Source organism: Muntiacus reevesi, chromosome 18 (genome assembly GCF_963930625.1).
Source record: "Muntiacus reevesi chromosome 18, mMunRee1.1, whole genome shotgun sequence".
NCBI lineage: Eukaryota > Metazoa > Chordata > Mammalia > Artiodactyla > Cervidae > Muntiacus > Muntiacus reevesi.
This window is the reverse complement of record NC_089266.1, coordinates 18,241,462-18,385,640: the sequence shown is the minus strand read 5'-3', so window position 1 is coordinate 18,385,640 and position 144,179 is coordinate 18,241,462. Positions and strand designations below refer to the sequence as shown.

Here is a 144,179-nt window from a genome sequence, read left to right as displayed (position 1 = left end):
GCAGATGGTCTCTGCAGGGGCCTGGCCTGCAGCTCCTGCCTCCTCTCCCCCAACTTCTCTGAAGCCACCAGTGTTTCCGGCTTTACCTATGCCTATGCATATGAGTGCTTTCCTGGCAGTGCCTTTAAGAATCCCAGTGGTGTTTTATGCATCTCTGGGGCCCCAGCACCTGGCTCAAGACCAGGCATGGAGCAGGCCTCAAGCCATGGCTGGAATAAGGAGGCTTGGGCATCAGGAGGCAGTGGAAGCGGGTGGGGGGCACTCACCGACAGTAGTAGACAAGCAGACACAACAGAATGAGCACGAGCAGGGCCAGGGCTGCCAGGATGGTGAGCAGGAAGATGGTGTGGTAGGTGCCGATGTCCTGGATGCCCGATGTGATGGTGACCAGCCCTGTGCCAGGCGAGGGCTTAGTGTTCCCAGGGGTGGCTGTCCCTCCTGCCATTCAGAAGGAGTCCACTCTCCCCGCCTCCCCTTCTACCACCGCCCCTGTTCCCTGCTGCCCCCCCCCAACTCTCACCAGCCGTGGGGGAGGCCATGGCGGCTGCCCAGTACCCCAGCTGAGGCGAGATGAAGGTCCAGTAGAGCTGCCGGCCTTCCTTGCGGATCACACCCGTGCCATTGCGTACCCACAACCCTGGGAGAGGCAGGGCTTTCAGTAAACGCAGTGTCCCCAGCTTAAGTCCCACTTTCTTTCCCCAAACTCCAGCACCTGCACCGCCCCACACCAGGCACTCACCACTCTTGGGGTCGAATCTCCAGGCTGGAATGCTGGTGCCCACGGCGAGGGCACGAGGTTCCGAGGGCACCGGCAGGGACAGGTGAATGGGGCCTGAGAGCGGCACCTCTGTCCCGTTACCTGCCAGCAGGTGCACGCTCACAGCGGCCACGGGCATCAGCTCCAGCCAGGAGCCGTTGCCTGCAGGAAGGGGAAACAAGGGCTGAGGGCTAAGTCCTGGTGGCGGTGGGGCGCAGGGGGTGGGAATCCCTTCCGTGGCTGGCACCCAGCATACCTGAGCTGGAGGCCTCCGTGCCCAGGAAGGCAGGGAAAGCCCGCATTTCCTGCTGGGTGCTGGCAGGTGTGAGCGAGGCCCAGAGCTGGCTGTAGGTAGAACTGACCGGCAGGCGGGCAGCCCGGCGCTGAAACTGTACCCAGGGCTGGGAGCGGGCACCTGGATGGAGAGAAGGGATGCAGTGGCCTGGCCAGGGACAGGCTGCCCCAGAGACCAGTATCTGAGGCAGGGGTCCCCAACCTCTGGGCCACGGACAGTACCTCCTATCAGATCAGCAACAGGGTTAGATTAGGAAGAAAGTGCACAATAAAGGTAATGTGCTTGAATTATCCTGAAATCACCCCCAAGCCCTGTCTGTGGAAAAGCTGTCTTCCACAAAACCAGTCCCTGGTGCCAGAAAGGTTGCGAACCACTGATATAAGGAGAAGGGGAGCCAATGGGTCAAAACACGTGGGAAGGCCAGGGAGAGTGGTAACTTAGGGAGAGAACTGGGCAGACTTAGAATGGTAACTTTGAAGGGGCAGGGACCTGAAATCCGCTCCAGTAACTACTAGACACACAGGGCTGTTAAACACTCGACATGCAGCTAGTGGGACTAGGGAACTGCATTTATTTTTACCTCTAAAAAGTTTAATGAATTTTTAATTTATTAAAATTTAAATAGCTACATGTGGTTCCTGCATTTGACAACTTAGGTTTTATATGTGTGTCTGTCTGTCTCTCTTGAAGCAGAGGGAATGTATAAATAATATTCCAATATAATATGGTAATAGCTAACATTTACTAAGCTTTAAGATATGCTGGCCACTGTTCTAAGCAGGTTACTTACATTAACCCTTGTAATTAGCACAACAGCCCCTGAGGTAGGTGCCTTTATTATCAGCCCCAGTTTAAAGATGCAGAATTAGAGGCAGGAAAGGTTCAGTAACTTCCCCAAAGTCACTGGAGCCTGATCGAAGCCCTGGCAATCCGGTACCAGGGCCCCTCCCCTCACTCACCATTATATCCTGCCTTCCTCTAGAAATAGGAGGGTGCACGGGGAGCTTGCCCTGCCCATCTTGGGAATATTCTGTGGAGCCCTGCCGGGTGAGTAAGACTCCGGCAGGAAAGAAAGTGGGAAGGGACTTCTCAGAGGACTGACAGGAGGAAGGCCTGGGGCATGAGGCAGCTGGCTGGTTGGGGGAAGACAGATAACTGGATAGGGAGGCAAGCAAGGCAGCTGGCGGCGCACAGGCTCCTGGAGGGTGCTGCCAGCTTTGTGAACGAGTCTAGGCTTTCTACTGAAAGCAGTGGGAGCCGTGGGAGGGCTTTCAGCTAGGGGGCAATAAAGGGCTCCTCTGGCATTTTAGAAACCTCCAAAGACACTTTAGAAGCCTCTGGTTCAGGATCAGAGAGAAGGAGATGAGCAAACAAGAAGAGTAATGTGGGGACAAGGATTCAAGCTAAGAATATAAATTGGGGAGGGGAGACACCCCATCCAGAACCCACGTTGGCTCCCCTGTACTAGCCAGATGGAAGCTACCCTCTGCCTGGCTGCGTCAACCAGTCTACACCAGGCACCTCTCCTGTACAGTCAGACCAGAACACCCTTACAGTCCCTTTCTGCCCCTGCACCTATTTTTGGGGGGGGCGGGGGGGCGCTGTCCTGGGTCTTGTTGTGGCTCATGGGTTCTTCATTTCAGCGTGTGGACTTTCTCTAATTGCAGGATGCAGGCTCTAGAGCACGTGGGCTTAGTTGCCCCATGGCATGTGGAATCTTAGTTCCCAGACCAGGGATCGAACCCACATCCCCTGCACTGGAAGGTAGATTCTCAACCACCAGACCACCAGGGAAGTCCCTGCCCCTGAATCTGGATTCCTCTTCAGTGAAGGTGCCTTTGCTCCCCCCTCATGAGCCCACTTGTCCCACAGCTCCCTTCGCCAGATCCTCTCACCCTGCTGCGGTCCCACGTGAGGGTCCTCTCAGTATTGAATGCAGCTGCCCTCCACTCCACTGCCCTGCCTACTCTGTAGTTATTTCAGGGTTGCCAGTGTTCTGTCTGTTTGTCAGTGAACTCCACGAGGCGCGGAGCCAGTCTGCTCTTCCTCACTGTTATCCCCCAGCACCAGACACAGTAGCTGGCACGGCACAGGGCTGCAGGAAGTGTCAGCTGGGTGAGACCAAAAGTCTAGGGGTGGACAAGGTCCACTGCGGGATTGCTCCAGGCCTTGCACTTGATAGGTGTTCTATGTCTGTGGATTGACCCTAGTATCGAACATAGGCACCCAGTAGGTGCACAAGAAGTGCTTGTAGATCCACTGAAGACAAGGTGGCAGGAAGTGGGATTTCTAATGGTAGAAGAAGGAGAACAGAAACCACGAGAAGCCCCCAAAACAGCAAGCATTTATTGACCACCTTCTCTGCTGTTGTTCGCCTGCCTGATGCCATTTAATCCTTACCTCAATTTGACAACATGGATACTATCAATATTCACATCTTACTGAGGAACTAACTGAGGCTCAGAGAGGTTAAGTGACTTGCCCAAGGGCACCCAGCCAAACACTGGCAGAGGGGAGCACTCTGTACCCAGGTCAGGGAGAGGGAAGGGAGGCTGGAATGGGTGGAGAGGAGGGAACTGGAGAAGGGAGAGTCTTACCAGGAGAGCCCAAGAGGATGTGAACCAGGTCCTCATAGAGGATGAGGGTGGCCGGCCGCTCAGGGAGCAGGTAGAGGCTGACTGACGCATACACTGCAGAAGGGGTGTCTTGTCAGCTTCAGAGAAAGCCCCCCTCCCCCAGGCCGGGCACTCCCACCATCTGAATCCCAGTGACTTCATCTTTCCTCAGCCCCTTCTGCGTACCCCAGCCCAGGCAGCAACTGCTAGAAAGTCTGCCCCTCCGCCCCCAAGAGCTATTTTGGGAAGGGGCTGATGGGGTCAGCTGCTCCCCACCCGTCCAGCTGCCCCTGCACTCACAGGGCAGCTTGTCAACACGCCAGGGCACAGAGTTGGTGAGGAAGCCAGGGCGGGCAGCAGTAACCAGCACCCAGGTGCCCAGGCGGTAGCTGAGGGGCAGTGTGGCCACACCCTCTGAGTCCGTGGTGCCAGCCGCCAGCAGCATCCGGTTTCCAAACACATCCACCGAGGCCCGAGCCAAGGGCACCAGCTCCCCGCTCACATACACCTGCACCTTGATCAGGATCTCTGTGGGCAAGACAGGGTGAGGGGAGTAAGGAGGAGGGAGGAGGGGATGAGAGGCCTGGGGGAAGGCTCAAGATCAGAAGAGGGGGCTGTAGTTGGGGGTGGCTTTGGGACCCAGGCTAGACAAGGTATTATGAGCCAGCATTGATAGAGCCCTCATGTAAACCTCACGTTAGCCTGTGAGGTAGGTGGTACTATTAGCATATTTCATCATCAAGTCTAACACATGCACATTTTGACATTTTAACATTCTGAACTCAGGCTGTGCCTAGGATTGATGATGTCATAATTATAATCGGCAGCTTTTTTTTTCTTTTTCGCTGGCACATGAAATAAATAATGGTGTATTTTACAGTCAGTGATGTATTAGACCCAATAAAATATGCTTGTAGCCCATTTTATAGGTAAGGAAACTGAGGCTCTAAGGGTTTAGATTCTTGCCCTATAGTTAAGTGGGAGATCTGGAATCCAAACCTGGGAGTCTGTCTCTAGACCCAGATCCTTAACCACTGGACTCTATGGGGGTGGTGTCAGGGAGAGGAGAGGGAAGGAGAGCTGAGAAAGGATGAGTAACTGGCGAACCAGGGATCTGCAAGTGGAGCGGAGAGAACAGCGGTCAAGAGTCAGTCATTTGGAAGGGAGGAAGAGGGCTTCAGGCAGGGTTTGGGTCCTCAAGAAAAAAACTGATAAAGGGACACCAGCAGGCTGGCCATTCCCATCATTCACCCTCTTCCCAGAACCCTGAGCATGAGCCTGTCTCCCTTCAGATTTAGGGACTCACACAACCTCTGAGCTCCAACAAGTACCCCCTGACCCCTCCCCCTCACATGGACTGCCAGCCCCCTCCCAGCTGGTCAGCTACAGCCAGTCACCATGGCAACGCCCTCATTCCTCCCAGGAGATGGGCAGCGAGCTGGGGCCCTGGCAAGGGGAAGGAGATCTGGGGGGCCGACACAGGCTCAAGGGTAACCAGTGTGGAGGGGGCTGGGAAGCGAAGTCGAGTCTTTCTTTCCAGCCACCTTGGCCCCTGGCCCCAGGATGATCTGGCCAGGATGCAGGTGTCCTGAGCTCAGAGGGGCTGACAGAGGAGGAACCAGGCCAGAGTTGTTCTCATGGATTCTGCAGCATCCTCTCTGACCCACAGCGCTAACTACCCCTTCCTACTCAGCGCAGTTCTTCCTCAAGAACATCCTCACCCCTCTCTTGTTGCTAAGAATGGGAGTAGGTGTCTTGCCTGAAAAGGTACAGCGGCCTCAGTGTGGGAGTGGGTGGGGTGCTGGACACAAACCTCGGAGAGTCCAGGTACAGAAGGACGAGGCCGGAACTGAGGGCAGCAGGGCACGAGGAGGTCATGGGGCCTCACGGGTGGAGCCTGACACTCAACAGCGACAGGTGTCTCGTCTCAGGCTTTCAGCCAACCCCAGGGCCAGCGCCACGCCTGCCCTTGGCATCCCGTCCAGCTGTTCGCCTGAGCCCACCTCCCTCTCGCCTCCCAGGCCAGAGCCCAACTCAGAGGGTGGGTGTGCATGCACTCGACCCTTTCCTGCTTTCTGGTTCTCCTGGGTACTGACAGCCTGTCCACCCTCCCCCTCTCCCCATCACCACCCTGCAGGAATTCTGAGAAGCTAGAGGGGCCTGCGGGCTCCCCACCCCTACCCCAGGCTAGGAACAGCTGGATGGAACAGCTGGGAAGAAGGGACCTGGGAGTCTGGAATATGGTCATTTGAAGGAATGCCTTGGGTTCAAGGGCCAGAGCCTCAGAAAAGGGGAGGGGTCCTAGGGAATAAGACAGGGGTGGGCAGGTAAGGCCTGAGGAGGCATCAGTGCCAAGCTGGGGAGGGGGTGGGCAGGTGCCTAGCAGAGTCCCCCTTTCTCCTCAACCTGGGCCCCTAGCCAGCAACCTGGGAGAACCCCCTCTTCTGGCTCATTTCCAGCCAATTCCCTGGGCTCCCTCCCCAGGCCTGCAGCTCTTGAGGAAGAGGCTTCCTGAAAAAACAGGGCCCCTTCCTACCCATCAAAGCCTCCACCCCTGCAGAGAGCAGGGGAGACTGAGGCCGGGGAGATCCTTCCCCATTCCTCAAAGCTTGACATTCCACCCAGGATCCGCCTGTCCAGGTTTCAGCCCTGCCTCATTCTAGGAGGAAATCCGACCCCCTCCCTTCATCCGGACCTTACTTCCCTCATCCAGACACCACGCACCCCCCTGCTTTTCCTGCCAGCTCCTTGGTGGAAAGGCGAAGAGTAGAGAGCACCATGCCAGGCAGGGATGGGACTCAGAGACAGTGGCTGGGGTGGTGGGGTCAGGGGCTGGGAGGCAGACGCAGGGCTGGGGTGGGGTGGACGCCCCTGAGAACCCTGGCGTCGGTAGGGAGTCATGGTCTAGCTCTCCCGCGGCAGGAGTCAACCCCGCCCCCACTTCACACACCCACCTGGGCCCGTGAGGCGCTGGGAGGGTCTCCTTCACTGCGTTGGAGAGGTAAGAGGAGGAGGGGGTAAGCTGGGGGCGGGCTGGGACAGGAGTGGCTGGAGGCTTGCTGGACGGGGACCCAGGCACCTGCCCTTCCAGCCGACACTGCCCACAGCCAGTTAGCCAGCTCAGCATGGCTCCTCCACCAACCACAGCCCTGCCATGCGCCTCGAGCTGGGAATCAACGTACCCCTTTCTCCAGACAGCCCCCCAACTGCAGCCCCTCCTCCATCACGGGCCAATCGGCGTTTCTTTGGTGCACCCCAAATTCTGAACCTGGGGGGCCGGCGGGGGGCTGTCAGGCTCCAGGGCGAAGAACCCCATTCGAGCAGCCAATCCGCCCACCGCCTCACCCACTCCCCCTTCTCCCCTCCCCCCTTCAAACCCAGCTCCAGGCGCCCAGCCCCCGTTTGGGCCCAGGGTGGCAGCCGCTGTCTGCGCCCCCAACCCAGCGGGGGTCGGGAGCGAGGAACCCGCTGGGGGCCGCGGAGCGGGCGCCCGCCCCAGCCCGCCCCTGGGCGGGTGTCTCCGATAGACAATGGCTCAGGCAGCAGCGCCTCGCGGACCAGGAGGGAGAAAAACAAGGCTGGAGGGGGCGGTGGCGCGGAGCCTGGGGACCCCGGCCCTCCCCATTGTGCCTCCCCGAGACCCCCGTCCGGCGGTCTCCCTCTCCCTCCCTCCTCTCCCCCAGAAGCGACGACCCCAGGTCGCCTAGCTCCCCCCACCCAAATCCAGGGAATAGAATACCCCTCAATTCACAAGCGCCGCGAAGAAGGGGCTGGCGGGCGGGTCCCGATCTGGGGTAGGGGGGGTATGCAGGCCCATGATCAGTGCCCCTCCCGGCCAAGACTCACCCTGCGGGCTGGGGGGCTCCGGCGGCGACTTGCCGGGAGCTCGGGAGGCGCCACCGAGCAGCAGCCCCAGCAGCGGCAGCAGCCGCGCGAGGACGCTGGGGCCACTCGGCGGCGGCATCGCGGGGCTCGGCCCGGCCCTAGCGGCCCATGGCTCCCGCCCGGCCCCGCTCGGCCGGCCCCGCTCAGCCCCAGCTCAGCGCCGCGCCGCGCGGCTCGGGCTCCCGCTCTGGCTGCGGTGGCCGCTCAGCGCGATTGTCTCCGCCCGGAGCCGCCGCCAGCGCCCCCTGCAGGCGGCGCCTCACCTCGCGGGCCTCCGGGCGCCGCCCCCTCGATGCCCGCAGCTCACTCCGCAGCCCCGCTGCGCGCTCAGACCCCCGGCTACAAGGGAGTGTAGCGAATAGGGTCCGACCACTGGGGTTCTCGGAGTTCCAGAGCCCTCAGAATTGGGTGCAAAATTTGGGCAGGGAGAATTGCTGTTGCTTACAACACAAGTGTCTCCAAAAAATGTCAAGAACTGCGCAGTCCTCTCCGCACAAACAACCTGCACGGTGTTGGGAAGGTAGGGCGCAGTCCCGTTGAGAACCACCCGAGTCCGGGTTCTTGTCTAGCTTCTTCCTCCTCTTGAGTTCTAAGCAAGTTCCTTAGCCTTCTGCTCCACAGCCTTCCTTTAAGATGAGAGTTGTGGTAATCTCTGCCTTGTGGGATTATTGTAAGGATTAAAAGAGATAATGATGTAAAGGGTGCTTTACTGGAGCGCAACAGATGTTGCTGATGGCTCAGGGTGAGGTTCACCCTCAGGGTGAGGTTCACCGCTGCCCAGTAGTATATTCATCCTTGGGCAAACCAAATGCTTAGAACCCCACGTTTGAATTCCACACTGGAAGCTTGCCCTGGCACCCACCAATCTCTCCTTCTTTCCACTTTATGGTCATCCTTATCATTCGACTTGGTCAAATCCTCATCTAATCTGTATCCCTCCTCTGGTTTTCTCTTGCTTGTCACCTTCTCTTTCTCACAATATGGTGCCCTGAAGGGGCCTAGATACTTAGGGCAAGGAACTCCCATTCCTCAGAAGTCAAGTTTTTTTCCTGGTTAGGTGCCTCTGTTGGGTCTCCTGATAAGGACACATAATTATGAGCTTGTGAACAAAACCACCTGATTGATTCTTTCTCTCTTTCCCTCCCTCCTTCCCTTCCTCTCTCTCTCATTCTCCCTTCCTTCCTCCCTCTATCCCTTTTTCTTTCTTTCTCACAAATTTCCATCTATTCATATTTCCCCCGTCTAATTCTTATGTAACCATTTTTCCCCCCACAACCTCAACACAGGATTTAGCACTCATTCCTGGTGAATTTCATCTTGTTGGTTTCAACCCAACTTTACAATCTGTCAAGGCTGCCTTGAATCTGCTTCATCATCCATTGTATTGGAGCTGCCTCTCAGCTAGCAGCCATCTGCAGGGTGAAAGAAGCTTTGCTGCCTGCATTCACAGGACTCATGACAATACCAGGTAGCCCAAGGATGGAGCTTTAGGACGCCCCCACAGAGATTGCCTCTGCTTTATCAAAATTGTTCAATTTTAAATCCGCATCTCTATCATCCAGGTCACATTTCTGTCTTGTTTATAAGGATAAATGCCAAATGCTTTGCTGGATCAAGATAAATTGTCTGGGGCCATCCAATTACAATGGTGGTGGGAAGAGAGGGTTTGGCTGCTATTCAAGGTTCACAGCTTAATCTTTTCCTAAATGGTCACCGTCACCCATGAAGAAACCTGTTCTGGAACCTGCCATGCATGGATGTCAAATTGTTCTCTTTACATAATTTATCTTTTACCCCTTTGGGTAAAATCAAATGCCAGTCCCTCTTGTGTGGTAAGGCTATTAATCAATGGCTTCACCCAACACTCAGCATCAAGTCCAAAGTTCTTCCCCATGGCTGCAAAGTGCTGCATGCCTGCCCCCACCCCTGACTTCATCTGGATTCCTCACCTGCCTTCAGCCCAAGGGTCTCCTTTCTTTTGCTTGAATACGTCAAGCCTGCTCCCACTTCAGGCCTTTTCAGGTCAGTTCAATCGCTCAGTCGTGTCTGACTCCTTGTGACCCAATGGACTGCAGCATGCCAGGCTTCCCTGTCCATCACCAACTCCCAGACCTTATGCAAATTCATGTCCATTGAATCGGTGATGCCATCTAACCATCTCATTATCTGTCGTCTCCTCCTTCTGCCTTCAATCTTTCCCAGCATCAGGGTCTTTTCCAATGAATCAGTTCTTCACATCAGGTGGCCAAAGTATTAGGGTTTCAGCTTCAGCATCAGTTCTTCCAATGAATATTCAGGATTGATTTCCTTAAGATTGTCTGGTTTGATCTCCTTGCAGTTCCAGGGACTCGCAAGAGTCTTCTCCAACACCACAGTTCAAAAGCATCAATTCTTTCACGCTCAGCTCTCTTTATGTTCCAACTCTCACATCCTTACATGACCACTGGAGAAACGACAGCTTTGACTAGACAGACCTTTGTTGGCAAAGTAATGTCTCTGCTTTTTAATATGCTGTCTAGTTTGGTCATAGCTATTCTTCCAAGGAGCAAGCATCTTTTAATTTCATGGCTGCAGTCACCATCTGCAGTGATTTTGGAGCCCCCCAAAATAAAGTCTCTCACTGTTTCCATTGTTTCCCCATCTATTTGCCATGAAGTAATGGGACTGGATGCCATGATCTTAGTTTTCTGAATGTTGAGTTTTAAAACAACTTTTTCACTCTCCTCTTTCACTTTCTTTTTTCTTTTTGTTTTGGTTTTTTTTTTTTTTTTTTTTTTTTGGTTTGTTTGTTTTTTACATTTCCCCCCCCTTTTTTTTGTTTTTATTTATTTATTTTTTTTGTTCCCTCTTTCACTTTCATCAAGAGGCTCTTATAGTTCTTTGCTTTCTGCCATAAAGGTGGTGTCATCTGCACATCTGAGGTTATTGATATTTCTCCCAGCCATCTTGACTCCAGCTTATGCTTCATTCAGTCAGGTATTTTGCATGATGTATTCTGCATATAAGTTAAATAAGCAGAGTGACAATATACAGCCTTGACATGCTCCTTTCCCAATTTGGAACCAGTCTATCATTCGATGTCCAGTTCTAACTGTTGCTTCTTGACCTGCATACAGATTTCTCAGGAGCCAGGTAAGGTAGACTGGTATTCCCATCTCTTGAAGAGATTTCTGCAGTTTGTTGTGATCCATACAGTCAAAGGCTTTGGCATAGTCAATAAGGCAGAAGTAGATGTTTTTCTGGAACTCTCTTGCTTTTTCGATGATCCAGCAGATGTTGGCAGTTTGATCTCTTGTTCCTCTGCCTTTTCTAAAGCCAACTTGAACATCTGGAAGTTCATGGTTCATGTACTGTTGAAGCCTGGCTTGGAGAATTTTGAGCATTACTTTACTAGCATGTCAGATGAGTGCAATTGTGTGGTAGTTTGAACATTCTTTGGCATTGTCTTTCTTTGGGATTGGGATGAAAACTGACCTTTTCCAATCTGTGGCCACTGCTGAGTTTTCCAAATTTGCTAGTATATTGAGTGCAGCACTTTCAGAGCATCATCTTTTACAATTTGAAATAGCTCAACTGGAATTCTATCACCTCCACTAGCTTTGTTCATAGTGATGCTTCCTGAAGCCCACTTGACTTCACACTCCAGGATGTTTGGTCTAGGTGAGTGATCACACCATTGTGGTTATCTGGTTCATGAAGATTTTTTTTTTTTTTTTTTGTACAGTTCTGTGTATTCTTGCCACTTCTGCTTAATATCTTCTGCTTCTGTTAGGTCCATACCATTTCTGTCCTTTATTGTACCCATCTTTGCATGAAATGTTCCCTTGGTATCTCTAATTTCCTTGAAGAGATCTCTAGTCTTTCCCATTCTATTGTTTTCCTCTATTTCTTTGCATTGATAACTGAGGATGGCTTTCTTATCCCTCCTTGCTATTTTTTTGAACTCTGAATTCAAATGGGTATCTATTTCCTTTTCTCCTTTGCTTTTAGCTTCTCTTCTTTTTTTTCAGCTATGTGTAAGGCCTCCTCAGACAACCATTTTGCTTTTTTGCATTTCTTTTTCTTGGGAATGGTCTTGATCACTACCTTCCATACAATGTCACAAACCTCCGTCCATCATTCTTCAGGCACTCTATCAGATCTAATCCCTTGAATCTCTTCATTCATCTCTCTGCTCATCTCATCACAGAGGCTTTCCCTGACCTCTTTCCCTAAAATGTCAGCCCTCTCCCAACACCACTTATTTGATCACTGTCTCCTTATCTTTATTTTGACCCCCACTGATCATACATTAGTTTGTTTGTTCTTCCCTCCTGGTTGAATGTAAGTTCCATGAGCTCAGGGACTTTGTTTTATCCCTTGCTCCATCCTAGCATTGGAACAGGACTAGGCACATGGTAGGTGCTCCATAAATATTAACTGAATTCATGAACCAACACATCTCTCAGGACTCCAGGAGGACCCCCCCACCCCCCACCACTGCTCACTGGCTCCAGCCTCCACGTGGGACAGTTGTGTTCCACCCCCAGCTCTCCTGTGAGCTCCCTGCCTGTGCCCTCATTTCAAACTGAAGATCCCTCCCCTTAGTGGGGAAGAAGGAACAGCAAGCAGCAGGGTAGCCAGAGAGCAATGCCTGCTCTTCTGTCCCTGCTGAAACTGCCTTCCTCAGACTGAGGGCTTACTCAGTCTCCCTCTGCCCCTTCTCACTCTGAACATCTTTTTTATTTTTTTAAAGATTTTTGGGGGGCCTGGCTTCCCTGGTGGTCTAGTGATTAAGAACCCCTCTGCCAGTGCAGGGGACATGGATTCCATCCCTGGTCAGGGAATATCCCACATGTCTGGAAGCAACTAAGCCTGTGTGCCACAACTACTGAAGCCCAGCTCACTGCAAGGAAAAGTAGTCCTGGCTCCCTGCAAATAGAAAGCCCATGTGTAGCAAGGAAGACCCAGAGCAGCCAAAAATAAAAAATAATAATAAATAAATGTTACAAAACATTTTTATATGGGCCATTTTTTTCTCTTTATAGAATTTTTTACAACATTGCTTCTGTTTTATGTTTTGATTTTTTGAACACGAGGCATGTGGGCTCTTAGCTCCCCCACCAGAAATCGAACCCACACGCCCTACATTGGAAGGTGAGTCTTAACCACTGACCACCAAGGAAATTCCTGAATATAGCTTTAAGGACCTTCTTTTATGAGAGTGGGGACAGCGTATTACTTCCCAACTCTTAATTCATCTTGGGGTTTATTTCCTCCAAAATAATGGAAAAAAATATTGTTTAAATTCACGCACCAGGGACTCAGCCTCCCTTTTCTGATGCATCCAACCCCCCTCTCACCCAACCATCCTGAGACACCCCATCCCCCTCCAGTCTCACTTGGAGGCTCTGCCATCCTTTTTCCCTTGTTCCACTCTCTAGCTCCTGATACTCTCCAAAGACAGTAATTTGCACCCTAACCCTGGCAGAGACCTCTCTGCTCACACTTCTTCCAGTCCTAGATTCCTCAGCCCAAACATCACCGCAGGCCCCTCTCCTCTTCTGACGCCCAAGAAGAGGCAGCATGCTGTGGAGTTGGGGTCCAAGTTCTTTATTAGGCAGCAGGAGAGGGGGTGACTCAGCTCTGATGGGAGGGAGAGGACATCAGGAGGCAGAGAGAGATGGTGACCCAAGTAGATGACTCAGGGTCCATCTGATCTCCATCTCCACTAGTAGAATGTCACCCTCCCAGCCTCGGGCAACCAGAGACGGGGAGGGGCACTCGTTGGAGAAGGGACACAACATCACACGCAGCCTTGCTGCCAGGACAGAGACGTGTGGGCTCATCACTCCTCTTCATCATCTTCTTCTAAGGGTGGACGATTCCGCTTGAAGAAGCCAACCTGGGGGGTGTGCAGGGGCCAGGGATGGGGTGTAAAGGTGATTTTTCAGCCCCACAGCAGCAATGGAGAATGTATGCTAGAAACCAGCCAGCCACGAGGTCCTCACCCTGGACCAACACAATCCTCACTATATGATCAAGTGGAGGCATTTCCCATTTAGAGATAATGCATGGAACAAAAAAAATTTTTTAACATATTGTTTTTCATTTCCTGAATTTTTCTTAAGTACTGATGATTATGTCTCTATATGACTCAAGCTTGTGATGGTATATATTTGATTATTATAAGTCTAATGTATGTTTTCCCTAAAAGCACTGTGGCTTTCTAGGGTTTGGATACTTGAGCGAGTTTGAGAACAGTGCAGGTGTTCTCCAGGGGCAGAGGAGGGAGTGACCCACCAGGGACACATCAGAGCAGGAGGGACAAAGCAGGGAGGAGGTGAAAATTCTCAGGGGTCAATGGATTCCAGAAGGCAAGACTCAGTCCCTGGGACTCCTGCTCTCAGGGGGAGCTGATCTAAAGGCCTTAGGATTAAAAAAAATAAATAAAGGCCTTAGGATTTCAGGTGCCACCTCTTCCAGGGACCTGTGCCCTGGAAGAGATCCTCTGGAGGGTGACATTATAATAGCAGAGATGGAAATCAGATGGACCCTGGGTCATCTGCTTGGGCCACCATCTCTCTCTGCCTCCCTGTGGCATTGCCTGCCCTCCTCACCTCTGAGCCCCACCACCTCACTTCCACACCCCCCCTCCCCCACCTCAACCTTGCTTCACGTCTCACCTTCCACATGGCCAGGATCAGGAATGTGAGCAGCAGCAGGCCGCCCAGCACGCCTACCAGCACCCACCACACTGGAATCTCTCTCTCCTCCAAGACCCGAAGCACCTGCGTCTGCACCTGAGGGGAGACCCGTGGGTCTCCTCAGTCACCGGGACACTTGCCTTTCCCAGAGACTCAGAGACTTGACCTGCGGCCAAGCCACCTATTTGTCCCACCTCTCAGATCCAGGCAGTCCTGGCTGGGCAGGGACTCAGGGGAAGACCAATGGGAGACCCGTGGAACCCTTTCTGCCACCATCCTTCCACACCCACCAGAACTTCCCCGCTGGGCAGGCTGAGGGCAGGTACGGAGTAGGGAAAGGAGGAGACGTTGAACCAAGCGTGCGACTGCAGCATAAACTGATCCAGGGGCCTCTGGATGGGGTGGAGGTGAAAGGCCTGTTGGTTGCAGGAGTCCCGGCCTCCGACTCCGCGGTAGGAAGATCCGCCCTGTCTGTCTGCTCCATATTAAACCCAGCCCTCATTCTCTCCCCGCCCCTAAAGCCCCGCCTCCACAAGCCCTGCCCCCAAGCACCTCAGGCCCCGCCTCTAGAAGGCCCCCCCCACCCGCCTCCCGGTTCACCTCTTGGAGGATGGGCAGCCACAGGAAGGCCAGCACCGTGACCATGACCCGCTGCCCGCGCTCCATCTCCTGCAGCTCACAGTGCACCACAGTACAGGGCGCCGAGTCGCAGCTCTGAGGGGACATGTCATTGGCCCCCAGCCCCTACTGACCCATCATCACCCCCATCATAGGACCCAAGTCAGAGGGGGCTGGGGGGGTCGAAGAGCTTGGGCCAGGCCCCCCTGTCGGGAAGGGCCTCAGATTCAAGCTTGGGACGTTATCTTTGAATGGGATTGCTCACACTGTCCCAAAGATACAGGGAAAGGGCAGGAAGAAGTGGGTCAATTGTACAGAGTTCAGTACTAAGCCTTATTGTAACCCTGCTTTGGAATTTGTTCATTTTCTTTAATGTACTGGATACCTTGAAACATACAAGTGCCCCCCCCACCCTCACCCCAGACACAAGACGAGCACAATCCTTCATCTTCACCTGGAGGTCCCTGTGAGACCAAGGTGACCCACATGAGGTCCCCACCACACCCTTCTCTTTCCCTGCCTCCCATCCCCTCTGGCTCTGGGCCCCAGGACAGCCCCAGCTGGAGACCACAGAGCCTGCTCACCACCAAGATTGGGTCTTGGAGCCTTGAGGGCTGCTTCTCCTCCGGCAGGACGGCCTGTCTGCGATCCCGCTTGTGATGGGCCGGGGAAGGGCTGGGGGTGGGCTGCCTCCATTCCAGCTGAGGAGGCAAAGAGGCCCTCAGGTCTCATGCTCTGCCCACCTGTCAGCCCTCCCACAGGGGCCCTGGTTGATGGGCTAGGGATTCACACGGGCTGTCACCTGGTGGGGGTTGGGAGACGGCTCTGAGACGCACTGAAGGCCTCCCTGTGGCTGAATATCCAGGATGTAGAGCAGGTCTGAGGACTGGGACTGGCTGGGGAGGTAGAGGTTGAGGCGGAGGCCACTTACAGCACCAGGGCCATTGTTGTGGAGCTGGCGGGGCGGTGATCGCAAGATGTTACGAGGCTCAGCACCAAGACCAGCTCCGGGGACCCTCCCACCCCAGCCTGGAGCCCGGAGACTCCTTCCTACCTCGTAGGTGTGCTCCACTTTGGGGCCCCAGCCGTCAGAGCTGTTCTGCCCACTGCCTTCTTCTGCAGCCACCACCAGGGAGGCTGGAAAGGAATTCCTGCAGGGGCCCGAGACCCCCAGAGTGAGCCTGATCCCCTGACTTGCCTGTGGGGGTTTGCCCAGGACCCCCTGAGCCTCAGGGCTGTGCCTGCCAACTCCCTTCTGCCTCCTTGGGCTCTCACCCTCTCAATTCCACGTGGGCCGCTGCCCGGACTGGCACATCCAGCTCCACCATCTCACTATTTGGATTCTGGCTGTTCTTGCTGTAGGAAGGGGGCCGAGGAGAAACAGATCAGGACACCAGCCCAGTGAACATCAGGACTCTCAGGGCAGGGGGCAGGGGAGAGGGGGCAGAATATCAGAGGGCTCAGGAAGAGCTAACTCCACAAACAGCATGCCACACTAAAGTTAGTTCCTCTAGGGCTCCAAAACTCAGAAACAAGTCTCTGAGGAAACAGGGAAGTCTAAAGAGCATGCCTCCCAGAGAACCCTTCTGTGTGGTGGGCATCTGAGGGTCTCTGTGTGGGGATCAGACAGGGGGAGGGAGTGCCCCCCAGTCTAGTATACCTCCTGATCTGCAGCAGGAAGGACACCTGCTCCCCAGCCTCTTCCAGCTTCCCCACGCTCACCCACATCATGACTTCTGTCTGAGACACGGGGAGGACCAGAATCACTCTGAATGTGACACCCACTCTGAATGTGGCCGCCAGTCCTCGTCCTGAAGACCACTCAAAGAGGGAGTCACTCACCGAAGACCACACAGCCAGGGAGTGAGAGGACAAGGATTCCAGTCTGGAGCCATCTGACTTCAAACCCAGCTCCCGAAACCCAGCTGTCTGTGAACCCCTGGTAGAGTAGATCCAGCACCTAAGACTTAGTGGCCTCACCTGGGCGTTACTCTTCATGGGGTTTCCCAGCTCACACAGCACCACCTTGGTCTCATTCTCCTTCTTCTGGTTACAGATGAGCCTCTCAAAGCCCTTCGGAGAAGCAGTCCCGAGGAAGAAGATGGTTACACAGCATCCCTTCTATATTTAAGCTCCCTTGGAAAGTCAGGGTGGGGAGGATTCCAGGGTGGAATGGAGGATTTCAAGGGGAGGTGGAGTTCAAGGACTGTCACATTCCTGTTTATGTATTACTGTAGCATCTTATTCTTTTTAATGATTTTTAAAAAATGAAAACCACAAAACAACACATGGAGGGTAACTCCATTGTTATAAACTGCATCAGTAAAATAAAAAAATATACACCTATGTAAGTATCCATGTCAAGGAAAAAGAACGCAAGGAAATCCAAATTTAACAGAAATCTAAAACCAAATGTAAATGGTGGCTCCTATTATTTCCTGATTTTATATACAAGTTCTTGCATGGTATGCCATTAGTAAATATTCCTCTTCCAAATTAGAGGGGAAAAAAAAATCACAGCTCTTGAAGGAAAGCATAGAGAAATGGGAACTCTTAGGTGGGAGATGAGAATCAAGGCTCCTGTACTTCCCAGGTCCCCATCGATGCCCGGGTTGGGGCTCACCTCCATGCTGCTGACAGCCCGCATGTAGTGGGCGCCTGGGGGCAGGTACACGGCCAGCTCGGCCTCGTAGGCTCCCTCACCCTCATTGGCTGCATCCATTTGCAGCTCCAGCACGTTGTCGGCTCCAATTAGGAGTGGGGAGCCCTTCCTGTGGCAGTTGAGAAGGGAGTAAAGCCAAGGAGGCCGGGTCCAAGCCCAGGGTCTGGGATGAGGAGACGGGCTGAGGCCAGAGTATCAGGATCCAGGTGGGGAGGGGCTGTCGTCAGGGTAGACAGGGCGAGGTGGGAGGGCAGTGGGTGGTGTTGGGGGGCAGTGGGCGGTGTGGGGGGGCAGTGGGCAGTCTTCTCACACGCTGGCAGTGAGCTGCAACTGTGGCACACACAGGTCATCGTCCCCACAGTCCAGAATGATGCGGGTCTAGAGGGGACACGTCATGTAGGTGGGTAGGTTTGGGGGTCACAGTGGGTTTGGGGAATTAGAAGGTCTGAGAAGAAAAAGAAGGTTGGTGATGATATCAGAGCTTTGGGGTTTGCCTCAGGGTTTGGGATGATGTCAGGGCTTTGATGATGCAAGGAAATCCATCAAATGTTAACAAAGTTTCCTGTTAATGTGTATTTCCAGATTTTATAATTCAGTTCTTGAATTGGATACCATCAGCAAATATTCCTCTTTCAAATTAAGAGGAAAAAAAATCACGGCTCTTAAACGAAAGCGTGGAGAAGTGGAAGCTCTCAGGTGGGAGATGAGCAGGTAGACATCACAGTTTAAATGAGAGTTTAGAGGTGATGTCAACATCTGAGATTTGTATGAGGGTTTGGGGGGATTGAGATTTGGCAGTTTTCATTAGGGTTTAGAGTAAACATTAGAGATTAGAGGTGACATCCAGGTTTGGATGTCTATTTGGACACTAGCCTAAACCTTGACAATCTTGCAGGGGTCCTCCCCCTCCCCTGCCTGCACCTGCCCACCCCTACCTGTTCCTGGATGTGGGTGTCTCCGTGCAGCACGAGAGCAGGCGCTCCTCCATCCTTCTCGGGCGGCAGGGACACATTAAAGCTGAGCATGATAGGACTTAGCTTGTCCCGGAAGTCGGCCTCATCCTAGGGAAGGGGGCAAGAGATGGGCCGTCCTGCTACCACGTACCCTACCTAACTTGTGTGTCCCGCTGACCACCCCTGCAGCGCCCGGCCCCATGCCCCGAGGCTAGATTAACAGGCTCTGCATACCCAGCCCTGCCCACCCCCAGCCTGGGCATACTCGGAGGAAGGCTGTGGCGTTGTAGCAGATGCGGCTGTGTCTGCCTCTCAGTTCCAGGTCCCAGATGGTGCCCGCCTGCTGAGAGTCCAACAGTAGGACCCGCCGGCCCTGGCGGGGCTTCTGCCGGTCCAGCTGCAGCTCAGCCTTCAGGTCTGACCCAGGCAAGCAGGGTGCATCAGAGTCTCCCGGGCCAGCCTCTAGGGGAGCCCAGGCCCACTTGCCTCCTGTTCCCCAGGGTGCCACTCACGCAGCTTCTCGGGAATGTTGTGCCCACTGGCTCCCACACACATCTGGATGTTAAAGCTACAGAGAGATGAATGGGGCTCAGGGGCTAGGGTCGCCCGGCTGAGGTCCCAGATCCTGCCTGGCCCATACCCTCTGTTTCCTCACCAGCTCACTGGGGTCTTGGTCTGGGACAGGACACAAGTCTTCACGGCAGGGTTTAGTGAATCTTGCACCATCAGCTGGACAGTGACCATCACCACTGGCTGAGCCCTGGTGGGAATTGGGAGGCTTGCTGGGTGGCCCCTCCTGACTAGTCTCTGATGGGGTGGGTTCTTCCCCATCCTGTCCCTGGAGCCAGCGCTCACCTGTATACCACGACCTTGCTGGCCCTGTAAGCTCCCACAAGCAGGTCTATAGATATTGTGAGAAGGAGGGGTGGTGTCAGAATTGTTAATTAGAGACTTACGGGGTCTTCATCTCATTTTCTCAGGGGTTTCCCACACTACCTTCCCCATAGGAGGTTTGATCTGGCCCCCCACCCCACAGAGTTCTCAGCGGGGCACCAGGTCAGGGTCAAGCCCCTTGCTGTGTCTCTCAGTATCTCCAGCTAATGCCCAAGGCCCCTTCCTGTCTAGCTGGAGGCAGTCCAGGGGCACCTGGGTATCCGTTGTCATCGATATCTGTGGCACCTCGAAGGGAGAAGCCAAAGCCAGAGCCTGTGGGGAAGGGGCTGTCCAGGACCTGGGAGGGGGATGGGTTAAGCCCCTCACTCTGACCCAGGTACACCAACACTTGGCCTTGACCGCTGGGACCCCCGTAGGGGGCGGCTACTGCAACATCTGGAAAGAACAACAGAAAGGGAGTGGCTATCTCTTATCCAGTCGCTCCAGGCCCTATAACACTTCCCTGAGCTCCTTCTCTGGGCAGACCCCAGGGGAGCAGGAGAGGAATGCAGAGGTCCCGGCAAGGAAGCATCTGCCCCACTCTCCAGGAGTTTACAATTGGATGGGAGGAAGACCCATCAAGTCAGATTATTGTAAAAACAGTCTAACAGCCCTCACTATCTATTGAGGACAATATATTGTCATGATTTCTTTTAATCCTGAAAGCTAGGCATTATTATTCCCACTTTAAAGGAGAAAATAGAGTCCCAGAAGATTAAGTAACCAAGACCTGCTAAATATTTGCCCCTTCAGCTGGGGCATTCCACTCCCACCATGTAAACCCAGGGTCACACCATGGGCTTGTCATCACTCATAACTTTAATGACCAGTCTTGAAAATGTAGTCATCATTAATAACAATCATTAATAATCTTATTAACCTGTAAGAATTCTTTGCATGTGATGGCAATTAAGATCTTTGATATATATGTTGTAACTGTCTTTCCCTTGCCTTCTGACTTCATGGTATGTTTTCTGTGCAGTTTTTTTCTTTTAAAGATGTACTGACTTTTCTGATACAGGCTCAGAACACAGTCTCACCCAGTCACCTGATCTTTGGCTTCCCCATCTCTCCACCTATTTTCTAAACATTTGATTACCCTCGCCATATCCTCAGCCATCCCGCCCCATTGCCCATCCTAGCCAGACCCTGCCACATTGGGCACTGTGAATTCCTGACCTCCAGTCATCACCAGGGGCCTCAGTGTATGCCTAGCAGTCCCTCAGGGTTTTCTGCTCAGTACCTATTTCAAACCTTCTCCATTCAATCAAGCTCCCCACCTGTCACTTCCTTCACAAAGAGAAGCAACCAAACTGTTGTGCTTTTTGCTCTTCTCCCCTCTTGACCCTAGAATAGTGTCCCTCCTACACTTGCCACTAGCCTGAGCATTCCAGCCCTGCATCTCTCAGGCATTGCAGGGACCCACTTCCAGCTCACTCCCTGCCCCTATTTCCCCACAAGATCATTTTCCTCCACATTCCACCTACTACATAGTCTTTACAATTAAAATAGCCTTCCTTTAATCCTCATCTCCTTTCAGTAATCACCTTTCTCTTTCTCCTTTCACAAACTGATAGAAAAAGCAGTCTACTCTGGCTGCCATCAATTCTTCACTTTCATTCATACCTTGCACCATGACATTCTGGCTTTGGTCCCTAGCTAGCCCTGAATTGGTTCTTGTCACTGTCACCAATGACTTCCTTCTTGCTAAAGCCCAGGAATACTTACTTCTTCAGCCCCATCTAATTGTACCTTTCAGCAGCATCTGGAGCCACCGACCCAGCTTCCTTCTGCTTCCAGCACTCTTCCTTTGAGTTCTGGGCCATCAGATCTCCTAGTTTCCCTCCTACCCCTCTGAACATCCCTCTGTCTCCTTTCTAGACTCACTTTTTCTGGGAGTCCCCTAAATGCTCTTGTTCCCCAGGGCTCTCTCCTGGGTCTCTTCCCACTCTGCAAGCTCCCAGGACCTCATCGACCCTCCCCAAGCCCCTATCTCCCATTCAGACCTCTCTGCTGGAAATGGGGGAAGTCACACCCAACTGTTCCCTGGATATGTCTGCCTAAGGCTCCCAAGCCTTTCATGATCAAACAAGTCCAGGGAATTCTCTGGCGGTCCACTGGTTAGGACTCTGTACTTTCACTGCCAGGGGTATAGGGTTCGATCCCTGATTGGGGAACTAAGATCTAGCAAGTTGTGCGGCGTGGCCAAAAAAAGAAAAAGAAAAAGATCAAATGAGAGCAGAGCTGATCTGCTGATCTCCCTCCAGGCCTGTGGCAAGACTTGAGTTTCAGGCAGTGAAGGGCACCACCACCCACCCAACTCCTCTCTCTTAGCCCCACCTCCAGTCACCCATCAAGTTCTAATAATCTAAGTAATAACTATCTAGAAATCACCCTCATCTCTAACTCTGCTGCCAAAGCCCACACCCCAGTGGTCACTATCTCTTGCCTGGACTAATGCAAACAAATCCCGACTGGTCTCCTTTAACTGTCTCCTGCTCAAAGCCCTTCCTGGCTCCCGCTACCCTCAGGTCAAATCCACGATCTTTGTCATGGCTATAAACCCCTTCTCTCTTGCCTTACCATTGTAGCCATCCCGGTTGAGGTCACCCAGAGGTGCGATGGCTGAGCCAAATCGCCCATAGAGCTGTGTGCCAGTCAGTAGGAGGTTGGGGGCCCCCAGCATTCGGGCGCCTCGAGTCTGCAGGAACAAGTACACACGCCCCACCTCGGCCAGCTTGCGGTCAGCACGGCTCTCCATGTACAGTGGTGCGCCCACCAAGAGGTCATGCCTCCTGCAGGCCCAACGGGCGGTTATGTGGGGATGGGTTAGGGGGATGCTGTGGGCCTGAGCCCAGGCTTACCCATCCTTGCCCTCCCGCTCCCCTCGGTGGTCACGTGTGAGTGAGGGCTGGGAAAGGAAGAGACCAGAGACCGAGGGCAGTCATCACCTCTGGTAATTTGGGACCCAAGTGGGTAGGGGTGGGGGTGCCTGGCTTCTCACCCATCCCCATTGACGTCAGTGATGGCCACTGAGTGCCCAAAGTACGAAGCCATCTGCAGGAAATGGGGCACACCTTAATTTCAGTCCTCATACTCACACTTCCATCCCACCATGTCTCGCGGAATATTCCAGGGTCTCAATTCTCTGGCATTGGCCACCCCCACCTGATCCTCACCTGCTCTCCATGCAGCCGGTGCAGCGTCCGGTGGTAGGAGTCCAAAATTTCCACCTGCTCAGAAAACATACAGGAGCATGTCACAGTTGAGCCCACCGCAGAAGGGCAGGAAGTTTGGGGGGGTGGGGCGCGGTTCAGGCTGAAGAGTGAAATCAGTGAGGGGTGGACAGAGGGCACTCACCGCTCCCAGGGTCCAACTCCAGGTGGGGGCACCGAAGACATACTCTGGGGAGAGCCGGACCCAGAAAGTGAGGTCTCTGGAACCCCCACCTGCTTCCCCCCCTCCGTTCCGCATCCCAGGGAGATTTCAATGCGGGTCTTGGAAGTGCTCTTTTCCGGGCAGGACTCCCCAAACCCCACCCCTAAGTGAATTTCTTGCCTGTAGTTTTGGGATTTCCGTCGAACTCGCCCACGGCCACCGAGTACCCTGAAGGCACAGTGAGAATTAGTCCTTCCGGGAGGGTGAAGTAGGGAAGGGGCCTGAGTAAGAGGGGACTCAGAAACCACCCAGTTCAAACTCTGCATTGCGAAGCCGGGGAAATCGAGGCCCCCGAGAGGACAAGACATGCCCGAGGCCACGGAGCGAATTCAGTGCGAGAAGTCGACGTGCTCGCCTTTGGGAGCTGGGCGGTCTGCAGAGGGTAGGGAGAGGGAGCTGCTTGAGCAGACTGGGGGCGCCTTAGTCCTGGGGCTGGCCAGCCAGAGTTGACAATGGGGCGTTCCGGCAGGGGTAGGGCCGGGCCAGCGGTGCCACTTGAGTGCTGGGAAGCCTCGAAGGGAGGTGCCACGTTACCCCGGTAGCCGTCGTAGTACTGTAAGTGACTGTGGTCGTGGGTGAACTGGGTGCGCACGTGCCACAAGAGGGTGCCCGGGCGGTAACTCGAGATGATATCGGCGATTGGAGCCCGCGCCAGGAGACCTAGGGCGCGTGGGACAGTTGGTGTGGGCGCCCAGGAGTCTGGGGTCTGCCCGGGTCGAGAGAAGGGTGGGAGGTGTATGGATGGGCACGTACCTACGAAATAGTAGCCTCCAGGAGCCCCAAGCACCAGCTCCCCAGCCTGAAATAGAAGCTCGGGAGGTGAGAGGGGGTCCTATTTGGGGGGCCACCCCCACGCCGTTTATGCTCCCTACTCGCCTGTGTGACTACTGAGCTGAAGCCGGCTTCGCAGTAACGCTTGTCTTCACCTAGAGGAGGCAAAATGGAAGGGTCAGCGAAGAAGCCTGCTTTGGGGGTGGGGCGGGGCCACAGGATAATACGGGGGCGTGGTTTAGTATCGACATCCAGTGGGCAGGACGCGGGGGCGGGGTCAAGAACTGGGCCATCTGGGAGACCCCAGACTGCAAGCAGGATTTGGGAAAGCTGGAGGCCAAGAGAGATTGGGTGGAGGGCGGGGCTAATGGATAACGGCTGCGAGTGGGAGGAGCCAAAACGGAGCTCACTGAAATTATTTCTCTTGTAAAATTGGCTCATTTTGTTGTCCCGGCAGGGCGAGTACTCTGTGCGGTCGCCGTTTTGGAGCTGAGCCACGAAGCAGCCACCTACGGGCGTCTTCTGAGCCTCTTCCTCGTTCCTATCTAGGACGTTCCAGTGCTGCCAGGGGGCGCAGGCCTGAAGCAGAGCCACAGGAGAATGGGGAAGGGGCGGGACTCGGGTTCCTCCCTCCACGTGTCCCCGCCCTCCGTCTGCTCCCAGATCCCGGTCCGGTAGCGCCCACCACAATGCTGTCTCTCCAACTAACGACCGACGCCCCGAGTCCTTGCCCGGCCTTGAAGGTTTGGAAAGTCTGGGTGCCTATGCTTCGCGTTTCATCATCTGGAGGGCAGAAGAAGGAGTAGGATGCTGAAGCCCGGCTGTCCGCTCTCCTCGTAGCCCCTCCCTTTCTCTTCTTCTGATAGACTCACTGAGGTCGAAGGGCAGCGAGCTGCACTGGCCGCCCTCGGCCTTCCAGGGGCACAGAAAAACGCCGCCGGTCTCCTCCTCGCTGCGGCCCAGGGTCCGTGGGGCGCCCACCACGACGAACACACTGCATAAGAAAGCTGGGTGAGCGCTCCGTGTATTCGGGGGTACCTCGTGCCCCAGTGCTTGTGGTGGGAGCACTCCTCCTCGGAAGGGCGGTGTGCCTTGAGGGTCACTGGATCATCTTTTCTCAGTGAGACGACACAGGCCATAGAGGCCAACCTTTTCATTTTATGGCCAGTGAAACTGACTCCCAGCGAGGAGAGTCACATGCCCATCAGTAACCGAGGGAATTAAGGATAAAACAGAATATAACCATTAGGTTTGATTTGAACACGAGGGGTTTGATAGCCTTGCTAAAAGAGACCTAAACTCTGTACACAGTCTACATTCCCCAACACTTGCCACGAAGAGCCATGCACCGTAATCCTGTCTGAACTGTCATCAGATCTCTTTCTGAGAACCAATTTTAACCAGGAAATATTAGGCTAGTGGGCACCTCTAAAGTGGGTGGTGGGGTGCTGACATTTCTAAGGACTCTAGTAGATCTAAATTCAGTGCTGTCAGAAGTAAATGAAATAAATGCATGAGAAACATTTATGCCAGTGCCAGCCAAATAATACATAATGAGGGCTCCAAAAATGCTGTAATTTTTTTTATCTTTTTAGTTTGCAGGATGTTTACCAAGTAGTGCCCATGAGACCAGTATCTGTGAAAAGGAGGAGAAAGAAGCAGGAGCAGGCAGGAGGCATTGAGTTGAGATTCAGACCGAATAACAGCCATGGGTCAATGTCCTGGGGACTTTGGAGTTAGAAAGACCCTCAGAACTGTCTGGAGTTGAGAAGAGAGAGTCAGACCCTTAACCTCTCCCCTCCCTCCGCACTCCTCATTGACTAGTCATTGTTCCTGGGCCACATTTGGAAGTGGGGGAGCTTTGAGGGAGGTGGCCCTCTTCAGCAGAGGCAACTCCCCAAGGTGCTGATACCCTGAAGCTGGACTTTAGTGTCCATCTCAATAAGGAAATAGCTCAGGGTTGTTCCTATAGAGAGAGAGAGTCAGGACTCTAATTTTAGCAGTCTGATTGCAGCTGATCAATCCCAACCAATAATGCTCTATTGCCTCTTTTCAAATATCAATCATTTTGCTGGGTTGAGGGGATTGGAATAGAAAAGCAAAGTGGGAGTAGATAGACAATTTCACAGTTCTGCAGGTCAACTTAAGACCTGTGCTCCTTTCTGTATTTCAAGGGGATAAGGGTGGAGTGGGTCATAAAACTGACCCTTGAGGAAAAAATAAGGCATCAACATGGGTCTCCCCTTTGTCTTTGCTCTGCCCAGCTCCCCACTGGTGCCTCTAGCTGACACCCCAGTATTCCTAACAAGAATTCAGCCCAAATAGACCCTGGAAATCACTTTGCTCAACCTCTATCACAAATGGGGAACTCAAGACCCACAGAAGCAGTGATGGTGGGGGAGTTTCCCAGGGCTCACCTCCCATTGCTCTTCTTGTAGAAGTCCAGTGAAAACCCAAAGTGGCTGCCATTAGGGCCTGTGTAGACAGTGAGCTGCACTGGGTCCAGGTTCAAGGCCCAGGTTGGAGGCACAGCACCAGGTCCCAAGAGCAGCTGCACCCACTCCAGAAGCCAGAGGACACAAAGTAGACACAGAGCTCTGGCCATCGTCCTTCTCCCACAGCCTCCTAGGCACTAATGGGTTAGTGGCTTCCTCTTTCAGTTCCACCACAGGAAGTCTTTTCTTATCAAGCTGAAACCGACTTGCTGAGCAGTACGCAGAGTCCTGGGCCATATGGTTTCTAGGGTTGCTGGGAAGAGAGTAAGTCTACCCTGGGGGTGGATGCTCATGACTGAAAGTCAATTCTTCCCTTTTCTTGAACATATTTTATCATCAAGTCCTGCTGGTTCTGCTCTTCAACAATGTCTCTTGAATCTTCATTCCATTTCTCCTACCATCATGCTAGTCTAAACCACCATTGCTTCCTGCTTGGGATAGTGCAACACGCCTCCACTCTAGCCCAGTTCTGTAGGTCCTCCTACCCCCACACAGTTCCCTGCGCTGCCAAGGCACACTGACTTGGTCAGAAGTGGGGGAAGGCGTGAGGAAGGTCCTGGCCCCTGATAAGACCTGAGGCTGCTGTATCCTTAAAAGGATAAGGCACTTATCCACTTCCTCCTTCTAGGACCTTTGGCAGCTTCACTCAGTCATACTGGCACAACAGCTTCCTCACTCATCCTTCATCTGGGGCCAAGTCTTAATGTGGCCACAGCAATGTAGCCAGTGCTGGGGGAGGGGTGGTGAATGGATCCTGGCTGAAGGGAGGAGATGGGGGTAAAGTGGAGTCATCCCAGGGTGTTCTGGCTCACAGGCTCTGAGATTTGCACCAGCTGTTCAGGTGAAGGCAGGTCTAACTCCTCCTTGGGTGACAGAGCTCTTGTTCTATCACTAAGACTTGATTCTAGTGGGGTCATTACCTAGGGGATGCCTCCCTCAATTCCTCGGGCTGGCACTCTCGGGTTAACACACAAGGGTGCAGCACTGATCACACTGCTTAGTCATGGTCTGTTCATTGGATTTTGTCCACGGGTCCCTTGAGAATGAGGTTCCTTTCTGGTGCCCCAGGACCTTGCCAAGAGCCCAGCATACATACTGTAGGCATTGCTGACAGACTGAATAGCAGCAGGCACTGAGGATTGGAAGATGCAAATGCAGGCTCACACAGTGAAAAGAAAAGGAATAGTTTTGAGCAGAAAGGGCAGTTTTTAAACGGATGTTCAGAGGAAGAGGAGTGCCAAGCCAAGTCTTACTGGCGCTGCATTGTCTTCCCAAAAAAGCAGGTTGTCAGGAAGGAAATTTAAGAGATCTGGTGGGGTAAAGAACATAGTCACATTGCTTTTGCTCATATTTTCTTTTAAAATATTTAATTTATTTGGCTGTGATGGGTCTTAGTTGCATCATCTGGGATCTTTCCTTGCGGTGCACGGATTCTGTAGTTGCGGTGTGGGAACTGGAACTGTTGCTCTTTGGCGTGTGGGATCTTAAGTTTTCCAACCAGGGATCGAACCCAAGTTCTCTGCATTGCAAGGCGGATTCCACTGGACTACCAGGGCTGTTACATTTTCTGATCAAACATAACCATCATCTCATCCTGCCCAACTCCCCCAGGCTATTCTGGCATCCCTTCAGCACTACCTTTGTCCTCATAATTTACCTCCTCAAAACTCACACAGCTCAAGATCCTATCCCTTTCTAGGTTAGAAGCACCTTGAACTTTAGCCTGGGCCTTCTTCACTGCTGAATTCCCAGTGCAGCTCACGGCAGGCATGAATACTTAGTCCTGTACTTAACCTTCCACCCTCCCCCTGTCCTCAACTGAGTAGAACTGTATTACTGGTGTACCCTGTGTAGCCCCAAATTAACTCACACTTCACCAAGGTTTTTAATAAATTCTCATTCTGTTCAAGGCATTGAGTGGTAAGAGATACAAAGACAATTGTCAAGGGTCCTTAAAAAACTTAGTCCTGAGAGAGTTAAGACATGACATGAACACATATAACTGCAGCAGGATAGTAAATGCCTTGGAAAAGGTAGGGTTGATGCCTAGCTGAAGTCATTTATATTATCAGCTTCTTCATAACACCCCCATGAATTAGCTACTATTATGTCCATTTTGGGCTTCCCTGGTGGCTCAGAGTTTAAAGCATCTGTCTGCAATGCGGGAGACCTGGGTTCAATCCCTGGGTTGGGAAGATCCCCTGGAGAAGGAAATGGCAACCCACTCCAGTATTCTTGCCTGGAGAATTCCATGGACAGAGAAGCCTGGTGGGCTACAGTCCGTGGGGTTGCAAAGAGTCGGACACGATTGAGCAACTTCACTTATGTCCATTTTAAAAATGCTAAAACTGTGGCACAGAGTTTTAGGTAAATAGTCCAAGTGTACACAGAGTGGCAAAAGCTATGTATCAAACACATTTGTGCTTGAATTCATGTTCTTAACCATATTGCCTTTTGTCAGAGAATGAAGGGGTTTTTCAACACAGGAAGTAACAGAGAGCAGAACACAGAGGTCAGTTATAGAGAAAGGTAAGTAGTCAACACAGGTGAGGGCCAGGGCATGAGGGTGGAATGCAGGCTGGGGTCTCATCACTGCAGGTCCTTGAATGTCTGAGAAATCTGAACTTTAATCCATAGGAGATGAAGAATCATAGATTTTTTTTTTTTTTAATAAATCAGAGAAGATACATGATCAGTGGTGCTCCAATCAGAATTATACTAGCTGCCTATGGATAGAAAAAGGCAGGACTTAGGGGGAAGATCAGATGGATGGTGCCTACCATCCTCTGAGTTAAAGGTGATGAGGCCTGAACCAGGGTACTGGTGGCAGGAGCAAAGGAGAGGGCAGAGATTACATGATCAGTAACTGCCATGTGGTAGGGAGGTGTCAAAAGTAATTCAGAGCTATGGTGGCTGGCTGGTAAGATGGTAGTCTCATTAATTCAAATAGGATCAGACTTGTGGACAGTTTTGATATTCAATAAAGATTCTATTCCTTGTGGGAGTTCTGTTGGGGACACAGCTGGGTTGACAGTAGGCAGCGGAGGACTGACGCACTGCTCTCACTTTTCCATCCCATCAGTCTAAGTCTTTGAATCTCTCAATGAACGTTAAGGCTTCATAAAGTCAACAATTACTGAACTACCATAGGTCTGGCAGTGAGCTAGGCAATGTGGAGGATATAAAGAAAAATCTTCATCTTTGATGCTTTCTTGCTAAATCCTGATGCATAATCCTGTTATTAATAGTATTTTGCTTTGATCTTTCTTGAACACATAATCAAAATGTTACTGGAAGTGTTCAACTCCCTATATAAAACACTAGTCTAAGGGATTAAGAAAAAAAAATCGAAGTACAAGAACTGGTCCCTGCTCTCTCAAGAGTTTACCATTTTACTGGGAAGCAGTGAGTACTAAATGAACCACAATTCTGAAAATCCAGTAGATCCGAGTCAGGGAGGCCAGCCAGGAAAAGGCTGCAATAATTCAGACACGTGATAAGGAGGCGATGGTACCCCTGGCAAACAAGAGTGGCAAGGGTTGACAAGGCCTGAATTAGTCACTGAGGGCAAAGAGGGGGGGGGACTTCCATGGTGCAGCCCAGGTAGCTGAGGCAGGTAGCAGGACCCCACCTGCAATCAGGCAGCCGCACAGACCTTCACATGGAGGGTCTCTACAGGTCAGTCTGCCTCTTTGCTGACACCTTGCCTGCTCAGAACACCACTTTTCTTTTCTTGGCTGTGCCACAAGACTTGGGAGATGATCTTAGTTCCCTGACTAGGGACTGAACCCAAGTCATGGTGGTGAAAATGCAGAGTCCTAACCACCAGGGAATTTCCACTTTTCCTTTTCTAACATCCTTTATTTGGGGGCGGGGATTTTGCTATTTTAGAGAAATAGGCAGATCTGAGCATCCAACCCAAGCTTCAAGTTGAATAGCTTCTCTTCTGTCAAGGGGAGAATACAACTATGAAAGAGTAGGAAAACAGAAATACACATTGTGCCGTTCCTTCCAGAAAGGCTGAAGAAAAGAGGAAACCAATTCATCACTGCAGGACTATGGTCAGTATTTGATGCACAATTTCCCCTGCCTTTTGCATACAGAAGAGCAGATAGAGAATTTTAACTGCTCAGTAACAATTAGCACATCCTTCCTTTTACCAGGTAGCTCTCTAGCACTGTACTCATAGCAAAGGGTTGAGAATAACTCAGGACTGGTACTGGAGGACTCGACTCTGGAGGGGAAGGCTAGGCAGGTGACTCAACTCATTGCCCTGAAGTCCACTCAAAAACCCCCAAATCGGGATTTCCCTGGTAGTCGTGATTAAGATTCTGTGCTTCCACTGTAGGAGACACAGGTTCAATCCCTGGTCAGGGAACTAAGATCCTGCATGCCACCCAATGCAGCCAAAAAGAAAAAAAATAATCTGGGAGAGTTGGTGGAAAGGAAGTATACATTCCAAGACATCTACATAAAACTGACAAGAAACTTAACCATCACTTCCTCCCACAACATAACCTTTCCCCTTTACTTGCGCAGGGTGAGCTTTGAGAAGCACAATCTAAACATCATAAACAGCTGGTTCATAAAAATCTATCCTTTGACCACTTCATACAAGATGTTATTTGTGACCCATAACTCCATCCCTTCCCCACCGAGTGAATGGGGCAACAATCACGACAAACTCTAAAGTTTCCACAAATCATTGGTTTATTAGAAAGTTCCTTTCCCTAATTTTACAGCGTATATATCTCTATCATATGTGATAAAGTTAAATACAATCTGTTATGCTTGTAAGTAAGGATAGATTATTTTGTTTTTCCTTTTTTTTAGTTTTAAAATCACTATTGTGGAAATTAAAGGAAACTGCCCCCAGGAAGGTAGAGAGGCAGCCAGAGTATGGCTCAATCTACAAGCTAACGGGAAGCAGCACAAAAATGTTAATACTGTATTATTTAAATATTTACATGGGCTGAAAGCAAAGAAAAATGAGTCCCTTCACTTCAAACAGATGATTTCATTTTCCAGTGCTATTTATCAAAAAAGTGATGCTTCTGAATCAGATGAGGAGCACTGAACAGGTAGAAGGCTCAACAGAGCCTTCGTCTGCCCAGCACTTACTTGACATGAACGCACAGCCTGTCTGTCTTGGAAACTGAAGAAAGGCAGGACACGGAGCCCTGGCCCACACACATGGGTTTGCTTTTTCTGTCAGGTGACCACCCAACCAATTCCAGCCACAGGAGGAGGGGGGAAATGCCCAACAGGGAAGTTCTAACCACACCAAAGAAGATGAGATCTACAAGATGAACACCTTTGGGTCATTGTATTAATTAGGACTGAGAGCCAGGTGAACGATGAGGAGGAAGAGGAATTCAGGTGGTACTTCCTCTGCTAAGTGTCATGGGAGAAAAGAAAAAAGGAATCTTTACTGCTTAAACTAAGCTGGGTAGAGGCATGGAAACTATGAAGCAAAAAATCTGCAGAATCTAACAATGTGCTCACCTCTCAATAAGAGGAGGAGGAAGACCGTCCCAACTCTACCACACTCCAGTTTACTTCTACTTCAGTTTCTAGCCAACCCAAAAGGCACATTAAAAATTTTTGTCAGAGGGGGCTAAGTACTAGGAAGGCAAATGGACTGCCTGGGACAGGCACCGTGGAAACCCAGGAATCCCCCAGGACAATCACTTTGAATCTCACTGCTTCCAGAGAATAAAGCTCTTGAATCTCTCTCTCCTCCTCTGTGGGGCCCACCAGTTTCTCTGTATGAAACACAAACCACATAAGGGAGACTGTCAAAACTATTCCTCAACACCCCTAGCTGACTACAGCCCGTTAGTTCAAAACTCCCAGTACTGGCGGCACCACTTACTGCAAATTATGTCTCAGCAAAAAAAAATGTTAAGCAGTGTTCCTCTTTTTAACACTTTATGCTTCATAACTTCAAAAAATACATGAGCTTGATAAAATATACATGCTTAGTCATTTTTGCATCTAGCAGAAAACAAATACTTTATTTTTTGTCTGTTTTCATTTGATAACCTTTAAAGTTTCTTAATTCAACTAGGGCAAACATATTTACACAAAGCCACCAGAACAAGGATCACTTAAAGAGCCAGATGTAAAAAATATTATTGCAGTATACTACAAATATGGAACCTTTTTTATATGAGCTACAAAAAGCAGCATTTACGTTTATAGAGTTCAGTGCAATTTTTTACATTAAAAAAATCCTATAAATTAAGAAGGAAACATCAACATGACAGAAGAAAATACACCCTTCGGACACATGAGCTCCTCTCTGTTCCGCAGCTTCTATTCATGATACGATCTTCTTTTCTGGGATATGCAGATGTCTCTTCTGGGATGAGGGACTCAAGGACAACAGTGCCAAATGTGTGGCTCTGTTTGTGTGGGAAGTGGATCAAATGACAGGCTGAGTGGCATCTGGTTCCAGGTCAGACTCCCTTTCCACCTCACCCGGGATAAATAAGGTCACCAAGGTCAAAGACACTGAGAAGGCAGGACCGCATGGACAACCCGCCAGCCAGAGAGGAGGAAAATGTTTTAAAATTTATACACAGAAGTGCAGAGGATAAAAAGTAGAGGGAGGAGGGGAGAATCTAAACTCGACAGTTTGGGGGTGTTGCCGAAGAGGGGTGGGCAGCACTTACTGTGTTCCCAGCCTAGAAACACAGGAGAGGGAGGGACAAACAGAAAAGGAAAAAGGGAAAAAAAAATCCCTGATAGTAAACCCAAAGCAAACCTCAAATCTAAAACCACCCCTGCAAGCCAAAACTCAATTCTTTGGCTGTCAGACACTGCCCTTTCCAGCTTCTACTTGCTGGTATTAATGGCTCGACACCCCAAAGGAAGATGCATGGGTCACCTTCCCTGGCCCCATCTGGGCCCCTACCCCCTAACTCATGTGCCATGGCTGGGAGGGTGCTGCAGGTCCTGACCTGAGAAGATGGGGTGAAGCAGTGGATGAAGGTGGAGGGCAGTGGCAGCTGCTGCAGCAGGCCGGGGAGCCAGCAGGGTAGGGTAGAGGGCAGCGTGTGGAACAGGGTGGAAGGTGAAGGGCCCGGGATGGATGGCTGAGGCGGGAATGATGTGGATGGGGTGGCTAGCCAGAAAGGTGGCGGGATGACCAGGGATGATGGAGTGAGTGAGGTGGGACAAGGAGATGGGGGTCAGGTGCGGCTGGGGGATATGATGTACCTGGGCTAGTGGCTGGGGGTGAGGGTGGGGGTGAATGCCAATGGCGGCAGCAGCTGCTGCGGCATGATGCTGTAGGATGGCGTGCTGCACAGTTGTGATGGACGTGGCAGAGGCCGTGGCCGGCTGCTGAATGTGGATGGGCTGCAAGGCTGGAGTGGCTGGGGCCAGGGCAGCCGAGGCGGGGAAGGCCTTCACCTGCTTGGCCAGAAGCTGCTGCTGGATGTGCTGCTGCGCGGCCTGCTGGAGCTTGCTGTACTTCTCCATCTCCTCGGGAGTGAAGGTGATGGGCTGGCTCTCCAGAGGGGCAAGGGATGCATCCTCGGCTCCCTCAGCCGACTCAATACTGGGTTCCCCACTGGGCGGTGCGTAACCGGGGAAGGGCTCGAGGTCTGATGCTATAGGCAGCAAGCTGGACTCCACAGGGCCTGGCTGACTGCCACTATCCAGGGATTCAAGGGTATCCCCATCACTGGGGTCAGGGAGGTAGTTATGGGAGATGGATGGGTCCCCAGGATAGCAGTCAGAGTGCACTGGGGTGCCTAGCGGAGCCACAGGGTGATCAGCAGCAGCTTCTTCAGACTTTGGCTCTTCTGGGGGTGGGTCTGATAAGGGGCCAGCTGTTTCCTCTGAGGGGAACTGATGTCCAAATGGGGCATCACTATTCCCTGGAGGCCCTTCTTCTGTCTCTGACTGTTCTTGCTCCTCTCCCCTTTCTAAGCCAGACTCTTCACATTTCTTGGCGTTGGGCTTTCGGGTAGCTGGGAGCTTCCCTATCAGAGGGAGGACAGGCTTGTTGCCAAGAGAAGGGGGGAGCTTGGGTCCAAAATAACCTTGTGGGGGGTCCTTGAGCTTGAGTCCGGCTTTATTAGGGGTGGCCAGCACCTCCTCACTCACACTGGGTTTCCTCTCCACTTTCCTTGACTGAATCTTTTCTAGTAGCAGCTTGGCGGTGATGGAGTTCTTGTCTTCAGGGCTGCAGTCACCTTCTGACCCTCTTCCTGGGCCAACACTGCTGTTCTGGGAGGGTGGGCCTATCCCCTTACCATCATCTCCTCTGCTGTCTTCTTTCTTCTTCTCCCCAGGACCTTCTCCCCGGCCTGATCGGAAGTAGTGGGGAGACTGCGAGCGGTAGATTTTAGAGCGAATGAAGTCTCGACGACCAGAACGCCTTTCTTCAGGGCTCTCGTGCCCCCACGACCCCTTCCTGGAGCCTGACCTCTGTGAAGGGCTCCGGGTGCTGCGGCTGCGGTCCCGGCTGTAGCTCCGACTCCGCTGCCAGCTGTGGGCGGTGGTGCTGCGGCTTCTCCTTTTGCTCCGGCTGCGACTACAGCTGCTGCTGCGGCTTCGGCCCCTGGATCTTGAGCGCTCTCTGGTATGACTCCGAGATCGGCTTCGGGACTGGCTGCCACTGAGGCTATAGTCATCATCAGAAGATGAATATTTGTGCCGCTTGGACCGGTGCTTGGAGCTGGCATAGTCTGAGTCATCAGAGTCGTGGGAGCGCTTGGAGTGCCTTCGTGACCGGTCACTATAGTCACTATAGCTGTCATCAGAGTAACTGTGTTGTCTACTATAGCAGCTCTGGTCTGAAGAAGCATCTGAGCTACTGGAGTAAGAGCGCCGGGAGGAATGGCGAGAGGAATGGTGCCGGCCAGACCGTGAGCGGCTTCGGGAATGCTCACTGCCTGACTCCTCCTCTTCCTCTTCCTCCTCCTCCTCCTCCTCACTGTACTGGGATGGAGACTTCTGGTGCAGCCGGCGTGATGACGCGTCATCACTGTCCTCATCTCCACTACTGGGTCGACTTCGATGGCTGGATCGGCTGCTCCGTTTGGTGCCAGCTCTTCGCTGGCAGGATGACGTGGGAGGTTCACCCCTGTGTTTCCTCCCACCATGATCCTGGGCGCTCCCACTACCTCCACCTTCATCCTTCTTGCCACTGCTTCCTTCTTCAGCTGGAAGGGATCTCCGCTGGGAATCATCCTGGGCTCGCCGCCGTCTTCTTGGTGGTGCAGGGCTACCACTACCAGGGGGTTCTGGTTTGGGCCCCCGTTCAGAATCTGCTGGGGCTGATGACTTATTCTTTTTTCGTTTTCGCTTCTTGCGCTTCTTAGACTTCTCCCCAGATTCTGCCTTGGAGCTTTTCTCTTCTGGGTCAGCCCTGTGTTTCCGTTTATGTTTGCTGGATTTTTTGTGCTTCTTTTTCTTTTTGTGTCGGTGGGACTTCCCAGATCGTTCTTTCTTGCTAGGAAGGCTTCTCCCTGTGTCTTCTGTCTCTGATCCATGGCTAGCCCCAGGCTCCTGCTTATTTAGGCCACTACAGGCAGCCCCTGAAGCAGGTGCATCGATTCTGCCTCCTGAAGAATGGTGAACACTCTCTTCCTCCTCCTGGCTTTTATGTAGCTCACTAGGATCAAGGCCTTGGAGATGGTCCTTTGAGGAGCTTCCTATGTCCTTTGGCTTTTCCATCCCTTTTACTCTGGCATCTTTGTTCCTTGAAAGCTTGAAGTCAAAATACAAAGGGTTACAACTGTACGAAATGGAGGGTTCTGCCTTCGTGAAAATTAACAGTTCTGACGGCCACTGGAGGGCAGTGCTTTCATCTTTGCTTAAAACAGGAAAGAAGGGACCGGTTGGATGTTTGGGTCCCTCCCGACTTTCTTTCCCTGCTGGAGTAGCCTCAGAAGTTTCTTTAGGAGGGTCAGACTCACACATTTGGATCTCTGAATCCTTCTGACTCTGACTCTCTAAACTACGCTCACTTATATCCCCCACTGAGGGCTTCTTTGTCTCAGCCTTGCTTTCAGGCTCTGAGGGCTCAGTCGCACTGGCTTCCATCTGCTGTTCAGAGATTTCACTAACTGTCTTTTCTGCTCCTTGGCTTGCTGTCACCTTGATGCAGCCTTTAGGCTTGGGAGAACTACTTTTTTTGCTGTCTAGGGCATTCTTTGGGTGTGTACTAGTATCACCTTCCATTTGTTCACTGGCTCTCATAAAGAGTAGAAAAGGAAAATTAGGTTTTACTTTGCAGTGTGCTGGGGGGATGTAGTGGTAATACTCTGGCTCTGTAGCCCCAGCTCCTTCTTCTCGCTTCATTCTTTTTAACTTAGATAATGTTGAGGCAAGGGACCCTCCGTCCTGAGGGTCTTCATCCTCTTTTTTACCATCAAGATTACTGCTACCATCAGAATCTCCCACCTTCTGCAGTCCCTGGTCTGTACCCTTTTCATCAGCTTTTGTTCCATCTTCAGAGGTCCCTTCCTCTGCATGGTCCTTGAAAACTGATGCTATTGATTCGAGTTTGACAGGAGCCTTCTTGGCAAAGGAAAATGACACTCCCAATTTTTGCAGTGGGGTCCCCAGATTATTCTTAATGCCAAAGCTGATGCCTTGAGAGGCTGGCCCAGGAGCCTGTGCCAGCCCAGTGGTATTAGTGACTTGTACTGCAGTGAATGGGCCGCCTTTATCTGTGGAGAACTCAGATCCCAGGCCACCAGGGGCAGTGGTACTTGCGCCACTGTTTGCTGCTGATTCTTCTTTCTCATCATCTCCACCTTCTTCATCTACAGCCACTGTGGTTGGTCTGAACATGGGACCACTTCCAGGTGCACTACATAATGGGTTTAGAAAAATGAGAAACAAACAAAAAAACAGGTTTAGGGGTACATTTCATACTAGTTTATTTTTTCGGCCGTGCCATGAAGCATGCAGGATCTCAGTTCCCTGAGGAGGGATCAAACCCATGCTCCCTGCAGTGGAGGTGCAGAGTCTTAACCACTGGACCACCAGGGAAGTCCCTCATACTTCCAAAACACTTATCTCTTATGTTTGGCCATTCATCACAGACAGATCTTAAAGACACTGAATGGCAGTCCTTCCTCAGCCCTATGCTAACGAAAGGAACTTGCTCAGTAAGGTAAGGCAAAGTCCCATACTGCTAATCTACTAAGCTACATTCACAGGGATAGCCAGTTACTGCTGTTTCTTCCTAAGCTGTCTAAATACTGAGGTTTACCTCACAATTTGAATACATGATCATTACCATTTGGCATAGCCCACCTGTCTTGTATCTGTTCCATCTTTTACATGTCTTTACTGTACCATCCTACCCATCAGTATGCTACCAAATATATGGCTGAAAATTTATTCCCAAAGGCTGCACAGTTCACCCTTGAATGATATGGGTTTGCAGGTTTGAAATGCAAGGGCCCACTTATACAGATTTTTTTTTAGTATATACATGTCACACAATTTGCAGCTGACTGAATCTTTGGATGTGGAACCGCAAATACAAAAGACTGACTATAAAGTTATACACAATTTCTGACTGTGTAGGTGTATGAGTTTGTGTGGGGGCTGGGGTCATCAGCACCCCTAACCTCCACATTGTTCAAGGATCAACTGTACTTTGTACAGCTAAAAAACAAAACAAAACAAAAACACAACCCTCAATTTCTTCTCTGCTTTCAAATTTCAGTTTTTTAAAATGTGCCTATTCCCTGAGTTGAACACAGTCAGAAACCTCCACTGTGCTGCTCTCTGATGGTCTGCGGTTAGGTTAGCACGTCTGTTACAGAAATGAACAGTCTGTGTCTATCTCCTGGCACCACGTCCAAGCGTTTGCTTTGGTTTTGTGACACCTTCTGGGCACTCCATACAACGATCATGATTCTATCAAGTTCTTTCTCAGCTTTGAAAACAGAAACATCAAGGCGCCTCAGAGCCAGTGTTTTAAACTCCTGTCATGTCTGAAATTTTTAGTGTGTGGGTTATACAGGTATCTCTCAAGCCAAACTCAAGAACTGAAGACAGTTATTTGGATGAAGTCCTCTTAATCTAAACCCTAACTACTAGCTGTCCTAAACTCAGGGACCAAACACATTCAGATAATACGGTAACCCATTTGCTATGTTATTGGAAGACGGAACCCACCTGACTGGGGTAGCAAGAGATACTCTCACTGTGTCACAACCCCCCCCCCCCCACCATGGCAAAGAAACCTTCAAACTGAAATATGGGATTTATTGTGACTTTTTGCTTAGTCTTTGCCATGCAACTCCAACAATACTATGGGGTCATGCATTACTCCTAGGACGATGAAATATACCTGACGGGTGGGTCAAAACCTTCTTTTCCCCAAGAGTTTACTTGGTCATCTTTTAACTGTTTATTTCTAAAACAGAACTAATGCTGCACAGTGTGACTGAATAAATAAATAAAACAGAACTAAAAGTCACCAATGAAGAAAAACATGTATTAAAATATGTCTGGAACTAAAAAGTGGTCTGGTATATATTTTTTAAGGAAGTATCCTTACAACAAGTCCGAGAGGAATGCATTTATTACATAAAGAACTGCTAAAGAAGGAATCAGAATCAGTTTACAGGCATTGTAACTCAATATTAGAGCTTATGGGTTAATTCTGTTTCAAAACTTACATTTACATGTGTTCTCCTCCTTCCTCCAAAACACAAGAGAAGTTAAGGAGTAAACAAATACCCCAAAATCTAGAAAGGTCACAATCTTGAAAACTCTGGCCTCAACTTCACCATAAACTTTTAAAAGTCACAGTTTTTCTTTCCACTGTAACTAATTCCTCTTGTTCCTGGCCAGCCATTAAAAACAAACAGAGGGACCTAAATCCTTCAGATTGAGGCACATACCTCATGAATTCTCAGATGCTCAAAGACTACGTCCACCAAAGACTAGCTGCTTGGGAATGCAGCCCTAGGTGGGGCTAAGAGGGGCTAATTCCACCTAAGGCTAAATACCAGTCCCATACTTATCATCAAGAACCATGAAGGAACATTAAAAACAATACTCAGGAAGGAAGGAATTTGTAGAGAAACGAACAGAATTTCCTAGGCTTTACTGCTTAGTACTAACTCTACAGTACTTGGAAAGACAGTTAAAACACTTAAATATGTGCTCCAGTAGAATACTGTAAGGTATGTGCTTTTCTACATAAGAATAATATGGGAGGGGAATTCCCTGGTGATCTAGTGGTTATGACTTTCACTGTCGTGGCCCGGGGTTCAATCCCTGGTTGGGAACTGAGATCCCACAAGCAGAGGGGCAAAAAAAGATGGAGAACAGGAATAACAGTTGCATAATTTACTGATTTACTGAGCATCTTCTATGTGCTAGGAACACTTTTGTAAGCACTTTGATATAACAATGACTTTTCACAACAACTGTAAGAATTAAGTTATTATTATCATTTCCATCTTACAGATAAGGAAACTGAGGCATAGAACTTAGATAATTAAGGTCACACAGATCATAGGATATGGCCTCAGGAGCATATATTCTTCTTCTTCTTTTTTTTTTTTTTTGGCTGCGTTGGGTCTTAGTTGCAGCATGCAGGTTCAACTGCTCTGATCCATGTGGGATCTTAGTTCCCCTATGAGGGATTGAACCCACATCCCCTGCATTGCAAGGCAGATTCTTAACCACTGGACCATCAGGGAAGTTCCAGGAGTGCATATTCTTAATCAGTATATTATACTCCAAGTATAGATATTCTTTTAGTTAGAAAGAAGGATCTATTTAAAATTTAAGGATTATATATTAATTATACCTTAATTAAAAAAAAAGGATTATTAAATTTTTAAATCTTAAAGATTATTAATTATTTGTAAGCCCTCAGAGAGACAATGTCCTCACCATTCAGCTTGTTTTCTTTGCTCTGCCAACTCGTGGAGCCGCCGTAGGGCTTTCTCCTGTTTCTTCTCATCCTTGCGGGATCTTGAGGAGACATTTCGAGCAAACTCTCTCTGCTTGAGATCTTTCAATCTCTGAGGTAACAAAAGAAAGGAACAGGGAGTGGGTGATTTAGAATAACTTGGGGATCCTGAAAGCAAGGTCTTCAGAATTTTTATCCATAATCAACGGTTATAGCATAGTGTAGAATATACATTGTTGTACTCTTATGGTAATTGAAAACACAATGGCTGATTACTCTGGGTAAAGCACCTGGAGTATCTGCACTCCTAATTAGGATAGCATACCATTTGCTTTATTGGCCAAAATTAAATAATTTCAGAAGCAACAAACAAATTTTAGAACACTAGGAGAAAAGAAAAGGGACTATTTAATCACCTGCTCTTTCAGGATGCAAAACTAGACAAATAGAATATGAGTTAAATTGTAATAACACAAGCCAGAGAGAACAGAAAGGGGTTAAGCCAGTACAGAAAATTACCCAGGTGTAAGATCTTAAAAAGCAATGTACAGCTTACATGGGAAGGTTATCTGAATCAGACTAACAAATAGAAAGCCTACTTTGACTTCACCATAAAGAGGTGCTACTCTTTTCATCATGAACAGTTTTCCTGTGAATTAATCAAACCGTGTTCCAATGCTTGCATGTTCAGAGCTCACCAGTCTGACCACTTTCATCTGGTCAGTCTGCTGAAATTAGAAAGTAATAGGTGTGGCTTTTCATTCCTTCATGGCCCCAAGAGGAACAACCAGGGAATGAGATGGGAGAATAGATAAGCCAAAGAATTTATTACTTAAAATCCTGATGAAAGAAGGGGTCTTTTATTCTCAGAAGATACTATATGTAATTATCCTTAAAACAAAAACCACCACCAAAAAATAGGAACAGTGTTATGACACACTGATGACAAGAGTCCAGACATATCTGCAATGAAGACAGAACTAAAGTGAGTTCCAATATACTAGATAATATAAGGCAAACAAACCAAAAGAGAACACATACATTAACCTATGCTTTTTACAACAGCATTGAGAAAAGAAATCTGACCCAATATAAAGTGGACATTGCTTTGTGGAAAGGCATGATGCTGAACAGACAGAGGTATTTTCTTATCTAATGTTTATGAAATGTGTTTTGAGTATTTTTGAATTGGGAGAGGGAAAGGGTGGAAAGACACACACAGAAAAAGATATACAGCTAGAGACACTAGTAGAAAAACTCACTCTTGTGATCTGGGCTCCCAAATTAGAAGGATTTGCTTTCAATACATCAGCTGAAAATGTCACATCACAAAGAAAAAAAAAAAGTAAAAAATAAAACAAGAGTGGAAGAGAAAAAAAATAAAGCAAGCATTACTACACAAGCTCTCTTAGTGAATCTGCAAACTGTTATTCTGAACAATCAGGGACAAAGCCATCAACTCTAAAACGTTTGAGAGAGAAGCACCTGCACAAAACATGTATGTGTACATACACACAGACTGACACAGTAATAATGCCTTCTAGATAAATGGAACTGTCTCCATTCCTTTAGGAAAAATGGTTACAGAACTTTAGGAGAGACCACTGCAGTCTAAAAGTAGTTAGTCTTATTTCATTTACCTTTATTTGGGGGATGTTCAAGCAACTGAGAGGTGGCAAAATTGTTTTACCGAGGCTGGCTGCTCAGAATTAAGCTTTTTGTAAAAAACACTTCAAGATGAAGGAGCAACTATTTTAAATAAACATGAATTCCAAATTTCTCTTTCCAAGGAGAAAGGGGCAGAGAGAGTCAATCTGTCAGGTCTATTGAATGATTATTTTAGGCTACAAACCTAGTTTTTTTCCTGACCCAAACACTTAACAGGCTCTCTGGCCAAGATTTAAATAGAATGTCATATGTTTTCTCATTTCTACTGTCTTTTCTCCAGCCACCTCATAGGCCTGGAAAAATCTCCCCATGCCCAGTCATTCCCTTCCCTCTTACACTTTTAGGAGTTATTTCCCAAACTACAGGACCCTGTCTAAAAAAATAAGCATTTTATCAAGTCTTGAGTCTCCAGGCCAAGTCAATGATTTCCAGTTATTCAGCAGCCACTTGGTACAAACTTGAAGGGACAGACTATTTCAACATCATCCTGAAGACATTCCATCTCAAATTCCCACCCACCACAATAATTAGGAGTAGGGAAGGAAAAAAATAGGATGATAATCAATAAAACAAGTGCAAATCCCAATCCTATACAAGGTATAGGCTAACACTCCTAGATCACCTCTATAAACTCTATGGTCAAGTCTGGGGTTTTAAAATGAGAATTGGGAACCCTAGAATTCTAACCCAAATCTTACAGGCAAGACTTGACAACTTTCCCAAACCCAAAATGTGTATTTGAGGTCTCTCTTAGATAAGGGTGTTCTGATGGTAAAAATGGATTCCTAACCTCAAGTCTCTTCTTTCTATTCAGGGTCAAACTGAATTCCCCTCACAGAGTTTCTACTGTTCCCTACATAAGACGGGATTCTTTTTCTTTCTGAACTGTCTTATTAGCACTTTGTTACAGCGCTCACCTAGCAACCATCATTTTGTCTGACTACTTATTCCTGTCTTTCAGAAGGGCAGTATGCATAAAATTTCAGTTTCACCTCTCTGAGCTCAAAATCCCTCATTAGAAAAACAGGGCTATATAGCAATAGATTAACAAGATTAAGTGTCAAAATAAATACATGTAAAGCACTTATTTATGTCTAAACTGTTCAATTCTGCTCCTTCCCCTGTATTTGGGGCAGGAACTATGGCTTATCTTTATAATCAACCCTGCATTGTTAAGGAGCAGCACTAAACCCACAGACTGCATCTGTGGCAGGTGAATAATTTAGCTTAAACACTGAATCCTTGATTTGCAAAATTTTTTTTTTGTTATCATCTGCAGGAAAGTTTGGTATGAAATATTTTCCTATATTTACTAGAGACGTAGTCAAGTTAAATAACATGGTTTTCCTAGGTATTACTCTGATATAGTAAGGAAGTCTTACTCGTTTTTTTTTCTCTGGCCACACTGCTTGGCATGTGGAAGGTTAAGTTTCCCAGTCAGGGTTTGAACCCACACACTGGCAGTGAAAGTGTTGAGTCCTAACCACTGCATTACCAGGGAATTCTCATAAATCTCAATCTTTAGAGAACCAAAAGGTCAGAATTTTAAGCCCCTTAACTTCTGAACAGAATTGGACCAATGGCAAAAAAAGGTATTAACTCGAAACTTCTCAATTTCCAATCTAAAAAGTAATTTTTTATAAAGGTATGAGACCCTAATTTGGAGTCAGTTTTCCAAAGTTGCCTATTTTATTTCAAAAGGCTACCAAGCTTGGCTCATTTGTCACTGAATACCCATATGAAATTCCCCCTGTGACCTGTATTTTTACTTTCCACTTGAATTCTGAGGGGGAACTCAACTTTAGATAACCTTTTTTAAAACAAAAATAGAGGAGCAACATACCTGTCTGTCAAAGAAGACAGAGTTCCAGTAAGGAAACCAAAAGTACAGATGTGTCATCAATCCAAAACTATTTTCAAAGGCTGAGCAATTCCATACTGTACACACAAATTCAAGTTAAAACCTTCAAACTAGCACACAGTTTAATCTGAATGGATCTAATTAATCATTTAGGTGACTCCAAAGCTACTATGTCCTATATATTCTCTTAAAATTATAAAGTATAATTTCTGAAGAAAATTGCTAATAAATTTACTTATTTATTGAATTGTTAATGCTTATTAATATAAATTTAAGCCATATAACACAATTTTAGCTGGAAAATATTTGATTCAAAGGAAAGGAGACCAAGCCCCATTCTTAATGAAAGGGTTTGAAGATCCTGTTTTTCTAAAAAATCAACAGCAAATGTCCAAAAATGTATATACACTTGTGGCAGAGCACATAATTTCTCATTGATTTCAATAACATGGTAGCTGGCGTTTCCATTAAATTTCCCAAAAGACCAGTAGAGGGACGAACTTAACAAATAACCCAGCACTTAAAATATCCATCCACAGCTGGGCTAAAGACTACTTCAAATGTAAATGACATTTCCAGTTCTTAAAACCGGCTAAACCGCAGTGTACTGGCAGAAAAATATCTGCTCCAGACACAAAATCCTGCTCCACCTTTCAACTCTGAACAATTAAACCAGGGAAATGAGAATCTGGTATCTTACCAGGCTTTTAGTGCAGGTGACAAACTCGCCCACATTACTGATAGTGTGGAGTGTCAACAGTAAGGAGTGGTGATGCGTGTGAGCCAGGAATGAATGAGCCACATACTTCTGCACACTGTTTTCCCTACCAACAAAAGATAGTAAGGACCTCAATCTAATAAAATACTTTTTATATCTTTTGATGCTACACTTCTCTCTTGAACCACAACAAAATTTGATGCTGGAAGCTTATATTTGACTGAGTATACTTCACTAGGAATAAATCTATTATCTTTCTCAAGTATTTAAAATTATTGCACTTTAAAGAATAAAACCGTTATTTCCATGTGAAGAGAATTTCAGGCATTAGAAAATAGGCAGAGAGTATTTTCTATTGCCACTAAACATCTTATGGTCCAATATACATGCAATTCTAGAGAAACTGAATTCTATCTCTTTGGGGTAAGATGATTATCTGTGATTTCTTTCTCTCACCAGATAGCAACCCCGCTCTCCAAGAAGACAGACTGCTCTTAGTCTTCCTTCATAACTAACCCTCCAACACACACACCTTATCTATGGTACAGAAGACATGCTCAATAAACACTTATCAACCTGGCTTCAGTTTTAAAATTAGTTGCTGGGAAAGGGAACATAAACACATACTTTCATATGTTATTTGTTGGTTCATGAACAGAGATGGAAAATAGTGAGCAAAGAAGCAGTGGTTGGTTGTAACTCAATCTGTTTTTTTGCCCAAACATAATTCAGCCTTTTTTGAGCTTCAACTACTCCCTTTCCATTATGTCAACGATTCCACATATCCCTAAATACACGGCTCTTCTCCCCACTGTTCCCAGCCTCTCTCCAATGACAGAACATTAATGAAGAACATCTCTCCTCTCCCAAACTGGAGCAGTCATGCTGCAGTTACTTGGCCAACTCAAGAGTCAGTGTGTGTGATGCCTCTGGATGAGCCAGTCCAGGAAATCACCGTCAGTGAGGAAGGGAAAAGACCGGCAGAGAACACAAAGAGCCGCAGCAGTAAACCATTCAGGGAAAAAAAGATTCGAGTTGAAAGGTTAAGGAAATCCAAGTTACTGGGCATTAGGTGTAAATTCTTCTTTTAGCACGTGTGTATCAGTAAGTGATGAAAATGAGTTTTTTTATTCAGTAACACAGAAACCCAAATGTTTTGTAATAGAAAACTAAAACTAAGGCTGATTACAGATACTGAAAAAAAATCAGAGGGGAAAGAAACAGTATACATTTTTTTTGGCTAAGTAAATAATTCTAATTAGTCATTTATAGTAATATGTAATCTGGGCACAATTACTCTGAAACACAGTAACTTAATATCATTTGGTGAATGTCAAATTAATCTGTCATAAAATCACTGCATTATATTTATGTTCTGAAATTCAGCAAAAGCCTTAAAAGTATGGTATTAATAGCATCATGTGTATACTGCTTTAAGGTATTTTCCACACACTCATACCTAAACACACACATCTATGTACATGAAGTCACCATCATCACTACCAAAAGTTAACTTTGATAATGAAGTTTTAAAAAATAATTCTATTAATATGTATTTCACACGTCATAAAATTCATCCATTTAAAGTGTAAAATTTAGTGGGTTTATCAGCATATTTTCAAGAGTTGTGCAACCAGTAGCACTAATTTTAGAATATTTCCATTATCCCCAAAGGAAAACCCAACCATTAGCATTCATTCCTCATTATCCCTTTCTACCCAGTCTGTGGAAACCTAAACAACATTCTCCATAGATTTGCTTATTCTAAACTTCTCATATAAACAAACTCATACAATATAAGGTTTTTTTGTGACTGACTTCTTCCACTTAGCATAATATTTTCAAGATTCATGCATGCTGTATTTATCAGTAAGTCATTCTATTTTATTGCTGAATAACATTTCATTGCATGGCTGTGCCATATCTTGTACATCCATCACTTAATGGATAGTTCTTTCAGTTGTTTCCACTTTTTGGTCATGATGAATAGTGTTGCTGGAAACAAACCTGTACAAGTTTTCGTGTGCACATTTTATTTCTCTTGAGTATGTATTGGTCATATGGTAGCTTTATATTTAACATTTTGAGGAACTATCAACCGTTTTCCACAGGGGCTGCACCATTTATAACCCCTCTAGCAGTGTAGAAAATTTCTAATTTCTCCATATCTTCTCTAGCACTTTATCTCTCTCTTTCATTTCGGCAACCTGAGTAGACGTGAAATGGTATACCATTGCGATTTTGCAGATAACACGTTTTAAGAACATCTATGTAATCCTCGAGATCATAGCTGAAAACAAAGATCTGCCCTCTATGTAAAATTTGAAGGAGCATAATTCAGAAGAGTTGGTTAGGCCCAAAGCAAATGAAACTGCAACATCCTAGTTCAGAGTTCTCTTTTCAGTAATATCTTTCACAAACTTATCATTCCTAAAGTTGCTTTAACTTTTCAGACTACAACGGAACATATAGCCTCATATGCCGGAATCTCCCATGGTGCACCACTGTGATGAATGTATGTTTACAGGAGCAGAAAACCAGTTTAAAGCTACAGAATGTAAATAAGGCAGAATCACTTCTATTCACTTTGGAACTGAGTGCCAAAAGGAAGAACAGACTTGGAAATACATACTAACAGTATTAGAATACAGGGTTTACCAGTAACCTTAGCTTCGAAAAGGTCTGCTTAGGGTTATCCCTGATCACAAAAACAGATACCTTCTCTGAAGAGACACAGAGTTTTCCAAGATTAACTATGCTGTGATGGCAGGGTTTAAGAAGGAGCAGAGCTTTTGCTTTCAACAAAAGCAGAGGTGGTGGCTAAGATTTACAGGAGAAAAGGCTCAAATCATGCTCAATTTTTGGGAGACTGGCCAAATGAAGTCATTCTTTTATTAACTAAAACAGTCCCAAAGAAAATGGCATCCAGAGCAGTACAATACACAACTGAACCTAAAATTTTCACCTCTCTGCTGTAGGTTATTAAAATACAACTACAATATGCTTAAGTTCTGAGATACATTCCTCTCATCACATTTGCTTTTGCTTCTCAGAGAAAAATCTCTTCAGAAGTGAACTGTGCTCTTTAAGTCAATATTTATAAAGCCTTGGCATTCATGAATACTGTATGATTTTCCTAACCTTTTTCACATTTTTACAATAATCAATTTATGATTTTTCTAATTTATAATTTTCTATAAACACTTCAAATACACAGCAGCTATGAAATATCTTCATGGTAGCTAATCTTAGTGGTTTCACTTAGAACGATCTTTTTCTTTTTACTTTAGTCTGAGAATTATCTTTTGTCACCTTGCCTTTTTAGTTGTGTTTTATTGATACTTTTCTGTGTCCCATCCACCAGGACCCCTGCATTGAATATCATAAGTTGCACTGAAAAAGGAACACGGTTACATTTCATCAAATCTGTAGTGTCTTGCCAGAGGTTCAACTGGCTTTGGTGTGCTTACTGTCCTGATGTAATAAGTGTCAAGCACAGAGGATTGAATGTATCTTGGCAAAAACTGGACAAGTAGTGAAATTTCAAGTGGAGAGTATACCAAACTTGAATGAAGCCCATGTGAAGTCCAAAAATGATCATTCCTTCCATCACCAAGCAATTTCTCAGAAAATACTTCATTCAGAACCTATTTTATTTTTGAGAGATGAGGAAAACTCTTTTAACATTTCTGTTTTTTTGGTACACATTACCGGGTGCTAGTTAACTAAAAGCAAGCACTGCTGTCAGAAAGTCAACAGTTTAGACAAAGTTAATTTAAATCATGTAGTAGTTATAGATTCTACTCTGTACAGTTCAGAATAGAGAAGTCACCAATACCTGTTACAGGCTTAAATGGTTTAGTAATTTAGTTCAGTCATTTATAAAGTTCAGGAAACCATTATTTTTACAGCTAAAACAGACCTTGGTATTTCTTTTTTTTTAAAAAGTAGAACTGTACAGGGGTTTTCATACTGAAGCTACTTTAGCATGAAGAAGCAGCAGGCTGAAAGCATTCTTTACTCTGATGGAGATACTGATTCTTTGAACAAGTTAAAGGAAGTTCTAAAGGCTGCTTTACAGTACCAGATTTTGACAACTGGATTGTACTACCGCATGGTTTTGAAACTGCACGGAAGCCGTACCAACACTAAGCAGGAACAAGCAGGCGTCTTTTCAATGTGCTACTTCCCTAGCATCAACTACAACCTGCGGAGGCTTGTGTGGAGATGAGGGAAAGGTATAGGCCTGGGTCACAAACTTAAATGTTTAGAGGGATTTGGCAGGTAACATAATGAGTCACACAGGTTGGGGTAAGAGAAGATGAAGCGGAAACCATATATAATTGGAGAAGGAGCACATGCGTTTCTAAAGAGAAGGTAAGCTTTCAGCTTTAGCCACCTGTTATGTTGATTATGTAGGTCCAATGTTCTCAGAAGCTTCAATTTTTCAAGATAAGTCAAAACCTGAATTATATAACATCTCATTTTAAAAAGTTGGGAATCAACTGAAATTAAAGGAGAAAGAACTACCACCACAAATACCAGACAAAACACAGCTGACCCTTGAATAACATGGGTTTGAATTGTACAGATCCATTGATACGTGGATTTTTTTCAATAGTAAATACTACAGTACTATATGACAGGATTTTCCTCAATAGCAAATACTACAGTACAATAATAAATACTACAGATCTGGGGTTGGTTGAATTCAAAGACATGGAACCATCGATAGGGAGAAAAATCTCAGATATGAAGGGCCAACAACAAATCTTACACAGATTTTCGACTGCATGGAGGGTTGGCACCCCTAACCCCATGTTGTTCAAGGGTCAACTGTGCATGCATCTGGGGGAATTTGTGATCTCTAGCTTATATACTGGAAGCTAGTGAGGAGGGCCCCTTAGTGGCACAAATAAAAGAGTAAGACTGGAAGAATCCTGAATAAGTAACAAGGCACTAAGAAAGCAAAACTAAAACACATCAGTGTTAAAATAATGCACCAACCACTGTGCTGCTACAAATTTACCTCTGGGAAAGAGACTATTCTTTGGAGTTTGGAATTTAAACCTTGCAAGGCTAAAGAAAATGGTTTCCACTGTATATCCATTAGCAGATACGTGTTTTTAAAAGCTATGTAAAGTAAAAAGGCACAGAGGTAGAGATGGAGAAGTGTTTTGCTTCACAGTCAACTTTAACTTTTACAACTAAGCCAACAAAGGTAGAAGATGAATACTAACGTTTATTGAACACTCAGGCATATTAAACTAACTTACATAAAAATGAATCACAGATTGGATTACCTCTTGAAAAATGGAAGGCCTATCCTTGGAGATCTCAAAATGTACAAAATTATCACTATTAAAGAGTGTTAAACTGCTAAAAACAGACAAAATGTCTACGTAGGATTTTCACCTCTGAAAATCAAGCTGGGTCTTAATACTTGCGAATTAATGACTCTCTTCACAAGATTATCTTAGAAAACTGAGAAAAACTAGTGAATAGTAAATAGTGAGAAGTACACAGCATCGAGGAGGTGGGAAGGATTAAAAAAATCACCACAAATGAAGGTGACCAAATAGATCCTTTTTGAGAGATTGTGTGTGTGCGCGCTAAATTGCTTCAGTCATCTCCAACTTTTCACGACCCTATGGACTGTAGCCCACAAGGCTCCTCTGTTCATGGGATTCTCCAGGCAAGAATACTGGAGTGGACAGCCATTCTTCTCCAGGGAATCTTCCCAACCCAAGGGTTAAGCCCGTGTCTCTTATGTCTCCTCCATTGGCAGGCAGGTTCTTTACCACTAGCAATTATTTGTGCTTAATAAAGATAAGGGCGTGTTCAGGATCCTACCTATACTAGGAAGTCTACCACTAATATAATAGATTATTTCTCTGGAAAGTTTTAATGGTGAAACTTTGATAGAAGATGCAAACTATGGATTACTAATATAGGGTTGAATGTACTTACCTATTATCTCAGATTCATAATAATCCTGTGTGCCTGCCTGGAAGACAAGACAGGGTGTCTTTATGATTTTAGAGCATAAATTTGGAAAATGGTAGGTCCATTTGTATGGTAAGTTCATGTCCATCAAAGAGGAATGAAAAATAGGACCTATCTCCTCTTCTTAGAAGTTATTTAGCTGTTTTGTACTAAGGTCAATTAAAGTCTCCTTAGAAATCCTAAAGGCAGGAAAAAGTAGAACTGTAATAACAAACTTATACTGCATCTGTTCTTTGTTTAATATCTAAGATGGGCTTTTGATGAAGATGAAGAAATCAACTTACATGCATTCACTAATCATACCAGCTAAAGATTTTTTTTTGCCAAACCAGGAATCACAGATATATTTTATATTAATGGATAAGGTAATTCAAATAAAAAATCCTTAATTTTTTATTTTCATTTTGATGATATTCTAAAACAGAGTAATAAATGAATATCTGAGATCATTTAGATGAGCACAGTATAAATGTTTACAACTGGGGGCTTAAAATGATAGAAACTGGTCTGTACCAAACAAAGGCCACACAGTTTCATGGGTACTTGAAAGTTTTTCAATAGTTCTAAGAGAAGAGAGTTTCTCAATCTCAGGACTACTGATCAATATTCTGAGCCAGGTAGCTCTTTGTTGCAAGGAGCTTTTCTGTGAATTATAGGATGTTTAGCAGCATCCTTAGTCTCTACTCACTAGGTACCATTAGCACCATCTCTCTAGTTGTGATAATCAAAGATGTCTCCAGACATTGCGAAGTGTCTCCTGGGAGACAAAACCTTCCTAGGTGAAAAATCACTACAGAAGAGAACAGTGGTGAGAGAACTGAGTCCACACAAGGTGCACAGGAGAATAAACGTGTGAAATTCAAATGAACCAGAGCTATAATAATTTTACTACGCTCAAACTGAGAGCACATCACTTAAAATCATCATCCATCCCATAAATTACTGTCAATGTGAATTTTATTAGTTTTGAAGTTTTTTCAGATTTAATTTGCCAATCTGTTTTGTTCTGACAGAATTTTTTTCCTGCTGAAAGCAAGTCAACACATGATTCAAGTTTGAATTACACTTCCTCATTCATTTTTTTCTAAGAAAGGGAAGTCAAGAAACTTCTTATCAACTAGAAATGTAACCTCTCTTAATGTTCTTTTGGTTTTAAGTTTCTTCTGGAGTCTTAACTTTTAAAAAATTTTTTATTTTATATTGGAGTATAGTTAATTTGTAATGTGTTAGTTTTAAGTATATAGCAAAATGATTTAGTTACACATATACATGTAACTATTCTTTTAATTTATCAAATATAATTCTTAAAGAAATCTCTTAAAGAAATTCTCATGAGCCCAAAATGATAAGACATATATTTAGATGCTAAATATCTTTATTAATTCCAGAAAACAAAACAAAAACAAAAAAATCTCCCAAATTTGACTTACACACATCAAAAAGCTAAAAAAAAAAACTATTGGATACAATAATTTGAATGCAATAAATTGGATGCAACAGTCACTGTAACATTTGTCTTTCTTGATATATGAGTCTTTGAAATAGTACGGTAATTGCTACTATGTCTTGTTCATATATATGCTCTCTTTATTTCTCTTCCTCAAATCAAGCAGAGCTGACAATATATTAAAACAATGTCCAAAGTTGCATATAAAGTTGAAAAGTCGTCTTCAATACAAGTCTATTAATGGTAGATTCTTAAATCTTAAACTGGTTAGGTGTGGTTAACTATAGAACAGATTGCTGCAAAAAAGTGGAAGACCACAACCAGCTTATAAACTATTTCTATGCTAGTAAAAGAAAACTTGGTCAAAGCTTGCCTTTTACATGCACTGAAATGGTTGGCTGGAAGAGGAAGCAAAGATCAGAAAAACGGTTCAACATGTCCAGCTTATAAGAGCACTTCAGCAATCAATGCTCATAAATCTTACAAATTTATCAAATATAACCACTGTGCCCCCGAAGACCTGGCAAGTTCTGCTAAAGTCACCTACGATCAAATGTCTCAAAATTCTTTAATAAGCCAGAATTGTCCTACAGGTTTAAAGACTCATTTCCTCTTTCTAAAATACCCCAAGGAAATTATTGCACCTTCTTTATGCTGGTAACTAGTTAGGAACAAATTACTTTTTTAAATCAATGAATGGGAAGAAAGAAAAAAAGGCCATTAAGAAGGTGTAATTCATTTTTCAGCAAGCTCTTCAACATGCAGCATCAGAATTTTTTGTTAAAATTACAATAGCATCTAACTTTATTTCCCTTCTCAAGATTTATCTATCTTACAAGGTATACCAAGTAACAAAATGACTTACTGATAGGAAATACCCAACACAGCATGAATTCTTCGATAACAGAAGATGAAATGACCAAAGCCTGAGATAACTGTTCAAAGTTTAACAAATTCAGGAACAGGGTGAAAGGGAAACAAATCTCCCAGTGATCCTTAGCTGAATTATCAAACTAAATGCAAATTTAGAAACCATTCAAAGCCAAAAATTTTGTGCATGAAGCTCACAGTTCTTCACTCTACAATCTTAGAAGGATGAGGTCTATGTCAGGACTTTTGTCACTGAAAAAAATTCAAGTCAGTCAGACAATCTCAGATAAAGACAGGCAGATACAAGAAACCACAGTCAACAGGTTTTGGGGTGTATACTCATAACTATTCCTCACCTGCTTGTGTGCATGATCATAGGAGTTGATATGGTTGTCAAATTCCTGGTGTTTCTGATACTGCTTATCACAGAGTTCACAGTAAAAGTTGGCTCTAAGGTCTTCCAATGCTTTGGCAATGGCCTTCTCTTTGTCAACATAATCCTACAGGAACCACAAAATAAAACAAACAAAAAAAATGAACTTGGTGAATGTTATAAAAAAGCAGTCTTATTGGAAAAGAGAAAAAGGGCTTTTCATAACATTTAATGGTACCAGTTAAAGTCAGATAGAACACAAGTAGCAATTTGGTGGGGTAATTAGTGTGTGATTATACTAAGAGCTGTCTTCAAATAAACAAAAGTCGAAAGACCTTAATTTCATCTTCGCTTTTGGCAGTCTGGTGGACTAGATACTGTGGCATCCCCTGCTCCTATCCCTGGCTAAAAGCCCCTCAACCAACCAGATATTAGATATCATAAAACACAATTTTCACTGTATTGCAGGAACCATAGAAAGAAAAGTAAATCCCAAGAGGGACAATCAAAGAAGAAAAAAAAAAAAATTTAAAAATCAGCTATGACCTGAAACTGAAATTAGAGCTGTGATAGGCAAGGGCTTGCCTTAGGACATACGGGTGACAACAGTGCTTAAGGTTTGAGCAAGGTGGTGCAGCTAAACCTGAGAAGCCTCACTAACAAGAAAAAGAACCTGGAAGTGGGCTGGAAACTTCGGCTTCTCTGGGTCTTGGCAGAAGGGATAAAAAATGTTCTCAGAAAGCATCTTCAATTTTGGTCCCAAATTTTTCCCTAGATTAGGATCAGCAAAACAGGAGTTGTAATCAAAGATTACTATGCACATAAAAGGAAATAAATCTATCACAAGCAAGAGTCACAAAAAATAATAACAGATTTAAGCCCCCAAGAACTCAGATTTTGGAATATTCTATTATAGAATATAAAGTAACTATAAAATGTTTAAAATATAAAATGGAATTACAAATATGAGCAAACATAAAACACTATTATAAAAAACAAAACAAGACCAAAAAACTATGCAAACTGCAGAAAGAACCAAATGAGATTTTTACAACTGAAAAACCTAATTGTAAAAATTCTTTTAATGAATTAACTATTTAGGGGATGGTCTAAAAGAGAGTCAAGAAACAGCTCAAATTAGATACAGCAGGGGTGGTGAAAATGTTCTGGAATTAGACTGCAGCAATAGCTGCATGACCTTGTGGAATATACTAAAAACCACTGAACTGTACAATTTAAAAGGATGAGTTTCATGGTAGGTGACCCGTATCTCAACTGATACAATGGCTGAACATTTTTCAGAAGTGACAAAAGACAGGATTTCACAGGTACACGAAGCACAAGGTAAACCACACAGGTTAAATAAAAAATAAGCACCTAATACTCGCTAGTGAAACTGTAAGTTATGGGATCAAAGACAATGAAATCATAAAACTACTCAGAAAAAAATTAAGGATCACCCATAATCAGACTGATAGCAGATTCAAAAGCAATTAAAAAAAAGATAGAAAATAGTATGCTTCAAGGTGAGAGAAAACATTTTTAATTGTATACCAAAAGAAAATTTGTTGAGAAATGATGAAATAAAGGCATTTCTAGATAAAAAGAGAATTTACCAACAGATTCATTAAAAAGGACCTTCCTAAAGCAGAATTTTCGAAATCATACGTTGTGACCCAATAGTGGGTCATGACATTGATTTAGTAGACTGTAACAAATAGAAATTTCATGCTGTGGAACTGCTGCAACTCAATATGCCAGAAAGTTTGGAAAACTCAGCAGTGGCCACAGGACTGGAAAAGGTCAGTTTTCATCCTAATCCCAAAGAAAGGCAATGCCAAAGAACGTTTGAACTACTGCACAATTCTCAGTACTCATCTGAGTACTGCACAATTCTACCGCACTCATCTCACACACATGACAGAAGTGACTTAGCAGCAGCAGCAGCACCACACACTAACAAAGTAATGCTCAACATTCTCCAAGCTAGGCTTCAACAGTACGTGAACCATGAACTGCCAGATGTTCAAGCTGGAGTTAGAAAGGGCAGAGGAACCAAAGATCAAAGTGCAACATCCGCTGGATCATCGAAAAAGCAAGAGAGTTTCAGAGAAACATCTACTTCTGCTTTATTGACTATGCCAAAGCCTTTGACTGTGTGGATCACAACAAACTGTGGAAAATTCTGAAAGAGATGGGAATACCAGACCACCTGACCTGCCTCTTGAAAAACCTATATGCAGGTCAGGAAGCAACAGTTAGAACTGGACATGGAACAACAGACTGGTTCCAAATAGGAAAAGGAGTATGTCAAGGCTGTATATTGTCACCCTGATTATTTAACTTATATGCAGAGTACATCATGAGAAACGCTGGGTTGGAAGAAGCATAAGCTGGAATCAAGATTGCTGGGAGAAATGTCAATAACCTCAGATATGCAGATGACACCACCCTTATGGCAGAAAGTGAAGAGGAACTAAAAAGCCTCTTGATGAAAGTAAAAGAGGACAGTGAAAAAGTTGGCTTAAAGCTCAACATTCAGAAAACTAAGATCATGGCATCTGGTCCCATCACTTCATGGCAAATAGACGGGGAAACAGTGGAACCAGTGTCAGACTTTATTTTTCTGGGCTCCAAAATCACTGCAGATGGTGATTGCAAGCCATGAAATTAAAAGATGCTTACTCCTTGGAAGGAAAAGTTATGACCAACCTAGACAGCATATTAATAAGCAGAGACATTACTTTGCCAACAAAGGTTCGTCTAGTCAAGGCTATGGTTTTTCCAGTGGTCATCTATGGATGTGAGAGTTGGACTGTGAAGAAAGCTGAGCACTGAAAAATTGATGCTTTTGAACTGTGGTGTTGGAGAAAACTCTTTTGAGAGCCCCTTGGACTGCAAGGAGATCCACCCAATCCATCCTAAAGGAGATCAGTCCTGGGTGTTCATTGGAAGGACTGATGCTGAAGCTGAAACTCCAATAGTTTGGCCACCTCATGCGAAGAGTTGACTCACTGGAAACGACCCTGATGCTGGGAGGGGTTGGGGGCAGGAGGAGAAGGGGACGACAGAGGATGAGATGGCTGGATGGCATCACCGACTCGATGGACATGAGTTTGAGTAAGCTCTGGGAGTTGGTGATGGACAGGGAGGCCTGGCGTGCTGCGATTCATGGGGTCGCAAAGAGTTGGACACGACTGAGTGACTGAACTGAACTGAACTGAACAACACAGAAGGGTGAGAAGGGGAAAGGAATGATACATGATTGCTTTGCTAGCCTTTTATAGCAGAGGAGATGCCATTACTCTCATGAGTAGCTCCTTCTAGTTAACAGACCTAAAGATAAATCTCATTGCAAAGGTTCTACAATCAGCTTTTTATTTGGTTTAGTATCTTTTGGACACTTTCAAAGCGTCTCTATCATCTAACATCTCTCTACCACTTCTCAAGTTGAGCTACTTAATTAGTAAGCAAGAAAAGGTTGCTATATTTTGTGGAAGGTCAGTACTGAACCAGTTTGGACAGACTAGTTAAGATTGAAAAATGAATATGTGGCACATTATGATGCCCAATTTTCCTGAAAACTAAGGTGCAGATATATGATCTACCATCTCTTCCTGTGAAATGTATTTTCATGAGACTTTGATTCAAAAGTGAGCCATACAAAAAGAAGTGCCAAGTGGAATCCATCTTCTAGCAATGGTGGCTGCAAAAGCATATTGATTACAAGAGATTCCTTATTGTATCTCAAGTCTTTCAATGGGAACCACATTCCTTCTTCCCTAAGTACTTTCTTTGAGATTTCTTTTAGATGAGTCTTTTGCTGGCAAATGGATTTTTTTAATCTGAAAATTTATATTTAATCTTTATTCTTAAAGATATTTTTGCTGGGTGTACAATTACAGGTTGATGGTTGTTCTGAGCATATTCAACATTCCATTAGATTGCATCAATAACAGAACTGACACCGTATTCTGATTTCCTTGTAACAGTTCTTCAAAGATTGTCTTTTATTTGATATTGTACAGCTTTACCAGGATGTGTCTATGTGTACGCTTCCTTTTTATCTTGCTCGAGAGATTCATTAGGCTTCCTGAATATGTAAGTTGTGTCTTTTATCCAATTCTGGGATTTCTTCTTTGAACACTGCCTCTGCCATTTTTCTTTCATTCTGGAACTCTATCTAAACACATTAGTTTTACATTCTTTACCATATAACTCATTTTTTTCATGTATTTTCCATTTCTCTTTTTTCTTGCCCTCCCTCTTTCCAGTTTTTGCTACATTCTTCAGATGTGTTACAATTCAAAATTCAACTTTGTGCAAAATGCTATTAAATCTTAAGTCTTGTGCCCTTCCTTATTCATAATCTCAATTCCTTAAAAAAAAAAATTTTTTAAACAAATCCATACTTTATTTATTTTTCAGTAAGTTTAAATCCTCGAAGAGTAGCAGCATCACACTGATTCTGGATCCAATGGCCTTAGCAGGAAAGATTGTTTCGGAATTGGTATGAACCATGTCTCCTTGAGTGTGAGTTATCCTTCACCAGATTACTCTGGTTTTGTTAGGCTTTTCACCAGGAGTCAGTGAGTTGTTCTTTGCTTTGCACACATAAGCACATCTCTTGCCTAGACAGAATTCAGTTTCATCTCAAGCATATACACCTTCAATTTTCAGGAGAGTTGTGTGGTTCCCTCTGGTTCCATAGATCCTGCTTATAGCCAGCAAAAATGGCCTTAGACCACAACCTTCCAGACGTATTTGTTGTTTTAGAAGTTCTATTCCCAGCAAGCCTCCAGAGTCCAAGATGGTTGAAAGAGCCCAATTTATTCTTAAACATACTAAATATGCTTGTCTTACATGCTTTAATCTGTGCTGACAATTTTAGTATCTTAAGTCTTAAGAGGTCTGACTTGTCTCTCTTTTTTCTTCCATTAATTCAAGCCCACAGTGTCTAGTTTCTCAGTTGGATTTATGATCTATGATCTCTTATTTGGGGAAGCTTTATCTAGGAGTTCTTTTCTCAAGTGTGTGACTAGCAGGATTTTAGTTCCCCATACAGGGACTGAATCTGGGCTATAGCAGTGAAAGCGCCACTGCACCATCAGGTAAATTCCCTTTACAGGAGTTCTTTGAGGCCTAAGTTGCTCCAGAGAAGTTTGAATTTTCTTCTTCCCAAGGGCCTGAGATCACTTTATCACATATTTCATTTGTTTTCAAAATGTCCCACTTTTTATTTTATGTCCCACTAAAAAAGAAAAAAACTTCTCAGTCATTATCTCTACTTTCTCCTACTAGGATTTTGAAAATATTGCATTAAACTGTTAGGATCTTACCCCATTGACCTTAGATACTCGTTGTGTTTGGTTTGTTTTTTTTTTAATGTTTTCTTTCAATTTCAGTTTGGATAATTTCTACTGACTTGCTTTCAATTTTACAGATTGTATCCTCTGCTGTGTTTAGTCTGCTGCTAAGTTCAATCTTCATCTCTGATACTGTAATTTTCCTTTCTCCCTGGGTATTTAATTCATTTTCATGACAATAACATCATCAATATGCTATAAATCTCCCAGTCCAACATTTCTTGCTGAGACCAACAAAAGAATGCAGCTATAAAGAGGAAAAGAAGTAGGGGAAGGGAAGGTGGGAAAAAAGAGAAGACAAAAAAAGATGGTAGATTTAAATCCAAGTATACTTGAAATCACTTTATCTATTACTAGATTCAATATTCCAATTAAGAAAGACTAGGAGCAAAAAAGAAATTAGAAGATAAACTGACTAGATAAAACACCCTTAAATAATCTAATTAAATACTGATTACAAAAGTTAATAGAAAAAGGGTGAAAAAAGATGCATTCTCTATGAATAGAAGGAAACTTCCTCAATCTGATAACGCTATCTATGAAAAACACCAGCTAACATCACACTTAAAGACTAAAAGCTTGCCCCCTAAAATCAGGAGAGAGACATCTGTTCCCTTCTAAGACAGTTATCTGCTTTTGCCATTTCACTGCTAAATGAGTTTAGCAAAGTTGTAGGATACAAGATAGGATACAAGATCAACATAAAAAATAACACTATCATAAAAAACTAGAATGTGTGTGTGTGTGCCTAGCCACTCAGTCGTGTCCACTCTTTGTGACCACATGGACTGTAGCCCACCAGGCTCCTCTGTCCATTGGGATTCTCCAGGCAAGAATATTGGAGTGGGTTGCCATGCCCTCCTCCAGGGGATCTTCTCAACCCAGGGAACTGAACCCAGGTTTCCCACACTGCAGGCAGATTCTTTACCATCTTAGTCACCAGGGAAGTCCAAGAATACTGGAGTGGGTAGCCTATCCCTTCTCCAAGGAAACTTCCCAAGCAAGGAATCAAACCAGGGTCTCCTGCATTGCAGGCAGATTCTTTACCAGCTGAGCTACATGGGAAGCCCAAAAAACCACAATACATAGGATTAAATTAACAAGAGAAATATAGAACTTAAACATTGAATTTGTATGGAAACACAAAGGACTCCAAACAGAGAGCTTAAACATTGAATGTGTAAGGAAACACAAAAGATCCCAAACAGTCAAAGCAATCTTGAGAAAGAAAAACAACTGGAGGAATCAGAGTCCCTGAGTTCAGACTATACTACAAAACTAGAGTAATCAAGACACTATGGTACTGGCATAAAAACAGAAATATAGATCAATGATACAAGATAGAAAGCCCAGAGATAAACCCAAGCACCTACAGTCACCTAATCTATGACAAAGGAGGCATATACAAGGGAGAAAAGACAGCCTCTTCAATAAGTGGTGCTGGGAAAACTGGACGACTCTAGGTAAAAGAATGAAATAAGAACACTATTTAACACCCTACACAAAAATAAACTAAAAATGGATTAAAGGCCTAAATGCAAAATCAGACACTATAAAACTCTTAGAGGAAAATACAGGGAAAACATTATTTGACATAAACCAGAGCAAGACCTTTTTGACCCACCTCCTAAAGCAAAGAAAATTAAAATAAACAAATGGGATCTAATTAAACTTAAAAGTTTTTGCATGACAAAGGAAATCATAAACAAGACAAAAAGACAACCCAGAGAATGGGAGAAAATATTTCCAAATGAAGTAACAGACAAAGGATTAATCTCCAAAATATACAAACAGCTCTTGGAGCTCAATATCAAAAAATGAACAAACAATCCAATCAAAAAATGGGTGGAAGACCTAAACAGACATCTCTCCAGGGGAGACATACAGATGGCCAAAAGGCACATGAAAAGATGCTCAACATCATTAATTATTAGACAAATACAAATAAAAATTACAATGAAGTATCATCTCACACAGGTCAGAACGACCATCATCAAAAAATCTACAAACAATAAATGCTGGAGAGTGGAGAAAAGGGAACCCCATTACACGTTGGTGGGAATGTAAATTGATATAGTCTCTGTGGAGAAGAGTACGGAGGTTCCTTAAAAGACTAAAAACAGAACTACCATATGACCCAGCAATTCCACTACTAGGCATATACCTTGAGAAAACCAAAATTCAAAGTGACACTTGTTCACTGCAGCCCTATTTACAAAAGCCAGGCAGGACATGGAGACAACCTAAATGTCCAAGGATAGATGAATGGATAAAGAGGTGGTACATATATACAAGTGAATATTACTCAGCCATAAAAAAGAACAAAATTGAGTCGTTTGTAGAGATGTGGATGGACCTACAGTCTGTCAAACTGACTGAAGTTAGTCAGAAAGAGAAAAACACCATATATTAGTGCATACATGTGGAATGTAAAGCAATTGTACTTCAGTTTTTAAAAACTGAAAGAAAGAAGATCTAAATAAATGAAAAAACATCCCATGTTCATGGATTGGAAGATTTAGCAATGTCAAGATGGCAATACTCCCCAAACCAATCTACAGATTCAACATAATCCTTATCAGAATCCCAGATGGGGGATTTCCCTGGCAGTTGAGTGGTTAAGACTCTGTGCTTCCAGACTTCCCTGATGGTCCAGCAGTTACGAATCTGCCTGCCAATGCAGGGGACAGGGGTTCAATCCCTGGTCCAGGAAAATTCCACATGCTATGGGGCAACTGGGCTCATGAGCCAGTGCCACAACTACTGGAGCCAGAGCGCCCTAGAGCCCGTGGTCTGAAACGAGAGAAGCCACCACAATGAGAAGCCCACACACCGCACCTAGAAGACCCAGCACAGCCATAAATAAACACATAATACATTTCTTTTTAATAAAATAAAATAAAATAAAAAAAAACTGCACTTCCAATGCAGGGGGCATGGGTTCAATCCATGGTCAGGGAACTAAGATGCCACATGCTGCAAGGTGCAGCCAAAAACAGAGTAAGTAAAAAGATTTAATAAATAAATAATGAAAGAACTGCAACTGCCTTCTTTGTAGAAAGTGACGAGCTTATTCTAAAATTCACACAGAACTGCAAGGGACCAAGAACAGCCAAAACAATCCTAAAAATGAATAAAGTAGAAAGGCTGACACTTCTCAATTGCAAAACTGGCTACAAAGCAACAGTAATAAGTGTGTTTCTCCAAAGGCATGTAGATCAATGGAATATAATTGAGAGGAAAAACCCCATATATTTATGGTTAACTGATTTTTGATGAGGTGCCAAGGTCATTCAATGGGGAAAAAATAGTCTTTTCAACAAATAATGCTGGGACAACTGTGTAGGCACAGGCAAAAGACTGAATTTGGACCCTTTCCTGTTAATTTTGACATGCAAAAATTAATTCAAAATATACCAAAGACCCAAAGCTGTAAGAGCTAAAACTATGAAACTCTTAGAAGGTGTAAAACATAGGTGTAACTTTTCATGGCCTTGGATTAGGCAATGGGTTCTTAAATTATGACATCAGAAACATAAGCAACGGAAGAAACAAAGATAAAATGGACTTCACCAAAATTTAAAACTATGAACAACAAAGGACATTATCAAGTGAAATGACAATAAAAAAAGGAAGAAAATACCTGCAAATCATACATCTGACAAAGGTCTCATTCCAGAATTCTTATAACACAATAAAATGACAATTAATAAAACACAGTCAAAAGACAGACCTCCCTGGTAGTCCAGTGGTTAATAATCCTCCTGCCACTGCAGGCAACACAGATTTGATTCCTGGTCTAGGCAGATTCCACATGCCACGGGGCAAATAAGCCTGTGTGGCACAACTACTGAAGCTCACACACCCTAGAGCTGGTGCTCCACAACAAGAGAAGCCACCACAATGAGAACCCCTTCCATCGCAACTACAGAGTAGCCCCCACTCAGACCCAGCACAGCCAAAAATAAAACAAATTAAACATTTTTTTAAATTTTAAGAAATAGTGTTATTTTTTAAAAATGCATGAAAGATCTGAATAGACATTTCTCAAAAAAACATCATTAGAAGGTCAATAAGCACATGAAAAGCTGCTCAACCAAAACCACAAGAAGATACTGCTATTTCATACCTGCTACAACAACTATAATAAAAAAGAAAATGAGTGTTTTATTGAAGAGAATGTAGATAAACTGTAACTCTCACATAGTACTGGTGGGAATGTAAAATGGTGCAACTATTTGTGGAAAAGACTGGTGGTTCCTTAAAAAGTTAAACACTGACTTACTATTTAACTAACAATTTCATTCCTAGGTATACACAAAAGAGAATTGAAAAATATATTCACACAAAAACTTGTACAAGATGTTCAAAGCAGCATTATCACAATAGCCAAAAAAGTGGAAACAACTCATATGGCCATTAACTGATGAATAACTAAATAAACTGCAGTATACTCATACAATGTAATATTATTCAGTCATAATTAAATTTAACATTTTACCATTATTAAACAATTTAATTATTAAATTTTAATATTATTAAACATTGTGATAATTATTATTTAATTATTATTAAAAAGGGAATGGCATTTTGATATATATTATTTACTTACATGGATGAACTTGGGAAACATAATGCTAAGTAAAAGAAGTCAGATACAAAAGGCCACATAATGAATGATTTATTAATAATTTACATGAAATGAACAGAATAGGCAAATCTATAGTGACAAAAAGTTGTTGCCAGGGGAAGGAGAACTGGTGGGGTGGGGGGGAAAATGAGGAATGACTGCTGAAGAGGATAAGGTTTCTTTTGGGAGTAAAGTAAATGTTCTAGAATTAATGGTGATGATTGTACAACACTGGGAATACGCTAAGTTACTAAACTATATATTACATATGGGTGAACAGCAGTAAAAGAAATCTACTTGAAACAACATAACTGAATGATAAACACAAAATTCAGAATAGTGCTTACCTCTCGGGAAGAGGAAGGAAATGGGATGGGATCATAAAGTTATTGATAATGTCCTTTTTCTTAAATAGAGCAGAATGTTAAACACAAGTATCTATAGTTGCTTTTTATATCTTACACATATTTGCTAAATATCTTATCAATATTGATACTAAGGGTATCAAAATAGGACAGCATTTTTTTTCCCCATTAAAAGTGTAGTAGAGATATTTGGCTTTAAAATGTGGTAGAGCTATTTGGCTTTAAAACTACGTACAACTTTCACACACACACACAAAAAAAGAATAGAAGGCAGTTGAGTGTAGACTATTCTTTCAAAAATAGTAGCTGCAGTGACTAAGAGTCAATAGAGTGAAGTTTATTTTGGTTTTAGTGGTTCCTTTCCCCTAAGAATGTGTGAGTATGTTTACTGGTGATAGGAAATGAATAAGTCTGCCAACATAAGAAAAAGATGCAAACTTCTTGATAAGACAGAGAGGATTAGGATCCAGAATTCAGATGTAGGTAAGAACTTCATTTGACAAATGATGAAAACGAGGGAAAAACGATGGGAGCAGACAGACCAAAGTTTGATGGGAGATTTATAGGTAGATTTATAGGTAGATTTATAGGTAGAAGAAGGCACTCTCATTTGATAGTCTAAATTGTCTCTACGCTTCCTACTAGGAGTAAGAAAAGATGCAAGAAGGACAAAGGTAGCTGAGGGAAGGTGAGAGCTTGAGGATCAATGTTTGAGAATGACAGTCTGAACAGACTAAGAGGAAGATAAAGCATGAAAGGATTCCTTGGCAGTTCTGAGAGGCCACTGAGTTGGCATTAGTCCCAGACTATACTACTGCAATGATGTAGAAATGAAGGATGCAAGTATTTGTACTGAGTGGAGACAGGTTCTTGGTAAGCAGGCATGACAAGAAGGATTAGGAAGAAAGGAAGCTGTAATTGAAGTGTTGAGAGGAGGAAAAAATCAATCTGTGGTGTTCAAGAACTATAAATTAAGGAGTGGCTAAGTTGCTAAAGTCAAGGTTCCAAGGTCATGTGAAGGTGAAGAACAAATATGAAATAAAAGAGTGAAACATCAAGAAAGGGAGAGGGTTTCAAAAGCTGTGTAATTCAAAGTTGATCAGATTTCTGAGTAAAAAAAATCTGATCAATAAAATGAGAATAAGTAATTCCTGTTCTATCTTTACAAAGTTCAAAAGTGAAATAATTTCTTGGTCAGGAGAGAAAGGGTCTCAAAATATAATGCAAAATTTAAGGTGGTTGTGTACTACTCGATATTTCATTTATTAGTTACTTGATAACTTTTACTTGAAAAACAATAAAAATGCATTCTCTAAAATGCTTATATTCCTGACTCTATCAAATGAGATGACAATCAAAACTCCAAACTACACAAGGAAACAAATCACTGTGAGAAAGTTAGAAACAGCAAATTACAAAAACATTTATGAAGTACTACAGATAATAGAGACTTGAAAGAAATTATAAAATAAAGAAAATTTATAATGCTTTAAGAAAAAAAAAAGGCAGAAATAGTAACCGAAAGGCGAAAGTTTCATTTTCAAAAAAATTGGCAATTTGGGGGGAGAAGTATCAAAAAGATATTTTAAAAGGCATGGATTCTCAATACAGTTGTTTTTAAAGAGGTCACTGAAATATAATAAAACTATTTATAAATATTAATTTTAGAATATACATGGTAGGTATATAAGTATTCAGTGTATAGATCTTTCAATTTTCCTGTATGCTCAACAATTTTCATTATAAACTATCACTGAAATGAAAATAAGTAAAGGATAAATTAGGTACAACTAGAAGAGAAAATCCTCTATACTGTCTTCTAAACTCTATGTTTTTCCCTTTTTACATTTAAATCTTTAATCCATCTGTAGTTGATTACTGTAAAGCATGGAGGTACAGCCTCTTCCAACAACACAAGAGAAAACTCTACACATGGACATCACCAGATGGCCAATACCAAAATCAGACTGATTATATTCTCTGCAGCCAAAGATGGAGAAACTCTACACAGTCAGCAAAAACAAGACTGGGAGCTGACTGTGGCTCAGATCATGAATTCCTTATTGCCAAATTCAGACTTAAACTGAAGAAAGTAGGGAAAACCACTAGACCATTCAGGTACGACCTAAATCAAATCCCCTGATTATACAGCGGAAGTGAGAAATAGATTCAAGGGATTAGATCTGATAGACAGAGTGCCCGAAGAACTATGGATGGAGGTTCGTGACATTGTACAGGAGACAGGGAGCAAGACCATCCCCAAGAAAAAGAAATGCAAAAAAGCAAAACGGCTGTCTGGGGAGGCCTTACAAATAGCTGAGAAAAGAGAAGCAAAAAGCAAAGAAGAAAAGGAAAGATATACCCATTTGAATGCAGAGTTCCAAAGAATAGCGAGGAGAGATAAGAAAGCCTTCCTCAATGATCAATGCAAAGAAATAGAGGAAAACAATAGAATGGGAGAGACTAGAGATCTCTTCAAGAAAATTAAAGATACCAAAGGAACATTTCATGCAAAGATGGGCACAATAAAGGACAGAAATGGTATGGACCTAACAGAAGCAGAAGATATTAAGAAGTGACAAGAAACCTAGATGCCCATCAGCAGACGAATGGATAAGGAAGCTGTGGTACATATACACCATGGAATATTACTCAGCCATTAAAAAGAATTCATTTGGATCAGTTCTACTGAGATGGATGAAACTGGAGCCCATTATACAGAGTGAAGTAAGCCAGAAAGATAAAGACCAATACAGTATACTAACGCATATATATGTAATTTAGAAAGAGGGGAACGATAACCCTATATGCAAAACAGAAAAAGAAACACAGATGTACAGAACAGACTTTTAGACTCTGTGGGAGAAGGCGAGGGTGGGAGGTTTCGAGAGAACAGCATCGAAACATGTATATTATCTAGGGTGAAACAGATCATCAGCCCAGGTTGGATGCATGAGACAAGTGCTCGGGCCTGGTGCACTTGGAAGTCCCAGAGGGATCAGGTGGAGAGGGAGGTGGGAGGGGGGATCGGGATGGGGAATACATGTAAATCCATGTCTGATTCATGTCAATATATGACAAAAACCACTACAATATTGTAAAGTAATTAGCCTCCAACTAATAAAAATAAATGGAAAAAAAAAAAAAGAAGTGACAAGAATACACAGAAGAACTACACAAAAAAGATCTTCATGACTCAGATAATCACAATGGTATGATCACTCACCTAGAGCCAGACATTCTGGAATGCAAAGTCAAGTGGGCCTTAGGAAGCACCACTACAAACAAAGCTAATAGAGGTGATGGAATTCCAGTTGAGCTATTTCAAATCCTAAAAGATGATGCTGTGCAAGTGCTGCACTCAATATGCCAGCAAATTCGGAAAACTCAGACTGGAAAAGGTCAGTTTTCATCCTAATCCCAAAGAAAGCCAATGCCAAAGAATGTTCAAACTACCGCACAATTGCATTCATCTCACACACTAACAAAGTAATGCTCAAAATTCTCTAAGCTAGGCTTCAACAGTAGGTGAACTGTGAACTTCCAGACATTCAAGATGGATTTAGAAAAGGCAGAGGAACCAGAGATCAAATTGCCAGCATCTGCTGGATCATCGAAAAAGCAAGAGAGTTTCAGAGAAATATTTACTTCTACTTTATTGACTATGCCAAAGTCTTTGACTGTGTGGATCACAACAAACCGTGGAAAATTCTTCAAGAGATGGGAATACCAGACCACCTGACCTGCCTCTTGAGAACTCAACATTCAGAAAAGTAAGATCATGGCATTCGGTCCTATCACTTTGTGGCAAACAGATGGGGAGACAACGGAAACAGTGATAGACTTTATTTTCTTGGGCTCAAAATCACTGCAGATGGTGACTGCAGCCATGAAATTAGAAGACACTTGCTTACTCCTTGGAAGGAAAGTTATGACCAACCTAGACAGCATATTAAAAAGCAGAGACATTACTTTGCCAACAAAGGTCCATCTAGTCAAAGCTATGGTTTCTCCAGTAGTCATGTATGGATTTGAGAGTTGGACATAAAGAAAGTTGAGTACCGAAGAATTGATGCTTTTGAACTGTGGTGTTGGAGAAGACTCTTTTGAGAGTCCCTTGGACTGCAAGGAGATCCAACCAGTCTATCCAAAAGGATCAGTCCTGACTATTCATTGGAAGAACTGATGCTGAAGCTGAAACTCCTATACTTTGGTCACCTGATGAAAAGAACTGACTCAGTTGAAAAGACCCTGATGCTGGGAAGGATTGAGGGCAGGAGGGTAAGAGGAAAGAGGATGAAATGGCTGGATGGCATCACCGACTCAATGGACATGAGTTTGAGTAAACCCCAGGAGTTGGTGATGGACAGAGAAGCCAAGCCTGGCAATGCTGCAGTCCAGAGGGTCGCAAAGAGTCAGACACAACTGAGCAACTGGACTGAACTACACTGATGGGGGTAGAAGTTCAAAGTCACTATTTCCCATATGGATAACCAACGGTCTCAGAATCATTTACTGAAAAACTCATTCTTTTCCCCACTTATTTGTAATATCACCTTTCTCTTATTAAATGGTCTAATATGTAAGGGTCAGCATCTGGGCTCTCTTTTCTGTTCCATTGGCCTATCCTTGTGCCAATATCACATCTTAATTACTGTAGCTTTCTATTTTATACTTTAAGAATGCTTTGACTATTCTTGAGCCTTTACACTTCCATATAAATTCTGGAATCAGCTTATCAAATTCCATACAAAATTTTGTTGGGATTTCTATTTGACTGATTTGAATATACAGGAAGATTGAGGGAAAACAAATGCCTTTATAATACTGGATTTTTAAATTCATGACCATAATAAAAAATCTCATTTTAAAAATCTATTGTTCTTTAATGCCTCATTGAAAATAATGCTTCAGAATTTTTCTCTTAAGTCTCCCACATCTCATTAGATCTATACTCAAATGCTTCATATACTTCTTTGCTATTACAACTGATGACATTTCGTTATCTCCAGCTTCTAATTCTCCATTGTTGATATGCAGATGCCACCCCTTGGTGGCTCAGATTCTTGGTAAAGAATCTGCCTGCAATGCAGGAGACCCAGGTTCAATCCCTGGGTCGGAAAGATCCCCTGGAGAAGGAAATGGCTACCCACTCCAGTACTCTTGCCTGGAAAATGCCATGGACAGAGGAGCCTGGCAGGCTACAGTCCATATGCAAATTCAAATTTGATTTTGTATCAAGCCTCCGCTAAACTCTGTTATTTGTAACTCATCTGTAAATTCTCTTGGATATCTCTGAACATAATCATAGCTACAAACAAAAGACAGTTGTCTCTCCCTTTCATCTTATATATTTGTTTCTACCTGTCTGCCTTACTGCCTTGCTGCTTAAGACTTCAAGCACAATATTTAATGGAAACAATGACAACAGGCATCCCTGTCATGTTTCCCTATCTCAAAAGGAAAGTTTTCAACTTTTCAATATTAAGTATGATGTTTCTTGTACAGTTTTTGTAGGCATTCCATCTGGTTAAAAAAGGTCCTTTCTTGGTCAGGTAGACAAGACGTTACATCACGAACGAATGCTCTATTAAGATGATAACATAGTTTTCTCTCTTTAGTCACTTAACATGGTTGACTATATAAACTGATTTTAACATTAAATCAATCTTACATTCCTGCGATAACTTAGTTATGGTATATCCTAAATTAGTTCTGGTATTTAAAGATTTGCATCTGTAACCTATGTGCAGGGCAGGAACAGAAACTCAGACATAAAGAACAGTATTATGGACACAGTGGAGGAAGGAGAAGGTGGGACGAGTTGAGAGTAACACTGAAATATATACATTCAGTTCAGTTCAGTCACTCAGTCGTGTCCGACTCTTTGTGACCCCATGGACTGCAGCACGCCAGGCTTCCCTGTCCATCACCAACTCCCGGAGTTTACTTAAACTCATGTTCATTAAGTTGGTGATGCCATCCAACCATCTCATCCTCTGTCGTCCCCTTCTCCTCCTGCCTTCAATCTTTGCCAGCATCAGGGTCTTTTCAAATGAGCCAGCTCTTCACATCAGGTGGCCAAAGTACTGGAGTTTCAGCTTCAACATCAGTCCTTCCAATGAACATTCTGGACTGATTTCCTTTAGGATATACATCACCATGTGTAAAATAGCTAGCTAATGGGAAGTTGCTGTGTATCACAGGGAGTTCAGTCTAGTGCTTTGTGACAAACCAGAGGGGTGTCAGATGGGGTGAGAGGTAGGAGGGAGGTTCAAGAGGGAGGGGACAAATGTGTACCTATGGCTGATTCATGCTGACGTCTGGCAGAAACCAACCAACACTGTAAAGCAATTATCCTTCAATTTAAAAAAGTTTAAAAAAAGAAAAAAAATTTTAAAAATCTGCATTTGTGTTATATGTCATATAATTAACTGTCCTTGTGAGGATTTATCTTCAAGGTGCTACTTTCTGTTGTTTTTTATAGTCACTAAGTCATGTCCGACTCTTTTGTAATCCCCATGGGCTACAACCTGCTAGGCTCTTTCTGTCCATGGGATTTCCCAGGCAAGAATACTAGAGTGAATTGCCATTTCTTTCTCCAGGGGATCTATGGTACTAGTATCTTTCATTAAACGAGCTAGGATTTTTTCTTCATTCTCAATTCCCTGGAAGATCAGGAATAGCTGCTGTTCAATGCCGAAGTTATTTCTTTTATGATTTTTGATAGAATGCAGTAGTGGTTATTTGGGCTGTATGGAAAGATTTTTCACTACATATTTAACTTATATAATTTATACATGTTATAAGATTACTGAGGTGTTCCATTTCTATTCAAGTCTATTTTAGGGAGTTACATATTTTAAGAATTTGTCTACTTAAAACTATCTTTACATTCAAAGAACAGTTATCCATACTACTTTTGTTTTACTGCCTGCCACATGTACAATGATATCCTCTCTTTTCATTATTGATATTGATTTTCTATGTTCTTTTCTTTCTTAATATCACCACAAGTATGTCAAAGAACAAACTTTTGGATTTGTTGTATATTTGTTTTCTGTTTCATTCTTTTTTTGTTCTTATCATTATCTTCATTACTTCTTTTTTTTAACATTCTTTGGGTTATTTTGCTATTCTTTTGCTAACCTCCCAAGAGAAACATTTACTTCATTTATTTCCTGCCTTTCTTTTAAAGGTAAGCATTTAAGGGCATGTATTTGCTATAAAATATCATATTTCTTTAGCTTACCTTACAGATTTTGATGTGTAACATTTCTATCTTTCAGTCCAAAACATTTTGCAATTACTATTGTGATTGCTGCTTTTACTGGCAGGATAAATAAAAATGTATATCTTAATTTTGAAAGGTTTTAAAAAACTTTTTAAAAAGCTAATTGTTTTGTGGCTTGATAACTTGATTTTCCAGGTGGTGCTAGTGGTAAAGAATCCGCCTGCCAATGCAGGAGACACAAGAGAGGTGGGTTTGATCCCTGGGTCCAGAAGATCCCCTAGAGGAAGAAATGGCACCCTACTCCAGTATTCCTGACTGCAAAATTCCACGAGAAGAGCCTGTGCTGGACATGAGAAAAAAAGCGCGCACACACAAACAAAACTTGACTTCAGTTCTCTGAAATCTGTTCATACTTTATGACACCAAACATGGTAGAAAAAATTTTTTTGTTTAAATAAATGTTTCATATACATTTGAAAGTTGCTATTTTCAAAGTGATTGGATACACAGCTCTATAAAAGCATTAGGTGAAATTTGTTAAATGTGTTGTTCCAATCTTCCAAACATCCTTGCAGATATTTCTTTCCTCTACTTTTATCAATTACTGAGAGATATATATTAAAATCTCCCATTACTGTGATAGATTTAACATTTCTACTTGTAGTTCTGTCAGTTTTTGCTTTATACATTTTTTTTTAAATGGTAGAACAGGTTTTTAAAAATGAATCCCTTTTCTTTCTGCTCACCTTAAATACCAAGACCAAAATCAGTTTATATATGATAATTTTCACTAAATCTGTTTCTTACCTTCAAATTTACCTATTTCATAGTAGAGACTGAACTTACTAAAACATCTTAAAAGGCAAATACCTTTTATCAGAAGGCAAATACCAAATAACAGAAATTTATTACCAGGGGCATCATGCATACACATCCGAGTACTCAGTGCTAGCTAACTCAATAGGGGCGGTTAGAACTTGAGCTTATACGCATCTTAACAAAGTAACAATAACTTCTTAGAGAAGTGAGAAGACAAAGGAAAAGTACTTTGAGTTTTTAGAGCAGCAAATGGGGAACTAATGGAAGATAAGGGTTAGTAAAGGTTTGCTTCCCTGTTGGTGCTAGTGGTAAAGAACCTGCCTGCCAATGCAGGAGACATGAGATGCAGGTTCAGTCCCTGGGTCGGGAAGATTCTCTAGAGGAAGAAATGGCAACATACTCCAGTATCTTTGCCTGGAGAATCCCAAGGACAGAGGAGTCTAGCAGGCTACAGTCCACAGGGTTGCACAAAGTAGGACATGACTGAAGCAACTGAGCACACAGCACGATAGAGGTTTGCTATGTAGATCTCTCTGGTGCCCATCTCTGGGCTGATGATGGTCTAGAACTGTCTCTGGTGATTAATTTCTATCCTCCTGGTAGAGAAGGGAAGGGGGATGCTTTGGTGAGTCATTTTGAAAGCTAACTTATATTCTAGGCTACAGTTTTCTATTACTATCAGCTTAAAAAGGAAGATACTAAAGTTCTCAATTGTTATTCTTTAAACACCTCATCCATTAAAAAAGGAAAAAAAGGCTTATCAATAGGTACCAAGCTCTCAAAGGACTCACCAATTCTTACTATTATTACCTAATGTATTCCAGGCATTGTTTTCAAACACTAATGTAATCTCCACAACAGACATACAAAGTGGTTGTTATTATTGTCTCTATAGTTTTTACAGAAGTAATAAATAACAAAAACCTGAGGACTAAGGCTAATCAACACCAAATGGCAAACAAATATTGTTGTCAAAGGATTGTTTTCACCAAAATGAGTATCTCAGTGTGAAAGCCCCACTGGCAAGAATGGTTTCATTTAAGTACCTTGTACTTCTGCCTCAGTTCTTCCGTGTCTTCTTTTTCTACTTCTAGGACACGGCGCCGTTCGGTAGCATCTTCAGCATAATCAAGCTTAACAAAAGTAGGTACAATTAGTCTTAATTGCCACAGTAAAAAAGTCATTTACACAACTACAGTACTATAAGAAAATAAAAAACTGCAATTTGCTCAACTACCTCTTGCTTTATTGTCACACCACAGGGAAAAAACATGCAAAATAGTTCATTAATCCTTTCATGCTGGTGGTTCTCAACAGGCATACTTGATGATAACAGACTTTACTTCAACGTTCAATGCTAAAGACTTAGCAGTAAATGGAGCATAATATTTCAAGCAATGAAAAGAAGGTATCACAGATGAGAGCAGTACATAGCTTTATTGTTGTTCAGTCACTAAGTATTGTCCAACTCTTTGCAACCCCAAGAACTGCAGCAAGCCAGGCTTTCTTGTCCTTCCCCATCTCCCAGAGTTTGCTCAAACTCATGTCCACTAAGTTGATGATGTCATCCAACCATCCCACCCTCTGTCGCCCCTTCTCCCTTTGCCCTCAATCTTTCTCAGCATCAGGGTCTTTTCCAATGAGTCGGCTCTTCACATCAGGTGGCCAAAGTACTGGAGCTTCAGCATCAGTCCTTCCAATGAATATTCAGGGTTGATATCCTTTAGGATTGGTTGGTTTGATCTCCATGCTGTTCAAGGGACTCTCAAGAGTCCAGCACCACAGTTGGAAAGCATCAATTCAGCGTGCAGCCTTCTTCATGGTCCAACTCTCACATCTTTACATGACTACAGGAAAAACTATAGCTTTGACTACATGCACCTTTGTTGGCAAAGTGATGTCTCTTCTTTTTAATATGCTCTTTAGGTTTGTCATAGCTTTCCTTTCAAGGAGCAAGCTTCTCTTAACTTCATGGCTGCAGTCACCGTCCACTGAAAATAAAATCTGCCACTGTTTCCATTTTTTCCCCGTCTATTTGCCACGAAGTGATGGGACCAGATGCCATGATCTTAAGTTTTTTGAATGTGAGTTTTAAGCCAGTTTTTTTCACTCTCCTCTTTCACCTTCATCAAAAGGCTCTTTAGTTCCTCTTCCATTCGGCCACTAGAGTGGTATCATCTGCATATCTGAGGTTACTGACACAGCTCTGTAGGGGCAAAGCTTCTACCACAACAAATATTTTAAGATTTGAGCTACAGAGCCTACTGAAATGAGCATAAGGGCCTGGGTTTAAGTCTGATCTTGTCTTGTGGCATAATGCTGAGGCAATCACTCACTTCTTTATAAAAGGGGCATTATTTGCCACCTACCTACCTCAAAGACAGCACTACATGAGAATATAAAATAAATTTTAATTTTCCCTCAAAAATATTAATATTACACATGAATTTTGGAATTAGTATCCATTTTAAATACCCCATAAAACAAGTCAACCAATGAGATGAATTTACCTCCATTTCCATGCGACCCATGCCCATGACATCATACTTGACGACGATTGGAATGGGATCTGTTCTCCCTGTAACAGGAACATATAATCAAGGTGAGATGTAAGGCTAAGTCAACATTTCACTTTACACATTGGGTTTGGGTGGTTAGAGATCTTGCCTTGGAGTGCAGAGACCAGAAAGCTACAGTGAACCAAACACAAGCCATTCTCACAGCTTACAACCAAACCTACCTCTCCAGTTTAAGCCCAACTAACCACCTCAGTTGACCTTCCAGTTGGGGATGATTCCAGATTACTAAAGCAAAATTAAATAAATAATGCAAAGCATTTCTACACAACGGCACCAGGAAGTTTAAAATCAAAAACACCTGAAATTCCTTTTTAAAAAACTCCCAAATAACTTTCCATCAAGAATCCCTTCACGCTTACTGTTCACTGACATTTTCCCACACACACTTTTAAAACTGGTAATAAATATGTCAACTGACATGTTTAAATCGGAAGAGCACAGTTTCAAATATGACACAGGAAAATTCAATAACTGCAACTCAGAGTGTTTAATATTTCTTTGTATTCAAAAGATGCTTTACAATTAAATGAAGGGGTAAAAATAATTAAAAGGAATGCAACAGTTAGTTGCCCTGAGGAAAAAATAGTTTTACTTTTAAACTGGTGCTCTAAGGTCCCATTTTTCCAGAGTGGATTTAACACTGACTGCGGCAATCAGTAAGCTGTGAAAAGGACTAGTTGCGAAGAAAATTGACTTTCAACTAATTGATCTATGCTGGAGATTTTTAAAAATGTATATTTAATCCACTCATAACCAGCCAAACAAAGCAAAATGGGGCAGACAAGCACTTTACTACCACAGCTGTTTTACATCACAACTTGCGCTGTTTATTGTGATGTAAGCCCACTGAAAAGAGGACTTACCTTATCCGTTGTATACCTTTAGTGAAAAAACACAATGTTTACTTCCCTCATCATTTCACTCAGGCTGGTGTAAACAATTGTTTTTTTATTTTTGTTTTTTTTTTTGGTTATACACACATATATATTATACCTTTGGGCTAAAAGTTGAGTTTTGTCAGGCTAAATCTGAGATATTAGCAAAATTGAATTTGGGGGGTAAAAAAAAAGCAGTAAATGCCACGCCCATGACTAGGATTAGTCCCAGAGGGAAAAAAAACTGTTTCCAAAGTGACCAGCAACCACTTGAATCTAGTTGCTCTGTATTTGTGGGATTGATTTTTGTTTCAAAAAGAAATGAAAAACAAATTCAGAAGTTTAATTACTTATCACCAATCTCCCATTATTGCTTTTAAACAATAAGCAGCTAATCGAGAATTATCACATGAAAAAAAAAATTTAAGTAAGTAAAGAACATCTCACACCAGAAAAGAGAACAGAGTTGTAAACAGTCTTATTTTAGATACTATCAAAAACTGCCAGTTAAACAGAATAAAAATGCACTACTACCTTATGCCCAATGGTATAATAAATAAAAGCAGTGACTGCAATCTTTAGCAAAAGGACCAAATTAAGACAGGTTATAAAAATGACTTCCTAGGTGCAGTATCACTTTCATAACGTCTCAATCAGGGATTTACTGGTAAAAACAAACAGTCCAATGAAAGAATTGAAAAGAAATGTCAAAGTTATTTTTTTTTGTTTTGATATCTTTTTTGATCTGTCAGAATTTGCTTTGTTAAGAATCAAGAAAATTTTGGTAGAAATTCATTACCTCTGTAAACCCCTGTTATAAACTCTGCATTAGTACTTTTGCCTTCTAAGGCAGTCAAAGTTTGTTTTAATTTATTTATAAATTGCAGTAGCAAGTGCTAGTGCCCATTATACTGTGGGGAAATCAAGTTTTTACAGTACCAGAATTTAATGTTTTAACTGATTTTTTTTTTTTTTTTTGCAATTCTAACACAAACAGATACATCCCTTCTTAACATTACCCTTTAATGAACAAGGATCAGACAAGTTGCATAAGGAAAGGAAAGGAAAATGAAAAAGACCAAGCAGAAGGATGAAGGCTACAACAGAGAAAGTAAGCCTAACATATTGGTGCACTGATGACAAAGGAGTAATTCAGTCTGAAAATAAAAAATTACCACTGCTAAGTTTACCATCACCACAACAAGTCCAGGATCATAATGCTGTAAAAAAGAAACACCATTTGTTAGGCAGAAACCATTAGGGTAGGAAACAGGCCTTCTAGCAGGCAGACAGGATGGGGTAAAGTAACAAATTGGGCTTTGTCCCTCCCCCAATTTCAGCTGGGGACACAGCAAGGACACTTTGCGCTACCACAGTTTTCATACCGGTTGGATCAGGGTATGAGATTCTTGTACTGCTACTTGAGAACATGAACAACCTCTTCTACAACAATGCAGGGGTTGGGGGGAAGGTGGGAGAAAGTGAGAGAACTATCTCTCGCTTCCAATCTCTCATTTAACTACTCATTCTGTTAAATCAATACTCAAGGCCCAAGGTGGGACTTGTTCCTTAAGGAAATAACATCAAAGACAGATCATCAAGTGATTATCAAGTCATTGGCTGCACTAAAAGAACTCTAAGAGGACTGTCTCGTGGAGGGGATCATCAAGACCTCACTATAATAAATAAAAGGTCTGGAAAATAACCTTAGATTTTCAGTGCTTGGAAAACTGGCACATTTGAGTTCTGTTATGAATGAATAAAACTTTTGAGGTAGACTTCCTTAGAACTATGTTTCCTTTTAATGAACTCTTCCCAAGCCCACCAACATCTTTCTGCACACAATAAAGCCAAACTTTGAAGAACACCAGGAACTCCAGAGAAATTGGCGTCCAAAGGCCTGTCACATTTACAATTAGTCCACTCAGAGAAATCAGTCTGGCTTTAAAAATAATCTGAAGGTAACATTGCTGCCTCCGCCAAGTAGTAATTTTTTTTTCATTAGAGGTTCCAGACCAAGGAAAAATTCCACTGGGAAAAGATACTGAAGAATACATACATGAAGAGGCTGCAGTATTTAAAAAAAAAAAAAAAACTCTCATTTATTCATTTGTGATCAATGATAAATCCTATGATAAAGAACACTACTGTGGCATACCTGAGTAACAACCTATACTGATGATTTTTCAATGGTAAGTAGCAAAGGAATGTTTGCTAATATAATAATCCCCTAGAAAACTCAATTTCTTTTTAATACAAATTGAACTAAATCCAGTTTCTCTTATTTCTTGGTTTCTCTTAACAGGGACGAGTATTTCTTAAAATACATTAAAATAAGAACATTTTGTTGTTTATTTCATTTCAAAGGAAGCAACTTCAACCAGAACACTAAATACTTTCCTTAGAAGAAACTGTCCTCTTCAGCCAAAGATCTATATATGGATACTCTGACTGATCTAGCTGACAGGACATGGGTGGGGAAAAAAAACATACTACTCATAGAAAATTCTACTATCAGTATATTCATGTGAGGGGGAAAAACTGATATTCATATTTTCTAAATAAAAACTTTAAATATATATATATATATATACAAGTATTGAATCATTATACTGTATATCTGAAACCAAAATAATATTCTATATCAACTGCACCTCAATAAAAATTTTTTTAAAGAGATGGAAAAAACTTTTAATGAGGTTTCATTGATCAACTGGTACTGTACACTCTATATTTTAGAAGGTAGGCTTACTTCTACAATGACACATGTGCTAAAATACTCATATACACATCTCTTGCTAAAACGTAAAGGTATTATAACTTATATTAACTGAAGAGAGAATAAGGCTAAATATGAAAATTCACTGATTGCTTACAGCCACAGTTTCTGAGAATGAGCCCTTCCATTAATCAGTTTTGATTTTGAAACACTTTAGGATACTCCAATCTACAAAACTGGCCCAAAGAACTGAGCTATAGAGAAATTTTTTTTTTTTTTAAACAAACTCCAGGAAAAGGACAACTGGGGAAAAAATAGTCAAGAACCATAATCTGGTAAACAGCACATTTCACAAACAGAAGACACATGACTTCTCTACAGAAACAAATTAGAAATGAAGAAGTTTCCAAAGTAATTAAAACTGTTTCTGGACAGTCAGCAGATAAGATAACACTACAATTTACCTCTGCTGCCTGTTCCTTTGCTGAGATTCATCCAACAAGAAATAATTATTGAGTTGTTTCTACATACCAGGCATTACTGGAAGGCTTTGGGCATATTTTTTATGACAGTAATTAAAACAAAGTCCTATACCCCATGAATTATCTATAATTAGGCAAAATAATCTTACCAATATAAACTTATGGCATGAGGGAGTAGAAAATAACATTTGTGGACGCAATGCATGTATGGTTCAAAAAGCCTTACAATGTCTAACGTCTTTCAAAGAAGTCTAAAACTGTTTTCAAAGTCTGACCCTAATGAGGCAGAAGTAAATATAAAAGCCATCGGAAAGCCACAAGTTCTATTTCTAAAAAGCCGCTAAACTGATAAAAGCCAAGAATCTGACCTGACACCTTAAATTTATTTCTTACTTTAAGCAACTCAAATATATATGTGAAAATCAAGAATAATACAAAATTAGGATGGTGACTATTCTCTGATTTGTAAAACTACTCAAAGTAAGACTCTATAGTAAGCTATGTTAGTGTGTTTATTTATTTATTTATTTTTTTGTTAGTGTGTTTAAATATAATTTCATTCATTTAAAAAAACAGTGATTACATACAACTTTCAGAAATACTTCCTGGGTAAAAAGTGGTGTATTATTTCCAAACCAAAGCTTTACTTCTGCAAATTTCTCCTTAAAATAAGTCTTCAGGAGCATAAAAATAATGATCACTTTCAGCATCACTTAGATATCTACTTCTTAGTAAACACCAAGTATATTAATTATACCCTATGAGTATACCCTTTAAGTTTTTTTTTTTTTTTTTTAAAGAATTCCTACTCAAAATAGAATCCAAATTCTCTAGTGCTACAAAAACTAACCATATTCTTGCCACAGACTGTTTAATGATGTATACAACAACCAGGTTATTTTTATTTTCAGGCACAGGTGTTTTTTTTTAAGGGCACAAGTTTAAAAAACTATGACCTAAAAATCCTTCCATCTTCCCAAACAATCAGAGCTACTTTCTAGGACAAAATAGTTCAACTTTAATCATGTAATCTAATATATTAAGAAAAGGTTAGTTTTGTTTTGCTTCTCTTGGTTAAGCACACATATATTTATTTCATTGTTTTATCAGTTGACAGGGCCTCAAAACAATCCCCTGGCGGCTCAGTGGTAAAGAATCTGCCTGCCAATGCAGGAGACGTAGGTTTGATCCCTGGGTCACGAAGATCCTCTGGAGAAGGAAATGGCAACCCAGTCCAGTATTCTTGCCTGGTAAATCCCATGGACAGAGAAGCTTGGCGGGCTACAGTCCATGGGGTCACAAAAGAGTCAGACACCACTTAGTGGGTAAACAATAATGTAGATGGTATAGTAGTAAGTCCTATGGTATTGTAATAATCCAACAATCCAGTGTTTTCTTAGAGTTGTATTCACTTCATTAAGTTACTACATAACTACACTGAGAATTCCTTAATATTCCAAGATCACTCTTAAACCCCAAAATGTTTTCCAGCTCCATTTAAACTGCTCTTCCTTAACCCTACACCCCAAACCCTTCTCAACTCACCTTTATTTTCTTTCTATATTTTTCTAGGTAGTCCCTAAAAAAGGTGGCTACAAAATCTCAGTTCTCTAGTAAGAGGTAACTTCTAAACACTTGTGTCACTCTGGACAACTAGCGCATGAGTCTCTGCAGCCTCTCCAGCAAAAGTCTCTGCAGCCTCTCCAGCAAAACGGAGACATTATCTCCACTTTCAGGACTGGCATGTAGATCAAAACAGACAACAAACAGAAGATGCTTTGTAAACCCTAACATTTCACTATGATGCTGCTAAACTCGAACACTGTGTCTTAAGTCCTCAGAAAATTAAAAAATCAATTTGTTCTTTCATTTCCAAAACTGGCATTGTAAAATACCTTAAAATTAAAAGTACTCTAAGAAGCTGTGGTAGATTCTAATGTTCTACCACAACTTGGTGATAATGAAACAGTCCTATTTACTGAAGGAGAAAATGATCATCTACCCCAAATCCTTCCCATATTATCATTCCATTAACAAGAGTGACCACTGAGTTTGAAAAGATTACACAAATATTAAATCTAAGCCAAAAGAATGACAGAGAAGGCAATGGCAACCCACTCCAGTACTCCTGCCTGGGAAAATCCCATGGACAGAGGAGCCTGGTGGGCTGCAGTCCATGGGGTCGCTAAGAGTTCGCATGACTGAGCAACTTCACTTTCACTTTTCACTTTCATGCATTGGAGAAGGAAATGGCAACCCACTCCATTGTTCTTGCCTGGAGAATCCCAGGGGCCGGGGAGCTTGGTGGGCTGCCGCCTATGGGGTCACACAGAGTCAAACACAACTGAGGCAACTTAGCAGCAGCAGCAAAAGAACCAAGTACACTTCAGCAAGACTTTCTCCAAATTAAAACAGATCACCTAAGAAACTTCTCAGGTACATTTATCAGGTACAAACAATTTTCCTAGGTACAAATCACCTAAGAAAATTAATTAAGCCTAAACAAAACAGAAAAACTTGAACACTGTCAAAATGCTTACTACTTTACTATTTCTGTCACCCGAGAAATACACTAACACCTATGAATGTGTACTGAATAGTAAGTTATTAATCCACTGTATACCAAATTTGTAAAAGATGAAGTCCACATGGAATGCACAAGTAAATTCAGAAAGTCAAATAGACTGAAATTACTGAAAAGTCTCCTTTATTTCCTCTGGAGTCTCTTCTAAACAGTCCAGAGAGCCTGGGTTATCCATAGAAATTTTCTTTTCCAGTTCTAAAGTCTATGATTCCATACAACTTCAAAGGCATTTTTGTCTCCTCTTAGTTTTGACTTTTCAAATATTGGCTAACCAGTGAAATTTTATATTTTCAACTGTTTCCATCTGATTGGACTACTCTAATTACAATGAAATCATGACGATTATATACTAATTTTATATATTGGTATATTGTATACACTAATTTTATATATTGCTACTTTTAAGTTTCTTGGACATGCCACTCTTGTAAGAAATATGAGAAACCAGTTTCCACACAAACCAGTTTCATTTTAATCATGCAAACTAATCTAGGGCAAGAAGTCCAGAAATAATAATGCAGGAAACAGTGTAAATCAGGATAAAGATAAGATTATAAGAAAAATAAATAGCATTATACTAAATCAGACTAAAAATCACTAATCTATTTTGGATGAGCCAAAGAACCAACTGTCTACCCCTACTTGGTACAGTGAGGGTAACATTCTCAGAAGCTTATTTATTCATATGATCTAAAGCAAATTACTTGGGGAGCTTATTTAAAATGTAATTTCCTGAACCCTACCACAGACCTGCTGAGTTGTACTGGTTGGGAATCTACATTTTTAACAAGCACCCAGTGATTCTGCTGCTCACTAAAGCTTGAGAATCACCAGTCTAACGGTAAAAGTACTAGAGTAGAGGTCAGAAGATTTATATTATAAACACAGCTACTATCCTCAGCAGTTTGACACTTAAGTTTCTCAATCTATTTAAAGTGGCATTATCTCCCACCCTACTATTGGAGAGGAAAATGAGATAAGATACAGGTATAAAGCTTATATGCCATCATGTTTAATTCCCCAAACAATTCTGAAATCTTTTAAAGATTTGAGTATACTGAGGGAAGGTCACACCACTTTCTGATTGCAGAGCTTGAATTTAAACCCAGGTCAAATTTCAAATGAGGAAGTAGTAACCTGTGAATCAAATACAGGCCTTACATATGTTTGTTTATCTCAGATTATTTTAAACTTTGAGCTAACATTTATCAATTATTAAGTTTCACCAGAATATCTGGATTTCTGGTTTTGTTTTTTTTTAATTCAGGTCTGGCAACACATGAGACTATATTCCTACACAGTAACAATGAGCAGGATCTAGCTGAGTGGCGGTGATTCCTCTTCAGACACGGCACAACTCACACTACTTCCTACTTACTGTCTCAAGTTCAGTGGGCTTCAACTGTGTATGGTAGCACTGGCCCCCAGAGGCATCGGAGCTTCCAAGTCCTACTCCTGAGACTGTCCTCTGCTCTTTCCTTCAAAGCTCCAGCTAGATTTTCTCTCTAACTTACTTGGTTACAGAGTCATCTACATCACAGATTTCAAAAGACTCAGTAAGACAGAAAAGGCTTAATTTGAATTAATAAACCACATTTATTATTTTGTTCCCTTTTCTAAATGTACAACCCATTACTTCAAATTTTGGTAGCCATTTTAAATAAATATCTTTGTTTTTGGCTTTTTTCTTTATCAAAATGTATTTCTCACAAATTGTACTTTTAAACTTTGTGTTCTTATCATGTTTATATTTGGTTCTACTTTTAAATACCAGTGCTTCTTATGGAAGAATGTGATGATTCCATGTATCAATTAACTAACAAGTATAGTTGGGCAGACGCTAATATAATTGTTTGCCTCCTTATTTTCACAATGAGATCTTTCACTTATTAAATCATTCAAGAAATAAGTTAAAATTCTAAGTTATGTTTTTCAATTCTCTATTAAGCCCCCACTGTACCTTCAACTTCACAACTACAGTATTATACTACACTACATTTATTTGTTACACTTGTGTCTGTATTAGACATAAACCTCTGGAGACAAGAGCTACATCTTATTCATTCCTTAACTCTTTAAGACAGTACAGATCTGGCACATTCTACAGATTCAGTTAACTGTATGCCAAATAAAAAAACATATTGAAAAGCAACAACAGAAAACACATATATGCCTAGTAATTGTTATCATTTAGGAGTTTATAGTCCAACGAGAGTTAAGAGACACATAAATACAAATTATTCAAGGTAGAATGTTAAAAATACCGCAAGAGAAATATAAAGTGTAAGAAAAAATAAAGGGGGAAATTACAGTATGAGACAAGAAATTACAGTATTCTCTTTACCCCTGGAGATCAATTATCTATCACTCTTAAAACTGTAGCCAAGGTTCTTACTACTCAATCTAGCCTCAAGTTTCCAGTGAATTTACACAAATTTATATTTATCATCAAGAAGATAAATGACCACTTCAAGTGCTCTAAGAAAAAATATCACATTCAAAGCTACCTACTTTTTTTCCAACCAGAGTAACAACTGTACATTTCAATTATGCAGTACTTTATTTCTCACCACCATCACATTTCTCCAGAAGACAGAAGTAAGCCACCACACAGCATTTAAGTACATTACAGATAGCATACTGATTAGAAGCATAGGTTTTTGGCAACATGATTCTACTACTTATGTGCTGTAAGATTTTGGGCAAAGAATTGCTTAAAATGTCAATCTCCTCATCTGTAAAAAAGGAGTAACTACCCCATAGAGGACTTAAATTAGACTATACATGTGGTAAGCACTTTGTAAACACTTAAGTGCTAGCTATTATAAAGGATTAACACTAAATCCAGTGAACAAAGGCTTGCTAGCAAGACACATGCATGAATCAACTGTATATTATGCTTCATAGTTAATTTATCATCCTTCATAACTACACTTTCCTTTCCAGTTCCACTGCTATCATTTTATTCTATGCCCTTATCAACTCATATCTAGACAACTTTCTAAATGGTTTTACATCTTCATCTTCAGTCATACTTTGGCTAGATTCGTACTTAACTTCTACCACCAAGGTGCTAACTGGTATAATGGAAAGAACAATAGATCACAAATCAAGAGACCTAGGGACTGCCTTTCAACATTGTGGAACCCTAAACCTATATTTCTTCATCTGTAAAATGAATTTCTGATTAAATTAGCTTTAATATTTCTATCTGCTAGATAAGTCTATACCTCTCTTCTTATCAAAAACTGCCTTTGGTTTACAAAATAAAGTTCCAAACTGGAGCAGCCTTCTACATTCAGTGTGGCAGTTAGTTAGCAGCATGGGTTTTGGAGTCAGAAAGACCAAGGTTTGAATTTTGATATTGTCATTTACTTGCTCAACTTCTTTAAGCCTCAATTTCTTCCTCTGCAAAGCCAGAATAACATAGTCCTGCTTTAAGAATTAAATGCGTTAAATAGACAGACAATGGGAGAAGCTGCTATATGGGGACAGGAAACTCAACCCAATGCTCTGTGACAAACTAGAGGGGTGGGATGAAGTAGGCAGTGGGAGGAGATTCAAGAGGGAGGGGACATACATATATTTGTGGCTGATTCATGTTGTTGTAAGGCAGAAGCCACCATAACATTGTAAAGCAATTATCCTCCAATTAAAAATATTTTAAAAAAGAATAAAATGAGGTATTAGTTAAGATAATATTAGATGTGTGCCTATAAGAACCAATTTCCCATTACTGCTTTCTAGTTATGGTTTCTCAACTGCTCCTGGACACCCAGAACCCTGCTTCAACCAAATAACTGTGGTTTTTTCCATCCTTTCTTTTATATATTAAAGTTCAACATTTAAAAAATATGTATCTTGATAAGTTCTTCTGCTTTTAAAGTGTGACATTCACTGCCCAATGGACATTTTCAGCTCTAGCCAGCCACACCTACTCTTCGTCAACTGTAATCACCTTGTATATATCAGTATCTCTTTCTTTGATAATACCTATTTCTCCCTCCTTAAGACTTCATTGTGAGGTCTTCCCTAGTCATTTATCCATACAGAGTTTACTCTTACGGTTTCTTCCACTTATCTCCTAAAATAAATGGCAAACTCATGAGAGAAAGGGTAGTATCTCACAATGTCATGTATACTCTTTATTATGGTCTCTTGAACATAGTATTTAATAAAAGTGCAACTATTTTAATGTAATTCTTTACCAGTGAGTGAGTGCTTCTTTTAAAGTAATCTATCTTGATAATGTCCAAACTGCTTCTATAACTGGTCTACTCTTTTCTTTGTTAAAAAAAAAAAAAAAAATCTGATCTAAATTTAGAAAAATTTGCTACTTCCTTTCTAATCATTTTGCATGAACTTGATATATATTTAACGTCTTCTGATTAAATAACACCCTAACATATATTTAATGTCTGTCTTTAAATGCAACAATCTCTATACTGAGAAACAAGTAGTCTATACAGCATGTGAGTTCACCATTTCCCCTTCTCATCTCCCCCAATCCCTTTTCATTTCTACTCTAGCCCTAAAATCTAGACTTTTTACTACAGATTGTCAATTCTAATTTTGTTTACTAACTGGATTCAACTCATTTGTTTATATTAACTAAATTCCATTAAGACAGTCAGAGGTTATATATAATCTATATCTTACTAAATTTGATACCTGAATTACAAAAATTATGCTTACCTTTGGAAACGCATAAAGACTGCACAGTTCATTTAATTACCAGGGAACAAAGATCATTCCAGGCTCCTTCAGCTAGACCAGCAGCAAGTATAAACTAAGCCTTTCTGACAATCCATACTGACATGCAGAATGTTTGGATTCTAGACTTGGCACATAATCCATGAAAACAAATTTCAAAGGGAAACTAAGGAAGTAGAACAACTCAGCTTTTTACAAATATCCTATCCAGAACATTTATCTATGTCACCATAGTATTAAAGGAAACCTATTTTTCTCCAGCCAAAGAATGATTTTTCTTAGAAATCAGTATGGTTTTAAAAATCAACATTCTAACTTAACAATAAAGCCCAAACTTTAACACTACATATTTCTACTGTATGCAATCCAAATCTAGCTTTTCTTTAGTCATAAAATGTATTAATATAAGCACTGCTGGGGCTTAGCTAATGCAGGGTTTACCCAACTATATTTACCATTTGTTTGCTAACTGAAACTAGAGTGGGAGGAGGAATACATACATAAAACCAAAGAAACACTAAAGAAACCAACTCTACTCTGCTTGGATTCTGTCTACTGTGTCTTTTTCAAAACAATTCTTTTCTTTCTACATTTTTTTTAGTAGTAATAGTATATCATATCAAATTTTAAAAGGGATACAGTAAAAAGCAACTCACTTTCCCTTCACAGTCTGCCTTAACAATGATTTTTCTCTGCACAGTCAAGCAAATAAGAAACAAATAAATATATGCACAAACCCCACAGAATGTACCCTTTTAATGTTTCACAGTGAAATGCTTCAGTTCATCTTTCTTGGCACATTTTCCAGCCAACAATTTCATACAATCAAATTTTTACGCTTCAATCTCAAAAATCTAATTCAACATTTTTATGAAAAAGATATATGAGAAACCTGGAGATATAATACATTTCACATACAACTTGTAGGACTTTGGGAAAGCTGCCTAAGTATCAACAAAAGCTATGGACATGTTACAACAGAGAAAGCAACTATCAAGAACCATAGTAATTATTTGGTAATCAGGAAGAAATGTATACTTTGTATCTTAATTAAAAAAAAAAATAAACAGGCAGCTATGTTTTAGAAGCTGGTTAGCAGCTGGGTTGATGTGTATTCCATTTAAAATAATGGAAAATAGAAACACACTGTTTTATGTGCCACTAAGAAATTTTATAAGCTGCCATTATAACTTTAATGCCATTAATAAGGTCCATCTGATTTTACCTTTATTAAAATATGAAAAAATGTCTTAGGATCAAGGAAAGACGGTAGACTATTTCCAATCTTTTATCACAGTGATATAATGAATAATTTCAATCATACATTATTTTGTGCATTTCATGAATAAGTTAGACAGAAACAGAATTGTTGGATCTAAGGATACATGCATTTTAATCTTTAAGTAATTCAAATTGTTCTCTATAGTGGTTTTATCAGTTTACAGTCTCACTGGCTATAAGAACCTATTTTCCCCAAATTTGACCAGGCTAGTCTTTTTTAAAGCCTTTTCCAAGCCAACAAGTAAAAAATGATATCTCATAGTTTAATATGCATTATCTCTAACATGAACAGAAATGAGAATATTTTCACATTCCTAAAGGTCATCTGCAATACTTTTCTGTAAACAGTGTTCATAGCATTTCCCCCTTTCTATTTAGGTTACAAGCATTTCACATACCTATACCTCTGTCTACAATGAGATATTACAGATATTTCCCCCAGTTTGCTCAGTTATGGTTACCTTATTATGATAAAATATAGTCAAATTAATCCTTCTTTTAAGGATTTCTGGGTTTCGAGTTGAACTTAGAAAAGTTCTCCTTATTATAAGATTATCTTTAATAATTATCCTATTGTTCATCTTAACGATTTTATAATTTTATTTTTTACATTTAAATATTTTATTCATCTGGAATATGTTTTGGGATAAGGTATGACAGTGGGGATCCAACTTCTTTTTTTTAGGTTACTATACAGTTGTCCCGACCCCACTGCTTAGTGACCGAGGCTCTTCTAGATGTAACTAAGAGCTCAGTTGGAGAAGGAAATGGCAACCCACTCCAGTATCCTCGCCCGGAAAATCCCATGGACAGAGGAGCCTCTTAGGCTGCAATCCATGGGGTCACAAAGAGTGAGACACGACTGAGTGACGTGACTTCACTTCACTTCAAGAGCTCAGTACATCATCATCATGAGAAACGCTGGGCCGGAAGAAGCACAAGCTGGAATCAGGATTGCCAGGAAAAATATCAAAAACCTCTGATACGCAGATGACACCGCCCTTATGGCAGAAAGTGAAGAAGAACTAAAGAGCCTCTTGATGAAAGTGAAAGAGGAGAGTGAAAAAGTTGGCTTAAAGCTCAACATTCAGAAAACTAAGATCATGGTATCTGGTCCCATCAGTCCCATCACTTCAAGGGAAATAGATGGGCAAACAGTGGAAACAGTGGCTGACTTTATTTTTCTGGGCTCCAAAATCACTGCAGATGGTGATTGCAGCCATGAAATTAAAAGAAGCTTACTCCTTGGAAGGAAAGTTATGATCAACCTAGACAGCATATTAAAAAGCAGAGACATTACTTTGTCAACAAAGGTCCGGCTAGTCAAGGCTACGGTTTTTCCAGTGCTCATGTATGGATGTGAGAGTTGGACTGTGAAGAAAACTGAGCACAGAAAAATTAATGCTGGAGAAGACTCTTGAGAGTTCCTTGGACTGCAAGGAGATCCAACCAATCCTGGGTGTTCATTGGAAGGACTGATGTTGAAGCTGAAACTCCAATACTTTGGCCACTGGATGCAAAGAGCTGACTCATTTGAAAAAGATCCTGATGTTGGGAAAGATTTAGGGCAGGAGGACAAGGGGACGACAGAGGATGAGATGGTTGGATGGCATCACAACTCAATGGACATGGGCTTGGGTGGACTCCGGGAGTTGGTGATGGACAGGGAGGCCTGGCGTGCTGCGGTTCAAGGGGTCGCAAAGAGTCAGACACGACTGAGTGACTGAACTGAACAAGAGCTCAGAATTACTGAAACAAATAGCAAAATTAGGGACTTAGGACCCTAAAACATACATAGCATTAAAGGCACAGAGCTGTGAGTCAAATATCTAGCACATATTCAGTTCAGTTCAGTTGCTCAGTTGTGTCAGACTCTTTGCGACCCTGAGGACTAGCACACCAAGCTTCCCTGTCCATCACCAACTCCCGGGGCTTGCTCAAACTCATGTCCATAGAGTTGGTGATGCCATCCGACCAATAATAGCACATATTAGTATCTTAGCTATTACTGCTACAAATTCTGGGAGATGGAGAGTAGTAAGATAGAGGCTTCTCTATGATTTTTATGACACTTAGGCTTTTGATGAATACCTAAAGATTAACTCAAATTCAGTTAAAATGTCTAAATATACACCATACAATTGAGGTGTTAATAACAATTAGCATTATTTATATAGTGTTTTATAGTTTGCATAAAGTAACTTCACTTAATTAGTTTATCCTCATAATCACTGCAAGAATATAGGCAAAGATTTTAATCCTCATTTATTGCTGAAACAAATAATTCAACTTGTCCCTTTACTTAAAGTGGCAGAGCCAAACTCAAACCTAAACCCTAAGTTTCCAAATACTGTTCACACTGCTTCATACCCTACACCAAGTGCTTCTGAACAAAAATAAAAGAGAATAAAAGTTCTCAAGGAACTTAAAGCAATTTGTCAATTAAGTATTCAATGGATCACATACTAAAATACATAAAACACAGTCCCTGGCCTCAAAAAACCTTCAAAAGTGTACCGTAAGTTTAAAAAGCAAGACTTAAGAGGACTGGAAAATAAACCTGAAGAGCAGGAACAATCTTATTTACTTTGCCCATGACTCACATTATTTACAACTGGTGTAACTAGAATACATTATTATCTCATAGCTGAGTTAATGCTGGTTGACTATTACTGACTGAACCCTCTAAAGGAAATATATCATACCTCTTCATTTGTCTCAGGGGATGAACTTTTGTTTGTGACCAAAAAATCAGTCAAATCATCCATCAGCTCTTAGACAATATAACAAAGTTAGTTTAGGAACCACTTCTGGGCTACATCTACTTACCCATTTCATAGCAAAATAAAGATTTTGAACTATATTCCATTCTATTTCAAAGCTATCAGAAGGTCATAAAACAATTTCAAGAACCAAATTCAACACCCACAAAATACAACTGTCATCTGCTATTTATTCCAAATTAAACACACTCTCTGCCTCCATTAAAAAAAAAAAAACAAAACCACAACCGTTCATAATATTTCTCATCAGCAGGTCTTTCTTTATTGTTGTTTCCTTCAGCTATCTCGTCAACAACCTTTTCTACAAGTCTTTTATTTTTTTTAATACTAACAATCACTTATCTGCCACACACAAATTTTAACTTTTGAAATATTTTAATAAGCACTGTGATGTGTGCTAAATCGCTTCAGTCATGTCCAACTGTGCAACCGCATAGACTGAAGCCCTCCAGGCTCCTCTGTCCATGGGATATTCCAGGCAAGAATACTGGTATGGGTTGCCATTCCCTTCTCTAGGGGATCTTCCCAAAAGGGATCCAACTCGTGTCTCTTATGTCTAACCCACACTGGCAGGTGGGTTCTTTTACAACTAGCACCACTATGGAAGCCCTAATAAATATTAAGGGAGAACAAAAGGTGAATAAGGGAAATTCAAGTACAAAATTAAACCCACCTAACAAAGCTGAATTTTCTATCGTGCCACAAAGAATTCTGTTTCAGAGTTAGCATGCCCTATTCTCCAACCTATCCAGTGACAAGTTATATACACTGCAGCCCCAAAGACTAGCACTCTGTAAAGTCTCGTAGGGCTTGCAATAATTTTTAAATGTTAACAAAATCTTGAAAAGATCAGGTTTAAATTCAGTTGATGACTACATGTTAAAAAATGTTAGAGCCTAAAATCAAACAAAAGCAACTAAAAGTTGACAATAAACAAGTAAATACAAAGAACTTACAAAGTCATGAACCTAGAAATTATTTGCAGTGATTAGTCTATGCAGTAGTAAGAAGGCATTATGATTTTCTGCAAAGCAACAGGGTTTTCTTCAGTGGTTATTTGTAGCAAAGGTTTGGTACAATGAAAAAAATTTGTCATGAATTATCTCAATATGTCATAAATGTGGCTAAATTCTAGTCAAACTATGTGGGTATTACAGAAAGAGCTATGTAAAAGAAATCAACTCATTGTCTGTACAATGTTGAATGTGACACTAAAAAAATGAAAGAGCCATTTCCAAGACAATTAAAGTCACCCTTTAATGCTGGCAGGAGAATAAGGTCCTATTCTTTTTGAAGGGTAGAGACCGTACTAGCCATTCAAGACAGATGGGCTTTGAAAAACAATGTGAATTTAGTAAACACTACCAAAATGTACACTTACAAATGGTTACGATGGCAACTGCATGTTACATGGGCTTTGCCACAATTAAAAAGAAAAAAAAATGGACTTCAAATTTATCTTTTATTTTAAATAAATAATGGATTGATGAGTTATTGAGTGCTTATTACATGCCAATCACCATAGAGATGAATGTGAAATATGGATAAAATCTGATTTCTCTTTTCAAGGAATTCAAAGTTTAAAGAGACCCAAATTTGAAAGTATTCTTAAAATGAAACAATAATTTTCCATCACCCAAAAATAGTTAAGCACCCATTTACCTAATCTTTTTTAAAATTTTATTTTATTTTTAATTGGAGGATAATTACTCTACAATATTGTGATGGTTTCTGCCATACATCAACAGGAATCGGCCATAGGTATACACAGGTCCCTCCCCTCCTAAACCGCCCTCCCACCTCCCTCCCCATCCCACCTCTTTAGACCATCACAGAGCACCTTTCTTAAACTCGCTTGCTATACGTCTCTCTCACTCTTTTTCTCTGCCAGTTCTAGTTGTACTTTGAAGTCTCCAATGCTTACAATGCAAAACTCTGGGATTCAAACAGATTTGCTAGCCCCCTATGTGATGTCCCCAAATTCTACTCCCTTGTGCACCTGAACAAAAACAGTAACAATCAACAATGTTCCTGGGAATCTCTAGGAAGAGAGGTTTCAAATAGTAGGGGGAAAGATCAAATCCAATCTTCAGACCTTATTCTGAACTATCACCTCCATTCAACCCAACCCAACATTTAACTGTGCAAACCACTGGGACTAAACCTCCAAGAAGTCATTTCTACTTTAGTCCTGACGACCCCTGCTCTTTTCTGGTCTCTTACAAAATCTATGGTCTATGCCATACAAATTGCTCTCAGTTGTTGAGTATTCTTCATACTGTGTACAATGAGTTCTTGTACCACTGGAAAACAAGTTTAGTGGTGATCAAATCTTTCTACCTCCCCAAAGGACAGGTTAATGCTTAGTAATAAATATTAATTTGAAATGTATTTCTGAGCATTTCTCATGTCAGCACTGAATAGAATCTGTGGATGTATACTTTAAAAAGCAAAGGATGTAAAGACTGAAACATCCTGTTTCATGCCCCGTCCTGTTGTGTTCGTTAATACAGACACTTGAACTGATTATAGACTGCCTACTCGTATTATGGAAATTCATTTCCCAAATTCAAAAAATTAAGTCAACAGTAGTGCACCTCTCCCCAAAGATCCCTTTATACAACAAGACCCTTCATAAGCAAATGTAGAAGTACAATGATTTCCATCATTTCTGAGGTACTGTTCACATCTGCAGACAACAGCAGCCCTTGAATACAAGAGAGCTAATAAGTGAATAGAGTTGGTTGACTGGTTTTCAACTAGCAAGAACTCAGAAGCAGAAATGTTAGCATTGTTATCCAAATGATTAGTATAGTTAAAAAGAAAAAAATACATGCAATGTAAACTTTAAACCATAGATTTCCCAGAGACTGACCTGAACTTGAGAAATGGCCTCTCAGAGAACCCTAGGAAATCTCTGTTTCCATTTCATGTTTCATACAGGTTAATTATTCTACTATTGCATGGAGTCTGATTAGAGACAAAGAACCAGGGCAATCACCAGGTTCAGGAAGAATTCAGGAGGGCAAAAATTAAACTCTGCTGTTGAAATTAATCCTCTTTAAAATACAGCAGCCACAACACATCACTAAGTGACACAAAGAAAGTACATTCTGATACTACGTATTTCATTTACTTTACCCACCCATCACTTCCACCAAAAGAAATTAAAAACAGATTGAACCATACACAGTATGTTTGACCTGAAAGTATTCATGACACAGCAGCTTACTCTTGCAAATTATTAGCTTAATAGTGATTTCAAATACAGTTATAGGAAAAACAGACTACTCTAGGGGATAAAAGGCAGGGGGGGAAAGCCCAAACACTTTTTAAAGAAAGACAGCAAATATATTCAGACATAAGATCTGCATCAGAAACATTTTTTCTTTCTTTTTTCTTGGTATATTTAAAAAACTTACCCTGAAGAGATTTTCCCAATCCCTGGCCCAGCTTCCACCCATGTTTCTGGAGTAAGCGATGTCCAATATTATCCTGACAGACAGAACAGAGAGACAAACCAAAAATATTCCAATAATATATTCTTCCCTTCCTAGTGATATTTAACAGGTGATGAACAAGAGATAATTCTACATATATGCATGCAAAAAAGGTGCTAATAGGGGAACTGTGCCCAATAAAGGGGGCATTAATGTAAAAAGAAATACTGGCTAGTATTTTATACAGGAAGACCAAAGAGGGTAAGGGTCCTTTCTGATGGTGTGTTGGGCAATTTTTATACACAACACTTTTAAAAAGAGAAAAAAGGGAAGGGGAAAGGGGGAAGAATACACTTATGAAGTTTAAAACTAACATTAAAAAGCATAAAATCAAAGTACTTATACAATCATATCCACCACCTAGACAGCACCACTTTAAGAGTTTTTTTGTTTTTTTTTTTTAAAGAAAATCTACATTGTGTTTAGTTATTTTGCTTATGTGTCAGGCTTTCATGATATAAAGTAAGTTGTAAGTGTAAGACTGCCCCACCACTAGAAATGAAAACACAATCAGAGCAAAATCCAGGCTAGACTTGATTGGTTTTTTAATACATATATATAAAATATAAATATTTAACTAGCATGCAGCCAATATTAAACTGAAAAAACAGTGAGGTTAGTAAAACGAGAAATTAAATTGATTAAACAGAAAAATAAAATGAGCTCAAGCACAGACTGAGTGATGCATTTCAACATGTAATCTAACAAAAATGCTAAAATGTTAGAATGAAACAGGCCTAGCAATAAGTTAACAGTAAAGAACCATTAGTGCATGTAGGGGAAAAAAACCAATATACATAATGTCTCATCTTCCTAGGAGCACAGTGGAAAAGATCTGTCAATGGAAGCCACATGTAAAGACACTAGAAACAACAATTAAATGTCAGCTTTTGCATAAGGTTTCAAGATCTTAGAAACCTCTGCAGACCTTTGTCCAGTTCTTTGCTTTTTACAAATACAGAGAGAACACTAAAATAATCATTTAACTGTATCTGATAAAATGATGTTACTTATCAAAACGAAAAATTTAAAAATTGTAAACAAAAAGTGCTCTGTATGCATTAAGATGTAATTTATAATATTAATTGGGTATCACCACTGGAAAATAATCTCGTATTTCTTGAAATGAAATTATGAAGTCAACTAAACCATAAATTTCTGAATTAAAAACACACATCTCAGATTAAATTGATTTTTATCTTCCAGTTACATATTCAATGGTAAAATGCTCTAGAATTATAGAAAAAATTATGTTACTAGTATATTCTCTGATAGTAAGTTACAAGAGGAAGATTAGGTGTCTTCAATGCTCTGATTAAAAAAAAAAAAGGGTCAACTTCCTTCTATGAGTTTATGACAGTATGCCAACTAGAAAACTGGACTGAGCAGCTTATTATTTTATTGATTAGAGGAACGAAGATCAGAATACTTGAAAAAATGGGGCAAATGATAATGAAAACTGTTTCTATAACAAAACATGCAATTATTTTAAACATACACATACACAGTCGTTACTGTGCACAAAAGGTCACTAGAGGTTATTTTTTGCCAGGAACTGAGAGAACGAGAAAACGCTCTGGTTATATGTAACCCAAGTACTGAATGCCTAACTATTTATAAATAGCTTTATTGTAAAAAACAAAAAAACACTTTTGTAAGTCTTAATACAACTAATGTTAGCAGAAAATGAAGATAAAGAGAGAGGCCTTTATAGTACTACTGTGGAAATAAACTTACCTGTACATAAAATCCTTGTTTTATATCATAACTCCTACAACTAAATTAACTGCAGAAAGGACAAGGATAGCAGAATGACTCTAAGATAATGTAGCTGAATAAAGTATTGCTAAATATTTTAATAGGCTAATTTTATGACTAGGCACAGATTTAGGGTATTAAAACCATGCTGACAAAAATTGTTGTCCCTTTTTTTAAATTAAGAAAACTATCTTTTGGCTAAGTGGAGATGAGACATTATGCTGACAGTGTTATATTATGAATGCACTAAAATAAACAGACAAATGAAGCAGTATGCTATTTCCAAAAGCAGTGCAAGTGGAGTGAAAGCATTTCCATACGAACCTGGCTTTAAAAACTGGGCTGTCAAAAGAACAGTTAAATGTAACACAAAGTAAGAAACTGTCCAATCACTAATGGTCGTTTTTTTTTTTTTTTGTCTTGTTTTCAATTCACTGCTTGCAATTAATGTATTTATTAAAGAAGAGTGAAAGCATAAGTAAATTCACGAGTCAAGACCAGCTGAGAGATTCAAGAGCAGCGTGTTGTGACTGACAACAGTGAAAGGAAAAGCAAATGTTAAAGGGAGAGGGAGAAAAAAGAAAAATTTAGGGTTATACACATTAGCATCACTTTCACAAAACCACTCAAGATGGCTGTCACCTTCTCAAAAAAAGCTATTGATACAAAATGGCAGTGGTACTTCTCTTCTAAATCTTTAAACGAAAACTGTTCTTTAATTAAATCTACTTCCCTGGTGGCTCAGACGGTAAAGCGTCTGCCTACAATGCAGGAGACCCAGGTTCAATCCCTGGGTTGGGAAGATCTCCTGGAGAAGGAAATGGCAACTCACTCTAGTACTCTTGCCTGCAAAATCCCACGGACGGAGGAACCTGGTAGTCCATGGGGTCGCAGAGTCAGAGACGACTGAGTGACTTCACTTTCTTTCACTTTCCCCAAGTATGAACAGGGAAGGAAATGTCAGTGGTTATGTATTAATATTATTAATATGCCACTCCATGTCCTTGCAATTATAACAGAAAGCAACAAAAATAATAGGCATATCTCCCAGAAAGTCTTCCACTCACCAAACTCCTAAATTACAGAAAATTTGAGCCTTTCCTATAATTTCAGACTATATCTGTTTTTGGAGGAAAAATGGCAGTTCTGCAACTCTGCAGAAAGGACTAGTATTCACTATGGTCCTTTTTCCTACCAAAAGAAAAAAAGTTTTATAAAGACTAGTCAAAAATCGAGTAGGCTTAAGGATGATGGGTAACACAAGAAAGGCACGTCAAAATACCTCATAACAAAGTATTAACAGAACTAAATGTCATTTATAACAGTAAACTGCAGTAATCTGTAGCCTCAACTGGTAATCTAGACATAACAAGGGCAATGAGCATTATTTAACTCCTGAAATAACAATTTATTATTATGGTACTACAAAAGTGACTTAAAAAACTTCATTTTTCATTTTTAAACAAAATAAATAATTTGAAGTTTAGTTCTAATCTTATAGAACTGAAAATGTATTTTTTTTTTAACACAGACTGGTTTGTGACTGACAAAAGGGGCATGTATAGTGAGATAGGCTGTTTATAATTTAAATACACATGGAAGAAATGCAGGAAAACACTAATTTTAAACAATTAATAAAGCAACTAACTTTGCCCAAGGGAGGTAGGCAAAAGGTGGTTTTCCAGATCATTCATAAAGTTCCCAAAATCTATTGTTGTTGTTTGGCCGCGCCACACGGCCTGTGGGGTGTCAGTACCCTGATGAGGGATTGAACCTGAGTTCTTGGCAGTTAAAGTGCAGAGTCCTAACCACTGGACTGCCAGGGAATTCTTACCATGACCTATTTATTACTCTCTGTCCTTAACATTCAAAAATAGTGGCAGTTTGGCATTTTATTTGGTTAGGAATGAAGTTCTTCTTAATTCTGGTTAAACTATGAAGCTGAGCTAAAAATTCAAAACTTTTTTCATCTAGACTACCTAAATTGGCCTTTCTGGTTTTTCTATTTCTAAACTTAAATGTAAATTAAAGTGCTATATTTTAATCTTCTATACTAAATGTGCAAGAAAGGAGGATATAACTTTTAAATGGGAACATCAGTAATAGCAAGAAATGTGTATTAGAAACAACTACCAATATGCTAAAAACACAATATCAGCCCAAAAACAAAAAACCATCTCATTATTGTTTCAGCCATTCCTCAACAATTTAATACCAAGTAGAAAACTTTCCTAGGAACTTCCCTCTGTTTCCTGAAACTGTATACCATCAAAGAAACAATAACAATTTGGGAAAGAGCCCCACCAATCTGTATAATGGGAGTCTGCCAAAATATAGACTAAAATTCACTTCATTGTGTAGGGTTGATTCTAAGTTTTTTAATAGTAGGAAACAGAATACCAAGTCTCAAGAGAAAACTATACTACAATTATGGCAATGACTAGATGAATACTAATTCCACACTGAATTTTCTTTTAGTCGACAGCCACATTCAATTTACACCATTTAGCTCATTTTCAACAGTGACAAAAATGGCAAATCTCTTGAGTGGATTGTAAGCTTTGCTGATTGTGTATTAAAGACTCTATAAGCAAAAACCAAGTGCTACTAGGTGAACCCATGCAAACAACAAGTTGTAAAAATTCCCCAAACAAAAAAATCTATAGCTCACTACAGATGACACAATGAAGACTAGAGAGAAAAGCCATATAGTAATGCTACACCATTCAGCTCCAAGAAGCACATTATTTATAGTGCAGTCCACATATGGTCACTGCTAAATATCAAATCAGCAGTCTTATAGAATTACAGTTTGGAACTAGTGGAGTCCACAGATCTAAACAGATATGCAACATGACAAAACCCACTTATACATATACTTCTAAATCCTTAGATATGCAAAGTAAACATCAGCAACTGGAATTTGAAAACTTACATTCATTTTTTAAACCTGCTCAGTCAACCTGACAACTATAAAGACAGAATTTTAATCAGTCAGGTAGAACAAAGACCAAGTACTGGCTGACGGGCAGTTTCACTTCCAACTGCAACAATGACAACATATTTTAAGTCTATGGTGCAGGGATTTTGCCTTTGTATAGCTTATAATCACTCTCCCATCTGATTTCTCATAGTCTTTCTATGGTAAAGATCACAAAGAACCATATACCTTAAGTCAGATCAACCAATTTTTGGATCTATAGTGGAATTCTAGACTGGGTCATGGTTTTAAGATTTTTGTTTTTTAAATGCTTTATTTTTCAGTATAAAGTAGAGATCATAATTATAGCTGGGACCTAAAAATCTCATAAAGCAGCTACATTAAAACATAAATTTTGAAAAGTTTTTTGTAATAAGAGCAAAATGTTTATACTTTCCACCTTCTCTTTAATTCAGATAAACAAGTTATCTGGCAATTCTTTAATAATTTTCTTGGAACAGTGTTTTATTGTCGACCAGAAACTTCACTGAAAGATATCTGGTTGGTTGAAATAAACCAGGGAAAATAAAAATTTATACCAAAGATAACCACCTATTTCATTAATGCTGGATTCTGATGTATTTTCAACATTTCCAGATTGAAACTGAAGTACCTGTATCATCTCAGGAACAAATCTAAGCTTCACAAGTTTATCAAAATCATAATGTATTATCACATCTTTGTATCTCATTTCCCATCTTGCTAGTTTGCAACACATTTACCCTATTACAAAACAAAGAGCCCTTAATCCTATACTCACAATAACCCTTCACATAGGCATATTCTTGGCACAAACCTGTGCAGAGACTTCCTCGGTTACCAGCTGCTGCAGATTACCTTTGTTTATAAAAAAGACTAGACCTTTAGCCCCCGCAACGATCTGTAGACTCCCAGAGCTGCGCACTTCCAGCCACTTTTGAGTTGCATGCTGTAGCAAAACAGTCAGCACCTCTCAACAGATATTGCTGCAGAGAAAGACTTTAATTCAGCAGAGACTCTGTGTGTCAGAAGCAACTGCTGTTTCCCCCTAAGAACAAGATAGCTCGATAGCGCGACAAGACAGCCAGCCAGCCAGACGTGTAACTAATATACACCTACTTGGTGGGCATTCCCAAGGTGATAGGGCTCTTGGAAGTTACTACACTATCTATTTTTATGCCAATCATTTTAGGACTTTCTTTTAAAACTTTAAATTTACCCCCAAATGACTGGGGAACAGAAATAAAATCCCTCTCTTTTTGCCCCACTTCTATCTAACACCACGTTGGCTATGAAGCACCTTACTATTACTACCTAAACTACCACATTACAAATAATGCATATTTTAATGTGTTTCAGGAGTAAATTTTCATTAGAAGTACAATTTACTACTATACATCTCTGAATATATACTTATTCATAAAAAATTAAATATCCAGTCCGAGGACACTTGCTATTTTTAGTGGAGAAGATAATACTATTTAATAAGTAAGGCATGTATCAATTCCACTCCTACTCACTGAGATTACTCAGTCAGACTGCCTTCTGACAGTGTTCTCTCTATGACATACACTGGGAAAATTCCTGGACATTGTGAGAGGAAAAAGAGCACTAATCCCACATGCCAAAGGAACAAACTTTCCAAAAACCTTTAAATGCAGTCCTAAAAGAAGGCTTTTAAAATGTTAAATATCATTTAATTTCGTGCTTTTATTAAAACTTTCTTGAGTATAGTAATAATGAATACTAGGCCGCAAATTTAGTCCAGCTAAATTTCCTGCTACTGTTGAGTCAGAGTACCCACTGAATTATAGCTTGTATAATATTAATCAACCTTGTACCTTGTAGAATATGGCACCTGGGTCTTTCTGCTGACAGCTCTCTCTTCTTAAACTTTGACCCAAAGAAACATTTAAATGATATGGAAAAGTTCTTTTTCAAGTATAAAATACTGACCTAGCTAGCCCATAGATTTCACCGTAAAATTCCACCTTGTGATAATTCCCAAGACGATAGTAAAATAAGACAAAAACGTCAAAGATTTTTTAACTCATCAAAGTGGGCCTGGCATTTCATCCTTAAGTCAAAACACAAGACTGGGCTTTCAGCACAACATCAGATGTGAATTCTCCCTCTGCAGCATTATCACATGCGTCATCAATTACTGCCATGCCTAAGTCTAGCATCATGCCAGCACATTAAGACAGAAGGTACTATATGCAGTGTTCACTGGACCAGAAGAACAGAAATAAGAAGGGGAGGTGGGGGAGAAAGAAACCCTAGAGAAGAAATTAAAAAAAGGCAGACCGTGCAATACAAACCAGATCATGGCTGCTTAGCTAATATGGGCCAACTGCTGTGGAAGAAAAATGTCGAACACCCCAAGTTGTGTAAATTTCTGTAAACATCTAAACACACACACAAACACACACAACACCAACCTAGTTAGGAACATAAATATATGTTGATCCTTTACTATGCTACAGCTATGAAAATAAAAGCTAAAGTTAAAATATCTGTATTCTCTAAATTGCCTTATTTTCCTGAGGGAGGAGAAGCAGCTAGTATTTCTTAAACGGAGAAGGGGAACATCTTGACTGTTATACAGACTCTCTCTCTGATGACTCCATACATACACTTAAGAACAAATATTAAATACTGACAATACTGACAAATTTAGACATTTTAACAATGGACTGTGTAATCTGAAAATAAAGGGCTTTTCAAAATAAAAATAATGTTCAAAAATTAAGAGTCAGGAAAACAAATCTCTTTGTTCTGTTGCGTTGTATCAATATTTAAAATTAAGTCATATGAATAGATACAATCAACTTTTGACAAAAACCAGACAACTCTTAGACCATAGAGACCGAAGTTACCATGTCTCACAAGAGTCTGGTAAATAAAAACATTAGCCCCTAACTGTTCCTAATGGAACATTTCACACATGATTGTGTTGCCAGGAAAGGTGAAGGTTTTTTAAAGGATCAAAATACATTTTACTCCTTTATTCAATTTACAGAAACTTCAACTAAACTTAAACTTGTTATCTTTAACAGAATATCAGTATGGGCCAAAAATGATATTTTTCCATCAAAATCCAAAAATGTTTCTAGATTTTTTTCACTGATTTCCTAATATATTAAATATTAGATTACAACTCAAACTCTACTTGATTACTATAGGGCATGCAAGAAAACAGCTCTAAACTGTACTATAAGTTAATAAGTTTAACTTCATTCACATCAAGTGTCACACGAACACTACCTATCTATCTATCTATGACCCCAAATTAAGCACTGATCTTACCGATTCTATAGGCTTGTCAAGGGATGCTTGTTCAATTTCCAAATGTCCTTCTTCATATTGATCAAAGTGATTACCCTGAAAAAACAAGACTACAGTTATTTTTCCTGAAAGCAAATGCCAAAACTATTAGTAAAACTAATCAAACTAGGGGGTTATTTTTAATTTTTCATTCTTTTTGAATAAACAACCAAAACTGTCACAAATTCAGGCTTTCTTAAATCTGTAAACACAATTTATTAGAAGTCTAGATCTAGTAATAGGAACTTGTCTTCCTATGATAAACATTGAAATTGCTAACTAAAACATTAACCATCATTTGGGATAGCAACTCTTTCTGAGACTGACTATATTAGGAAGACTGCAGAATCTTAAAAACAAAGGGCTGTATTGTGTTTTACTTTTCCAAAACAATCTTGTGCTACAGCAAACAAACCCTGACAGCAGAATGCAAATAAAATCTGTATTACAACACTGTTCAATGTCGCTAACACTGTCTTTCACTAAAACTGCTAAAATATTCAACTTTAAATCATCATCATCATCATCAATTTCCAACTTCAAAGCTTCAAGGAGTTCAGAAACACAATCTCTTGACACAGTATCCTAAATACAGCTCTTCCTCAAATGATCTGCCAATAGACACAAGCATGCCTGTATAATGCCATATTTGACCATAATCAAGGAAGCTGTCACTACAACTAGAATTAAGTCAAAACAGCTCAATTGAGGATAGAAACAGATAACTAGGAAGTTCTAATTCTGTTTTTTTTCTGCTCCATGAGAAAAGGAAGAGTTCATAATTTAGCTTTAAATCAGAGTATCAAATTTTCAGTTTCCTTCTTGTTACAAAGTAACTGGGTCTCCTGCACTGCAGGCAGATTCTTTTACCATCCCAAATAGAGCTATTCCTCAAATGATCTTACAAAGTAGAGGGCACAAGAATTTGTGAGTCCTGAATTTATTTAAGCCAAAAAAACTAAAGATTTCAATCTAGTCTAAATTTATTTCAGGTATGGACTGGTAGGACAACCTGGATGTTAACCTAACCAAAAATTACTTTGCTCTTTCAAAGTAAAATTTTAGTTGAACGAATACAGCTTAATTATAGCAAGCTCTGACATGTAATTTGCCACATCATATTATAAACATTAGGTTACTTGTTTTCCTCACCAGACTGTGAAGTCCTTAAGGACAAGAATGGGGTCTTGTAGTGACGAAAAAGTTCTGGAACTAGACAGTGGTAATAATGGTTGTATAACACTGGTAATGTATTTAACGCCACTGGACTATGCACTTTAATTAAAATGAAAAATGTTATGTTATTTTTTTTTTACCAGGTTAAAGATAATAAAACTGTATGGCAGAGTCTATCCAAAAGAAGAAAGGAGTAATAGGATAGGAGTGGGGTTTCCAAAGATAAAAGCTAATCTTAAAAATGGAACAGGATTTAAGAGCAATGGGGCTCAGATGGTAAAAGGATCCGCCTGCGATGCAGGAGACCTGCTTTTAACTCCTGGGTTGGAAAGATCCTCTGGAGAAGGGAATGGCAACCCACTCCACTATTCTTGACTGGAGAATCCCATGGACGAAGGAGCCTGGCAGGCTACATACAGTCCATGGGGTCACAAAGAGTCGGACACGACTAAGCAATTAACACTACCAATCTCCCTTCCCAGAATGATGAAAAAACAACCATCAACAAATAATGTAAAAAAACAGCCATTAATCTTCAAAGTCTGTCTTAATCTCCAATATTTCGTCCAATGATCTCTTTAAAGTAACACCTGCCTCTTGGCATTGAACTTCTACTCTAGCATTTAAAAGTTTAATAGTTGGGGTTTCCTTGGTGGTTCACTGGTAAGGAATCCACCTGCCAATGCAGAAGACATGGGTCTGATCCCTGATCTGGGAAGACCTGACATGCTGCAGAGCAAGTAAGCCTAGGAACCACAACTACTGAGCCCAAGCACCACAACTACTAAAGCCCACACACAGCAACTAGAGAAAACTGCGCACGAACAAAGACTCAGCACAGGCATAAATAAATAAATAAATAAATTTATTTTTTAAGTTTAACAGTTACTTAAAAGTTGTTAACTGCAAAGTACATCTAAATTCCTAAATAAAAAATAGTCGGATAAACTAGATTAACCCAAATCTCACAGTATAGGACACCAAAGTGAAAGTGACAGTCGCTCAGTTGTGTTCCAACTCTTTGCGACCCCATGGACTATAAAGTCCATGCAATTCTCCAGGCCAGAATACTGGAGTGGGTAGCTTTTCCCTCCTCCAGGGGATCTTCCCAACCCAGGGATCGAACACAGGTCTCCCACATTGCAAGCGGATTCTTTACCAGCTGAGCCACAAGGGAAGCCCATAGGACACCAATGTCCGGCCAAATTTCATAATACTCTTTTACTCTGTCAGTCAGTCAGTTCAGTCACTCAGATGTGTCCGACTCTTTGTGACCCCATAGACTGCAGCATGCCAGGCCTCCCTGTCCATCACAAACTCCCGGAGTTTACTCAAACTCATGTTCATTGAGTCGGTCCTTTTACTCTATAGCTTGATATAACTTAATTATAAAAGAATAATTTCAAAAAAAGAAGAGGAAAAAAAAGAATAATTTCAATAGTTGGCTACTATTTTTTAAAGCAGCTAAACCTTTAACTTAGGACAACCGATTAATTGATCTTCAACAAAGGGTCAAAAACAACTAGAGAAATAAGTATTTTCAATATATGGTGCTAGAACTAGGTACTCATGCAAAAAAGTCTCAAACCACACTGTACACCATAATAAAAATATAACTCAAAAAATGTATCACAGACCTAAAATTAGACGTTGGGCGAAACAAGGATTTAAGATACAACCCCAAAAGCACAACTTACAAAAGAAAAAATTGAAAAATTGAATTGAGAGAAAAAATTCACAAATCTCAAAAGATTTGTATCCAAAATATATAAAGTCACAAAACACAATATTAAGAAAACCTAGTTCTAAAGTAGGCAAAAGTTTGTTGGTAAGAATGTAAAATTGTACAGCCACTTAAGAAAATAGTTTGGCAGTTTCTTATAAACTTATACACACACTTATCCAAATAACCCATCAATACTGTCACTAGGTATTCACATAAGTAAAACGAAAAACTTATGTTCAAACAAAATCTGCCTGTGAATGTTTGGAAATTACTCAAATGTCCCTCAACTGGGAAAGGAGTTTAAAAACTATAGTACACCCACACATGGACAAATATTCAGCAATAAAAGGAATAAACTACTCATATAAGCAACATATGTATGAATTTCAAACACATTATGCTAAGTGAAAGAAGTCATGCTGAAGAAGTTACCTGATCCTATTTATATAGCATTCTGAAAAAAGCAAAACTAGAGAAAAACACCAACTAGTGGTTTTTTCAGCCCCCTAAAAACTGGTTGATTCTAGAAGTTAACTCAGAAACCTAACTGCTTAAGAGACAAGAGATGAGACAAAGGCCATTTTTAACTGCACATGCTTTTTTCTTTTGAATTTTATACTTAACTACCCAATACTCAAATATCCTAATAGAAATAACAATCACTTTGTGTTTTATCTCTGAATATTTAAAATGAAAGCTATATGTATTTTTGAATCAATATCACTTTAAAATAAATTTTAAAATATTTCCCCAGAAATTTTAAATGGTGTTGATTCAAAAATACACAGTTACGTATTATGCTGTGTTACTTTGGGAGTTTTTTTCCCAGAAGTAAAAGGTAATGGGGGGAACACTGAGAGAAGAATATCACATTTTCCACAGCTATTACAAATTTAAAATGCAGATGATACTGTAGCATTTCTCTTTTGTTTTAAAAAGTGAGACAGATGTCCAACAGGGGAAGAGTTTAATTCTATTTTATTAATGCAATTAGGGAGTCATTTAAAAGTTTTAAAACTATGTAGAAGTATATTAACTTGAAGTTAAATGGAAAGGAAGAACTCACAAAGATTGTGTGAGACTATGTGGACAAAAATTAAACAAGCAATGTTATGTAAATGTGACAGGAGCTGGTAAATATTTCTGGAAAAAAAAAACTAACCAACATCTGCTGCTGCTGCTGCTAAGTTGCTTCAGTCGTGTCTGACTCTGTGCAACCCCATAGACGGCAGTCCACCAGGCTCCCCCGTCCCTGGGATTCTCCAGGCAAGAATACTGGAGTGGGTTGCCATTTCCTTCTCCAATGCATGAAAGTGAAAAGTGAAAGTGAAGTCGCTCAGCCGTGTCCAACTCTTAGCAACCCCATGGACTGCAGCCCACCAGGCTCCTCTGTCCATGAGATTTTCCAGGCAAGGGAACTGGAGTAGGTTGCCATTGCCTTCTCACAACCAACATCTAAAGTTTTTAGTTTTTTTTTTTTTTAAATATCTGCTGACTTTAGTGATAGCACTTGAATTTAAACAGCCTGAAAAGAAATATCCTACAAATTATCATAACTAACTTAGAGAATTGAGAGAGATCACTTCTCAACATTCTGAGTATCTGATTTGCCATAATAAACCAAACAATTAGCGTCCTGTTTTTATCACTATCTTGCTATTTGGCCTCATACAAATGTTATAGTTTTCATCCATTCTGTACTAATTTACAAAATGAACTAGACACTCATGTCATTTCTTGGCGTAAAATTCTATGAATTTGCAGATCTAAAGTGAATTAAACGTATCCTACAGGGGGGAAAAAACTGACATTTAAAATTTGCCACTACAAAAACCTAATTACTATCAAAACTAAAATGTTAACCACAAAGCTAATAATCCCTAGTGGTGAAGCATAAAACATTTTTCATCTACACCAAAATAAATATGACATGAAAATCTAGTAAAAGCAAGCAATAAATAAACTAAGTGACCCTGGGTTTGGTGCTGACTTTTCAGACACAATACCAAAAGGCATGGGACTTCCCAGGTGGCACTAGTGGTAAGGAACCCACCTGCCAATGCAGGAGACGTGGGTTTGATCCCTGGGTCGGAAAGATTCCCTAGAGGAGGAAACGGCAACCCATTCCAATATTCTTGCCTGGAGAATCAATCCTATAGACAGGAGCCTGGCACGCTATGGTCCACAGGGTCACAGTCGGACATGGCTGAAGTGACTTAGCACAGCACAGTACACAAAAGGCACAATGCATAAAAAAAAAAATTGCTAAGAACTTTATTAAAATGTAAAACTTCTGCTCTGTGAAAGTCACTGTCAAGAGAATAAGAGGATAAGCCACAAATCAGGAGAAAATATTGCAAAGAACCACACTGGACAAACAGCTGTTATCTAAAATATACAAAGAACTCAAACAATAAGAAAACAAACAACTCAATTTAAAAATGGGCAAAAGATCTAAACTTACACCTCACCAAAGAAAATATACACGTAACACATACTATATGAAAAGATGCTCAACAACTTATTTCATTAGAGAACTGCAAGTTAAAATGAAATGCCACTACATATGAGAATAGCTAACATCCAAGATACTGACATCATCAAATGCGAGCAAGGATGTGGGAGCAACAGGAATTCTCACTCACTGCTGGTGGGAAAGCAAAATACTGCTTCTGAAGACAGTTCGGCAGTTTCTTGCAATACTAAACATACTCTTACCATACCATCCAGCAATTGAATTCCTTGGTATTTATCTAAATGAGTTTAAAATTTACATCAAACAAAATCTTGTACATGACAGTTACAGTAGTTTTATTCACAACTGTTGGTTGGAAACAACCAAGATATTGAAGAGATGAACAGATTAACGACCATGATACATCTATGCAACAGAATATTATTCAGCACTAAAAAGATGAGCTTGCAAGTCACAGAAAGACACAGAGGAGTCCTGAAAACATATTACTAAGTGAAAGATGTCAATCTGAAAAGATAACATATTTTTGACTCCAAGTAAGCAACACTCTGGAAGAAGCAATACAATGGAAACAGTTAGAAGTACATACACATACAGTGTGTGACTGTCAGGAGCTTAAAGTAAAAAAAGGGATAGAGAGATGGAACATAGATTTTTAGGACAGTGAAACTATTCTATATGATACTGTAATGGTGGATACATGTCATTATACTACATTTGTCAAAACTACTGAACTACACCAAGAGGGAACCCTAAGATATACTAGGACCTGGGGTGATAATTAGGTGTCAATGCTGGTTCACCTCTTGTAACAAATGTACCACTCTGATGGGAATTGTTGATTACAGTTGATGTGAAGGAGAGAATGGATATATGGAAACTGAATGTTGACTTCAATTTAAAATTGACCTAAAAAAGAAAACCTATGTATTTTTTAAAAAGTAAACAACAAAAAAGTTAATAATCTGAGTGAACCCATAGTCAAAATTTCCAAGGCATTTCTTCAAAATAATGTGTTTCATTTTAAAACTTGACTACAAAATTGTAAAACTGATAACAACGATTATCTCTAAGAAATGAAATAAAGTTAGCACTTTCACTTTTTCCTTTGTTGCAATGTACCCTGAACTTTTAACAATATCCACTTTTACATTTGTACTACTTGTTTGTTGTATTGGGGGTTTTTTCCTGCTTTTTGCTTTTTAGTTGCTTTAACTTTACATTTTTCTATGCAAACGGGTGAAACTATACTGTTGACAGAAACCTAGATTGGGAACCAAGGCAATGTCCAATTAGAAGCTGGTAACATCTGACACATGGAAATTACAAAAGGTTCACAGCAAATGGATCAGTAAAGGCTTATCAGGAAAATGCAAGGGGAAAGAACCACAGTATTAATCTCATGGGAAATGGCAGGAGTCAAGGCATAAGGCAAAATTCACCATGATGGTCATGGTGATTAGAGAGACATTCATTAATGCAGAAATAAATGTGCCATACTAATGTTAAGATGTTCATAAGGGGGGAAACAAGCACAGAGTATATGAGAGGTGTGATGTATAAAAAAAAACTCTGTACTACCTTAGCAAACTTTCTGTAAATGTAAAACTGTTCTAAAATAAAAGGTCTATTTTTAAAAGTTTTGGGAAGGATCAATACCATTCCACACACAGAGACATGTACAGCTTTCTTCAGCTTTATAAAATCCTTTAGAAACCTTACCCTAATAAGCTCTTGATATAATCAATACAGGATTTGGGCACCAGTTGAATTTAGGGGATTTTTTTTTTTTATCATCTCTATTTTACAAACAAGAGAACTGATACAGAAACTGATACAGAGATTGTCACAAATTCACAAAGGCTTCTGATTCTTAGTTCCATATTCCTGCCACTGTATTCTACTACACAAAACCCAAAGATTAAAAAAATAACCTTGCCTCCACAATTCTGAAATGATATTCTCTATAGAAAGCAGAAACAGCCAAAACTTAGTATCAATATGTAAAACAGATAACTAATAACCTGCTGTATAGATGGATGGATATACAGCATAGGGAACTCTATTCAATACTTTGTAACGGCCTATATGGAAAAAGAATCTTTAAAAAAAAAAACAGTGGAAAAAAAAAAAAAAAAATATATATATATATATATATATATATAAAACTGGTTCCCTTTGCTGTACATTTGAAACCAACTACACTGTAAGTCAACTATACTCCAATAAATTTTTTAAAATTTAGTTATCATAAAAGACATGGAAAGACTGAGGATGTATTACAGATGAGAGAAGGCAACCAAGAAGCAGCTAAATGTAAACAGTGTGGAGACTTGGATGGGATCCCGGAACAGAAAAAGGACATCAGTGGAAAAACTGGTAAAATTCAAATAAGGTCTATGGTTCAGTTAATATTATCTTACCAATGATAATTTCCTAGTCTTGATAATTATGTTATGGTTATTATACAAATATTATAGCAGAAGGACGTGAGTGTGTAGTATACCAAAACCCTCTACACTATTTTGTGGACTATTCTATAAGTCTAAAATTAGTTACAAGTAAAAACAAAAAACAAAAACCTTTTAGTTATCATTATTATTGAAAGCATATTATGAGAAAAAAATCAAAGAGCTAAAAAAATGTACCTTTGGAAAGGTAGAATGGAGACTGCTTGTATATATTAACTGTGAAAGAATCCACGTATAATTAGATTAAACAGTGGTTATCTTTGAGAAGAAGTGGTTTAACTTTTCATTCTGAATCCTTCTGTCCCTTCTGAGTGTTGTACTAGAAAAGCAAAATGAAGAAGGGTGGAATATAAAAAGTGATTTCAAACTCCCAGGGCACAAACTATAGCAGCAGTAGCGGTGATGATGATGAAAATATTTCTGTTGTTGTTGTTGTTGTTGTTAATGAAAATATTTCTTGCCGTTCTCCCCCACAAAAATTTTTTTCAAGTCATTCTGATGAATTTAGTAAGATTTTTCTTTCCAAAAATAATCAGCAAAGCATCTGATTATCTGATGGCCTCAACAGAGATTTGAAGAGAAGTCATTTTTTCTGCTTTACCCTGCTTTCAAAACCACATTTAGACTCTGAAATCCCATGAGACCTAGGATGACTGTATCACACGAGCCAGGGCACACTGAGAGAAGAGGGTGTGCCAATCACAATCACCCCTAGACAAGAGGCATGAACTGAACACACAGTCATCCCGGTGAACATCCACAGATCCTGTGAATAATAAGGCATTCTTAAAAATCTGATTTCAATGATCACTGCTTTGAACAGTTATTCCATTGCCCAAATCAATTCTTCCTTTCTAAATATTATCTGACTTTAGAGTGAAATATAGCTTTTCATTTATGCTGATCAGAAATATAAGTTCAAAAAAATGAGACACACACACAATGTGTCAAAGACTTTAAAATGCACACCCACGTATACATACAGCCAGCTGACTTTCTTTTAACTAACTGCCTCTTCTCTCAAAAAAGGATCAACTTGGGGTAGGTCTTAACTACAAATGAATAGAACCTGACTGACCTGCATATTACTGAAGTACACAGTAGCTCTAGTTCCTTACAGGTCAAGGATTCTGCTTCCAAGCACAGAACAAAGGTGGAAATTTTCTATTACAAATTTAGCTGTAGTGATCATTTCAATATAAATAGAGACAAAGGTTACTCTAAATTTATCCATATAAATGAATCTTGTTATTTGCTAACCAGTGCTAATTTTGGAATCTACATGATCCCACAGCTTTTCCAGTAATTAACTACATGGTAATTAATACGGAAAATGAGAAATAAAGAAAAGCGTGGGACCATTCTTTAAGGATCACAACCAACAACCCATAATTTCAAATAGCAAAACAAAATATTTAAGACCCTGAAGAGGTGAGCTTCTTCCATCTTCCTATAGTTATTAAAATTTCATACCATTTCTAAAAAAAAATTTTTTTTGATGAAAAAATATTACTCATAGTAAAAATCGGCAGATCCAAAGTTCCCAACTTGAATTAAATCCATTATTAACAGGAGGATTATACAGGCTGAAAATTTAAATCCTGTCTGGCTTTCCTATCTAAACTAGGTATGAGCCAAGTTTAAAGTTTTATCTTTGTCAGCTTTATTGTACCACTCATGCAAACCCATCTTAGCACCTGGCTCTGGCTATTAAGCTGCCTATTGTAGATGTTCCTGTCTCTGCTCCAAATCTCTGCAATCAAAATTTATCTTTTCTACTGTATTTACCATTACCCCCTTAGAGAATGTCTAAAGTCACAAAGTGGACACATTAATCATAGCCCTACGTCACAACTCAAATAATATACTTGTCTATAATATGGACTTTCTAAATTCAAAACATATAATGACGCTGATTTCACCTGCCATGGATTAAAAATGGTTTTGTTTAGCATACAGAGCCATACAGAATAGCTTCATTATTTCGCCTATGAACAAAAGCCATCCTCCTCTGACAACAAATAATGAGAATTCATCTCTGTCTCCCTCTCCCTTACCCCCGCCAAATAAACTAATTCTAGTATGGTCTCAAATCAGAAAGAAAACATCTCAGGATGAAAAACATACCCAAAAAGTAATGGACATTCAGGGAATCCCTTAGTGGTCCAGTGGTCAGGACCCTGGCTTTCACTGTTGAGGGCCCAGGTTCAATTACTGGTCGAGGAACTAAGATCCCACAAGCTACATGGAAATGAGCATCCTGAGGGATTACTGATGTCATTTTATTAGTATAATAAAATTATATTTAAATTTAGAAATACCACTGTGTCAATTCCTCAAAAACCCAAATTCTTCACTATTGTTTTCATCATCATACAGTCTGATTTCCAATGACCTTCATTCAGTACATTACTATAGAGCCAAAGATCTCTGAAGTCAGAGACACCAGAAACCAAATCATTACTGTCTGCTAGCTGTGTGTGTGTGTGTGCGTGCGTGTGTGTGTCTCTGTGTGTGTTTGTGTGTCTGTGTGTGTGTGTGCGCGCGCACGTGTGTGCGTGTGTGTCTCTGTGTGTGTGTGTCTGTGTGTGTGTCTCTGTGTGTGTGTGCGTGTGTGCTTAGTCACTCAGTTGTGCCCAATTATGTGACCCTGTGCTGTAGCCCACCAGGCTCCTCTACTCATGGACTTTTTAAGGCAAGAATACTGGAGAGGGTTGCCATTTTCCTCCTCCAGGGGATCTTCCCAACCCAGGTATTGAACTTGTCTCTTCTGCCTCCTGCATTGCAGGCAGATTCTTCACCTGCTGAGTCATCTATAACCTTAGACAGATTACCAAACCACTCCCTGGGCTTAGGCCTGTTTCACCAGCTATCAAATCCAGATGATGACACTACAGTATTACTGCACAGGTTTTAAGATTTAAAGAGTTTTTAAAAAAAGGTAATAAATTATTATTTCAAGACATTGTTGAGGCCAGTCAGTAACCCAGAAAAATAGATCCACTTACTAAATTTAATTCTATGTAATTTGGTAGGAGAGATAATTGGCTAAGCAGTCTCAATAAGTATCTAAGAACTTGAAAACACATTACACTGAGTCAAGGGTATGAGCTTATCACACCCTCGTCTAAAAATACATGTACATCTGTTTGACATATCAAATTTTGTGGATAATTGGACTAGACCAAGAAAGGACTGGTTTCCAAAATCTCACTACACTGAAAAATTAGTAACTTTTAAAAACCCCACAGGAGAAATCGACCTTTTTCAGAAATGCAGGCAAAATCAGGAAACAATTTCTGAGGCATTCAAGATATGGAGACAGTAGTTAAGAAGTCCTGTGGGATCCACATAAATGCTTATTATTTATACAATATGTCACACAGAAGAAAACTGACAACTAAGATCGCTACAATATATACAATATAAAATAAAGTGAGATTACAACTCTCCATAAGACAACCTCCATTCCTGAAATATCCTTCAGTTGGCTTTATAGGATATCACAGAACTAACAGTTCAACCTAGATAATCCACAGCACAGCAGGAAGTTGATCCCCCAAGTTGGACATAATCCTCAAACTCTACAAAGTCTTTCCTTCCTACATACGTGCCTCTACTTAACCATTCAAGTATCTGAGCAACTTGTAGATGCCAGACCCTGAACCAATTCTAGAAAAATGAATAAAACAAGAAAGAATCTGCATCCAAGGAGTTCTACATTCAGGGAGATGAGATAAATTATAAGTATTATAATAAAATAATAAGTATCACAAAGTATACAGTAGGAGAGAGAAAAACAACACAGTGGTTAAAGGCTGAGACTGGTCCAAACTACTTGAAAGCTATCTCTTTGACTCACTAGCTGTGCGAAGTGGGTAAGTTTTTCATTTGTAAAATGGGGATAAAAATAGAACCTACCTAACTGGGATGAGATAATAAGCATAACAGTGCCCAACAGAGAGCACTCTGTACTGTTAGCTGCTACTATTACTAATAAAAGTGCTGTTACTGAAATATGACCAAAGAAAATAAGCAACGAACTGCCTAGGTAAGACGTCAGAGACACAACAAATTGAGTCTTGAAGAATGAGTGTAAGAATTCCGGACAAGTAGGAGCATACGCAAAAACAAAAACAACAAAAAAGCCTAGCAGGTCCAGATAAAAACAGAAACTACACGATGGCAAGACAATGACAGGGCAAGAAAAGAAATACATCTGTTATAAGGGCACCAGATGCTTAACAGTCTCAAAAGCCAAGTTAGTGCATTTGGATTTTATTCTTGAAACAATCAGGAACTACAGAAAAAGTCATATTTTAGGAGAGAACAAGGTTCAAATCTGAGTTTACTGTGTGGCCTCAATTCCTGTTTTCTTTTCTGTAAAGTGAAGGATACTACCACCTCGCTAGGATGGTACTTAGATAAATATCTCCAAAACACCCTGGCACAAGGCCTGTCATTTAATGCTATTCAACAAACAGGAGCTGAGAGCTTCATCACTAGATCCCACAGCAGTCAGCTTCTGATGCTATAATGGTCGGGGATACGTTTTGACACCTTATTTTGACAGTATCCAGCAGAAGTATCACTCTTCTCTGCCATCTACTCTTCTACTGGAATAAATGAAAAAAGAGACTAATTTTTTAAAAACCTTTTCTTATCCTTTCTTATATTTTATGATGCTGTGCCAACAAACAGGAACTCAATAAATGACTGGGAAATGGAATGGAATTTCTTGCAAAAAGGCAGGCAAGAAGTTATAAATGACCAATTAAGCTTATAAAGGTGAGATACTCCTGGGGGGGAAAAATTAACGATAAGCATACCAACTATTTCCTACCAGTTACTTAACTGGTAGAAAATGCTGCTAAGTATTAAAGAGTAACAATGCTTTGCATAATGTAGACGATACCAACACTCATCACCTCAAAGAGGCCAACCTATAAGTGACAGCAGAAAGAATGCTACAAAAGAAATTAGAAGATTAAAGTTCAAAACTCAGGTCTGTACTAGACAAATACTAAATTTAGTCTCAGTTTCCTCATCTATAAAAGACTTACTACCTACTCTATTTACCTTGCTGAATTACTGGGAGAATTAGACAAGATTGTATACAAGGGGAGTTATTAAGTTATTAAACTGTCATGACAATATTCTAATACACAATATTACCATTCTAATATCGAGGTTACATGATTTTACAACATCCTGGTGCCTCAGTTTCCTAACTTCCTTTCCTAAAATGATCCTGACCACCATTCTACTGTAGCCATTTCACTCTCATGTTCATGATTTCAACTCCTCCATTATCTCTATTTCAAACACTGTGCTCTCTAGCCACAACCTTCTGTCTTTCCAACTCAATTCCTCTAGAACCTCCACTCCAAGAATCCTTCAGGCTCATCAGAACCTACAACCCATTGATCCAACTTTCTCTACCCTTCACCCTCAAAGGCCTCACTTGTCTCTCTGCCAAGCTTAAAATCACATAGCCCACTATTATACTCATTCCCTTGTATACACCCTCTACTCTACTCCCTTGCCCCCATTCACATTAATTCTGGTTAATGGAGACCGGTCAACACAGCTTTAACTGTATGTGTAGCATATCTAACACAACTGTATCTACGTTAGTCTTCCTACGTCTATTCCCCTGCTTAACACCTTAAATAGCTAGTACATGCCTGCTCACAACATTAAAATAAAACTTTTGTAGCCCTAGTTTTTCCTTTTCCTGTTCCCAATGGTTTATTCATTGTCCTAAAAAAAAAAACAAACCCACAACCAATTCTGCTAGTTTCACCTCTACACTTTTACCCTGGCTATTTTCTTCAGCTGAATGCCTCCCAATCTTTTCCTTTGCAAGGATGCAAACCCATCTTTCAAGACCCAGTTTAAATGTTTATTAAAGGCACACTTATTCATCCCACTTTAAGGGTTTTCTTTCTCCCTTAGGGTTTTGCATTTATTTACTGTAATACTATTTACCTGATAATCATGTTAGTCTTGTGTATAATACATACTGTTTTTACTTCTGGTATCTCTCCAGCTTTAACAATAGCTCCCTGAAAAACACCACTTCTTAATCAACTCCCCCAGAGACATAATCATACATGCTATTCTTAAAACAAACACTTCAAATACTGTTTTAACAACTTTTCAAAAAATTAACATTCTAAAAAATATTTCTGAAGTAAATATACCTTTTTGTATCTCTTGTGCAGATGAATCCCTAAAGTAGTATTAATTAGATTTTCAACTACTTTTGTCCCTTTTATACTCTATAATTTTACTCATAGCAACAAGATAAATTATTGACACTACAGCATATAATCCACAAGCATCAGCTTTAGCTTCTTCTATAGTCAAGACCTAAAGTATCAAAATAATTTGATTTTATCAGTACTGCCTATAAAAAGGGTGAAAAATTAAGCCTCTCTCTCTCATCAACTCTGGAAAAATAATAATGAACCATGAGATAGGAATACTGACTTTTCCAACAATCATTATTTAAAATGTCAGATACAAAACATGATCAATGACTTTTCTCTAGAACAACTTTAAACCTGGAGAGCTATTTTGTATTCCAGTTCTAATAAACAGAGACATAAATTGAAATCCCCCCTTGAAATCAACATAACTGCTTTAGCAAGGATCACAAAAATAATTGGAAACTCATGAGGCAAGAGTAAACGTAATATTACAAAGGTAACTTTCTGGTCACTTGAGTGACATAAAATACAAGATTTACCTTACTCTAACATTGTTGGTAAAAAGAATTAAGGCAAATAACAGGAAACTCTGTTTGGGGCCCGAATTTTAATTTCTTACTCACTATAGCACTTACTAAAACATTACGTGCTATTAACTTGTGTACAATGCCAAAGTAATTTTAGTTATACTTTTTTCCCGTACATTCCTAAATTAGATATAAAATACTAACTGTATGTTCAATCTCAAAGAAATCATTTTGTATAGGCATAACAATACAGTATATTCAGCTTTGGCATATTTAATTTTTGCGCTGATTAATACAATATGTATTAAGCACATTTGGTTAGACTTCCACAGTTAAATGGACAATTCACTTTTTATAACTGGAAAATCATTACAACATCTTCTGGTATTCACTGCAATAGCAAATCAATGCCTTCTTTCAGTATTTGTGGTGGTCATTTGTACTGCCTTTGGTAACTGCCATGAGTCAGCTTTCACTCAGCACTAAATGGCAATGCTAATATGAAAAGAGAATGCCAGACATACAAGGATCAAGCAGTTTCAGGGAAGGAATTTTAACAGAATCCAAGAACTGGATGTCTACCCCAAGCTGGAATTCATTTTCATTAATAAAATATTAAAACTTCTGAAGTCACAAGAGCAAAGATGAAACCTCTACATGGGGGGGTTCAAGATTTCATGAACTTTTGCTTTTTTTTCCAAAAATGGTAATCTTGACCACATCAAGAAAACAAACTGTCCTTTATTCATTTTATCATGTTATCCAAATAGATTTAATTGATATGTAAATTATCCCAGCGATGAAGCAGCACAATCGAGGTAACCAGTTATATATGCTTTTAAAATTGTTTTAAGTCACAAATGTTAGTTCTGGTTATTTGACTTATAAATAGACTTGAGAAAATGTGATAAAAAAATCTCTAGCAGTACTTTAATGAGAATTTTGTGACACATACAGAATAAAAGGAAGGACTACACCAGGAATACTTATTTTTCCATAATTTTATTGGCACTCAGCCTAATGATATATTTATCTAGGTCTCTTTCTTCTTGGTCTTCCATACCTACTTTAAAAGGAAATAAGTAAGGCTGCCATCAAATGAAGTTCTGTGATCACAGTTCTCGCCAATCCCATCCTCCCTTCGAGGCAGGTTATAATAAATGTCTTTCTCTTATTAAGAAGAGAAATAACATTAAGAAATGTTATTTCTTAATATGTCTCATGTTTTTAAATGCCTTTTGCCTTAAATATATACCCTGTACCCTTCAAATCACAAGCAGGGAGACTTCCTTTATGTTGACTTTACTTTGGTCACTCTTAATCCCTTGAGAATATACTAACCAGTAATTGTGCATTTGCTAATAACCATACCAATTCATCGTGAGTACACTGAAGTTTGTACAGCCTTGATTCCTGTCCTTTCCACCTATCACCATGTGTATGGGAATCGAAACAGTAATGATTTTGTGTAAGTTTCAATATCCTAAGCAAAGCTGACAATGATTTTCACAGCTAGAGATATCTTTCAGATGATAGGAAACAGAGGTTAGAACATTTGCCCATGTGTGATCTCTGGCATGTCTGCATTAGAATGCCAACTGTATTACACAGTCCCACATAAAAAATATACTAAGATACTTCTAAAAAAATATATTAATATACTTCTATGACCTAAATATTTTAAAACTGTAAACCTCCTGACAATGGTCTCAATTGAGAATTATCTGAAAGTCACATCCTGATGTCACATATGAAACAAAAAAAAACATACTACATAAAAGTAATACAGCTTATTGCTGTGTACCACTATGATTACTATATATGTTACAGAATGTTCTTGGGTAATTTTTACACTTTTATTATGACCGTTAAGATAGTTGTTTTTTTTATTACTTTATCACTCACTGATCTATTACTGTAGCTCCTTTTCATTAGCAATCTCAAGCAGAATGCATTCAGAACAAGAGGAAATGAGAAGCTACTCGAAATCACCAGTCCTCTGCAAGCACACAAGCTAAAGAACATTTCCTAACATTCAGCTGCATCATCATTAATAGCTGCGCAACCACTAAATGCTAAGCAGTGTGTATATATACCTCATCGCTGAACATCACAGTACAAAAAAATACTTTCTTTGGTGAACTTGGAATTCAAAGTGTTGAAAATATATCTGTATTTGCAAATTATACCATGCTATTTTCCACTACTTTCTGTAACATTTCAATCTGTGAACAAATATGCCTTAATCTGGTAAATGTAGGCAAAGTCATGTCTCATTCAGAAATTGAGGTCAGATTCTTAAAGAAGTAGTTAAAACTCTTAAAACATTTTAAAAATAAATACATCAGCCCAAACCACAAAGATTTCCAAAGATAAAACACCACTTAAAGAGGGTATTTTAAAATAATGTCAGAACTAAGAGTTAACAATATATTCTCTATGACAAAGGGTAACTTATCACTGTCAGAAGCCTCCCTAGAAGCCCTTGGGAGACCAACAAGAAACAGATCTGGACAATCTACAACAGAGTAGAAACTGTAATTTTATCACCTCTCTGAAAGCTCAGTTATTCTTTGTGACCTATAGGTTTATCCTCCATATTTGATGACTCAGTTACAGTTACATAAAATATACAATGGCCAGTAAAGTTATTGGTCATGAGTACAGGTTCAAAAGTCAAAAAGCAGGAGTCTAAATCCTGGTTCTGCCATTACCAGCTGCGGATACTTGGCCAAGTTATTTAACTATCTGTACCTGAGCTGCCTCATTTGAAAGTCTAAGAGTAACACTACACACCTCATAGAATTACTGGAAGATGAGGAGACAAGACATATAAAGTCCACAGAATAGTACCTGTTTATCATTAAAATGAAGTTGTCAAATGTTTTCAAACGTCCCTGATAATAATGATTACTCTTTATATTCATAAGTGCTTCAAGTAACATGCCAATTAGGCTCCTCTCTATATTATATAAAACACCTTTGAAACTTTTAAGTATTCACAAAATCTAATAGTGAAGCCTCCTCTGACTCCATGCTAAATTCAAGAGACAACACTTAAACTCCCCAAAATTTGCACCTAATGGTAAATTGGTAAAGAATGAAATAATACAACTCTAAATTCTCTTGCCAAATTAAAGGCAAAGAAAATGATAGTCATCTAGAACTTACCAGAGAAGGTGCACAGAAAAATTTCCACTGCTAGATCTGTTTAAAGAAACAGGATCTATGTACTGTATCTGGAAACCTACTTTGGATTTGTTTTCAAGAGCACTCAGTAGCTTCACCTCATTTATCACTTAAAGCCTTAAAAGGCCAAGTTAATTTTGAATAACCTGACCTTGAACAATGTTTCAGATATGCTATATGCAGGAGTTTCCTAGGGCGTTTTCTCTCCAATAACTTTAAATCAAATGACATAATTAATGAAAATTCAACTACATTTTCCCCTTTACTGATACGCCCAGAAAAAATAGTACTTGAACTTTTTAAAACGAGTGATTAAAAAAAAAAAATGTTAGCACAATAATTTACAGAAGTTCTAACATCCTGTAATTGTCTAATAGGTTTTTATTACTAATACCCTATTTACCCATAATGCTGGGATATTTACCTGGCTGACACAATACAGCAGAAATTGGCTGTACCAATATAGAAATATGTAAAACATATGTAATATCTTCAAAGGCCTACCAAGCAACCAAAAGCACATCATATACACAACTAAAGCGTGAGAAGAGAAAGTCATTTTACTTGAAAAAGGAGCTTTCCTCAATTTATTCAGGTGACTGCATTCATCTTCTGCTCTCCAGTTTTCAAATCTTTTAAGGTCCTGAAAATCCTGCCTGTTCAACACTGCTGAAATCCTGTGGTTAACATTTTCCCACAAAACTTATTTGTCCGTATTATCTATTTTCAATCTTAAGTGACTTTCAAATTCTCTCTGAAAAGCACTAGAAGATTTTAATTACCAACATGTTTCCTTAAAAACTACCAATAAGACCCCCACATTTTGCAGCCTAGTATTACTTTATGGTGCTCCCTAAAAAACAAACGAAAAAACTTCACCTTTCCCAAGTATCAAATAGCTAATAAGAACTACTTTAAACTTCCTAGGACCTGCATTCCATCCTTAAACACCTTGAGAGCCTGTATTGTGCTGCAGCTATTCAGCAGGCGCATGATCACAAGGCATTTCAGCAGCCTTAAGATCGTCTACTGTTGCAAAACTACTCTTCAGCGTTCTAGGTGCTAGATTGTTACATTGTTGCCTTCACTGCTTTATCTGTTTAGTTACCAAACCAAACATCCAGGGGAATTCAAACCCTTCAAACTGCCTTCCTAAATCTATCCAGAGTATTCCTATGTAACTTTGAGAAACAGCTGCAGCGGGATAATAACTTGAGTTCGGACGTTCATCCCTTGACCCACACTGCTGTTGCCAGGGTCTGCGGTAGTAATGCAGGGGTTTCTTTGAGACTAAGGACGTCCCTTACCCTAGACATAGCCCATCTCTACTAAATCCCTTTTAGTCGCTGAAATTTCTGCGGTAACAATGCTCAACAGGAAGGTACTCGAAACAGCCGAAAGACGTGTTGTTCTAATTTGGCCTTAATTTTTTCCTCAATCATGCTGGCCACGGCAAGGACATTTTTCCATAAAACGTTTCCAACTGAAGAAAGAAAAATCAAGTTGTTGGTAGCAGTCACCACCTGCTTGTAAAGTCCATTATCATGATGCTTTTTACAAATCTCTCAAGGTAGGATTTGGGGCTAAGCTTACATCGACCATCCTCCTGTAACTACTGTTTTCCAAGCCCATTTAACGACGTAATGACAACAGCAACATTTACGCTGAGGGAAATCTCAATGTTTGACTAACCATGGAGGCGTCTGATAACTGAAGCCCCCTTTTTCCGGGTGAGGAAATGGAAAAACAGACAATGAAAGCGATTTGTTACAGTGAGCCAAGAGGGAAAAGGACCCCATTTAGAGCCGTGCGAGCAAAATCCAGGGGTTTAGGAGCCCCGGTCTCAGCAACACTCGCCCCAAAACCTCCCACCCCCCCCACCCCCCCGCTTTCCCCTGGGAGCCAGCCCAGCGCCCGCACACGCTGGGCACACCCGAGGGCAGCACAGCCACCCCACCCAGCGGCCAGGCTGGGGCTCCCAAAGCCGCGGACCAAACAAGATGAGGCCGCAAACCTAGCGGCCTGAGTTAAAGACGTAAGATACAGAGTGAGAAAAGATGCGGCCTCGCCTCAAACCCGGAGGCCCCTAGAGGAATCGGAGGCGGGAGAAAAGGGAACAGGTTCGGAAGCCACAGCAGAGCCCCGAGAGAAAGAGAACTGGGAGTGGGGGATGAGGAGGTTCTGGTTCAGCCAGCGCCTTCCCCGGACCTCGGCGACGCCCGTGTTTACCTGAAAGTCTCGGTCCTCGTTGAAGCGGGAGAAGCGGTCCGCCATTTTGCCGCCTTCACTCCTCTCAGGACGACGCTCTCCGGTTCGCTCCTTCCCTCCCGCGACACCCGCCCCCTCGCTCTCCTTCTGTGTTCCCCGCCTCCTCCCACGCCCACCCGCACGCGCAGGCGAGGGAGGGAGGAAGCGAGAATGCGTATCCAGACCAGAGCCCCGACGGCGCAGGCGCCTTTCTGTCCTGGAGGCGGAACCTTCCCTCGCGTCTCGGCTTCGCGCGCGACCCAAAGCGACCCCGGCGCCGCGCGTGCGTACTCGCGCTAGAGGGCCGCAAGCGCTTCCGGAGAGAAAGGTTACCAGGGGGCGCTGAGCGCTTGGGTCCGGATGTTTATCTTCAGCTCGCTTCTGTTACTGGTTTATCTCTTTTTGTCTGCTTGTTTGCCTGAATACACAGAAGCCCACCCACTGCTTTCTTCACCAAATAACAGCATAATGTAGTGGCCGAAAGCGCAGATTTTGGAACCAGACTTCTTAGTTTAGAATCCTGGTTTATCTTGAATATTAATCGTCGAAGGCGACAGGAAATATCCCTTCTTTCACAAGGCCTACATTCCAGTGGGGAAATGATATAAATAATAAAATAATTATATAATTTTAAAAATTAACGAGTGCTAGAGAAAACAACAACAACAGGGTGTTGAGAGCAACGACCTCTGAAATGACCTTTGATCCGAGAAGCAGCAAGGGACCTGCTACTTTGGGACCGAGAGAACCTTAGACCCAAAGGGCCAAAGACTGCTAATAACATGGCATTTTCAAGCGATCGCTTGAGAGTATTTCTCAAGAGACCACAGTTGATCCAAATAAACTACAGCTCTCTGGACTTCAGTTTCCTTTTTAAAAATAAGAAAATTAGGATGCTCGGGGCTGGTGCACTGGGATAACCCAGAGGGATGGGATGGGGAGGGAGGTGGGAGGGGGGTTCAGGATAGGGAACACATGTACACCCGTGGCTGATTGATGGCAATGTATGGCAAAACCACTACAATATTGTAAAGTAATTAGCCTCCAATTAAAATGAATAAATCTATATAAAAAAAAATAAGGAAATTGAATTTGGTAATCTCTACTGCCCCTGCCCAGCACTGACTTTATATGGTTTATGAATGAGATTTTTCCATCCTTTGACCTTCCTGAGCACCCCACCTAGGCCTCCAGCCCCCTTAGCCAAAATACATAAAACAGGAGAGGTGGCAGGACTTTTAAAAGAAGAGTGTGATGTGCTCAGTCGCTTTAGTTTTGTCCAGCTCTGTGCAACCCTATGGACTGTAGCCTGCCAGGCTGCTATGCCCATGAGATTCTCCAGGCAAGAATACAGGTGTGGGTTGCCAGTACCCTCCTGCAGGGAATCTTCCCGACCCAGGGATAGAACCCACATCTCTAACTTCTCTTGCATTGGCAGGCAGGGTCTTTACCACTAGCGCCACCTTGAAAAGAGTAGTTGACAGAAACCACACGTTGGAAAAATGGCTCTTACCCTACCCTGAGAGAGTCAAATGAAATGTTTTGAGAACGTGTGTATCTTCTATTCCTTTGTCATTACCCTCTGCCTCATGTTACCCCCAGTCCAAGCAGAATACAGTGCTAAGCAGTGAAAAGAGCTCCCTATTTAAGGAGAGGCAGAACACACATAATTGAAACATTATAAAGAGACTTGAGGGTAAGTAGGGTAGATTGAATTCCATGCAGTCACAAGACACATTTACCTCTTCTCCCTCTGCCAACCCTACTGAAATGACAGTTAAAAGGATGAGAAGGGCATAAGCTCCCATGAACAAACAGATCTGAAGAAGGGACAATAACAAACAAGTGATATCAACAACATTTGGAAGCTGGAGAGCATAGATAAATGGAAATGGCTTTAACAGAATGGAGAAAACAAAGTCCTGGAGCAGGGAAGTCAGGAAACAAATTGTTTGAGGCTAAGGTGTAGCGGAAAAGCTCAAAATTGGAATTGCCAGATACCACTGAAGGTGAGGGTGTAAATGGGGTTAAAAACAAGAGGACTGGTTATAAAGCAGTTCAGGGAGCACTTAAGACTGTAAATCCCTTTCCCACCCAGGTAACAACTGGAGGGTTCTTCTCTGAAAAGACAACCAGTGAGGCTTCATGTGATAGCAAAAGAGTGAGATATGCTGAAAATGGGAAGTTTTGGTAGACGCAACATTCTGATCACAGAGTTGGGCTTCTCCCAGTGAGAGACTATACTATCTGTAGGCTGGAGGAAAAAAAAGAACAACCTAAAAGTTAAGAGTTAATGCTTTATTCTGGCTTCCCTGGTGGCTCAGAGGGTAAAGAATCTGCCTGCATTGCGGGAGACCTGGGTTCGCTCCCTGGGTTGGGAAGATCCTCTGGAGGAGGGCATGGCAACCCACTCCAGTATTCTTGCCTGGAGAATCCCAATGGACAGAGGAACCTGGCGGGCTATGGTCCATGGTCTATGGTCACAAACAGTCAGACACAATTGTGTAACCAAGCACAGTGTGTTTTTTTCAGCAGATATTCTGAGGACTTCAAGCCTGGGAGATAAGACTCTCAGGTCACTCTGAGGAACTTCTCTGAAAAGGGGGGGAAGGGAGGAGCCAACATCTATAGAAGTTTTTGCAGTAAAGACCAGGTAGTCAGGACATCAAAAGATTACTATTAATTAAAGAAAACCAGATATCTCAAGTTAAAGAATTTAGCACTTTTCTATGTATGGGAAGATGCAAGAGTCTGGGCTCATTGATAATGCACCTCAGCTTTCTGGCACCAGTATCCTGTGTTTTCTCATCCTGAGTTTCCTGAGGGTGAACCCTTGAGCATGGCTGCAGCCATGGACATTCTGTTACAATCTGAATTCCCTTAGGGCTCACTGTTAGGGGTTATAATCTGGGCTTGATTGATGCAACATCCTTTGTTTACTATACATCTCTTCCTGTTGGGATCCTTGTTCATATTGTGAATGAAAAACATTGCCTGCCATATCAGGTAAAAGATAATGCAACCCTCAAGCCACTACATCCCCCCTAGGTGAGCCCTGAAAGGATTTAGAAAAGACAGAGGAACCAGAGATCAAATTGCCAACATCCATTGGATTGTAGAGAAAGCAAGAGAATTCTAGAAAAACATCTACTTCTGCTTCAGTGACTATGCTAAAGCCTTTGACTGTGTGGATCACAACAAACTGTGGAAAATTCTTAAAGAGATGGGAATACCAGACCACATTATCTGTCTCCTGAGAAACCTGTATGCAGGTCAAGGAGCAACAATTAGAACCAGACATGGAACAATGGACAATTGGAAACATGGAAAATGGAGAAAAGAGTTCATCAAGGCTGTATGTTGTCACCCTGCTACTTTAACTTATATGCAGAATACATCATACGAAATGCCAGGCTGGATGAATCTGAAGCTGAAATCAAGATTGTCAGGAGAAGTATCAACAACCTCAGATATGCAGATAATATCACTTTAACAGCAGAAAACCAAGAGGAACTAAAGAACCTCTTGATGAGGGTGAAAGAAGAGAGTGAAAAAGCTGGCTTAAAACTCAACATTCCAAAAACTAAGATCATGGCACGTGGTCCCATCACTTCATGGCAAATGGATGGGGAAAAAATGGAAACAGTGACACACTTTATTTTCCTGGACTCCAAAATCACTGTGGATGGAGACTGCAGCCGTGAACTTGAAAGATGCTTGCTCCTTGGAAGAAAAGCTGTGACAAATCTAGACAGCTTACTAAAAAGCAGTGACATCACTTTGGTGACAAAGGTCCATATAGTCAAATCTATGGTTTTTCCAGTAGTCATGTACTGATGTGAGAGTTGGACCATAAAAAAGGTTGAGTACCAAAGAATTGATGCTTTCAAATTGTGGTGCTGGAGACTACACCCTTGGACTGCCAGGAGATCAAACCAGTCAGTTCTAAAGGAAATCAACCCCGAGTATTCTTTGGAAGGACTGATGCTGAAACTGAAGCTCCAGTATTTTGGTACCTGATACAAAGAGCCAACTCATTGGAAAAAACCATGATGCTGGAATGAATGAGAACAGGAGGAGGGGGTGACAGGATGAGGTGGTTGGATGGCATCATTGACACAATGGACGTGAGTCTGAGCAAACTCTGAGAGATAGTGAAGGACAGGGAAGTCTGGCATGCTGCAGTCCCTGAGGTTGCAAAGACTCAGGCATGACTTAGCAACTGCACAATAACAACAACCCTTCATTAATTTTCACACATTTAATCTCAAAATCATCTAAATAGCTGATAACATAAATATCAGCACCAAGATTGCAACTAGCTGTTGAATAACCATCAACAGAAGGATGCTGGAACCTACCAAAAAAAGATATCCCACATCCAAAGACAGAGAAGAAGCTGCGGTGAGATGGTAGGAGGGGCACAGTCACAATAAAATCAAACCCCTTACCCGCTGGATGGGTGGCCCACAAACTGGAGAACAATAATACCAAAGAAGTTCTCCCACTGTTGTGAAGGTTCTGAACCATACATCAGGCTTCCCAACCTGGGGATCTGACAAAGGGCCCGGGAATCCCCATGGACTCTGACCTTGATGCTCAGCAGGATTTGATTCTAGAACTTCCACAGGACTCTGGGTAACAGAGACTCCAGTCGTGGAATGCACAAACGAAATCTTGTGTAGGCCAAGACCCAGAGGAAAGGAGTAGTGACCCCACAGGAGACTGAACCAAAACTACCTACCAGTGTTGGAGGATCTCCTGTGGAGGTGAGAGTTGGCAGGGGCCCACCACAGGGACAGTGGCACTGGCGGCAGCAGTCCTGGAAGGCCCCTTTTGGCAATGGCCTGCTTGGAGGTTGCCTTTAACCCTACTATAGAACCTGTAGACCCCAGGGCTGGGTCACCTCAGGCCAAAAAATAAGGAGGGAATGCCACCCCACCCATCAGCAGATAATTGGATTAAAGCTTTACTGAGCAAGGCCCTGCCCACCAGAGCAAAACCTAGGTTTCCCACTGCCAGTCCCTCCAATCAGGACGCTTACACAAGCCTCTTAGCCTCTTTTTTAGAGGGCAGAGAGAAGAAGCAAGAACCACAATCCCACAGCTAGAACAAAAACCACATTACAGAAAGTTAATCGGGATGAAAAAGCAGAAAGTTATGACCCAGATGAAGGGACAAGGTAAAACCTCTGAAAAACAACTAAATGAAGTGGAGATAGGTAACCTTCCAGAAAAAGAATTTAGAACAATGATAGTGAAGATGATCCAGGATCTAGGGAAAACAATGGAGAAGATGCAAGAAATGTTTACCAAAGACCTATAAGAATGAAAGAACAAACAGATGAATACACTAGAAGGAATCAATAGCAGAATAACAGAAGTAGAAGAACAGATAAATGACCTGGAGGAAACAATGGTAGAAATCACTGCTGTAGGACAGAATATAGAAAAAAGAATGAAAAAAAATGAAAACAGCCTAAGAGACCTCTGGGACAACACTAAACACATCAAAAACGCATTATAGGAGTCCCAGAAGGAGATGAGAGAAAGGACCTGAGAAAATATTTGAAGAGATAATAACTGAAAACTTCCCTAACATGGAAAAGGAAATAGTCCTTCAAGTCCAGGAAGCACAGAGAGTTCCAGGCAGGATAAATGCAAGGAGGAACCCCCCAAGATACATAATAATCAAACTGACAAAAATTAAAGACAAAGATAAAATATAAAAAGCAACAAGGGAAAAATGACAACATACCAGGGAACTCCCATCAGGTTATCGACTGATTTCTCAACAGAAATTGTGAGAAACTATTGATTGTGAAAACTGGCAGACATCTTTTACTATTGTGATTATGTGACTATTACTCACTTAATACCATTGTATCATGATTGGTCAACAGAAAAATGATAGAACTCTATATCAACAAGAGAAGTGAAAGTTGTTCAGTCATGCCTGATTCTTTGCGACCCCATGGACTGTAACCTGCCAGGCTCCTTTGTCCATGGAATTCTCCTGGCAAGAATACTGCATGGGTAGCTGTTCCTTTCTCCAGGGGATCTTCCCAACCCAGGGATCGAACCCAGGTCTCCTGCATTGCAGGCAGATGCTTTACTGCCTGAGCCGCCAGGGAAGCCTGGGAACACTGAAGTGGATTGCCATGCCCTCCTGCTGGGGATCTTCCCGACCCAGGGATCGAACCTGTGTCTCTCACATCTCCTGCATTGGCAGGCAGGTTCTTTACCACTAGCGCCACCTGGGAAGCCCCTATAGCACCAAAACTAGGATCTAATAGAAAAACCTGTAATCACTTATGAAAATCCAGATGCATATCAGAATTACCTTGAAATTTTTTGAAAAATACAAATGCTCAGTTATTGCTTTTTTCCCCAGAGTTCCAGATATGTTTCTAATGAGCAGCCATGTTTAAAAACAACTGGACTGTATGATGATCATTTACTTTTATCTAGTTTGTTCCATTTTTTCTATTTCATATTCAGTGCTCCCATTTCATTTAGTTTGCTTTCCAATTTTTCCATCTCTTCTTTTTTTTAAAAAATTCTTTCTCAAGCCTTTATCAAGCATAGCAGAAAAGTTTTGTGTACATAATACAAATAGTATGCATATTATATATCTTAGAAAAGTTATGAATTTTTGCCTAACTAAAAACTTTATGATATTTTGACTCCACTTGTTTGACTTAGCATGAGTAGAATGCTAGATTTTTAATTTAAAAAATAGATATGCAACAAGCAACAAAGATTTACTGTGTAGCACAGGGAACTATAGTCAATATCTTGTAATAACCTATAATGGAAAATAATCTGAAAAATTATATATGTGTATATGTATAACTGAGCCACCTTGGTGTACTTCGTAAGTCAACTATACTTAATTATATATATATTATAAAATTTTAAAATTGAAAAAAAAATTTTATCATTGGGTAGATGAAAAGGCAAGGCTCAGAAAGATCAAATCATTTGTCTTTGGTCACACAGCTAATCAGATTCAAACACAGTCTGTTCATCCCTGCTCACTCAGAGGAAAGATAGGAACTTAAGTGTGAGACTTGGGATAGAATTAAGGCAATGGGAGAAAAAGAGCCTATGGTATTCGCAATACCCAAAGGATAAAAAGAAAACACCAGGGGCTTCCCGGATGGCTCAGTGGTAAAGAATCCACCTGCCAATGCAGGAGACACGGGTTCGATCCCTGATCCAGGAAGATCGCACATGTTGCAGAGCAGCTAAGCTGGTGCACTACAACTATTGAGCCTGTGTGCTAGAGTCTTGGAGTCACAACTACTTAGGCTCATGGACCCTAGGACCTGTGCTCCCTAAAAAGAGAAGCCATCGCAATGAGAAGCCCACGCATCACAACTAGAGAGTGGCCCCCTGCTCTCCACAACCAGAGAAAAGTCTGTGCAGCAACACACACCCAGCACAGCCAAAAATATATAAATAAATAAAATTTTATATGTGTGTGTGTGTGTGTGTGTGTGTGTGTGTGTGTGTATAAAGAAACACTGTTGGCCATTGGATGCCCCCATGATAGGTGGTCAATGCTAGAACAGCTCCCTGGAGTGTCTTAGCATATTCATTCCTTTATTCATCAAATATGTATCCTATACCTAGTCTGAAGTAGCCCTGCTCTATTTGCTGGAGACGCAGAGCTGAGCGCAGCAGGAAAGGTCCTTCATTGACCTTATATTCTGGTCATGGGGAGAAGGTGGGGAGAGACAGACAATACTCAAGTAAACAAATGAGATCATTTCAGATATGGCCAGGTGCTGGGAAGAAAATTATACCCAGTGATGTGATAGAGAAGAACTGGATGAGCCTACTTTAAATTCAGTGACAATCAGGTGACACCTCTGATGAGGTGACATTTGAGCTGAGAGTTGGCTGTTATAAACTGGGGCAGACAGTTCCAGACAGAGACAGGGCCAGTCGTACAAGGATCTGTACTCAGAAGGGCTCTTCACTTGGTTTAATGCTCTGCTAACACATTTTGAAATTCTTAACAGTTTTTAAATAAGGGCCCTACATTTTCATTTTTCACTGGGCCCTGCATGTATCTAGCCAGGCCTGGTTAGAGGTACTGCAAGAAGTGGGGAAACAGGTTTAAGAGGTGAAGTAGAAATGTGGCAGGAAAGGGGACCCCGGGCTCAAGAACAGACTCTTGTTTTACACTCAGAAATGAATCGTCCAAGGAGACACACATGCTGATAAAGCAAAAGACTATTGGGAAGAGGCTCCCAGGCAGAGAGCAGAAAGGTAAGGCAACCCAGGTGAACTGCTCTGCCACATGGCTCACAGTCTGAGGTTTTATGGTAATGGCATTAGTTTCTGGGCTATCTCTGGCCAGTCATCTCGCTTGGCCCATATTGGTCTGACTCAGGGTCCTTCCTGGTGGTGTGCATATCTCTCAGCCAACATGGATTCCAGCATAAAGAAGTCTGGGAGGTTGGTAGGGGCTCCTATTATGGGCTCCCTCCTTTGGGCCCCTCCCAAGTCCTCCTGATTAGTTTCGGGTGGCAGCACCACGTTACTTATGTGAAGTGAAAGAGTCGCTCAGCCATTTCCGACTCTTTGTGACCCCATGGACTGTAGCCTGCCAGGCTCCTCTGTCCATGGGATTTCCCAGGCAAGAATATTGGAGTGGGTTGCCATTCCCTTCTCCAGAGAATCTTCCCAACCCAGGGATCAAACTCACATCTCCTGCTCTGCAGGCAGATTCTTTACTGCCTGAGCCACCAGGGAAGGAGAAACCTCTTACTGTAAGACAACTCAAGCAAGTGGTTACCATCAAGCCTGGTCAAGGCAGTGGTTTCAGTTAAGGGTCCTCTAACAGAAAGGGAGGCAGGGACTGTCTTACCGAGGAGGACCTCAAAGTCATGGCAAGAAGTTGGAGCTCCACACGGGGCAGGGTCTTTGACAGATCTGGAGGGAAAAAGCAATGTGATCCTATTAACATTTTCAAGAGCTCTGTCATTGCCTGTAAGGAGTATGGCTTGTAAGGGGGCAAGAATGGAAGTGGGAAGAACAGAAATGCATATACTGCAATAAATTCCATGAGCGATGATAAATGGTGATGGCCTGGACTAAGGTGGCAGTTGCAGTCCATGGGGTTGCAAAGAGTCAGACACGACTGAACGACTGACAGAACAACAGATATGGAGAGAAGGCCATTTAAGGTGCATTTTGAAGAAGGATTTGGTAAGATAATGGATTAGATGCTGCTAATAAGACAAGGAGGGAATCAAGAATGGCTTCCAGTTTCCTGGTATGAATAACTAATGGAATGTGGAGTCATTTGCTGAGATTGGGAAGGTTGGGTGGGTGGCAGACAAATTTAGAGAGCATCAAGAGTTGCATTTTGGATGTGATAAGCCTGAGATGTCTCTGAGAATTAAAATGGAGATGAAAAGAAATTGTCTATGTGGATCTTGAGTTTAGAGGAGATTCTCAAAATGGGGTCAGAATAATGCAAGAGTGCTGTTTAAAATGCAGATTACGGTGTCCCCTGTCTCCCATTCTGCCAAATCTGAACAGCACCTCCACCCCCCAAAACATGATTCTGATGACCATGAAAATCTGAAGCCTGCTACACTAAGAGATTCTAGGAGGCCAGAGGCCATAGCATCTACTTGCTTTCTGCAGATTCTTCAGGCTGAGCAATGAACCAGGCACTTATGGAGACTTACTGAATATTTAACCTTTGGCTGAACAGTGTGACCTGTGCGCTGGGAAAGATTGAAGGCAGGAGGAAAAGGGGACGACAGAGGATGAGATGGTTGGATGGAATCACCGACTCAATGGACATGAGTTTGAGTAAGCTCCAGGAGTTGGTGATGGACAGGGAGGCCTGGCCTGCTCAAGTCCACGGGGTCACAGAGTCTGAACTGAGTGACTGAACAACTGAACTGAACTGAACTGAACTGTGAAAATAATGGCCCATGACTCCCAAACTTTGTGGGAGACAAATGTGATTTAGATATAATGCTTAATGTCCCCAGGCCAGGTGTAGGGATAGGAACGGGTTTGTAAGGGGCGTGGTGTGGATTCAGAGGAAAAGTCAACTCTTTGTTGTTTTTACTGTGTTTTGTTTTTTGGGTTTGGGGTTTTTTTTGTGCTGAAATCTGGGAAAGTCAACTCCTTTTACTAGGAGAAGACATAGTAGAACATGATGAATGTCTGAAATAGATATTTTCCAATTTTATTCTTGTCAAATGTATTTTTTCCACATATCAGCATAAATAATTTAATCTACACATACAAGTGTAATCTTCCCCCAAATTTTTAAAGTTCTTCTTCTTAAAAAAATAATGTGGTTTTCCCTCTCCTACTTTCCCAACCAGCTAATCCACATCTACAACTCCAGTTTGTATTTATTCTTTTTTTTTTTTTTTCTTTTGGCCACGCTGCACTGTTTGTGGGATCTTAGTTCCCTAGCCAGAGACTGAACCCAGGTTCACGGCAGTAAAAGCACTGAGACCTCCAGGGAATTCCAAGTATTAATTCATTTAAAAAAGAAAAACATTCATATAATTGTATGCTCACACACACATATATACACATGTATGTGAAATATTTTTGTTATTAGTCTTAAAAATACATGTTCACATTATTCACACTTGCATGTTGCTTTTCTTATTCAACCATTCCTCATGAGGATTGCTCCAGGACAATTGATACAGCTCTCATTCTTTTTAAAAACTGCATAATATTCCATTGTGTGTCAACCTTTATTCCACCACTCACTGATGGGTGTTCACTGTTTCCAGGGTCTTTGTTATTAATGCTACACTGAGCATCTTTGTACACTTGTCTCTGTGTAGTGGTGGTTTCATTCCCATGAGATAAATTCACAAGAGTGGGATTGCTCAGTTAAAGAGTAGAAGGGTTTTAAATTTTAATAGATATTGTCAGGTTACTTTTCAGAGAGGTGGCACCACCTCCTTCCCTCAACAATACCTGACAACATCCTAGAGTACAACTTTCTCCATATTCCTTCCAGAAAGTGGTGACTTGGCATCCTTTGATTTTGGTCAGTCTGGTGGGTATAAAGTGACATGCTATTTTGCTATTTGATTTTCCATTTCTCTATCTACTTATGAATTTCAAGTAATTCTTTCATGAATTTCAATGGCTCAGCGGGTAAAGAATCTGCCTGCAATGCAGGAGATGCAGGTTTGATCTCTGGTTGGAAAGATCCCCTAGAGAAGGAAATGGCAACCCACTCCAGTATTCCTGGCTGAAAAGTCCCATGGACGGGGAGCCTGGCAGGCTATAGTCCAAAGGGTCACAGAGAATTGGACATGACTGAGCACGAGCATGACCTTGCCTTTCTTTTGTGGGGTTGTCTTGAATTTGTAAGAATTTTCTGTATGGTAAAGCTGTTAACCTATGATTTCCCAACTGTATTGCACATTTAGAAAAAAGTCTAAGCAACTGTGTTTATGGTCTATTTTTCCATCCAAAAATGGAACTTTTTTCAGTTTTAGTGAAAGTCGCTCGGTTGTGTCTGACTCTTTCCAGCTCTATGGACCCCATGGACTATACAGTCCATGAAATTCTCCAGGCCAGAATACTGGAGTGGGTAGTTGTTCCCTTCTCCAGGGGATCTTCCCAACCCAGGAATCGAACTGGGGTCTCCTGCATTGCAGGTGGACTCTTTACCAGCTGAGCTACCAGGGAAGCCCTTTTTCAGATTTACTGAAATATAATTGACATATAACATTGTGTAAGTTTAAGGTGTACATCATTTGATAGGTATGTATATTGCAAAATGATTGTTTTAACATATATAGTTCTGTTACAGCTTTGGGGTTTTTAGTCTTGGTTAAGATTTTCTCATTCTTACATTGTACATGTAGGCTTCTAAATTTTCATACAAGATTTTACGAAATTATTTCGAGATACAATTGACATATAACATTAAGGTGTACAATGTATTGGTTTGATACCTTTACATATAGCAATATGATCACTACAGTAGTGTTAGCTAAAACCTCCATCATATTTATCATTTTATTTTTTGTGTGTTGAGAATAGTTGAGATTTAGTCTCTCAGCATTTTTGAAGTTTATAATACAGTATTATTGCATATAATCACTATGTTGTGAATTAGATCTCCAGAACTTATCTATCCACTAGTTGTAAAATAAGTCACTTTTTTACATTTTAAAATTTTAATGCATCTAAAGTTCTTTTTTGCATTTGGTGAAAGATAAAGCTCTAGTTTTATTTTCTTTCATTTGGAAAGCCTGCTTTTGCAAAATCATTTTCATTTTTTTTCCCCTGGTTAACTTAACAACCCCTATGTTATACCTTAGAAACTCGTGTGTGTGTTAGTCGTTCAGTCCTGTCAGACTCTGCGACCCCGTGGACTGTAGCCCGCCAGGCCCCTCTGTCCTGAAATTCTCCAGGCAAGAGTACTGGAGTGGGTTGTCAGTCCCTTCTCCAGGGTATCTTCCCAACCCAGGGATCGAACCTGGGTAGTGGGACTTATTTCTGGATTCTTTATTCTGTTCTGATCTGATTGTCTATTCCCACAGCAATGCTGCTGCTGCTGCTGCTAAGTCGCTTCAGTCGTGTCCGACTCTGTGCGACCCCATAGACAGAAGCCCACCAGGCTCCCCCATCCCCTGGGATTCTCCAGGCAAGAACACTGGAGTGGGTTGTCATTTCCTTCTCCAATGCATGAAAGTGAAGTGAAAAGCAAGTCGCTCAGTCGTGTCCAACTCTTAGCGACCCCATGGACTGCAGCCTACCAGGCTCCTCCGTCCATGGGATTTTCCAGGCAAGACTACTACTTCGGTTTAACTCCGGAGGCTTCATAGTCTGTAAGGCAAGACCTCTTTCATTCTGTTCATTTTCATAGTTTTCCTTGGCACTCATTATCATCTGTAAAGTTTAAGATCATTGTAATCAATTAAAAAAATTTTTTTTGAACTTAGAATGGTTAAGACAGTGGATCGAAAAGAGTGAGCATTTGAGAAGACAGCAAGGGCAGAATTAAGTAGGGGAAAAAACCAACACTGGACAGGAGACGGGAATTTGGTGCGGATCGCCGTAGCTCGAAGCCTTAGGGGAGAGGAGACAGGGAGAGGGTTGGAGGAGAACTTGTTTACTGTATTCTGTTTTGGGCACCGGGGACTAAAAGGAGGTCCAACTTGGGGCAGTCACATTCCTTCATGCTCGGTTCTGACCTAGCCCCACCCGGAAGTCCCCGAACAGCTGCAGGGCTGCAATGAGAATGTGTGTGCTGCCACCTACTGTCTACTATAGGCAGTGCAGACGAGCCTCCTCGCCCGACTCATGGAGATAAACTAGACCAGGCGGGTCCAGACCAATCTCTCCCAGAAGCTTTCGGCTCTGGGCAGATGATCCACTGTGTGTGTGCGCGCGCGTGTGCGTGTGTGTGTGTGTGTGTGTGTGTGTGTGTGTGTGTGTGTGTGTGTGTGTGTGTGTGTGTGTGTGAAAGGGGAGGAGTTCTTAGCCTGCACCTCCAGATGTCTAGTCAGACCCAGAAACGGCTTCAAACTTCCTGAACTCGAATCTCCCCCATCCCCACATCTTCTGATTTGCTAGGATTTGAAGCCACTGGTGGGGTCTTTTCCTGCCTTCCCTGAGATGATCATCTAGTGGGGGAGATAATAAGTCATTCCCCAAATTGTTTGATAAGTGAATCATGCAAGACAAATCCCAGGGTGCTGCCGCTGAGTGGGGTACGGTCCGTTCTAGTTCTGCGGTAGGAAAGTTCTAAAGGGCAGGAAGGGAAATGGCTGGTGGAAGGGAGCCAGTCCTCGGAGAATGGCTCCAATTTGGGGCAGCAGGAAAGGGAGAATATATGACAAACAGGAGGAATGAGGATAAAGGACTTCCATTTCCAGTAATAATGGGCTACTGTTAAACCAAACTTCCCACTGAAAACAACTGCAAATGCTGCGTAAAAGATTTTTTAAATCTCCTCAACGATATCACAGATATTTGACAAGAGAGTTAATGAATTTCTAGGTGAAGCCTAAGGTGAAGTGGGATCCCAGAAAGGCACTGGAAGATGAAGCAGAAGAAATTACCCAGAATGCAGAAAAGAGGGGCAAAAAGAGAAAGGAGACTGACAGACACGGAGGATAAATTTTAAAAAGTCAATCATAGATTAATCAGAGTTCTAGAAGAAAAATACAAGAGAGTGTGGCAAGGGTAAGATTTGAAAGATAATGACTACAAATTTTCCAGTATTGTAAGGCATCAATCCACAAGTTCTAGGAGTCCAAATACCCAAACAGGATACATGAAACCGAACCTGCATGTAGATACATCACAGTGAAACTTCAGAATGCCAAATCTAGAAAGAAAATCTTCAGAGCAGTCTTATCAACCCAATAATGGAATCCAGAAGACTGTGTAATGAATGATACCTTGAACATGCTGGAAGAAAATAACTTCTGACCTAGAGTTCAAGAGTGAATTTTCCAAGAAAACTAGTAAAACTAAGAAAGTTTGCTCAGCAGAGCCTCAGTGAGGGAAATTCTAAAGGTTGCAATTCAAGCAGAAGGAGAGTGATGCCAAAGGGAAGGTCTAAGATGCAGGAATGAAGACTTGTATACAAAAACGGAAACCCAAACATCTATCAACAGATGAACAGATAAACAGAAGTGGAACTTCCATCCATGGAATATTATTTAGTCATTAAAAGGAATAAGGTATTGACATATGTTATGATACATATGAATCTTTAAAATATTAAGGTAAATAAAAGAAGCCAGACATAAAAGGTCACATACTGAGTGATTCTCTTTATATGAAATGTCCAAAGTGGGGAAGTCCATAAAGACAGAAGGTAGATTAGCAGTTGCCCAAACGAGGGTAAGAAAGTAATGGGGATGACTACTAATGAGTACAGGATTTATTTTGGGATGATAAAAGTGTTATGAAACTGTCTAGAGGTGATGAATGTACAATCTTGTGACTGTATTAAAAACCACTGAACTGTACACTTAAAATGATGAACTCTATCTCAATTTAAAGAAATGTTTTAAGAAGTGAAAAGATATGTACATAAATCTAAATAAGTACTGATGATATAAATAATAATAATAATGTCCAGTGAGTTTAAAGAAGAGAATTAAAATGTACAACATAAATGATAAATTACATTAAAGAGTTCTTTGGTCCAGGAGGAAAGTAAGTAAATATGTTGATTAGCTTTAGACTTTGATGCACAGTGTAGTTTTTAGGGTACAGGCCAAAACAATATGCCCTCTATGTAATTATATAATTTGTAGAATCATCAATAAAGGAATAGAAACAAAGGCATGCAAATGGCAATCAGGCCTGGTGTGGCCAACTGGGGATCCATCTATTCACAATAACACCTGGCTGCCTGGGACTGTTACTGGTTGGAGCGGACAGAGACTGGAGGAATCACAAGCAGGACCTGAAGGGTTGCCTGATTCTCCCCTCTCTTTTCACGTGACCAGGTGTGTGGTGGTTCATCCGAGGTTCCAGGCATGGTGCTGAGCAGCGCTGGGGCCACAGTAGTGCCTGAACTCGGCTTTCATGGAACCCTAGGTCCCGGAGAGGAAGCTGGAGTTGTGAACCAGAGCCACACTTGTGGCTCCGTGCCAAAGTTGTGTGGCAAACTATGCCACACGGAAGCTGGTAGATCAGAGCAAGGAGCTCACCACTGATGCCAAGGGCAGTGGAAAGTCATTGAGAAGTTTTTGGGAGTGGATGACATGATCATGCCAGTTGGGGTGCAGAATGACTTGGGAGGAGACGTGAGGGGAACCATACCAGAGATCTCACTTAGAGACGGTGAGAACGGAGTGCACTGGGCAGACGTGGGAGAGTAAATGGAGAGGACTGGGGGGCAGGGGGAGGGGGGAGAAGAGGAGTCCAGGAAACTGAGAGGCAGAGGTCCAGGCACTTCCCAGGCTGCTCAAAGTGCTGGTGGCTGAGCCCAGGCTGAGACTGGACCAGGGTCTCTTCACCACAATGTAGCATGTAGCATTAGAGACACGCTAACACCCGCGTGGAAATACAGGCCCATGAGAAGCAGACGGTCAGGAGCCAGGAAACCCAGATTTGGCATCCTCAGCCTGCGAGTGACCGTTTAACCTACAAGAGGCCGAGCTGTCTGGGGAAAGAGCATGAGGGAAAGATGAGAAGCACCGCGCACAGCTGGGCTAGCCCGTGGACGTGGAACTAGCAGACAGCAGGGTCGGGGGCTTCCAGCACAGCCCTTAACAGACCCCACGCTTTACCACTGTGGGATCCCAGGCCTCTCCCTAAGCCTCTGCTTCTGTGGTGGACAGACTCTAAGATGTCCCCATCTCCTGGGGTTTATGTTCTTCTGCGATCCCTTTTCCTTGCTTGTGGGAGGAGCCCTCTAGTTGCTTCTAATTTTGTAGAATCTGGCAGAGGGGATGGGATGTCAGGCCCATGATTGGTTACATTTAGATACGATTTATATATGACTCCTTGCTAGACAGCTCAGTGGAGAGAAGCTGCTTGCTGGCTTGGGGAAGCAAGAGGCCATGGAAGGCGTGATGGCGAGTGTCACATGTCAGCTTGGCCAGGCTCTAGTACCCTGTTATTCAATCCCATCCACTTATCTAGATGTTTTTGTGGAACTAATTTGTAGATGTGGTGAATATTACAGTTGACTCTAAGTAAAGGAGATTATTCCTGGTAATGTGGGCGTGTGCTGCATGCTAAGTCGCCTAGTCGTGTCCAACTCTTTGCAATCCCATGGCCTGTAGCCCGCCAGGCTCCTCTGTCCTTGGGATTCACCAGGCAAGAGTACTGGAGTGGGTTTTTATGCCCTCCTCCAGGGATCTTCCCCACCCAGAGATCGAACCTGCATCTCTTATGTCTCTTGCATTGGCAGGCAAGTTCTTTAACCACTAGTGCCACCTGGCCTCATCCAAACAATCAAAAGGCTTTAAGAACAAAACTGGGGAGTTTCCTGGCAGTCCAGTGGGTTAGAACCCTGGGCTTACACTGCAGAGGACAGAGGTTCCATCCCTGGTCAGGGAACTTGCAAGCTGTGCCAAACAAGAAAGCAAGAAAAAGAAGAATAACAAAACTGAAGTTTCTCTGAGGAATAAAGAAATTCTGCCCTAAGACTGCACCTTTAGCTCCTGCCTGATTGTTTCTACCCCGCTGATCTGCCCTATGAATTTCATACTTGCCAGCCTCCTTTTGGATATAAGCTAACTCCTTGGAATAAATATGTTTATGCCCACATACACTTCCTACTCGTGCTTTTTCTCTGAAGGACACTGACTGATACATTGGGAAACCCCTTGTGGAAAGGAACTGCCTTCAGCCAATAACAGACAAGAAACTGAGATGGTCAGTATAACCTGGAGGAAATGAATTTTGCCAAAAACCTGATGGAATTTGTAAACAGAGTCTTCTCCAGTCAAACCTCCAGATAGGAACACAGTCCAACTGATACCTTGACTGCAGCCTCGTGAGATCTTGAGCAGAGGGCCCACCCACTAAACCATGCCTCGACTTCTTTTTTGCTGCGCTGTATAGCATGTGGGATCTTAGTTCCCCAATCAGAAATCAAACTCTCAGACTTCTGATATGTGTTGTTTTAAGCCATGAGGTTTGTGACAATTTGTCATGTAGCAGTAGAAAACTAATACACTTCCCCATCTGTAAAAGAGGAGAGATTATAGTAGTCATCTCATTGAGCCATTATGGAGCTTCAGTGAGATAAACCAACAGCATGCTTAGCACAGGGCCTGGCATGTATTTAGCACACAACAAATCAATAGATGTTAGGCCTGATTTTTCAACATCAGTTTGCAGTGGTCAGAGACTCAGAGACAAACTCAGAAGGTTCAGATTCATGGAGCACACAGACTTATCATATCTCATGAAAGGGGGAAAGCAGTCCTGAGCACTTAAGAGAAGCAGTAGGTAGTATGGGGCTTCCCAGGTGACTCGGTGGGTAGAGAATCTGCCTGCAATGCAGGAGACGAAGGAGCTGCAGTTTCGATCCCTGGGTCAGGAAGATCCCCTGGAGGAGAGCATGGCATCCCACGCCAGTATTCTTGCCTGGAGAACCCATGGACAGAGGAAGCTGGTGGGTTACAGTCCACGGGGTCACAGAGTCAGACATGACTGATGCAACTGAGCATGCACGCACGTAGGTAGCATGATGGTTCAGCAACACACTTTGGAGCCAGACTGCTGAGGTCAGCCTGGCCCTGCCATTTGTCAGCTGTGTCACATCAAGCAGGTGACAAACCTTTCTGTGCCTCACCTATAAAACAATAAAAGAATGGCACCTGAAAAAATTAAAATTAAAAAAATAAAAAAGAAGGGCACCTGGCACTTATTAGGGCTATACAAGCATTATATAAGCATTAGTATGTGTGTGTGTGTGTATATATATATATATATAAGCTTTAATGGCTATTATTACTACAATTTGCCTGTGACACATAGCTCTCCAACTCCAAAGCATTAGGAGGTGAAATTAGTATGTATATATTTATCTACACCAACTGAGCAAAGAAAGATGATCCAATAGACAATTACACCTTGGGAGATGCTCATTTTGCTTAAGCTTTCTATATTCTTGTCAAAGGGTTCCGTTTGTGTGATTGCCTCAGTGGTGTCTGGGGATCAGGAAGGACCCTATCCAGCATAGAACTTTCCCCTCCCTTTATCCCTGGTAAAGAATCCGCCTGCCAATGCAGGAGACGCGAGTTCGATCCCTGAGTCGGGAAGATCCCCTGGAGAAGAAAATGGCAACCCACTCCAGTACTCTTGCTTGGGAAGTCCCATGGACAGAGGAGCTTGGTGGGCTGTAGTTCATCGCACACGACCTGGGGACTAAACAGCAACCCCTTATTTCCAGCACTTCACACGGCTACCGCTGCCCCAGGTCCTCGTGTCCAGCAGAGGGCGCTACGGCCTCAAAATGCAACCGGCAGGCGCTTCCGTTTCCTAGGAAGCCTGCAGCGAGGGAGGGAGAGTACCTGACAGGCGGTGGGCCTGACTCCAGCCAGACCCTTTGTCCCAACTAGTCCTTTCACCGCACACTGGGCAAACTCTCTGGCACCCACCACCAGCTGGTTTTCCAGACTTCACGCTGCTCCTTGAAGCGTTTCCTCAAGGCTGCAGCCCTCCAGACCTCTCTTGTTTGAACCCCTGAAGCTTCATTTCAGCAGTGACTCATCCCAGTCCTGTTACTGTTTGCAAATTCCATGACAGCACAGCCGGAAACCTCGGTCTGGGCCTCGAAGGAGCCTTCTGCCAGCCACCCACAGCCTTGTCCTTTTCCATCCTATTCCAACTTCTCAAGAAAAAACTCACTCACCCCACCCAGCTTACTTCTGCCTCAATCTGCTGCAAGGCCAAGGACTTTTTTTTTTTTTTCCCCCATTCTGTCTTTTGGCTTAACAATTGTTTGGGGGCAAAGTTAGCCTCCTGCAGAAATGAAGATGTCTAATCTTTATAGAGCAACTACTACTATGCCAGATATTGTTCTAAGCACTTCATATAATCCTATGAGGCTTGTTAGACCCATTCTACAGATGAAACAGTTGAGGCACAGCATGGTTCAGGGGCATATCTAAGATCATATAGCTAATAGCTAAGATGGTAGTCAAAGCCTGGCAGTCTATTTCAGACAACCTGGCTTCTTAAACAAGATGCTATCTGACCCTTTAGCTTAGACCTGGGGCTCCATCCCTGATTTCTATAACTGTGCTACCCAGTATGGATATCCAGTATGGTAAACACTAGCCACGTGAATACTGAGCGAATCTAAATTGAGAGGTGCTGTGAGTGTTAAATACACACTGAATTCCAAAGACTTAGCTTGAAATACATATGTATATAATATATAACAATAATAATTTTAATATTGATTGCATGTGGAAATATTTTGAATCTGTTGAGTTAAATAAAATCTATTATCAAAATTAATTTCACCTGTTTCTTTTTATTCTTTTTAATGTGACTACTAGAACTATTTTTTATTAATTTTTTAAAGAACTTTTTAAATGGCATAGTTGGCTCACCTTTCATCTCCGTGGGAAACAAAAGAGCTCTAGGAACTCTCACCTCGGTGGAAAGACAGATAGGCTCTCAGTTCTAAAACAAGGGAAAATGCGGCTTGTGTTATGACAAGTGAGAACAAGGTGGTGTGAAAGGAGCCCAGGGCCGCTTTCAGCGTGGAGGTAGCTTTGAGTCAAACTTCCCAAAGTCCTGGAGAGAGGAGCGGTGGGGACAGTAAAGGCCAAAGCAGCCAAGCAGCCGGAACAGCAAGTCAGACAGGGAGGCTGGGGCAACTCATGCTCCGGGGATAAACAGTGGAAGCGAAGGCCAGGAGACCTCAGACTGCGGGGGGCTTTGACTGTGAGGCCAAAGGCTCTTGGCAGGGGGAAGCTCCAGACACTGAAAGTTGGGGAGGGCCTGGGGGTGCTGAGGAAACTGCCAGTGCGAGGCTCCCGGGGAGATGGGAGAGAGGGCGGGGCAGTGAGTCCCAGGCCCCGCCCCTTCCTCCTCCCAACTTTCTCTCCCCTTCCCAGGTCGCCCCTCCTCCAGCTTCTGGAGGGGAGTGCGGGCGAACAAACTCCTCCGAGGAGGTTAGCTGTGGGAGGATGACTCTTGAGGAGCATTTCCTGCCTTTGGCTCACAACTACTTCCTGCCCAGAGCTCCAAACCCTTGACCCCCATTAAATCCCTTCCTCCCAAGGGAGGTGGGTGGCCACGAGGGCCTCATGGATTTCGCAGGTCCTGAGACCCAGCACCTCCGCCGCAGAAGGACGCAGGGATCCCAGGTGTCCAGAGGCCCAACCTCTCCAGACCCTTCTGAGGACCTGGAGTCCAGGCCTCGCAGTGAAACTCCCCGAGGACAGATTTTGGAAGCGAGAGGAGCGACCCTGCCTCTCTGCCCTGGGGTGAAGATCTCGCTTTCCTTCCTCTGGGCTTGTTTACCCCTGTGCGCCCCTCAGCTCTGGGTGGGAACTCACATCCCTTCTTCATCTATGGAGCAGGTTTTTTTCCCCAACAGAGGATCGGGCTTTGTAAAAGGGGTGTGTGTGCAAATTCCACAGGAAACAGTGCTAAGTGACTCCTTCCCTAGAACCACCTGGGGCCTCCATTTGCAATTTCCTTCCTGGTTCTGCTATAAGGCTCCTCAGTTCAGTCGCCCAGTCATGTCCTTGTCTGACTCTTTGCAACCCCATGGACTGCAGCACGCCAGGCTTCCCAGTCCTTCACTATCTCCTGGAGTTTGCACATACTCATGTCCATTGAGTCGGCGATGTCATCCAACCATCTCATCCTCTGTCGTCCACTTCTCCCCCTGCCTTCAATCTTTCCAAGCATCAAGTTCTTTTCAAATGAGTCAGTTCTTCGCATCAGGTGGCCAAAGTATTGGAGCTTCAGCATCAGTCCTTCCAATGAATATTCAGGACTGATTTCCTTTAGGGTGCACTGGCTGGATCTCCTCGAAGTCCAAGGGACTCTCAAGAGTCTTCTCTAACACAACAGTTCAAAAGCATCAATTCTTCGGTGCTCAGCTTTCTTTATGGTCCAACTCTCACTTCCATACATGACTAATGGAAAAACCATAGCTTTGACTAGATGGACCTTTGTTGGCAAAGTAATGTCTCTGCTTTTTAATATGCTGTCTAGGTTGGTCATATCTTTTCTTCTAAGGAGATTTCCTTCTTTTAATTTCATGGCTGCAGTCATCTAGGCTCCCAGGTCATGAGGTCATGAAGCTCCAGTTATGAGGCTCCTAGGATGTGAGTTTTGAGAGCCCACTGAAGGTTGGCAACAGGGTGTGATCTTCCTTACTTCCCAAGCCTAAACCATGCCCCCCCACACACACTGACGTGGGTAGAATAGTATCAGTGCTTAAAACAGGGAGCCAAGCTGTGCTGTGCTCAATCGATCAGTTGTGTCATACTTTTTGCAACTCCATGGACTGTAGCCCGCCAGGCTCCTGTGTCCTTGGGATTTTCCAGGTAAGAATATTGGAGTGGGTTGCCATTTCCTCCTCCAGGGGAGAGGGCCACACAAAACCACCCAGCTCAGCTCAGCTCAACTATGAATCCTCTGCTCTACTTCCAAGTCATTCTTGTCCTATTCCCTTCATAAATCCTGAGAACCCCAATACCAACAGGCATCCCGAACTCCTCCCAAAAATCTGTGAGGCGGGCGAGCTGAGATGACCCCAGGGGAGCTTCAATCGCTGCACCTTGTTATGTCCCTCGATGGCCAGCTGAACTATCATGCTGGACATTTTGTTCTACCTCCCCTTAAAATCAGGGCGAACTCCCTTAGAGGATGGGATCTTCTCTTCCGGGGATGCTCAGTCGCGGTCCAAGGGGAAAGGAAGGCGGGTGGGTGCAGGGAGGCCGCACTAGCGATAGGGTACAGACTCCCCGCCGGCTCCGGAGCCCCTACTGTATCCAGGCCGCCCCCTGGTGGCGACAGAAAAACCTACTACTAGAGACTTGGACCGAAGGGAGGAGAGGACCGAGGACGAAACAACTAGAGTAAGGGGCTTGGAGCCCGCCCCTCAACTCACCCCCACCCTCCGCGGGGACCAGACGCCAAGAAACGGATCTGTATGAGCCTGAGAACTGATGCTGAAGCTGAAACTCCAATACTTTGGCCACCTGATGCGAAGAACCGACTCATTGGAAAAGACCCTGATGCCGGGAAAGATTGAAGATGGGAAAAGGGGACCACAGAGGATGAGATGGTTGGATGGCATCACCGACGCGATGGACATGACTTTGAGCAGGCTCCGAGAGTTGGTGATGGACAGGCAAGCCTGGCTTGCTGCAGTCCATGGAATCGCAGCGTCGGACACGACTGAGCGACTGAACTGAACTGAACTGAAAAAGGGCTCTGAGATCCGATCTCACCTTTCTCATTTCCCTAGCGGCAGCACCCTCCACTGCCTGAATCAGGGCTCTAGACCCCCAGTCCTACACTGAGGCTCGGTGAATGAAGGGGGAACCCAAACTGCAGCATCTCGGCGGGGATTGGGGAGGGGGGAGTGGGGAGCAGCAACGGAGAAGAGGCGAGTGTCCGACTTTCTCTGAGATCGAGCCTCCTCCTCCCTCATCACCCGGGGCTTGAACCGTCGCTCACCCTCTTTCCCGTCCTCAGATCTCTAAAAACTTCCTTCCGTCTCTCCGCTCCTCCAGATCCAA

The 144,179-nt window shown here is 41.7% G+C and overlaps 3 protein-coding genes and 1 non-coding gene across 8 annotated transcripts in view; 1 reads left to right on the top strand and 3 right to left on the bottom strand.

The window, feature by feature from the left end:
* FAM171A2 (family with sequence similarity 171 member A2) overlaps positions 1-7,746 on the bottom strand; it is a 9,763-nt gene extending 2,017 nt beyond the window's left edge. Inside the window, exons 1-7 of the mRNA XM_065909536.1 lie at positions 7,514-7,746; positions 3,968-4,195; positions 3,650-3,742; positions 1,014-1,172; positions 740-919; positions 521-637; positions 267-393 (exon numbers count right to left, since the gene is read on the bottom strand). Of these exons, the coding sequence (XP_065765608.1) occupies positions 267-393; positions 521-637; positions 740-919; positions 1,014-1,172; positions 3,650-3,742; positions 3,968-4,195; positions 7,514-7,631 (1,022 nt within the window). The 5' untranslated portion in view covers positions 7,632-7,746. The remainder of the gene's footprint in view (positions 1-266; positions 394-520; positions 638-739; positions 920-1,013; positions 1,173-3,649; positions 3,743-3,967; positions 4,196-7,513) is intronic.
* Positions 7,747-13,139: 5,393 nt separating this feature from the next.
* ITGA2B (integrin subunit alpha 2b) lies at positions 13,140-26,236 on the bottom strand. Its single transcript, XM_065909701.1, has 30 exons — positions 26,031-26,236; positions 24,486-24,607; positions 24,299-24,396; positions 24,024-24,192; positions 23,719-23,768; positions 23,596-23,641; positions 23,377-23,502; positions 22,963-23,010; positions 22,765-22,808; positions 22,584-22,637; positions 22,409-22,461; positions 21,988-22,199; positions 19,618-19,800; positions 19,327-19,372; positions 19,127-19,231; positions 18,984-19,039; positions 18,737-18,888; positions 18,454-18,579; positions 17,829-17,896; positions 17,480-17,627; positions 16,837-16,929; positions 16,517-16,596; positions 16,132-16,212; positions 15,911-16,007; positions 15,659-15,811; positions 15,441-15,557; positions 14,839-14,952; positions 14,529-14,630; positions 14,218-14,334; positions 13,140-13,436 (listed from the first exon to the last, which is right to left on the bottom strand). The coding sequence occupies exons 1-30, from the start codon at positions 26,216-26,218 to the stop codon at positions 13,380-13,382; spliced, it is 3,105 nt and encodes a 1,034-aa protein (XP_065765773.1). The 5' UTR covers positions 26,219-26,236; the 3' UTR covers positions 13,140-13,379.
* A 5,870-nt stretch (positions 26,237-32,106) lies between these two features.
* GPATCH8 (G-patch domain containing 8) lies at positions 32,107-121,136 on the bottom strand. Of its 5 annotated transcripts, XM_065908491.1 has the most exons (10): positions 120,944-120,988; positions 100,917-100,991; positions 94,973-94,990; positions 92,813-92,885; positions 76,004-76,048; positions 73,885-73,952; positions 72,421-72,507; positions 52,944-53,087; positions 39,999-40,129; positions 32,107-36,942 (listed from the first exon to the last, which is right to left on the bottom strand). In XM_065908491.1, the coding sequence occupies exons 6-10, from the start codon at positions 73,909-73,911 to the stop codon at positions 33,036-33,038; spliced, it is 4,296 nt and encodes a 1,431-aa protein (XP_065764563.1). In that variant the 5' UTR covers positions 73,912-73,952; positions 76,004-76,048; positions 92,813-92,885; positions 94,973-94,990; positions 100,917-100,991; positions 120,944-120,988; the 3' UTR covers positions 32,107-33,035. The 5 variants fall into 5 exon arrangements, with proteins under 5 accessions (XP_065764563.1, XP_065764561.1, XP_065764560.1 ...); XM_065908489.1 differs by lacking the exon at positions 76,004-76,048; XM_065908488.1 differs by lacking the exons at positions 76,004-76,048; positions 94,973-94,990 and having other exon boundaries at positions 120,944-121,136.
* Positions 95,379-95,450, top strand: TRNAC-ACA (transfer RNA cysteine (anticodon ACA)). Its single transcript has one exon. It is a non-coding gene; the product is annotated as a tRNA-Cys (tRNA).
* Positions 121,137-144,179: the final 23,043 nt, after the last annotated feature.

Excerpts from the sequence above, each read along its gene's own strand:
- ITGA2B (XM_065909701.1), bottom strand. The coding sequence starts at position 26,218 with ATGGCCAGAGCTCTGTGTCTACTTTGTGTCCTCTGGCTTCTGGAGTGG. Across the intron at positions 22,462-22,583 it reads ACCGGCTGCATGGAGAGCAG|ATGGCTTCGTACTTTGGGCA; the intron begins GTGAGGATCAGG and ends CATTTCCTGCAG. Across the intron at positions 16,213-16,516 it reads TTCCTGCTGCAGATCAGGAG|CAAGAACAGCCAGAATCCAA; the intron begins GTATACTAGACT and ends CCCTTCCTACAG.
- GPATCH8 (XM_065908488.1), bottom strand. The coding sequence starts at position 120,988 with ATGGCGGACCGCTTCTCCCGCTTCAACGAGGACCGAGACTTTCAG. Across the intron at positions 73,953-92,812 it reads ATTGGGAAAATCTCTTCAGG|GGAGAACAGATCCCATTCCA; the intron begins GTAAGTTTTTTA and ends TTCCTGTTACAG. Across the intron at positions 72,508-73,884 it reads TGGGTCGCATGGAAATGGAG|CTTGATTATGCTGAAGATGC; the intron begins GTAAATTCATCT and ends ACTTTTGTTAAG.